Raw genomic sequence first — 127,365 nt, forward strand, 5'->3', positions numbered from 1 at the left:
TGCTTCATGCTGCTCGTTGCCCCTTCCATTTGTATCCATCTGGTCTTCTGCACATTTTCAATTCCCACAAGCAGTGCACATAAACCAATAAAGGCTGGATGACGAGACAGATTGGGTGACCAGACAGACAAGACAACATGGGACACCGGAACAGAAAGGTGATAGATAAGGCAACTTTGGTGCAATGTCTCATTATGTGGATAAAAAAGGGGACAAGTGCCACTAGACAAGTAGTAACATGGTGCACTAGACAGACAAGGCAATGGTGCACTAAACAGAAATGGGGACATGTGGTGCTCAAAAAAGCAATGTCACATTCTGCACTAGATAGCAAAAGGAACATGTTACACCAGAAGGACAATATACGTTGAGTACTAGACAGGAGATGGCATGGGCAAGGCAAAATGGGACACTATAGAGAGAAGATGACATTATGCACTAGATAGACAATTCTACATTTGGTACTAGACAGAAGATGAAATCCAAAGCGATATTGGGCCATACACATAGGAGTTGATGTGGGGGCACAAGCTAAAGAAGATGTTGTGTCACTCTAAATGGACACATTGAGATGGTGCGTAGGCAAGGATTCTGGATGGCCAAGGTGACTTAGGGCACTAGCTAGAGAAAATGGCAGTATGTTCTAGATAGACAAGGTGACATAGGGCACAAGGCAGGGAAGCAGCCATGGCACACCAAATGGATGCACTGAAATGATGTTTACGAACCTAGGACTCTAGCCGCTTCGGTGCTCATGACGAGCCCAGCCCGTCATGAGGCACAGTGGAGCTGTGCTCATGACGAGCTGGGCTCATCATAACCGTTGCGGCCCGCCCACGCGCAGTTGATTCACCGCCTGTGCGGGAGAATCAATCAGTGGGCGGGGTCGTGATGAGCTCAGCTTGTCATGAGTACAGCTCCACTGTGCCTCATGACGACCTGGGCTCGTCACGAGAACGGCGCCACCGCCGCCGCCCCCCCCCCCCCCCCCCCGCACGGAAGGGGCTAGATGGAAGAGCCTGAATTGGACAATAGGGCCCATATTTACTAACATATAATGCGACGCATCACAGCAAGACAACTTGATGCGCTACATCAAATGGAGAAGGCAGGAATGCACCATATTTACTAAGTTTTGGCGCATTCCTGCTCTCTCTCTGTGCAGGCGCACTAAGTGCTGCCTAGTGACAATGCAGGCATGCTTGCCCCATGGTGTAAGGGTGCCTGCTCTATAGGCAGGATTGTTTTTGTGCAGGAAGGGACACCTTCCTGCAAATAAACAAAATAGCAAATGTAGAAAGAGGAAACAACGAGGAGAAATAAACATATTTGTCCTCATTCACCTCTGTTGGGAAGGAGAAGCATTTTGACGCATTCCCATGTTTACTAACCTTAGTAAATCTGGTAATGCACCACAATCTATGGGTGGATGCATGGATATATGGGAACGCCTACTCTCCACCAGTGGAACGCCTTCCCTTGCATTACTCTGGAGTTACTAAGCCACGCAGAGCTATGCAAGGTGACTTTGCGTGGCTTAGTACATCTCATTTAAGCCCTTGCATAATGCAATGGCAATGCAAGGGCTTAGTAGATCTGGGCCTAGATATATAATTTAATATGTGGCACTAGTTAGGTGACAGGAGATGGGGATCCAGATAAACTAGACCGGATGGTGCATTAGAAGGAAGAGATGATCTGGTGCACTGGCCAGACAAGCTGACATCGGGCATGAGATAGAAAGGTGACATGAGGCACTAGATAGAGAAGGTGACAACATGACAAGGTGCACTGGGAAGAGTCGGTGACATGGTAAACAAGATGGGGAAGGCAACGTTGTGTTCTAGATACACAAAGTGACAACGGTCACTAGACAGAAAAGATAATGTGGAGTGAGAGAAAGACAAGATGATGGGGCAGTAGATACATAAGATGAGGCACTAGATAGAAAAGGTAGCATGTGGGACTTGATGGATGGAGTGACACGGTACACCAGAAAGAGAAGGTGACATGGAGCACTAGATACAGGGGATTATATGCGGTGCTAGCTGAAGAAGATAAAATAGGTGACCAGGTGAAATGCTGCACCAGGTAGAGATGGTGACTTAGTGCTGACTAGATGGCATGTGTCACTATATGGAAAATAGGACAGGTGGTAGTAGATGAAAACTAGATTGGCACAGTTTAGTGGGTGTTCTAGGTAGACAAAGTGAGGTTGTGTACTAGATAGCCGAGGTGGTGTGGGGCACTAAACAAGCAGGGTGACATGAGGCACGAGAGGGACAAGGTGACATGCTTGACTTGTCGTGATCTTGGCTAACACAATCTCCTCATTATGATTTAAGGTCGCTCTGAAAAGGTGTTGCTGAAGAGACAAACTAGCAGACAGATTTTCTGTGTCACAGTGAAATCACATGCAGATCATTTAAAATGTCTGACCCAAAACACAAGAACCATGGAAATGTGCTTTTAGGCTGTGCTTCAGGTATTGCATGAACCACGTCTGATGAAAGTATCTGCAATGAGTTAACAGAGGACACTCAACAGCATCTCTGCAAACAAAGCACCTAATAGAATTTAATATTACATATTGCCTGGATTGATGTATTAGAATATAATAAATGCACCTTATACAATCTAATATTACATATTACTTTGACCCACCTAATAGAATCTTAAATGGGCACCTTTTAGAATGCAATATTACATGTTACCTGGATCCACTCAATAGAATCTAATAGATGCAGATTTTAGAATCTAATTTATTACTTTGATCCACCTAATAAAATCTAATAGACTGACTTTATAGAATCTAATATCACATATTGCTTTGACCCACCTAACAGAATCTAATATACACACCTTTTAGAATCTAATATTACATATTACTTGGATCCACTCTATAGAATTTAATACATGCAGATTATGGAATCTAATAGATGCAGATTATTGAATGTAATCTTATATAGTACTTTGATCCACCTAATAAAATCTGATAGATGCACATTTCAGAATCTAATATTACATATTCCTTTGACCCACCTAGTAGAATCTAATACATGCGCCTTTTAGACACCAATATTACATAATACATGGATCAGCTCAATAGAATCTAACAGATGCAGATTATAGAATATGATATTATATATTACTTTGATCCACCTAATAAAATGTAATAGAAGCACGTGTTAGAATCCAGTATTACGTATTACTTGGATCCAAACTGATTGAGACAATCATTCTCCAATTTCTTATGCTGCTATTTTTTACGTTCAAATCAGGTACTGTAGGCCAAACGGTTAAATAAATAAAGGTAATAATAAATACCAGCTCACACATAGAAGTAATTTCTAATATTGTTCTAAAAATTTGTTACAAGGGGAGGTGTGAAATAGTTTCTAGAAAGACACCAGCCATCTCGTTAGGCTCCTCCACACAGAAAGCATTTTCATTTGTACTGGAACACTTTGATACAGTTGTGCATGCTATCAGCTACTAGCACATAGTGGTTCTGCAAGACGGCAATCCCTCTGGGGCTGCTGAGTCCATCCGTCACTACTGCCGTTGGAGATCCCTGTATGGGATAGTGGAGAACTGAGTGAGTCTGTCCCCAGTCTGCCACTAGAATGTCCCCTTGATTGTCCACACACACCCCCCAGGGGTTAGAAAGCACAGGGCCAATCCCACCTTTTAGGCCCAGTACCCGTAAGACCTGCCAGTCATCGTTTAAGACTTTAACGCAGCAGCCTCCGTCAAAGCCTCGCTCAGAAACAGCCAACAACCCTTGGCTGTTAGCACTAACTAGATAAGGTTTGTTGAACCCTGGCATGATGGTACTTTCTAATGTTCTCCCAGTGGTTAGATCTAAGGTCAAGGCAGAAAGGGTGCCCAGCTTCATGTCCGCAATAACAAACTCATCCCGAAAATTGGAGGTGACACCTCGAGGTGTATTTAGGTTCTTCGAAATGACCTGTAAGAGTTTCCCGTGCTTGCTGTATACTTCCACAGTCCTGTCTGAAGAGTTGGTCAGTGCCACAAGGCCTTTATTGTTGACTGCTATATCAAAGTAGTTCTTGGCTTCTAGGGTGATTTGCTGCATTATGCAACCTTTGCAATCCATCACCTGCACTCTCCTGTTGCCGTAATCAATCACGTACAGGGCACCCATCAGCGTAGTGTGTATTCCGTGAGGGAGATTCAACTCTCCTCGGCCGGAGCCATACTTGCTAAACTGCCCAATCAACTTGTTAAGGTAAGGACCTTCATCTTCCTCTAGTGGGGAGCTAATGAGGTTAGACTCACTTTTGCTGAGGCCTTTTGTTCTTTGGAAGGGCCGATGAACATTCTCGGAAGACGGGGTTCTCGCTCTCCCATATTGAGAAGCTTTGCCTCTGCTAATTGCGGATTTGACAGCCCTGGAAGCTGTGGCTCTGCTGCAGGGTCTTGAATATGTCTTACTGCTTGAGCTGCTGGAGACGGAGTCCCTTCTGTCGCTGACAGACTGTGAGCAAAAGGCATTTGATGATTCTACCTTTGACTTGGGTAGCCCATCTATAACTGGCATAGAACTGGATCTTCCCACAGATTTCTTTACTGTACATTGAGAGGAGATGTCCTGTGATCTGTTTTGGGACAATCTGTTAAAATTTGCATAGTGGTCTCTTTTAGTGCTGACCACAGGAGCACCAGGATGTTGACTGTTTGCAACATCCGAAAGAGTTCGGTCCAGTTGCTTTTTTCTCGAAGTTTGTGGTGGGGTTTTGTCCTTTTTAGGTTCTGTGCCAGAAGCAATGACTGGTCGTCCCCCTGTTGGCCTGTGATTGGGCGTTGGAGGTAACCGTTTCCTCTGTGAGATGGAGAGCCCACTCGCCCGAAAATTTGAATTTTGAGAAATGTCTTCTCTGGGCGAGTCAAGGATGAATGTGTAGGATGACTTAATGCTCTCTGTCGGAGATGGTGATCTTTCTGCAACAGCAGAATTGTGGTCAGGCGCCTGCATGCAGGATCTCTCAGAGGATTTTGTTTGCTCAGGCTGTGGACGAAGATTTGCTTTCTTCTGAGACAGTAGATCTGCATAGTTTTGACCAAGCAGGTTGGCCTGGAAACTAATTGAGTCCGGAGGGAAGGGACTTGCAGTCAAATCATAGGCAATCTCCTCTACTGGAGAGGATAACTCTACGTTACTGATCAACTCCATGGAATTCCATGTCGATAACTGTTCAATGCTACTAACTTTTTTGGCTGATGGTACCCGGCTGGCCCGGATGGCGCCTACTCTACAGGCCTTGGGGTCTTTCTCGGTTGTCTTTAAACTTTTTCCATCTGATGCATCATCAGAGTTATCAGAATCGTCGTCGTACACAAAGGCTGTTGTTGCCCGGAACACCGAGTCCTGGTTAGGCACTAAGGCCAAGCCCACTGGTATCCCATGCATGGTTCTGCCATCTTGCTTCTCTTCAGTGATGGGCAGAGGTTGCATCTTGTTGGTTTGAGCTTGTTGCTTAGTGATGTGCGCAGTGAGTTCGCCATTTCTATACTGTTTTGTGTCAGAGTCACATTCCTCCTGATCCCTCTTTGAAGCCTTAGAGTAGTTAGATGATGACAGATGAATGTTAGTGTTTTCAAGAAACTGTGGTGGTTTTCCATCCAGACGGTTAGAGAACTGGGAGCCTATCACATTCTGGCTAGATACCCCAGTCACAGTTTGCTTTTTCATGTTAGACTGGGCATAACCCGCAATAATATCTTTCATGGCGTTCATCGAGGAATGTGACTGATTGTTTGGATCCAATAATGCACTTTTAGTGGTGTGTGATTGTTCCTTCATAATTGTGGCATCTCTTTGTTGAGTACATGGTCCTGATGGATGTGTTGAAACACCCCTTCCTATACTTTGTGATGCCTTTGTTAACACAGGTTCTTCACTAACATGTCTGTGGAATGCTAGGCCACGGTTGTGTACAGTTCTGTCATCTTTCAAAGACGTGCGTCTCAGAAACATTGCGTCTGCTCTGCTGGCATGTGCTGCTTTTCCATTTGAAACAGGCACAGAAGAGCTGCTGTCAGAGTCAGAAATCCTGATTTTGTTCACAGTCCTTGAACCTGGAGCCTTGGTTTCAGAATCGGAAGCGAGGCTGGCTGTGGGGGATATGACAAATGTCTTCTCTCCTGTAACAGTGGTGTTCTCCTTACTCAACCTCTTCCGGATAGGTTGGTTTCTGCTGTTCTTTCTTTTAGGCTCATCAATATCTCCGTCTCTTTCTTCTAGACTCTTCTTTCGACTAGAGATACCACTATTGTCCGTCGATCCAGAATCCGATGAAGTGACATCCCATGGTGGCTGCTCGTCACTTAAGAGTGGCGTGTTTGATGTTTCAGAGCCATTAAAAAATGTAGATCCTCGCCCCTCAAAATATGGGATGGAAAAGCCAAAGGTCTGTTCCTCATAGTGGACCTCACCGAGCGCTGGCGTCTGGACCTGGCAGGGGGAGAACTGAACATTCTTCAGTCGGATGATAATGCTCTTTTTCCTAGCAAATATCTCCGCAACCTTCCTCTGGATCTCCTGTATGGTGGCCGCATTGCACTTAGTGGTGTTCATGGCCTGAAACTGAGATGAGACCTTGGCGATTTGTTCGACCATGCTGTTGATTTCGGAGACTCCATCCTGGAGAGCCTGCTCGTTGACTCTCTGGAGGGACGTGAGTTTTGCCCTGAGCTGCCCGTGTTCTTGCTCCACCTGGTTCATGATGCTCTGCTCCTGGCGTAGGATACACAGCAGGGCTCGCTCAAAGGACTTGGAGATTCTTTGGTGGTCTTTGGCCTGCTCCTGCTTAATTTCCTCCAGCTCCTGGCAGGCTCTGCTAAGGTTCCCCAACAAAGCAGCAAAATCTTCCATTGCCGAGTCCATGTCTGCTTCAGTTGAATTGTTTTGTGGTTAGATGGTTTCCTTTTTGTCTCATGTCTAAAGGTTAAATCCCATTACTTTCAAGTCTGAAAAGAAAGAAGGAAACAGTTAGACTCTCTCTTCTTATTATTTCAACATACTTTGAATTTTACACTTGTACTTCTACATATCAAATAAACCCAATGAAAAAAGTCTTACAGGTATAGCAACATTCTGGTGCACCATGCTTTCCCTAAGGTGCTTTCAGGCGTTTGAAGTGGACAGATTCCATCACTACGCTAGAATGTGCCCTACGCAGAAGGGTGAGTGAAGAGACACAAAAGTGGACAATTCTAGATCTCCAAGGGTCTGATTTAGATCTCAACCTATGGGTTACTCAGTCACAACAGTGACGGATATCCCGTCCATCGAAGTATAAATCCCATTATATCCTCTGGAATTTATGTTTCGGTGGAAGGACTATCCGTCATCGTTGTGACAGAGTAACCCGTCTGCCGAGATCTAAACCAGCCCCTAATTCACCACGGAATAGACTGAAATGCTGCACTATTGGATAGAAGATGACATCAGCTGTTAGTTCCTAAAGAGTTAACATCTGGATGGGCCACTCAGCCACTTCTCTAAATCTTAGCATCAGACCCACGTTTGCCCAGTTACAGCATGCTGGATGCCAAGGTATCGGGGTTGCACTGACTGAAAAGAGGCGGCCATGGCATTGTTTGCTTGAAGAGGTACTTGAGAATGGGAGAAAGCAATTACTGGGATGCAAGAGGAGAAGAAAGAACATTTGCAGGAATTTAGATTATTTGAAGGAAAGATTTGGGTCGAAGTTTATTTAGTTTTGAGCATTTAGAATCAATCAATCAATCAATCATTGGCATTTATAAAGCGTGCTACTCACCCGTAAGGGTCTCAAGCTGCTGGGGGGGAGGGGGTTATTGTTCGTACAGCCAGGTCTTGAGCTGCCTTCTGAAGGAGAGGTGGTCCTGTGTTAAGCGGAGATGGCTGGGGAGAGAGTTCCAGGTCTTCGCTGCGAGGTAGGAAAAAGATTTGCCTCCGGCGGTGGCTTTGCGGATGCGGGGGACGGCTGCCAGGGCTTGTCCGGTCGATCGCAGGGTGCGGGTGGGTATGTAGAAGGAGACGCGGTGGTTGATGAGTTTGGGTCCTTGGTTGTGAAGGGCTTTGTGTGCGTGGGTGAGGAGTCTGAGCGTGATCCTCTTGCTGACTGGGAGCCAGTGAAGCTTTTCCAGGTGTCCGGAGATGTGGTGGTGGCTCGGGACGTCTAGGATGAGGCGTGCGGCGGCGTTCTGGATTCGTTGGAGTTTCTTCTGTAGTTTGATCGTGGTGCCGGCGTAGAGGGTGTTGCCGTAGTCCAGGCGGCTGGTGATGAGGGCGTGAGTGACGGTCTTCCTTGTGTCGGTGGGGATCCAATGGAAGATCTTGCGGAGCATGCGAAGGGTGTTGAAGCATGCCGATGTGACTGCGTTGACTTGTCTGGTCATGGAGAGGGAGGAGTCCAGGATGAAGCCCAGGTTGCGGGCGTGGTCGGTGGGTTGGGGAGTGCTGCCTAGGGCGGGGGGCCACCAGGAGTCGTCCCATGCGGTGGGAGTAGGGCCTAGGATGAGGACTTCCGTCTTGTCGGTGTTGAGTTTAAGCCGGCTGTCCGTCATCCAGTCCGCTACTTCCTTCATTCCTTCGTGTAGTCTGGTTCTAGCAGAGGAAGGGTCGTTGGTGAGGGAGAGGATGAGTTGAGTGTCGTCTGCGTAGGAGATGAGGTTGAGTCCGTGTTTGCGTGCGATGTTTGCCAGGGGCGTCATGTAGATGTTGAAGAGGGTAGGGCTGAGGGAGGAACCTTGTGGGATGCCGCAGATGACCTTGGTCGCTGTTGATCTGAAGGGGGGGAGGCAGACTCTCTGAGTTCTTCCGGCGAGGAACGAGATGATCCAGTCCAAGGCCTTGCCTCGGATGGCGGCGTTGTTGATGTGCTGTATCAGGGTGCGGTGGCATACCGTGTCGAAGGCTGCGGAGAGGTCAAGGAGTATGAGGGACACGGTCTCTCCCTTGTCGGTCAGGGATCTGATGTCGTCCGTGGCTGCGATGAGGGTGGTCTCGGTGCTGTGGTTGGCCCTGAAACCGAACTGCGAGGGGTCGAGTGATTCGTTGGTTTCGAGGAAGGTAGTCAGTTGAGTGTTGACGGTTTTCTCAATAACCTTTGCTGGGAACGGGAGGAGAGAGATGGGTCGGAAGTTCTTGAGGTCTGTGGGGTCTGCTGTCGGCTTCTTGACAATGAGAAATGCAGTTCAACATTTTAACCATCTATGTAGTTTACATTTAGCTTGTGAACATTTGGGGCCTGGTTATGACTTTGGCGGATGAGATACTCGGTCACAAACGTGACGGATATCCTTGTCCGCCATATTACAAGTTTGATAGGATATTATGGAAGTGTAATTTGGAGGACGGGATGTCCGTTACGTTGGTGACGGATATCCCTGTCCGCCATATTACAAGTTCCATAGGATATTATGGAAGTGTAATTTGGAGGACGGGAAGTCCGTTACCTTTGTGACGGATATCCCTGTCCACCCTATTAGGAGTTCCATAGGATATTATGGAAGTGTAATTTGGAGGACAGGATGTCCGTTACGTTTGTGATGGAGTAACCCTGTCTGCCAAACTCGTCATCAGGCCCTTAGTTCCAAAAATTCTGAAAAAAACAATGTGCGTTTTTTTCCCAATCTACGCATAACTCCGACCTTGTCTTGTCTTTCCTTGTAGCAGGAAAGCTGTAGTTGTAGCCAGGTCCTTTGCTCACAACTTAGGTGATGTCATCAAAGCTGTCTGCGGTGATGTGATATGTGATGTCGCCTGTGTGCAGTCATGAACGGTGTATTGTGGGTTCGGGAGTTAGCTAGAAAATGTCAAGTGTTTGGGGGGTTTGTGTCATAGAAACTGCATTATGACAACTCTGATTTTGTTTGGTTATTTAACTAAATACTTACAACACAACCTTAGCTGCGGACACTATGCAAAATGTATACACTTCAGACTTGCCCTGCACCCAGCCCTTCTGCTCCCGCAACTCAAGCCATAGTTATCATTATTCATGCAATGCAGCAAGACACCTTGCTGCACGGCATGAAAGGGAGAGGGCTGAATGTGGCATAGCTATCAAGATATGGTGCATTCCTGCTCTCTCCTTGTGCTGCAAAAAAAACAGTCCTCTAAGGCTTCTTCCTCTTTCTATGTGTGCTGCAGAATGCTGCAGTCATAGAAAGCGGAAGAAACATGGAGAAATAAAGATATTTCATCTTGTTACACCACCCCTGGGAAGGCGTAGTATTCTGATGCATTCCCAGGTCTACCAGTATTGGTAAATCTGGGAATGCTTCAGAATCTACAGGTGGATGCGTGGGAACACCCACGCTCCACCCATGGAACGCCTTCCTAGGGCAGAGTAAAGCAAAGCAGGGATTTGTGTGGCCTTGCGTTATTTCAGATTTACCAAGCCACACAGGGCCACGCAAGGTGGCCTTGTGAGGCTTGGTAAATCTCATTATAGGTTTTGTGTCACCCTGTGCCCCCTTGCGTGGCGCAAGGGCAATGCAAAACCCTTGATAAATAGGCCACTGAGTGCGCACTGCCTTCAGCCACGCGCCACAATCACTGAGGTGCAGCTTGTCTTGGTCAGCTGTGCACAGAGGGCAGACCTTGTGCTACCACACCACTGGGGCAGGGACACTGGGTCAAAGGCCAGTCCTTGTGCTGCCACACCACTGGGACAGGGACACTGGGTCAAAGGCCAGTCCTTGTGCTGCCATACCACTGGGGCAGGGACACTGGGTCAAAGGCCAGTCCTTGTGCTGCCATACCACTGGGGCAGGGACACTGGGTCAAAGGCCAGTCCCTTTGGTGCCATACCACTGGGGCAGGGACACTGGGTCAAAGGCCAGTCCTTGTGCTGCCATACCACTGGGGCAGGGACACTGGGTCAAAGGCCAGTCCTTGTGCTGCCACACCACTGGGGCAGGGACACTGGGTCAAATGCCAGTCCTTGTGCTGCCATACCACTGGGACAGGGACCCTGGGTCAAAGGCCAGTCCTTGTGCTGCCACACCACAGGGACACTGGGTGCTGGGCATGTGCAGTGGACACTGTGTGCAGGGCGTGACCTCAATCAATTCAAGGAATGAACCTGAATTATCAGGAATAAAGAAAGAGAGCATGCAGCATGCATGTTCAGACAGATGCTGTAATCGACAGTATCCCCTTACTTGCTAAGAGGCAACTGAGAACATATCCTATACTCCTTCATCTTACATGCAATTCTTATGTTTATATGGTGTACAGCAAAGTAATGCATACATACTGTAACTCCTCCTTTTCCTAAACAATGTAGACCATCCTCATTGTCCTCTCCGCCCCTTTGCTGACCTCATGGTCACCTCTGTGGACTCACAGCTTGTCCTGAGTCCACTGACCTCACAGCCCCTCCCTTGACCTCTTGTCACACCCATGGCCCCACAGCCCTTCCCCCTGAACTCACAGCCACCTCCATGGACTCTTAGCCTGTCCTGATTCTGCTGGCCTCACAATCTCTGCCCTGACCTCATAGTCAACTTTGCAGACTCACATCCTGTCCTGAGTCCGTTGACCTCACAGACCTTCCCATTGACCTCTTGGTTCCCTCCATGGTCTCATAACCCCCCCCCCCCCCATGATCTCATGGTCACCTGACTTTCAGCCTGTCCTGACTCTGCTGGCCTCACATTCCCTGCCCTGACCTCATAATCTATTCGGTGGACTGACAGCATGTCCAGAGACTGTTGACTCACTGACCTACTGAACCTCTTCGTCACCTCTATGGACTTGGAGCCTGTCCTTAATCTGCTGGCCTCTGCCCGTGATCTCGTGGTCACCTCCATAGACTCAAAACACATCTCCTGACCTCACGGTCACATCTGTGGTCCAACAGCCTGTCCTCAGTCTGTTGACTTCAAAGCCCCTCACCCTAAACTCATGGTCACCTTTGTTGTCTCACAGCCCCACCCCCAGACCTGAAGGTCACCTCTATGGACTCGCATCCTGTCAAAAGTCGGTTGACTTCACGGTCACCTACACTGACTACACTGATCTGCTTCTATGGTTACCCCCATGTTTTGCTTGATGTGATGTTGTTTTTGACGAGTCTGACTGGGATCCTACTAATCAGGACCCCAGTCTATCTGCTTTCTCCCTAAATTGTTGTGTTTAGTACCTAGGTACATCCCAGATTGGATACTGGGGTACCCTTATCAGACCCTAGTATATGGTACTAAGGTACCCAGGGCATAGGTACCCCAGAGGTCTCCCAAGGACTGAAGCATGAATTATGCCACCCATGGGAGACCAGGCAAAATGGAACTACAGGCCTGCCATTGCAGCCTGTGTAAGTTGGTGCTTGCACCACTTACTTAAGATCTAGGTTTCCTATATCTAAGGGACACTGCACTTAAAACCTATGTCACCTCTATAGCAGGCATTTGCAATCCTGAAGGCAGGGTGGTTCTAAGTGAGAGGGTGCCCCTGCATGAGCAGGAAACCCGTGCAGCCTATGGAGTCCATTCACCCGGGTTGTCAGTGAAGCAGCCATATACTGTATAGAGGGGCACCGCGTAATCACGCGATGACCATCTCAAAACTGGCTGCAACGTATCCTATCATGTTTGGTATGAAACATGTTTGAATCTTACCCCCACACTGTTAATGGTGTGATAGGTATGATTACAAGCACTGAAAGAGCCCTCCGTTAGGCTCTCAGTGTTCCCGGTGCCAACCTGCTATTTTTTATATTTATTTATAGCATTTGTAGAGCGCTCTGCAACCCTACGGGCATCCTGGCGCTAGGTACATACAGCTGAGGACATGTTGAGCAGAAGGAAGCGGTGGACAGGTACTGATCAGTTAGGTTTTTGGGCTTTTTGAGCAGAAATTTTGGGAAGATTTTTATGGGAAGATTTTTTTGGGAAGAGCCATGTTTTCACCTGTTTTCGAAAGGCCAACAGTTCATTTGTTTTTCTGATGTCAGTGGGGAGATTATTCCACAGGTGCGCTGCGGCAATACTGAAGGCTCTTCCCCCACACGTCGCTTTCTTGATTCTGGGAATACTGATGAGATTTAGGGAAGAGGATCGGAGAGGCCGGGTCGGCTCATACCAATTGAACTTGTTTTGAAGTGGTCGAGGGCCTAGCCCATGGACTGCCTTAAAGACAGTACATAAGGATTTAAAACAGATCCTCTGATGTATGGGCAACCAATGAAGGTCGGCCAGGGCGGAAGTAGTGGAAGATCCTCGTTCCCAAGAGAGTGCCAGTTTGGCTGCAGCCGCTTGGATACTTTGAAGTCTGGAAATAAGATAGGCAGGGGATTCCAGCAGAAGAGCATTGCAGTAATCCAAACGGCTGAGGATGGTGCTCCTAACTATGTTGGCTCTAGTCTGTGGGGGCAAGAGAGGTAGCAGTTTTCGCAGTCCACGCAGCAAGGCAAGACAGCAGCTAACCTGCTTGTTGACGTTAGTCTCAAGGCTCAGAGTATTACTAATAATGACTCCGAGATTCCTTGCTGAGTTCACGGGGATAGGCGAGTCTCCTAGCAGCTGAGGCCAGAAATCTGTAGGTAGGTTTGTAGGGATTCTTCCTACTGCACAATGCAGCATTTCAGTTTTATCACTGTTAAATTGTAGTGAATTCTGGTTCAGCCAGAGTGACATTTGCAGCATGCAGGTATGGAAAGTCTCCAGTGAATTTGCCAGGGCTCCATCAAGAGAGATCGTCAACTGGGTGTTATCAGCGTAATTTATTACGCTGATGCCATGACTTTTTATGATCCTCAACAGGGGTTGCATATAAATGTTAAACAGTATAGGGCTGATAGCAGACCCCTGTGGGACCCCATGCGGAACTTTAATGAATTCTGATTGGCATGGCGGGATAGCTACTGCCTGCCATCTATCCGTCAGGTAGGATCGGAACCAGTCAAGCACGATTCCTCCAACTCCGATGTTCTTCAGTCTTTTTAACAGGATGACATGGTTCACCGTATCGAAAGCGGCGGACAGGTCCAGCAGAATGAGAATTGCTGATTCGCCCCTGTCCGCCCTCATGCGTAGGTCATCCATAACTGTCAGCAGAGCTGACTCCGTTCCATGAGCTGGTCTGAAACCAAATTGCTCCTCTTCCAAGATGACATTAGTTTCCAGGAAGAGGGCTAGAGATCTGCTGACCCAGCGCTCTATGATCTTTATCGGGTATGGTAAGAGGGATATGGGTCGGTAGTTCTTTTGACTGTTAGGGTCCAGATTTGGCTTCTTTAGTAACGGAGTCACAACCGCCAATTTCCAGTTTCTTGGTACGGAGCCTGTGAGGAGGGATTGATTACAGAGCTGATGCAAAACTGGGAAAATATCAGCCTCAAAATTCTTGGCCATTTTATGGGGAAGAGGGTCTAAAGGGGATCCTGATGACGTGTTGAGGGCTGTTCTGAGAAATTCCTGTTTAGAAGGGATCACAACATTTTCCAAGCTAGCGTTTGGAGAGAAGCTCCTGGTAGATTCCACCAATTCACCTCTTTTTGCTTGGTTGCTATTGTCCTGCGATGTGAAGGTGGGCTTACTATTCATTCCTTCGATTATTTTATTGATTTTTTCTTGAAAGAATACTGCAAGGCCGTCACAAAGTTCTTGTGAGGGCTTGATTTGGCTGTCAGCACAAGCAGGATGAGAGAGCTCTCTAATAATCTTGAAGGTGTCGCGGGACTTATTAGGACTTTTGATAATAAGATCTGCGAAATAGTTAGTTTTAGCTGCAGTAATTTCCTTCTTGTATTGTAGAATAGTGAGCCTCCATCGTTCTTTCTCCTGATCTGAATAGTTTTTCCTCCAGAGCTTCTCTGCCTTTTTGCAGATGTTTTTCAAATCCTTCAGTTTGTCCGTATACCAGGGAGCGGAGGGTTTACCCCTTCTCTTGATTATTTTCAGCGGTATGATATCGTCCAGTTTCTTAGTTATCTCATTGCAAAATGAGAGATAGTTTGTCGTAACATCGTTCTCAGAGTTGAACGAGGTTCCGATGTGACGAAAGTCGGGCTTACCTTCCTCTTTCCTTTTCAACAGGTTCTTCCAATTCCGGCCAAGAAATGTTCTGGTCTGTGTCCTTGCGGGCCCTGTATATACCAGGATATGTATATTAAAAGTGAGTAGGTGGTGATCTGACCACCCTACTGGAAGAATAGTGCCCATGGTCATTAGATCTTCTGCCGCGAATATTAAATCCAATATGTTTCCCTGTATATGTGTGGGGGTAGTTATCCAGTGTTTCAACCCTAGAATTTGGCAGGATTGGGTGATGTTATTCAAGGCTGTGCGTAATTGGTCGCTGTCCCATAAATTAAAATCGCCCAAAATCAGCATCCTGCTGTGGGTGATGGAAATATTGTTTATGGCAGTGATCAATTCCTGCTGTTGTGAGGCATTAAAATGCCCCGGTGTTCTATAGCAGATAAAAGCTGTAAGGCATTGTTCGGCATCATGTTTTATGCGATTCCCAAGGATTTCAACGCTAAAGGTGGCGTCGATATCCAAAGTTGAAATGTTTAACTCCTCCTTAAAAATGATCCCCAAGCCTCCTCCTCGTCCAGTATTTCTGGGTTTGTGAATGATCTTATATCCTACTGGACATGCTAAGCCTAACTCTAATTCTGATCCCGCAGCCATCCATGTCTCAGTTAAGAAGAGAATGTCTAGTTTATTGGACTCGATTAACAGCTGTATTTCCAAAGCATGTTTCGGGAGGGACCTAGACCCAGACAGCATAAAATGGTTGCTGCGGACCAGAGACACATTTCTGCCCTCCTGCTGCTGAGCCAGGCTCGAGCAGAGGAAGGTGGAACAAAAGGCATCATGTCACAGGGAGGTGTGACCACCTCCCAGACAGGATTTAGTGTATTGGGACCGGGTGGGCGCTTGTCAGTGCCAGAAAGTCTGCATAAGGGGCACACTTGATGTCCCCATGCATAGTCCAGTACAAACCAGTTCTGGGAGCTGTTGGCTCCCGCTCTGGCATGAAACTGGACAAAGGACATGGAAGTAACCTCCCCCTGTCCAGACCCTCCCCTGGGAGGGTCCCCTGAATCTTCCCAACCCTTTCCCTAGGGTACTTAAGGGCTTACCTGGGTGTAGGTCCCTAGATTTGTCGTGGGATAAGATTCAGATCAGACACCACTTCTAGTTCTACCATCTGGGCACTCTGGACTTCACTGGACTTCGTTTGGGCCTGACTTCGTCTCCATCCCAGTCTGCTGCATCGTCTGTGTCTGTGCATCATACAGGAACCTTCCAAGGCCTGTGAAGCATCAAAGACATTTGAAGGCATCTCCCTTGGAGTCACTCCCCTGCATTCGCAGGCACCACAACTAAGTCTACCGGTCTGCTCATCCTGAGCTACTCCAGACTGCAAAGGCTCTGCAACACAGGTGGTGGTTTCCTACAGCTCCCGAGGCCTTCCCTGTCCTCTCACCAAGTTTGAGGCCAGAATCCCTCATGGGGGTTGCAATAACCGGACACCTGTGCACCGCATCAACTTGCAGATGCAAAGGCTTGTTGACTTCTTTCCAAGGAGATCTTTGGGCTTCAAGTAGCCCCAACCTCAAGCGCCTCCAGTGACCAGAATCTTCAGCCACACCGCCTCTTGTGCATCGTGGTCTGCATCTTTTGGTGAGCTGCTTGAGGTCCCCTCACAACCTGTGAGTCCATTTGAGGGTCACACTTGTTCCTTTTGGAAACCTCTGATTGCTCGGGCCTTCCCTGACTCCCCTGCTTCTGGTAAGTCTCCTGGACCTTGCTGGTCAGGACGTTACTCATCCTTTGATTTCCACGTTGGTTGCATTTGCCGAGGCTTTTTGGTGCTCCTGCCGGACACCGACCCCTCAGCACTCGACATCCTTTGTGGGACAGCTCGTGCATGGCTCCTGGTCCTCCTCAACGACGCCTGGTCCTCACAGCTGCAGTGTCAAGGTCCTCGTCACCCATCCTGCAACACCCGACATCGGAGGGCATTCGTCTTCCAAGTCGCCTGGTCACTCCTGAGTGACATAGACTCTGTCCCCTCTGGTTGCAGGTACCTCTCATCAAGAATCCATCCACGGATTCCACTGGACACTTCTTCCTTCTTCCACAGCGGCACTTTCATGAAGTCCTCCATTTGGTTCAACGGCGGTTTCTGACACCAATTCACATGTATGCACCCGGCTTTCCTGGTGTAGGTAACGTAGGTACTAGGGCATCCACGGGTGGGGTGGCTCTCCAACCTTCTGTCTTCCACGGGTTTCTTCAGAGTCCACTGGGAAGGGTCTTTAATCTTTAAAAATCCAACCGCGACTGCACACGCTCTCCGTGGGGTCCTTACCTATTCACCTTGGGTGATTCCTTGGGTCCCCAGCACTTCTACGTCCTCTCGACCCTGTCTTGACTCGAGTCATGGTTCTTATACCACTTTGTTAGCATATGGTTTGGTCCCCCCCTGGGGTCCACTGTGTAATTTGTGCTATTTACTCTGTTTCTTTGCTAAAGTAATGTGTGCATTGTGTTTATCTGCATGTAGGAGATATTGGAATGTACTAGAGAGTATTATATAATAAATACATATTTTTATAAATACCTGGGGGCAGATTTACAAGCCCCGTACGCCACATTTGCGCCGCCGTTGCGTCACTTTTGTGACGCAGCGGAGGCGCAAAGCCAGCGCCATGCTGCGGGGTATTTACAACATGACGCATCTAGGGAGATGCGTCACGTTGTAAAGCCCTGCACCACATGTGGGCGTTACGGTGCAGGGGGGGTGGGGGTTCCGGCGCAGGTATGCCTCCTAAAAGGGGCTGAGTGAAATCTAAAAGATTTCATTCAGTCACTTTTACGGCCATGCTGCATCAAAACCCTACGCCTGCTTGAAGCAGGCGTAAGGATTGACGCAGCATGTTAGGCATAGGGGCACCCCGAGCCTTGCTGGAGCTGCGTCGCGACTCCAGGAATGCGTCACATTTACAGCAGCAGATGCGTCACGCATCTGTCTATTCTTGCCCCCTGGTGCGCTGCATTGTAAATGCGGCACATCCATGGTGGCACAAGAGGTGTCTGCGTGACGCAAAATAACTGGCGCATCCCTGCTGATATGCAGGGATGCGCCAGTTATTGTAAATCTGCCCCTTGGTGTGGTTCTTTTCACTTAATCTAAACTATAAGATTGCAGTCTGGTAAAACAAGCTGCTTTACACTCCTTCTGGACTAAGTCTGAAGGTTGATCTCCACAGCTACCACTTCGAGAGCCTTCTAAGGTTGTCTAGGACGTCTTTAATCACCATAAGGGTTGTCTGGACTAGTGCAAGGTACCGACCTACATAGTGGACATCCTTTACCAGGCCAGCTTCTCACACCGTTGGTGTCACAGCACATCCCCTGACCTCATGGTCACCTCCATGACCTTCATGACTTCACAGCCCCTTCCCTATGACCTCACTGTCCCCTCCAAGGAATCACAGGCTGTCCTGCTTCAGTTAACCTCACAGCCACTCCCCCTGGCCTCATGGTCACTTCCGTGGCCTACCACCTGGTCCATTCTCGTCCAGGACTAGAGAGAGTCCTGCAACACGAGCCTGCAAGAAGGGAACCCTGCAGGCTTGTGAATAGAAGCAGTCGGTGCGGCAGAAGGCTGGATTGATGGAGTGCTGGAGGTGCCTCGAGAGGCTGGCCCTGCAGGCCCTGATGAAGCTCACTCTGAAGCGGGCTGGAGGAGAAACTGTTCCATCAGCTCGATGGAAGGTGGTGGTGGCAGCTGCTCTGCAGTCCTAGGGCAGAGAGGTCTGCCGTGGGAAACTTCACTTGCTGCGCTGCGTTGTGTGATTTATTTGTAAATCGAGGACTATACGTCAGAGGAAGACATTTCTGTGCCTTACAAATTTGGCATTTTTCTATACAAACTCAACCACAATGGAAAGAATAGCAATTGCATGCAGCTCGTCAGAGTCTCGCCCAGGGAGCGGTGCAATGGTGCCACACGCAGAAAGAGCCCGCACCCACATAGATCCACAGCCAATGATAGTAGATTATAGAAAAGCAGCAGATTAGTTCAGGAAAAGCTGGAAAAGATGAGCCTGTCCATTCCCCCTGGAGGTAAGAATGGCGGCCTGTCACTGGCACCAAGCGTTATACAAATGGTGGTGCGGGCACTCGTGTGGCACTGCGCAGCCATGCACTACGCCTGTAGGATTTTATAATGGTAAGTAAATCGATGCAATGTTTTATGTCACACGAGCACTTCCAGCTCTTAAGATGAATTCAACACAGAGCGCAATACTGTGGTTGAAGCTTCAAAATGCTGAAGCCATGCAAATGGCAGAAACGTGTTGAGCAGATGATGGCAGTACAACAGCGTAACATACTGTAGCATAACAGCATGCTATAACATCAAAACTTCTTACAAAGACTCTTTTCACTCTATGGTGAAGATAATGAATTCGCAAAACACTTGCAAACTGGGGAATTCAGCCAGAATGTGAAGCAAGACAAAGGCGCCATTCAGCCCAGCCCCACAGAACATCTTAAAGCATAGGTGCTGGAAGTGGGGCTGCAGGGGGTGCAGCAGCACCCGCAAAATAACCATGCCGGAGTTCCGCCGGCGAAAAAGCATTAAAGATGCCTTTACATTCAGTGCTTTAAATGGGCCGGTACTCACCGGTACTGAGTACCAGCACTTCTTAGATTTATCACTCTGAGTACCGGCACTTCTCTACTGCCGAGGAGAGTACCGGTACTCATGAACGGGTAGGCTCATTGGCTGCAATTGCTGGTGAGCAGGAGTGGAAGCTGGCTCTGGCAGCCAAGGCACAGCTTCTTTAGCCCTGATCTGAGCCCCAGCTGAGCTATTCAGCAGGGCTCATTTGCATAATGTCCGGGTGCTCACCATCACAGTGTGTTTGACAGAGCAGGGTCCATTCAGGCCCTGTGCTGTCAATCACATTCACACTATCAGTGTGCATTTGTGCAAACACAGGAATCAAGGCAGTGCCATGGAAGGTAAAGCGTATAAAATGGCTTTTATTATACCTGAGTCTTTGGTGTTTCTGCTTATGTATACATGTTTACCTGCATTTGTAGGACTTTTTTTGTGAGGAAAAAAAGCGTGAGAACACTCTCAGGAGGTATTTTAAAGCAAAATCCATGGCACTTTGTGTGTGCATGTCTGCTCGGCGACAAAGGATCATAAATAATGTAAAAGGGAGGGTTGGTGGGTGAGTGAGTGAAAGGGTGGGTGGGTCTGCAAGTGAAAGGCTTAATGGATGTGTGAGTGAAATGATGGATGTATAGATAGATGGATGGATGAAGGAATGAAAGGATGGATGAGTGAAAGAATGGATGGATGAGTGAAAGAGAGGGTAGATGGATGGATAAATGGGTGGATGGGTGGGTGTATAAGTGAAAGATTAGATGGATAGATAGATTAATGAAAGGGAGGGAGGATAGATGAAAGGGTGGATGAATGGATCAGTAAAAGGAAGGATGGAGTGAAAGGGGTGGATGGAATAAAAGGGTGGATGGAATGAAGGAGTGAAAGGGATGATGGATAGATGAGCAAAAGGATTGATGGATGAGTGAAAGGATGGATGGATAGGTTTGGAGATGGATGGATAGGTTTGGATATCGAAGGATAGGCAGACAAAGGTGAAAAACTGAATGATGGATGAAAGACTGAATAGACAGAATGTAGAGGTTAAATGGTGGACATCAGTAGGTAAATGGCATGCTGAAAGGATGAATTGATAGATCGATGGAAGAAACAAGAAATATCTTCTGGGGAGGGTCATACGTTGTTTCATTTGCTTGGTGCCGTAAGAGCTTTGGTTTGAAGTGGGGGTATTTTCATTTTCTGACTACTCCTGTGCTACAAAATATGTAGTATTAGGTGCAACTATTGCAAAAAAAAAGGAAATGTTAACATATTATTGTGTTTATCTTTCATTTTGTGTAATGAGTTAACCTGTTTTGTTTATATAAACACATTCCGTGTGTTTCGGTATGTGCTGCAACTATTATAGAAGCTGTGAAGTATCACCATGTCTTTCCCTTAGCCCCGCCCTAGCTCCGCCCACTCACCACACCTCTAGCACATTTGAATGAGTCCTTCACTTATTTTTTCCCATTTAGAGCACTGTTTACATTTGATTTTTGTCTTCTCACACTTGCTGTGTGTTCAAAGACAGAGGTCAAATGCCAGGTTATCTCTCTGACAAATCGTTGCTTGTTCTTTTGTCAGGGAGATGAATATTTACTTTTCTGTCTCTGGATGTTGTAAGGTGACCTGCCTGACAATCCTCCCGGGGTACATGGAGTGTGAAAGGAAATATGTAGGATAGCAGTTTTTTCTAACACAACATTTATATAGCTTGCAAAATTACTGTACAAATGTTTCAAAATATATCAGTGGGTGGTATAGCACAAATGAAGAAAAAAAATCTAATTCTGGAGTGTGATGGAAACAAAGATTTTAAAAGAATCAGAGCAAATCAAGACACTGTACGTGTTGATGCGCAAAGGGTAAATATTTGATGAAACGCAGGAGCTTATAAACGAGAGGCTTGCGCCGCCCGAGGGACGCTTTTATACCACTCCGGCGGCACAGGCCTCGCAATGTTATCTTTGAGGCCACACAACGCCACTTTGTGTGGCTTTGAATGACCTCATAGATATGGAGTAAGGCAAGACAGCGTAAGTTGCTGCGTTGCCTTACTCTGTGCCAGAGAGGCGTTCCATGGGCAGTATGATGGGTTTTCCCATGCAACACCCATGGATTTTGACGTTGCCCCAGAATTACTTAATCACATAAACCTGGGGCAGCGCCAAAACCTTACACCTCCCCAGAGCAGATGTATCAAGGGGAAATAATGATTATTTCTCCCCGTTTTCCCTCTTTCCATGTGGGCTGCAGAATTCAGCACACGTAGAAAGATGAAAACCACTCTCAGGATTGTTGTTTAGCACGAAAGTGCCCCTTCCTGCACGAAAACAATCCTGCATGCAACACAGACATCCTTGCACATTTGGTGCAAGGGTGCCTGCGCTGGCGCTAGTCAGCAAATGATGTGCCAGCGCAGGGAGAAAGGACAAGAATGCACTGTATTTCATAAATACAGTGCATTCCTGCCCTTTCACATTGGCATAGGGCAGCGCAGCAAGGAGCCATACAGCGCTGCCCTACGTCAAATACCCATAAATGAGGGACCCAGTTTCCAAACATTATCATATGTGCACTATATCGTTTTAGCAGTAAAAGTGCACGTCAGTGCACATTTTGTGGCCATTTCAACGCTGTGTGTAAATGACTGAGTGCTGTCACACCATGCTTCAGTAATATATTTGGCACAGTGTGCTCCAAAAATGCACCGCTGGCTCCCTACCACACCCATACCACTGCCGTGTTGCATGGGCCTGGCTCCTTTGATGCCCATGTCTGTGTGTGACGCTTGGAGGTTTCACAATCCCGCTGACTCAAGTGATGTAACATGGATGCCATCAAACCTGTTTCAGCACCACTTTCTACACCAGTGCCCTAAATGCTAGACTAGAGGAATGTCAGGCCAGAGGCTGATGCTGAGGAGCTGAAACATAACAGGACTCTTCCTGACGCAGCCTCACCGACCACCTCAGTAGGTACCAAAGTAAAGCTACAGCGCCACCTAGGGCTTACATAGGAACACTGCGCCACACGGGCCTTGGAAGACTACAAGGGGGACTTTTATATTCTCTTGAAATGAACTGTAGCAATTTTATCAAATAAAAATTGCAATTGAAGGTTTTTTCAGAAGCAGAACATCCCCCTCCAAAAGAGCATTTTTTATGCTGAATATGACTGTAGGCCCTTTACTAGCAATTTTCATTTTTTAAATATTGTATGGGTTTACTGAGTAATGTGAATGATACTATCATGGTTGATATAATGAGTGATCTTGAGATGTCATCAATGATGTCATTTAACGACATGAGTGATGTAATGTGTGAAGTCATAAGCTGTGCATGGCAGGGCACGAGTTATAGTTACTTCCCTGAACTGTAATTGGTGAAATTCAGTGGTTTTAGGTTTTGTTTTGTATCTATAACAGCATTTTACCTGTTTTTCTGGAATGTTAAGATCTTATTACCAAACCTAAACTGTAACATCATTTTAACTTTCAGTTTTTTTTAAATCACATTCTAAATAGTTTTTTGGTTTTTTTTGCACTTTACCTCCCTTAATGGCTAAGGTCCACCAGATCCTGCCCCCAACCCTCCACAAATGGCCAACTGGCACTGCAAACGGACTTTGGATGTGTTCACAGCAAGGATTGGCCGCATTGCCCAGCTTCTGGCCAGGCCTTAAATGTAACCAATCCTTTTTGGGGACCAATCCCCGCTGTGCACAACTGAATCCAGAAGCCCCTTTTTTGCATTTTGGTAGGGGGGGGGGGTTCCATGATTTGGGAGCAAGCTTCCCTGCCATAGTGCTGTGGTGCCATGCAAGCTGACTTCACTGGGTCCAGATGCATAGCACCAGTTCTTGTACTGTGGATCTAAAGTACAGAAGCTTGCATGGGACTGCATCACCATGGCAGGGACTCTTGCTCCAGGGTGACTGTGATAGTTCAGCTGAACCACACGTGGGGGCTTCACTGGGATCTGCTGTAGTGGATACCGTGACACAATAATTTTTTGCATAATTTTTTACAACATGAGGTCCTTTTGCCCCCGCCCCCTGAGGGCCAGGGGGAACGGGTGTGCTTACCCTGCCCCCTTGATGTAACTTTTCATCACATAGTCCCGGTAACCCGGATCGTTCTCCAGATCTGTGGTACCGACTAGCAATGTAAGAAAAAGCTCCCAGGGCCAATCAGAACTGAAAAGTTTATGAAAGATCCGCTGGGCTGGTTCAGTGGATCCTCCACAAATTAACGGACCAGATATCTCTAACTTTTTCTAAGAGTTTATCCCTTTATGTCAACCCAGAGTACCTTTTAAATGCTAATTTAAAAATAAAAAAACTAATGAATGGATTTACACGAAACCAAGCAAAGGCATTTCCTTGAGTAAAGCTCTACTCGCACAAACAGTTTGATGTAATTCCGTTCAGCCATTATTTTCTCTCCTCACAGGAAACCAAAGAATCCTATGGGAGTTAAAATAGGATATTTCACTTTTTTGCTCCCCTTTATTTCCACCTTTCCTTGACGTATCTGCACGAAACATGCCATGTCAAATCCAAAGGAGGTGAACAGAACATTTTTTTAAGAATGTTTTGTTCAGATTCGTCAAACTACATCAAACTTTTTAAGAAAACATAAAAATGACCTTTCAATAGAAACACTGACCTATTGGCAATGTATATTTAATATATAGAGCAAAACCAAAGGAAATGATGGACGGAGTGTTGAACATTGCAAGCACTCACCCCCAGTCAACTGATCTGGGTTTGATCCATCACCGTTCTTTAGCCCACTCTGCCACCCCAGTTCCGACATGGCCATATGCAAATCAGTCTGACTCTGTGCCTCATGGGAACAGTCCGGCCCGAACTACCAAGCCATGTCTTCCCTGGACTGGAAACAAGCTTCCGAGGACCGGTTTCTGGCATTTCAGCCGTCTTCAGCCAGGCTTGCTTGAATCCAGTGGCAAAGTGAGCAAGGGACTCATGTCTGAGCATACCCTGCCAACTTATGGCGAACAAAGCGAAACCAAAGGAAATGATGGACGGAGTGTTGAACATTGCAAGTACTACTTGTGTTGTTGAAGTCTCTTCGGGGAGACTATCTTGGAGCTGAGGATTTGTCACTCCTTTTAGGCCTGCCAGGCTGGCTGCTTGCATTGCCGTTGATTGTCAAACCGGACCTTAATTTGACGGGCTGGGGACCGCAGCTTGGCATACATCAGTGGGGAGGGCAGAACCGGCTGGACTGGTGCAATTTATCTACTCACCTGTGTGTAAGCCACTGGGGGATCCAGGCTGAGTGGTGGGGGCCCCTGTTAACGGATATTTGCTGCGAGTTTGGCGTATATTGTTGTTATTCTGGCAGGACCGCCACCAATATTCGCGATGGGGAAAACTGATAAAACTCTGCCGCTCCTCACGTTTGAACAATGCAGGCCCGGCAAACCGACACGGGATGCCACATCGGACTCAGAATAGGATGCTCCAGCCGTGCCCTAGAAAAGACACTGGGGGCAATCCAGGCCAGTCTTCAATCTATAGATGGTAAAATTGAAGCCTTGAGCGGTTGAATGGACCACATGTCCGCTAAATTGGACAAGCAGGATCGGAGAAGCTGAACAATGTATCTTGGACGCAGAAGACAGCCTCCAGCAGGTATCCACCAAAGCAGTAGACATGGAGAAGATTCTGGCTGTCATCCAGGCCAAAGATTAAGATCTCGAAGCGAGGTCACGTCATAACAATTTACGCATCACAGGCCTGCCAGAATATACCAACGTAGGTAGACTAGAGACCTACATAGAAAACATGCTTCGAGATATCTGTGGTACCGAGAATCTGCCCCAGCTCCTCTTTGTAGAATGGGTGCACCGGTCCCTATCGGCTCACTCCCCCCCCCCCCCCCCCCCCCCTGAACACCACCTAGGCGATAATCGCGCGGCTGCTCAATTTTAAAGACCGCGACACTGTGCTGTGTATGACGTGTCTGAAGGGCACGATCACATATCAAGGTAACACACTGGCATTTTAACTGGACTTTCAGCTGCTGTCCAAGCAGCTAGAAAAGAGTATCAAGCAGTTAAAAAGATTTTAATCGCTGAAAAAGTACCCTATGCCGTGTAGTACCCGGCGCGGCTGCACATCGGAACAGATGATAAAGCTAGAATTTTCCCAAACCCGAAACAGGCGCTGGACTTTGCGAAAGCTCTCAGCCATAAGAAAAAGACTGCACCTAATGAGTCAGAGGATGAAAGCTAAGGTGTAATGCAGGTGACAATTTATCCCTTTGCAGTGCTGGTCTAGTGGTAATCACTGATATCTGATGTTGCGCTTGAGCGGACATGTGTAACAAATACGAATGGCTCCTACAAGTGCTATACTCATTTGCTTATACCCTTTATGTATAGTATCTCTGATGTTTCTTCTTAATTGTGCAAGAACACTTTGCACTCGTGTTACTGTTTACAGATGGGTGGTTGTGAGGGCTCATATCGTGGTGGTCGGTCACCTCCCTTATCACCTATATTGGGAATTTGCTGGAAGAGGGGCTGTGTTCAGACTCCTTTACCTTCTTGGGGGATTTCAATTACCATCTGAAATTATTGGAGGACGCTGACACAGTGGCCCTCACAGACTTGATGAAAGGTGCTGACCTGACTCAACAGGTGACGAGCCCCACGCACTTGGCAGGACACACTCTAGATGGAATTTTCTCAAATCACCCTCACTTGCGGTTTACCGGCACACTGCCTTTGACCTGGACAGACCATGTGGGAGTTCAATTTGAGATTCTCCTAGCTACCCATAATAGGGCAGAGAAAGGCCCTAAGATCCAGATTCAAAGCATAGCCTTGAACACAATTATGAGTACAGACTTACAGGCTGTACTCATGGCCTCTGTCGGTCAGCTACCATCTGATCCAGAAGAGGCAGTTACTCATTATACATCTTGGGTAGAGTCAGCCGGTAATACACTAGCACCAGCTAAAACGATATGCCCTAGAAGACAGCATCCCACAGCCCCCTGGTGTTCAGAAGATTTGTGAAGACAAAAACTTTTTTTTTTTTTGGAGAGTTTTATATAGCGCAAACTTGACCCGAATCCAGCCAGGTATCAGAGCGCTTTACATAGCACCAGTTACGTTACATGAGGACACACATTTATTATTATTTTTTTTCCTGCAAGCTTTTCGAGCGAAGCTGGAGGAAAGATTATATGGAAGAGGAGAAACAGAAGTATAGACAAAGTCTGGTCATTTACAAACAACTCCTATTTGAGCAAAGAAAAACTTCTATACAAAACGAATCAATTCTGCAAACAATTCTACTAAAGAACTTTTTTAAACTGTCTCAAGTCTGGCCTCCCCCACCATGACAAATGTTGAGGCAAGTCAGAAACTTTGTGACGAAATCGCCAAGTTCTTTTTTAACAAAGTAGAAGCCATCTTTTTGAACTTCAGTCACCCTAATCCAGAGGAAGCAGGGGTGCGATTGGAGGGAAGGCTGCCAATTACTGATCCCCCAACGGTCTTCAATAAATTTGAGCCACTGTCCACAACAGGCACTGAGAAGTTGCTCCTCTCCGCCCGATCAGGCTCCCCTTATGACCCCTGCCCAGTCTCAATAATGAAACAGGCACAGGTGCCTTCGGCCTTAGTACTCACCCCCATTGTTCAATACAATGTTTGAAGCCGGACACGTCCCTAGTCCTTGGAAATTGGCCTCGATATTGCCTTTATTGAAAAAGCCTAACCTGGACCCAAAGTAGCCAAATAACTTCCGACCCATATCTCGCCTCCCATTACCTGCAAAACTGGTTGAGAAAACCATGAACTCACAGCTCAGCATCTTTCTCGTTGTGACCAACGCTCTGGACCCAACTCAGTTTGGGTTCAGAGAAGGGCATAGTACAGAATCCGCACTGATAAAGTCCACCAAGGAGATAAGGGAGGCTGTGGACAGGGGAGGCAAGGCAGCTCTGATTATGCTGGACCTGTCGGCAGCCTTTGACACGGTCCATCATGATGTTCTGATGGACCGGTTGTCTGCGTGTGGTATTCAGGGCAAAGTGTATGACCTCCTTAGATCTTTTTTGTCAGACAGATCTCAAACGGTGGCAATTGGTAATTTTAATTCCAAACCTTTCTCACTGCTGTGTGGAGTACCCCAGGGGTCCTCCCTTAGTCCTACTCTTTTTAATGTTTATGTCACCTCGCTGGCTACCCCGATCAGATCATTTAGCTTCAGCCTGACTTCATACGCTGATGACATGCAAATTGTGGTGGCTTTACGGCCTGGTCAGACAATAGGAGTTGAGTACTTGGGTATATGGGTGCACCGGGATCCTGAGATTGTGGTCCGTGAAAATTATGGGATGGCATGTGTGGCTCTGGAACATCAAGTGGACAGGTGGATGGCACTGTCATTGTCATTGGCGGACCGCATAGCTGTCATCAAAATGATAATCCTGCCAAGTTTTTTTATATCTTTTTTGTAATATCCCCATCATATTGACTAAACAGTTTTTATCACACTTCGTTCATCATTGCTACAACTCATCTGGGGAGGCAAACAGGCTAGGGTGAGTTGGAACACGTTGACATTAGATTATGACAAGCGTGGTTTCTTTGCGCCAGATTTTTACATTTATTATCTCTGTGCACAGGCGCAGTATGCATATTATTGGTATAATCCCCGTGCCTTTACTCCGCATGTGGCGGTAGAGGATGGTGACGCGCATCCCGTCCCTCTGTTTGGCATCATCACGCATGCGAAGAGAGGTACTCCCAAACAGGAAACCAATACTCTGGACACAACTATAGCCGCATGGCAGGCCATTGGAAAATTAGGTGAGAAGCTGCCGTTGTACGCTCCGGCACTGCCGCTGACGCATCATGCGGCGCTGTCGGTTTCTCAAGAGAGGGGCCCGCTAAGTTCCCTGCGTGAAGTTGGTATTGACACCATGCATGATCTTTATCCTGAGGGAACTTTCCTTACCTCGGAGGAGCTCCAGTACATTACCAACCCAACAATGTTATTTCAATTCACTCTACACAGGCTAACGCTTGCCATCAGGGCACACTACACCACATTCCCTGCGGAGCCTCCCTTTCTGCAATCATTGAAGCTGCTATTAGTTGCCCCTACGCGGCGTAAGCCAGTGACTAAGTTATATAGAGCGGTTCGGGATGAGAAAGTTCCGACCCCAGATAAAAGCTTGACACGCTGGAACGAGAAGATCCCCCCCCCCGCAAACCCCCCCTGAGTGGGAACAGGTTTGTAAGCTTACCGGCTCCCTTACTCCCAATGGCAATCTGAGGAGTCTCCATTTTAAATATTAAATAGTAAAGGCAAGCGCTGCGGTCAATCAGAGGCAGATTTCTTGCACTTAGCAATGGATTGCCAGCGGCTGAAAGAGTTAAATTATTAGAGCTACTAGACAATTCATTCCACAGAGGATCTGTGAATTCGTGGGGGATTTGTGAATCTAATTTAAACAAGCATTAAAAATGCAATAGGTCTCGCCTTTGATTAAGTTAAAGCCATTTGCCTTCCTAATGGTATTGTATAGCAAAGCAAATGGCTTTAACTTAATGAAAGGCGAGACCTATTGCATTTTCAATGCTTGTTTAGGACTTGTTCCCTGGGAGAATGGGTTGTGGGATGGCACGAGGGAGCGGTCCGTAAACACCAGCAAGTGACAGTGAGCCCTAAAGCGGGGGGAAGTGGCCCAAGACATTAGAACGGGCAGGAGGGAGTCATTGCTCCTAAGCAAGATGCTCTGAGGGTACTCTATTTGCACCTTCTTAGTCGTGCTGCCTCAGCCGATCACTGGCCCTTGTCATCCTCACGTCTAAGCTTCACCACAGCCAGAATGAACAGCTTGATCAGCGACTCCACAGAGAAAGTTGTGGGTGCTGCTGTCCACCCAACACAACACGGGTTCCTGACAGTTACTTTCATGGAGCGTGCAATCGCGCCCTTCGCGAGTTACGGGCTTTCAGCAAGTCCCAGGGAGCTGTTCTCTGCTGCCTGCCAACAGAACTCATTCACCAGGGCCTGCTCTACCACTAATGGAGCTGGGAGGAACAACGGCTCCCTGAAGCAACCGCTCTTCCGCAGCCCAACCACCTACTACAATATCCTTGGCGTCACCGGCTCAGCTACGCAGTCTCAGATCAAGACAGCATACTACCGGCAGTCGTTTCGCTACCACCCGGGCCGCAACAATGGCGACAAGGCAGCAGCGCTGCGCTTCACCGAGATTAGCGAGGTGTACCTCATTCTGGGCAGAGTCACCCTGCGCAAGAAGTACGACGGAGGAACCCTAAGCCAAGAGGACGTGGCGGCGACGGGGAAGCCTCCTGGGAAGGTGGATGGCTCTACCATGCCCAAGAAGACAGCGCACGTCGTTGTCGTCCTGCTACACTTCCACCAAGCCAATCTTCGACTTCGACGAGTTCTATCGAGCCCATATGGCGAGCAGCTTGAACGGGAGCGGAACATGAAATGGAGACGCGAGGAGCTACAACGGCAAACAAGCGCTTGCCATGACGTATTTGCTCAGCTTTCTTGCCTGCTAAAAGGTTTCTTGTCTTTATGGGGCCATGTGTTTGGCCCCATAAAGATAAGAAACCTTTTGCGATGAACGCAAAGCAGGCGAGGCCGTCCAAATGCGACGGCCAAAAAAGCAGAGCGAATACGTCACAAGGAGCTCTTTTCCAATGGCTGGCCACCGTTTAGCATAAACGGTGATGCCAGCTAATGGAAAAGAGGGGCAGGGCTTAATGCACCTTACAGAAAATACCCCATATCATTAAATCTTGCCAGCGAGACTGCGCATGCGCGCAGCCTAGGCCAGGCGAGACCTAAAAATTAAGACATACCATTGGACTAAAGAGCTTTTTCTTCTGCAGTCCCATTGTGGATTTGTGGATCCGGCTGCAAATGTGCAAATCCTCTGTGCTCTGAAAGGGTGTTGTGGCCATCATCACTCAACACAGTGCCGCAAGTGCCATATTAGGAAAAATTTAAACAAAATGGGCATAAGGAGGCAGTGTGAGCCTACCATGACCCCTAGGCCCATGTGGAGGGGCCCCAAAGGGACCTCACCTGGCACTAAAATTAATATTTTAAAAAAAATGAGGATGTGGGATTTGTAAAGTTGTGTGCCCGATTCGAGAATCCTAGGACCTTCCTGGATCTGGAGGACCTCCCTGGGATCTCAGAATTCACAAATCCTGGAAAAAACAGTGAAAAGAATTTGGTGCGCTACGGCTGTGCACGGCCTTCATCCAACCCCTGCTGCGCATGCCATAGGCTGTGCGTGTCAGTAGTCAGAGGCCTGCGGTGGGTGGGCACTATGGACCGATGGATGTTATATATGATCAAAATGAGTTGAGGCCTCTAGTGCTCTATTCACAGTTTCTTTGGTAGTTCATGATTTGATGGTACCCTGATGGTACTTCCTGCATTTCCTAATAATTCCCCTCAACCCCAGAATCAGAGACGCTCCTGATATTGGTAATCGAGGCCAAGCGGAAACGCAGGACCAAAATCTTGGGCACTCGTCAGGAGCCCAAGATTTTGACTGGGAGATTTACTACGGGGAGATTTACTAAGATTTTATGCCGCGTTTGCATCACAAAGGTGACGCAAATCAGCGTAGAAACTTTTTTTCCAATTTACATTCCAGCACTAAACTTGTTTAGCGCTGGAAATAACGTGAAAGTAATGCACAGCAGCACATGACACTGCTTTGCATTACTTAGTTCTTCGGGGGCGTACCATGGGTGGAGCATGGGCGTTCCCACGCAGCCACCCATGGTTTTTGACACTAAAACCAATTTACTAAATAAAGTAGACCGAGTTTCGCATCAGAAAGGTGCGCCCTTTTGCAGTATGTGTAAGGAAGGAGGAATGGTTTCATTTCTCCTTCCTTTTCCGACTTTGCACGTGTGCTGCACTTTACAGCTTACACACAAAGAGGGGCAATGGTTTAAGTCACTCTAGGCATAGTATGTTGTACTGGAAGGCTATCCTTTCAGTACATAATCTATGTTAGACTCACAGAGACACCCTTGCACCATGGCACAAAGGTGTCTCTGTGGTGCAGAGCAACTGATTTCTGCACCGGCGCTTGGGAAAGGAGAGGAGAGAGCCATATTTCAGTAAATTTGGTGCTCTCCTCCTCTCTCCTTTTCACGCAGCGCAGCATTTTATTTTTCACTGCGTGAAAAAGTAGTAATTCTACCCCCAAGTGCAGTAAATAACCGATGGTGCTATTACCCAATGTAATGATACTCTGCTTAGCGCCCTCGAAAGGATGAACGGCTGAACTGCTGATGTTAGGGTGAAACTCATGCCATCACTGCAGGTGTCAGCGTTTACATCGCTGAAGTAGTCAGTTGGCTGTAAGATACAACGGGGTCTATTTACCAAATTCTCATGTAGCGCAGCAGCCAAAAATACTGCACTGCTGCATGAGAAGTAGAGAACAGGAGAGCGCCCTATCTACAGAGCTATGCCACTCTCCTCCCCTCTACCTAGCGCCAGTGCAGAAATGTGCTGCCGCGCGCCTCGTACACATATGTGTACCATAGTGCAGGGGTGTTTCCGTGAGTCTAGCATAGGTTGTGTACTGAAAGGATGACCTTCCAGTACAAAATACCATACTTAGCCTAACTTAAAAACATTTCCCACTTTGTATGTGTGCTGTGCTATCCAGTGCAGAAAAACATGCAAAGTCAGAAAAGAAAAGACAAATAACAGCATTTCTCCTTCATAGCACCTATTTGAAATGAGCATTATTTTCTTACGTAAAAACTCTACTTTTTTTTTGTAAATATGGTTTTGCATCAAAAACCATGCGTGGGTGCATGGGAATGTCCGTGTACCATCCATGGAACACCTCCCTGGCGCTAAGGAGTACAAAGCATTGCTAAGCGCTGCTTTGTTACTTTCAAGTGAATTTCCAACTCAAAAGAAGTTTTGTGGCAAAGTAAACTGGGGGGAAAAGATTTTGTGTCGATTTGCATCACTTTTTTGATGCAAACACAGCGCAAAGTTTTTGAAAATATACCCCAACGTACCTTATTGGAGAACGTGAGGTAATTTGACTGATTGTTGTAAATGGGGAATGGCAACAAAACACCATCCATTGCAGAAGAAATGCTGCCATTGGTAGCTTCCAGACCCTGTAGATCACTGCCCTGCTGAGTTGTAATGTCGGCTCTGTTGGGATTGCGTCTTTGCAACGGTAGTGCGGCATTACCGCCTGCTAGAATTAGCACCAGTGGTAATAATGCAGTCGGGTAACACAGATGTTCTGCTGTGCAGCAGATAGCTTTGTGGCACTTTTCTTTTACTGCTTGTGGCAAATCTTTCCCACTGCCCAGAATACATGTCTTCGACTGTGTTAGGAAACTTTGGCAAAGGCCATGAACTAGTTTCTTCAGTAGGTAAGCCTGCCCTAGTCTTGGAAATACAAGCGTAAGTCACACCTAAGGCTCGCGCAAGACCGAGCGAAGAATAGAAAAGTCTACCTGAATGAGCCCTCCGTAGTAAGGTATCATTGAGATGTAAGACAGGAGCAAGACGCAGCTACTCGTACAACAAGCCCTCCGTGTCTCACCTTTGACAGCACCTGCCTGACTTGTGATGCCAATAATGTGCCATGAAGCAGAGGGTTTCAAACCAAATGTGCTCTTTCACAATATCATCGAGGCAGAAATACTGCAGGAGCCCTGAAGTCAAAGGGATCTGTGGCACCGCAGGAGTGGGGACACCGCAACAGAAGAGGGGGTGATGGAACTGTGGAGGAGCGGGCCCATCTGTGGATGGGGGGCAGTTGTGGATGTGAGGGCCAGCTGTGTATGAAGGGCTCCAAATGTGGTTGTGGCTGTTGGGGGGGTCAGTTTTGGATGTAGGGGGCCCTTCATGAATGAGGGGGTCACAGCTGTAGAGGAGTGGGGCCAGCTCTTGATGTGGGGTCTCCATCTGTAAATGGGGGGCAGTTGTGGATGTAGAGGGTCCGCTGTGGCTAAGGGGGCCCCTGAATGGAGGGAGGGGGGGATGTTGTAGATGTGGGGGCTAGCTGTGGAGGAGCGGGGGCCGGGTGTGGGGGGAGTCAGCTATGGATGAGAGTCTATCCACGGACGTGGGGGGCAGCTGTGTATGCAGGGGGCAGTTGTGAATGCGGGGGGCAGTTGTGGATGTGGGGGGGTCTAGCTGTGGACGAGAAAGGTCCAGTTGTCGGTTAGGGGGTCCATCCATGGATGTGGGGTCCCAGCTGTGGAGGCGTGAGGTACAGGTGGGGGGATAGAGCGCCGCGCGCCCTAGAGCTGGCAGGCAGACAGTGGCCGGCAGTGGCACCCACAGCCGGAGAGGGGATCCGTGCCCCCACCGTCGCCATGGAGCTGGCACCGGATCCCTGCTCTCTCTCTGTACTTCATCCATTTTGAATGAGTACTTCGGGTGATTGTGTGGCGGTGACAGCTGTGCGGCCCCGTGACGCGCGGGCGGAAAGTAGGGCAGGTGAGCCTCAGGCCGTGAGAGGTAACCAAAGCCCCGAGCAGCCTCCGTGGAGGGTCGGGCGGCACTGACTGGCGCTGTCTATTGCTGGGGGGCCACTGGCCGCAGCTCCCTCACCCCGCAAGACCCGCAGAGCTCACCCCAACCACCCCTGCTCTGCCTCCTTGCATGCCGGCGCTCGGTTCACATATTCAGACATTGACACACACCCTTGCATTATTTATCTATGTGTGACGTGTACGAGGCCCGCACTACAATGTCCCCGCGCAGGGCCCCCCCTTTTCAGGTCCAATCTCTGAAAGTGAGAGAGAAGGGAGAGTCCTTCTGTGGAGGGAAAGCAGATCACACAGTTTGGGTGCAGCCACCGGCCCTCTCCCACCTTCAAACCTTGGGAGGCACTAGATTGGGGAGGGGGGGGGGGGCAGCACGAGCTGCGAGCAGGCCTGTGGGCCACACCATACACGATAAGTTAATTTGGTAGGAAAGTGTCCATACTGCATTTTGTTAAAAGGCATGTTATGTGTTGTGTTATGTTAACGAACATGGCACGTCAGGTCTAATCACAGCATTTTAAAAGTTGTCAAATACCGAAACACATTGTGCCGTGAGATGTGGACTCCGCAGGAAAGTCGTACAAAAGACAGATTTTTCAGAGCTGCTCTCAGAATTATTGTTTCTAACATATTCAAACGCACTTGCTGGATAGGGCCGGACCACGGTTCAGGGTATGTCCAGGTCTTGCCTTCACCGAACAGTAGGTCATGACCTTTCAGATGATGGTGTGTTCACACTGTACACATAGGGCTACATGGAGAGCTTCACAGGAAGCGGAAGTCAGAGGGGCAGATTTACAAGCCCGTGCACCACTTTTGCGTCACTTTTAACATGGGAAAAGTGACGCAAAAGCGGCGCAAGGGGCTTGTAAGTCTGACCCTGAGGGGCAGATTTATGTTGCACTTGCGCCACTTTTGCGCCGCCGTTGCGTCACTTTTGTGACGCAGCAGCGACGCAAATCCTGCGCCATGGTAAGGGGTATTTACAACGTGACGCATCTGGGAGATGCGTCACGTTGTAAAGCCCTGCACCACATGTAGGCGTTCCAGGGCAGGTGGGGGCGTTCCGGCGCAGGAACGCCTCCTAAAAGTGGCTGAGTGAAATCTACAAGATTTCACTCAGTCACTTTTAGGCCCATGCTGCGTCAAAACCCTGTGCCTGCTTGAAGCAGGCGTAAGGATTGACGCAGCATTTTATAGATAGGGCCCCCCAGATCATTGCTGGAGCTGCGTCGCGCTTGTGGCGCAACTCCAGCAATGCGCCACTTTTCGGCACAGATGCGTCACGCATCTGTGCCGTTTTTGTCCCATGGTGCGCCGCATTATAAATGCGGCGCATCCATGGTGGCGCAGCTGTGGCGCATAATAACTGGCGCATCCCTGCTGATATGCAGGGATGCGCCAGTCGTCATAAATCTGCCCCTTAGTGTTTAATGCTGGTTGCATTCCCCTCACTCTGTCAGGTCACACACACCCCACGACAAAGAGCCCGAGCCTAAGCAGCTCGGTGTTTTAGGAGTCCCTTGCCCTGCAGGATGCCTCTTGCCACACACAAGCTTCGGGATCTGCACTTCTTGGGAATTCCATCTGGACATTTATTCACTTTTGTTTGCTTTTGGAACACAGGACCCTCCACATCCGCCTCGTTTTGAGCCCATTGATCAGGCTAAAACCAATCTATAGACTTTGCAGAGGGGATGTTTCCCTTCACTTCCAGTGCACCCCTGACTGGGGCAACATTGTGTCAGCGGTATCACAAACCGATGCACCCCGTAACTGGACTAACATTGTGTCAGCGGTATCATACATTGATGACCCCCTCACTGGGCTAACATTGTGTCAGCGGTATCACATACTGATGTACCCACTGACTGGGGTAACATTGTGTCAGCGGTATCACATACTCATGCATCCCCCTGACTGGGGTAACATTGTGTCAGCAGTATCACATACTAATGCACCCCCTGACTGGCGTAACGTGTCAGCGGTATTACATATCGATGCACCTCCTAACTGGGGTAACATTGTGTCAGTGGTATCACATACTAATGCACCACCTGACTGGGGTAACATAGTGTCAGCAGAATCACACATCGATGCACCCCCTGACAGGGGTAACATTGTTTCAGCGGTATCACATACTTTTGCACCCCCATGACTGGGGTAACATTGTGTCAGCGGTATCAAACATCGATGTACCCCTAACAGGGGTAACATTGTGTTAGCGGTATCACATACTAATGCAGCCCCTGACTGGCTTAATGTGTCAGCAGTATTACATATCGATGCACCCCTGACTGGGGTAACATTGAGTCAGCGGTATCACATACTCATGCACCCCCCTGACTGGGGTAAAATTGTGTCAGCGGTATCACATACTGATGGACCCCCTGACTGGGATAACATTGTGTCAGCGGTATCACATACTGATGCACCCCCTGACTGGGATACCATTGTGTCAGCGGTATCACATACTCATGCACCCCCTGACTGGGATACCATTGTGTCAGCGGTATCACATACTGATGCACCCCCTGACTGGGATAACATTGTGTCAGCGGTATCACATACTGATGCACCCCCTGACTGGGATACCATTGTGTCAGCGGTATCACATACTCATGCACCCCCTGACTGGGATACCATTGTGTCAGCGGTATCACATACTGATGCACCACCTGACTGGGATAACATTGTGTCAGCGGTATCACATACTGATGCACCCCCAGACTGGGATAACATTCTGTCAGCGGTATCACATACTGATGCACCCCCTGACTGGGATAACATTGTGTCAACAAAATAGGGGACAGGAGGGTAAGTTTAATGAGGTCCAGTGTACATACCCAAACAACTAGTAATGCAAAAAAGGTACAAAGTTCCTCTAGTCGAAGAAAGAAAAAGGGATTAGACTGTCGTGTGTCAGGGAGGGGGAAACCCTTGTTGGAACTAGGGCTCTCACACACCCAGCAAGCTAGGTGTCATGCTTCATCATTTGAGCCTGCCCCTCGTCAGGTCGGCGCTGCAATTCCTGACGGGCTCCCAATACTGGGGCTCTTTGGCGGGGATCTTTTGTTCCTGCCGAAGGGTGCTGTGGGGGTAAGGGGCCCTAGAGTGTGTAGATGTAGTGAAAATATTTAAAATAGGTACTGTTGGTCCACGGGTGAAATTTATTACAGTGGTGAACAGCCTAATTAAAACCAATAGAAATTGAGGTGGGTATAGCCACTAGTGTTTATGTAGCTAGTTATGTATGCCCTACGCTCAAGAAGATCAACATGTTTCGTGCCTAGGTAGCCAAGAAATGGTCACGGCACTTCCTCAGGATCAAAGATACGGACTATCTACAACAAAGGTGTGTGAAAATTCTACATACCTAACAGGTGCTTAGAAGTAACCTATGCTGCTAACAAGGCAATCTTGCAGCAGTGACCGGCGGGCAAAAGGACTCCAACGTGGGTCCCGCGTCGGTTGACGCGAATACTCCTAAACCTACCCCTGCCGCCGGACCTGGGATGGGTTACCATTGTGTCAGCGGTATCACATACTAATGCACCCCCTGACTGGCGTAACGTGTCAGCGGTATTACATATCGATGCACCTCCTGACTGGGGTAACATTGTGTCAGTGGTATCACATACTAATGCACCACCTGACTGGGGTAACATTGTGTCAGCGGTATCACATACTCATGCGCCCCCCTGACTGGGGTAACATTGTGTCAGCAGTATCACAAATCGATGCACCCCGTAACTGGACTAACATTTTGTCAGCGGAATCAGACATTGAAGCCCCCCCTGACTGGGCTAACATTGTGCCAGCGGTATTACATACTAATGTAACCCCTGATTGGGATAACATTGTGTCAGTGGTATCACATACTGATGCACCCCCTGACTGGCATAACATTGTGTCAGCGGTATCACATACTAATGCACCCCCTGACTGGTATAACATTGTGTCAGCAGTATCACATACTGATGCACCCCCTGCCTGGGATAACATTGTGTCAGCGGTATCACATACTGATACACCCCCTGACTGGGATACCATTGTGTCAGCGGTATCACATACTGATGCACCCCCTGACTGGGATACCATTGTGTCAGCGGTATCACATACTGATGCACCCCCTGACTGAGATACCATTGTGTCAGCGGTATCACATACTGATGCACCCCCTGACTGGGATAACATTGTGTCAGCGGTATCACATACTAATGCACCCCCTGACTGGCGTAACGTGTCAGCGGTATCACATACTGATGCACCCTCTGACTGGGGTAACATTGTGTCAGTGGTATCACATACTCATGCACCCCCTGACTGGCGTAACGTGTCAGCGGTATTACATATCGATGCACCTCCTGACAGGGGTAACATTGTGTCAGCGGTATCACATACTCATGCGCCCCCCTGACTGGGGTAACATAGTGTCAGCAGAATCACACATCGATGCACCCCCTGACTGGGCTAACATTGTGTCAGCGGTATCACAAATCGATGCACACCGTAACTGGACTAACATTTTGTCAGTGGTATCATACATTGATGCCCCCCCCTGACTGGGCTAACATTGTGCCAGCGGTATTACACATCAATGCCCCCCCCCCCGCCCGAGATAACATTGTGTCAGCGGTATCACACATCGATGCACCCCCTGACTGGGGTAACATTGTGTCAGCGGTATCACATACTGATGCAACCCCTGACTGGCGTAACGTGTCAGCGGTATTACATATCGATGCACCTCCTAACTGGGGTAACATTGTGTCAGTGGTATCATCACATACTAATGCACCACCTGACTGGGGTAACATTGTGTCAGTGGTATCACATACTAATGCACCCCTGACTGGGGTAACATAGTGTCAGCAGAATCACACATCGATGCACCCCCTGACAGGGGTAACATTGTTTCAGCGGTATCACATACTTATGCACCCCCATGACTGGGGTAACATTGTGTCAGCGGTATCAAACATCGATGTACCCCTAACAGGGGTAACATTGTGTTAGCGGTATCACATACTAATGCAGCCCCTGACTGGCTTAACGTGTCGGCAGTATTACATATCGATGCACCCCCTGACTGGGGTAACATTGTTTCAGCGGTATCACATACTTATGCACCCCCATGACTGGGGTAACATTGTGTCAGCGGTATCAAACATCGATGTACCCCTAACAGGGGTAACATTGTGTTAGCGGTATCACATACTAATGCAGCCCCTGACTGGCTTAACGTGTCGGCAGTATTACATATCGATGCACCCCCTGACTGGGGTAACATTGTGTCAGCGGTATCACATACTCATGCACCCCCCTGACTGGGGTAAAATTGTGTCAGTGGTATCACATACTGATGCACCCCCTGACTGGGATACCATTGTGTCAGCGGTATCACATACTGATGCACCCCCTGACTGGGATACCATTGTGTCAGCGGTATCACATACTCATGCATCCCCCTGACTGGGGTAACATTGTGTCAGCGGTATCACATACTAATGCACCCCCTGACTGGCATAACGTGTCAGCGGTATTACATATCGATGCACATCCTGACTGGGGTAACATTGTGTCAGTGGTATCACATACTAATGCACCACCTGACTAGGGTAACATTGTGTCAGCGGTATCACATACTCATGCATCCCCCTGACTGGGGTAACATTGTGTCAGTGGTATCACATACTAATGCACCACCTGACTAGGGTAACATTGTGTCAGCGGTATCACATACTCATGCGCCCCCCTGACTGGGGTAACATTATGTCAGCGGTATCACATACTCATGCACCCCCTGACTGGGGTAACATTGTGTCAGCGGTATCACATACTTATGCACCCCCATGACTGGGGTAACATTGTGTCAGCGGTATCACATACTTATGCACCCCCATGACTGGGGTAACATTGTGTCAGCGGTATCACATACTTATGCACCCCCATGACTGGGGTAACATTGTGTCAGCGGTATCACATACTTATGCACCCCCATGACTGGGGTAACATTGTGTCAGCGGTATCACATACTTATGCACCCCCATGACTGGGGTAACATTGTGTCAGCGGTATCACATACTTATGCACCCCCATGACTGGGGTAACATTGTGTCAGCGGTATCAAACATCGATGCACCCCTCACAGGGGTAACATTGTGAGTGAATAAATTACGAGCAGCCAGAGAACTTCGCGATGGATTTGAAATACTACAGGAGGGCGGGGTTTGACTGAAGAAACGTTCACGTTATGGGACGGATGGCATGACGTCATTCTTCCTCCTGAATGTATATCTTAATAAATGATACCAGCGGGAGCCATTGTTGTTAGATTATTAATATATTCGTCTATACCCAGGCATGGTGGTTCAGGGGGTTCTCTTGCAGCATAATAACAGCACGCCATCAGTCCCCTATCCCAGCACGGACCCCCTGGTGACGTGATATATGGGGTTTGGGAAGGACACGTGCCCACTGCCATAAATGCCTCCTGGGGTGTATGTGGGTCGCGCAGGGCCCGCGGCCCCGTCCATCCTCACACGTAGCACGGCTCTGAATCAACGCGGCCGCTCTAGCGAGGGCAGCGATGACTGAGGGCTCGTCTATTGGATCCAGTCAATTGGGATTTAAATTGTAATTACATCTGTGCTGTGGGGTGACAGTAATGAAATGACGTAGGTGGCCGTGCAGTGGCGAGCTGCTGCTCCCAGGGCTCGAAGCCTTTCGGTGGTACATTACTAAGTGACCCTTGTCCTTGCCTGGAGCTGACAATGACCCCTGTGACCTTGGGAGGATGGACGTCTTCTTTTCCAGGCTGCCAGGGCTGATTCACAGAGGCGTCTGTGCACGTAATACTGAATTACACCCACAAATGCAAATTTAGGAGTGCTTGCTATTCACACAAGGTGGCTGTGCCCTGGTGAACCCTGTTACCCACAGTGGTGTAAAATTACAGGGGAGTAAACATCACTCAAGGGGGGGGGGGGGGCGTGGACGTTCCAGGGCGAGGTTTCCCTCGACATTTGGGGAACACCCGAAAACACCAGTGTTTGTGGCATTCTCAAACCTCTCTGACTCCTCTCACACCCTGGGAATACTTGGAGATTCACAACTAGTAAAGGCAGGAGTAAGGTTTACTTCTGGTAAAGGAAGGAGAAAATACTTTCCGGACTCGATCGGGGAAGAGTAACACCTTAAAGGTGAGGAGCTATCCTGAATCTGTTCAGTCTCAGTCACTGAGGCAAAGACAAGGACTTATGTGGCATCTGTCCAGTCTCAATCACGAGGCAAAGGCAAGGACCTATGTGGAATCTGTCCAGTCTCAATCACTGAGGCAAAGACAAGGACCTATGTGGAATCTGTCCAGTCTCAATCACTGAGGCAAAGGCAAGGAGCTATCCTGAATGTGTTCGGTCTCAATCACTGAGGCAAAGGCGAGGAGCTATCCTGAATCTGTCGCATCTCAATCGCTAAAGCAAAGGTGAGGAGCTATCCTGAATCTATTCAGTCTCAATCGCTAAAGCAAAGCTGAGGAGCTATCCTGAATCTGTCACGTCTCAATCGCTAAAGCACAGGTAAGGAGCTATCCTGAATCTGTCATGTCTTAATCGCTGAAACAAAGGTAAGGAGCTATCCTGAATCTGTTCAGTCTCAATCGCTGAAACAAAGGTAAGGAGCTATCCTGAATCTGTAATTTCTCAATCACTGAAACAAAGGGAAGGAGCTATCCTGAATCTGTTCTGTCTCAATCGCTAAAGCAAAGGTAAGGAGCTATCCTGAATCTGTCTTGTCTCAATCGCTGAACCAAAGGTAAGGGGCTATCCTGAATCTGTTCAGTCTCAATCGCTAAAGCAAAGGTAAGGAGCTATGCTGAATCTGTTCAGTCTCAATCGCTAAAGCCAAGGTAAGGAGCTATCCTGAATCTGTCATGTCTCAATTGCTGAAGCAAAGACAATGAGTTATCCTGAATCTGTTCAGTCTCAATCGCTAAAGCAAAGGTAAGGAGTTATCCTGAATCTGTTCAGTCTCAATCGTTGAAACAAAGGTAAGGAGCTATCCTGAATCTGTCATGTCTCAATCACTGAAACAAAAGTAAGGAGCTATCCCGAATCTGTTCAGTCTCAATCGCTGAAACAAAGGTAAGGAGCTATCCTGAATCTGTCATGTGTCAATCGCTGAAACAAAGGTAAGGAGCTATCCTGAATCTTTCCAGTTTCAATCGCTGAAGCAAAGGCAAGGAGCTATCCTGAATCTGTCATGTGTCAATCGCTGAAACAAAGGTAAGGAGCTATCCTGATTTTGTCATGTCTCAATCGCTGAAACAAAGGTAAGGAGCTATCCTGAATCTTTCCAGTTTCAATCGCTGAAACAAAGGTAAGGAGCTATCCTGAATCTATCCCGTCTCAATTGCTGAAGCAAAGGCAAGCAGCTGTCTGTAATCTGCCCCCTTCTCATTCACTGAAGCAAAGGCAAGGAGCCATCATGAATATGTCCCATCTCAATCTCTCTAGCAAGGGCAAGCAGCTATCCGGAATCTGCCCCTCCTCATTCACTGAAGCAAAGTCAAGGAGCTAACCTGGCGTTGTTTAATTCCGGTTCTACTCAGCAGGCTGCGGGTATCTGGCTTTTCTTGGAGGACTCTGTTGAATTTGGTCTCTTCTTTAGATATGGTCATTCCTCCTCAGCTGGTATCTGGCGTTCCTTGGAGGACTCTCTTGAATTGTCTCTTTTCTTTAGATATGGTCATTCCTCCTCAGCTGGTAGCTGGCTTTCCTTGGAGGACTCTCTTGAATTGTCTCTTTTCTTTAGATATGGTCATTCCTCTACAGCTGGTAGCTGGCTTTCCTTGGAGGACTCTCTTGAATTGTCTCTTTTCTTTAGATATGGTCATTCCTCTACAGCTGGTAGCTGGCTTTCCTTGGAGGACTCTCTTGAATTGTCTCTTTTCTTTAGATATGGTCATTCCTCTACAGCTGGTAGCTGGCTTTCCTTGGAGGACTCTCTTGAATTGTCTCTTTTCTTTAGATATGGTCATTCCTCTACAGCTGGTAGCTGGCTTTCCTTGGAGGACTCTCTTGAATTGTCTCTCTTCTTTAGATATGGTCATTCCTCCTCAGCTGGTAGCTGGCTTTCCTTGGAGGACTCTCTTGAATTGTCTCTTTTCTTTAGATATGGTCATTCCTCTACAGCTGGTAGCTGGCTTTCCTTGGAGGACTCTCTTGAATTGTCTCTTTTCTTTAGATATGGTCATTCCTCCTCAGCTGGTAGCTGGCTTTCCTTGGAGGACTCTGTTGAATTTGGTCCCTTCTTTGGATATGGTCATTCCTCCTCAGCTGGTAGCTGGCTTTCCTTGGAGGACTCTCTTGAATTGTCTCTCTTCTTTAGATATGGTCATTCCTCCTCAGCTGGTAGCTGGCTTTCCTTGGAGGACTCTCTTGAATTGTCTCTTTTCTTTAGATATGGTCATTCCTCCTCAGCTGGTAGCTGGCTTTCCTTGGAGGACTCTGTTGAATTTGGTCCCTTCTTTGGATATGGTCATTCCTCCTCAGCTGGTAGCTGGCTTTCCTTGGAGGACTCTCTTGAATTGTCTCTTTTCTTTAGATATGGTCATTCCTCTACAGCTGGTAGCTGGCTTTCCTTGGAGGACTCTCTTGAATTGTCTCTTTTCTTTAGATATGGTCATTCCTCTACAGCTGGTAGCTGGCTTTCCTTGGAGGACTCTCTTGAATTGTCTCTTTTCTTTAGATATGGTCATTCCTCTACAGCTGGTAGCTGGCTTTCCTTGGAGGACTCTCTTGAATTGTCTCTTTTCTTTAGATATGGTCATTCCTCTACAGCTGGTAGCTGGCTTTCCTTGGAGGACTCTCTTGAATTGTCTCTCTTCTTTAGATATGGTCATTCCTCCTCAGCTGGTAGCTGGCTTTCCTTGGAGGACTCTCTTGAATTGTCTCTTTTCTTTAGATATGGTCATTCCTCCTCAGCTGGTAGCTGGCTTTCCTTGGAGGACTCTGTTGAATTTGGTCCCTTCTTTGGATATGGTCATTCCTCCTCAGCTGGTAGCTGGCTTTCCTTGGAGGACTCTCTTGAATTGTCTCTTTTCTTTAGATATGGTCATTCCTCTACAGCTGGTAGCTGGCTTTCCTTGGAGGACTCTCTTGAATTGTCTCTTTTCTTTAGATATGGTCATTCCTCTACAGCTGGTAGCTGGCTTTCCTTGGAGGACTCTCTTGAATTGTCTCTTTTCTTTAGATATGGTCATTCCTCCTCAGCTGGTAGCTGGCTTTCCTTGGAGGACTCTGTTGAATTTGGTCCCTTCTTTGGATATGGTCATTCCTCCTCAGCTGGTAGCTGGCTTTCCTTGGAGGACTCTCTTGAATTGTCTCTCTTCTTTAGATATGGTCATTCCTCCTCAGCTGGTAGCTGGCTTTCCTTGGAGGACTCTCTTGAATTGTCTCTTTTCTTTAGATATGGTCATTCCTCCTCAGCTGGTAGCTGGCTTTCCTTGGAGGACTCTGTTGAATTTGGTCCCTTCTTTAGATATGGTCATTCCTCCTCAGCTGGTAGCTGGCTTTCCTTGGAGGACTCTCTTGAATTGTCTCTTTTCTTTAGATATGGTCATTCCTCTACAGCTGGTAGCTGGCTTTCCTTGGAGGACTCTCTTGAATTGTCTCTTTTCTTTAGATATGGTCATTCCTCTACAGCTGGTAGCTGGCTTTCCTTGGAGGACTCTCTTGAATTGTCTCTTTTCTTTAGATATGGTCATTCCTCCTCAGCTGGTAGCTGGCTTTCCTTGGAGGACTCTGTTGAATTTGGTCCCTTCTTTGGATATGGTCATTCCTCCTCAGCTGGTAGCTGGCTTTCCTTGGAGGACTCTCTTGAATTGTCTCTCTTCTTTAGATATGGTCATTCCTCCTCAGCTGGTAGCTGGCTTTCCTTGGAGGACTCTCTTGAATTGTCTCTTTTCTTTAGATATGGTCATTCCTCTACAGCTGGTAGCTGGCTTTCCTTGGAGGACTCTCTTGAATTGTCTCTTTTCTTTAGATATGGTCATTCCTCCTCAGCTGGTAGCTGGCTTTCCTTGGAGGACTCTGTTGAATTTGGTCCCTTCTTTGGATATGGTCATTCCTCTACAGCTGGTAGCTGGCTTTCCTTGGAGGACTCTCTTGAATTGTCTCTCTTCTTTAGATATGGTCATTCCTCCTCAGCTGGTAGCTGGCTTTCCTTGGAGGACTCTCTTGAATTGTCTCTCTTCTTTAGATATGGTCATTCCTCTACAGCTGGTAGCTGGCTTTCCTTGGAGGACTCTCTTGAATTGTCTCTTTTCTTTAGATATGGTCATTCCTCCTCAGCTGGTAGCTGGCTTTCCTTGGAGGACTCTGTTGAATTTGGTCCCTTCTTTGGATATGGTCATTCCTCTACAGCTGGTAGCTGGCTTTCCTTGGAGGACTCTCTTGAATTGTCTCTCTTCTTTAGATATGGTCATTCCTCCTCAGCTGGTAGCTGGCTTTCCTTGGAGGACTCTCTTGAATTGTCTCTTTTCTTTAGATATGGTCATTCCTCCTCAGCTGGTAGCTGGCTTTCCTTGGAGGACTCTCTTGAATTGTCTCTTTTCTTTAGATATGGTCATTCCTCTACAGCTGGTAGCTGGCTTTCCTTGGAGGACTCTCTTGAATTGTCTCTCTTCTTTAGATATGGTCATTCCTCTACAGCTGGCTCTATGCCTTTAATTTTTTTCAGAGTGATTAATGCCACCTTCCCATTTGGCCTTTCAAATTTCCTTCTTCGCACTTGTTTACTCACCTTCGGTTCATCGCTTTTACTTTTTACTAACCTGTTATTATATATGTGAACTAATGATAATCCTCAAAAACTTGTAGCTTGATACTGTGGGGCCAATTTATAAAAAACCTCATGCACCTTGCTGGGCTGCGGCTCAGGGAAAGGGCAGGAATATGCTGAATTTAAAGAGTACGGCGCATTCCTGCCTTTGTCCCGACGCTGGGGCCGTTTTGGCTACCTAGCGCCAATGCAGGCACTGCGTTGTAATGAGGATTGTTTATGTATGAAGGGGCACCTTTCTGCACAAAAAAATCCCCAGAGACATATTCCTCTTTCTATGGGCCTCATTTTTTAGGCCCCTTTGCGCCCCTGGAAAGACGCTTTTTTGATGCTCTGGTAGCGCAATGTGCCCCGAAATATTTACTAGGCCATGTAAAGCCACTTTACGTGGCGTTCATGGCCTGTAAACGTGCTCCTTTCATGAAGAGCACTGTATGAGAGAGTTGTTCCATGGGTGTTGCTGTGGGTGTTCCCACGCAACCTTAAATATTCCCAGATTTATGAGGCATCCTAAACCTAGAAATGCGTCAGGATCTAACGCAACCCCAGGGATGGCATTAGGGAGGCGCAACGAGGAGAAATATGTTGATTTACCCTCGTTTTTTCTCTTTTCTATGTGTGCTGCATTTTGCAGCACACATAGAAAGAGGAAATCGCCTGAATTGATTGATTTTGTGCAGGAAGGTGTGTTTTTTTCTTGCGAAACTCAATCAGCCCCGCAACAGAGGCACCCTTGCACCATGGTGCAGGGTGCCTGAGTTGGCACATGGCAGCCCATTTTGCGCCGGCATAGGGGAAAAGGACAGGAATGCACCAAATCTCATAGATACAGTGCATTCCTGCCTTTTTGCTTTGACGTAGGACAGTGCAGCAAGATTCCTTACGGCGCTGCCCTGTGCCAAAACCTCATAAATGTTGCCCTATGTGTGCTGCAGAATGCAGCGCACACAGAATGAGAAAGTAAGAAGGAGAAATAAAGGTATTTCTCCTAGTTATGCCTCCCCTGGGAAGGCGTATCATTTTGCCTTATTCCTAGGTCCACCAGTGATGGTAAATCTTGGAATTGCCTGGGCGTTCCCACGCAACTCCCAATGAACACCTCACCGGGGCAGAGTAACGCAATGCAGCGATTTACCCTGTGTTGCGTTACTCCAGATTTATGAAATCACTTAGGGCCACGCAAGGTGGCCTTGCGTGGCTTAATAATTTGCATTTTGGGCTTACATCGAACTTGCACTACGCTGCGGTGTGCAAGAGACACAACTCCTGTCATTAATATGGCCTTGTGTATGTAAAACTCTGCTGTAGTTTATATATGTTACGCATTGTCTTTTTTGTTCTGTATTTCCCATTGGTCCCTATTGTACCACTTTCCACCATACACTCATATTGTCTTTACTACTTTTCACTTTTGATGATGCAATGTATCAATGATCTTAAATGCTACTGAAAAATGAATAAAATATTTTTGAAAAAAGACAATAAAAGTTGTGTTCACACACAACTGAAGAGCTCTGTGGGGGGTGCTCAATTAGAATGGTGGTTACAGGTGGTGGTCACTGACACTCACTCTTAGGCACCGGGGCATATGTTTTTATCATCAGATGTTGAACCAAAGCAAAGCTGAGATATACAGGAGAGAAATAGGAAGGAAGAGAAAGATAGGACACCAGGGATAAAGCGACAAAGCAGGGATGAAAATGAACCTGCAAGAGTGAGATAAGGAGACAGCAATCTAACTGAAGTAGAAAAAAAAGACAGGAGGTGGAATCAACACGAGGCAGCCATGGGATTCACGATGCGTGGCTTTTAGCTGTGGGCTCCTAAGAAAATCCAATTCCTAGGTCTCTGAGGTTTGAGAGTAAAGCTCCCAAACTGACCTGTTGCTTACAATAGACATAGAGGGGACGTTTGATCCCCCGTTCAACCATGAGCTTTCTTTGACTCGCCGTTTTCAGGGATTGGCTTGAGACTTTTGTCAACCACGCCTTGGAGAAGCCTATTTGTGGGCAGTAATAATCTCGTATGGGAGAACTGTTCCAACCGAGGCGGATTCGATTACTGAAACAGGGTTGCAGCATGTCGTCGATGAAGTGTCACGCGTAACAAACTAGGGCATCATAGGTAGCAGCAAGGCCGGAACCCTTGCCCTACTTGACTTGTCTGCAGCATTTTAGTCCTACTCTACATGAAAGCCCAAATGGCCATTGGAGAAGGAATCCTTGATTGCCATTGTTCCAGCATCACCTCACTACGCTAATCACAACCAAAGACTCAGTTTAAACTAAATTGGATAACTCCCATTTATCCGACACACAAACAAAGCAAGCCGGTGGCTCAAGGTACTAGTTTACAACAGCGTTATTGAGGATGAGAGCGTTGGAAAGCAAGGACATTAGCACTCTGAAGTGCAGAGTCTTGCAAGGTATTCCAGAGATGGCAAACATAGGACTCTAAGCAGTGCCCTCCCATGGGAGAGCATTACAAAAACTCTGGGAGAACCCATTTCAATCTATTGAGTGCAGGGCTCTGGTAGGACGATCGTAGAAAATGGTGATCACCAGATTGTTTGGTGCCGACCCGTGTTTGCATTTGCGATTTAGTGCATTTTGGCATCTACCCAAAGCCAATGTAGGGTTCTTCCCACTGCCTTGGTCAAACCTCGGGCCAACCTGACTCGTGAGATTTGAATCCTCTGTAACTGGGCAAGTCTACCTTTGATACTCCTCAGAGGAGCCCCTTGGACAGAGTTTACTATGGAGCCGATAAGTCTAAACCTGGGGGGTCTTGCCGAAATATCTTAAGAGATGGAAGACGATTGATGATGTTCCACTACATGAGTTTCTCAAGTGTCTTATGAAGAGCATCTTTTATGACAACTCATCGATTTTATCTCTATTTTAATAAGGGGTACATGCCCAAAATTAGTTAAAGTGGGAAATAAGGGATGGAATCTTTGCTTTTGCTCCCAACGGTATGACTTCAAATTTTATTTGCATAATGTAGAAGTCATCTATTGACCATCCATGTTTTAGTATCCTTTAAGCAGCCAATAAGATGATCAGATTTCAGGGAGGGCCAATAACCTTCATTGAACTATGTGTATTGTCGGCATGTGAAGAATAGCGCCCAAAAGGACTCAGCAGCAAGACCCAGCATGGGTATCATATGGATTACAAGTGTACTTGGGCGTGAAGGAGATCCAATGACCATGTCTTCTGGACTCCGGCTGGATCCCTACAACGGATCACTGCTGTGGATGGTGCTCTATGAGGAGCCTCTTCGACTCGCGACACACGGGTGTCACCAGTAGGCGAAAGGCCAATAGAACTGTTCTTGTTATTATTTTTGTCAGGTAAGTACACTTGACTGACTCCTCCCAAACCTTACCAGCCTTTCTTTCCGAGGCCAAGCCTGACAACTGATTCCACTGGTCAGTAACAAGAGAGGCCATCGCTCCGGAGCGGGCAGAGTGGACATCACGGCTGCCCTGCGAGTCCTGCACTGCGTGGAGCAACGAAGGAGCCGACACAGATTCTAATACATCAGTTTTCACTGCCGGAGCCCTCATCCCCCCAGAACTTTGCTGACAGAGAGATGAGAACTGAGCGGCTTATTTACAAGCCCCTTGCGCCGCCAGTGCGTCGCTTTTTCCCATATTAAAAGTGCCGCACCAGCGGCGCAAGGGGCTTATAAATAAGCCCCTGAGCTTTTATCACCAAGGTCTCCCAATTTATCTTTTGCGCCCCCCCCCTTACAACCCCCCCCCCCCCACTACCAGGAAAGGGACCTCACTTAGACTGGTTAAAAGGACTTCAAGGAATTAAAGAAGCCAAGCTCCTACGTCACATCTGGTGTCTCAGCCGCAGTGGGGATTGTTTGTACTGGGCTGCCCCTGTGACCACAGCAGAGGATAGAGTGAAGCACACCAGTTACGGTAGACCTGTGCATACTCTGAAAGGTACAGGAGGGTAGGTGAGTGCCAGAGGTATGTGTGTTTTTTCACTACCACAGCACGCCGAGCTTCACCGCCAGTCTCACAAGGTAACCACAGTCACAACACTTGGATAACACAACCGGTGTTTTGGGGCTTGGTGGAGGGTGCTGCAGTAAGAGAGGTTGGCCATGTCAGATGCTGGACATACTACAGCAGTAGTAATTTAGACCTCAGGGGGTAGATACATGTAAGTCAACACTTTTAAGTAACTTTATCCTCGTAAATGGTAACTAGCCAAAGTACTAAAGTTGCTCAAAACTGAAAGAGTAAACCTATATGTGTAAATCACTCAGAAGTGTAAGTTACCTTTGTGAATAGCCAGTCAAAATTTTGCAGTGGGTTTTCTTTCATAAAGTTTTTGCAGTCCTATTGACCAAACTTGTGTGATATAATGGGATCCATCACAATTAATTTCTAATTAGGGTGCAATGGTATGTTTTGAATATATTTCAGAGAATATAGTAACCTTCTTTAATAAAATATGTTAATTGTCTCATTAGTGGAGCCAGGAATTGGTCTGTATATTTAAAGAATTTCCAGTATTGGTTCTGGTGGATTTTACTGACTTTTATGTATTTTATGTAGAAAATATAATGTTGGAGTTGTTTGTCGTCATCATTACTCTTCCTTTCCAGTCGTAAGATGTCATACCATAAGTCTCTTTCACATTTGATGTTTATTGAAATAAAGAAAAGGTGGCGGGATGGGTTTTAGGGTAGAACAACCTGGGCAGATAGAAAGACGTATGGGGTGCGTCCGCGATTATGAGGGGACTCACACTGATGACCTAAGCGTAGATACTTGGATGCACCAATGACTTATAACTTCTATAGCTTAAGTCCTACGACCTAAAGAGTTCAGCAGGCACTTAGGATGACGAAAAAGAAATTACTTTTAACCCAGTCATTGTGCACTGAATTGCTATTTAGTACCAAGTAGCCACTTCCAAGGCAGATGTTTCACTTTACAAATAAGCTAAGGTAAAACAACACAACATAGGATACTGTCGGGTGCCCCTAAGTTCAAGCCCATCTCCAATGTGGTGCGACAGCTCCACTGGCTGCCCATTAGAAGCAGAACGAGACTCAAGGCTCTCTGTATTGCCTATAAGGCAATTCTCAATACCAGACCAGAATGTTTAAAGAAAGCCTTCCAGGCTTCCACGCCCAGCAGATCTCTGCGTTCAGTAGATGCCAATCTTCTGCTCATCCCCAGAACAAGGAAAGCCAACTGGGGTGACAGAAGCTTCATAGTGGCCACATCCAAACTGTGGAATTATCTTCTTCTGCACATTAAGGCTAATCCCACGTTGATATTATTTAGAAAACAAATTAAAACCTGGCTTTTTTAACCAATAGGCTTCCCGACAACTTTCTGCGTACCCTTCCTGCTCATAGCGCCGAGACACCTAGGGGTATTTGTGTGCCCTACACAAGTTTGTTAAAATAAATAAATAATACAAATTTTAACATGGTTTGCTCTGTTACACAGTAGGCCAGAGGAATCTGCCCCATTACAATAACTTGGGGCTCCCCACAAGCAGAAAGCCAGCAGAAGCCCACACCCCTCGCTGGCAGCCAGTGGGCGAGCACGTAGGTATTCTCATGCCTGTACATCATGCATGTGGTATTCTCATGCCTGTACAACACCAGCTCCATATACCAAAGGCCATAGTTATCAAATTGTAATGCAGCGCAGCGAAGCAAGTCACTTTGATGCGCTGCACTGCATTACAGGGAAAGGGCAGAAATGTGCCGTATTTATACGGCACATTCCTGCCTTTTCCCAACGCTGGTACACAGTGTGCTGCCCAGTGCCAATACAGGCACTCATGCACCAGTGTGAAAGGGTGATTGCATTATATGCAGGATTATTTTTGTGCAGGAAGGGCTACGTTCCTGCACAAACACAATCCCCTGAGGCATTTTCCTCTTTCTGTGTGTGCTGCAGAATGCAGCACACACAGAAAGAGGAAAATACAAGGAGAAATAAAGATATTTCTCCTCGATATGCCTCGCTGGGGCGTAGCATTTTGGCGCATTGCCAGGTGTACCAGTTCTGGTAAATCTGGGAATGCTTCAAACCCATGGGTTTTGCGTGGACACGCCCATGGAACGCCTCCCTGTGGCAGAGCAACACAATGCAGCAATTTGCACTGCGTTGTGTTACTCTGGATTTATGAAGCCACTCAGACCCATGCAAGGGGGCCTTGCGTTGCTTGATGAATCACATTTTAAAGGTTGTGTCACATTTGCGCCACACCACGCAACATGGTGCAAAAGCGACGCAACCCCTGAAAAATATGGCCCCAAATCTATACTACGTAGCTATGCAGTGGTAGCTGAGAGCATTCGCGTGTCTCCAGAGGTTCCCAGACTCTAGAAAAGAAAGCAAAATACAAGGGCATGTCCCATCAGGTGGAAAGACTTTCACTAACCACCACCCACTGAAAATAGCCTGGCAAGCTTCTGCTCTATCAAACATTTTCTATACACCTGGGCAGAAAAGGACTGCTTTGTGTAATGAAGGATTATATGTTTAATGTCATCACATTTTTGCTTCATGTTTGATTAACACTAAACAAGCAGCAAATATGTATATTATAGGCTACGGCTGTTTGCTATGTCATGAAGTGTGAGCGAGGGTGGGAATGCAGAATAGAGTGTTATTTTAGACCTTTTGTGTATATTGCATATATATTCACGTGTATACGTACAGGATGGCAGTAATTCCCTTCTTCGTAGCCTCCTAGACTCCACACTGGTAACCAGTTAGGGGCATCCGAAACACTGCAGCACGTCTCATCCAGGGCTTGAAGAAATATGATCACAACACTTTCACCCTGATGGAACTCCATTGGGTCTCTTTGGCAGTCTACACCATCTTAAAAACCAGCTGCACCATTCATAAAGCCATCACAACCTCCACTACCTCTCATGTTCCAGAGAAGCTCAATCACTGGTGGGCACACTCGCAGCCAGGGCATCATCAGACTGAAGACAGCCTGCCCTTTCCATCCATTCACCCAGGATCTGGCACAACGTTCCCATATCCATCAGGACCACCTCAACACGGCTCAAACTTAGGAAAGCGTTGCAACCCCCCCCTACGTTAAAGAAAACTACAGCACAATATATTAACTCTCTACAATTGACCATGTACAGCGCTGCACTGCCTTTTGGCTATGTTTGCGCTGCAGAAATACAATATATGTACATACATTTAGCACGGCCAAGCTTTGTAGAAGGTTGTAAGAACCAGATGTGGTGACATCTCTGCACATATTTGAATTGTACAACCTCTTGCAAAATAAATATATCATGTGGGGTGTTCGCAACTAGCGCTTTCGCCCTATGTGTGCAGCCCCAAAGAGCTTTCAGGATCAGCCGCCGCCCACTTTGGGGGACATTAATGTATCGTTTAGAGGTGGAATACATGGGATGGTGGCAAGTACATTATAATTATGAATTTGTGAGAAGCATTAGGTGCACAGGTGCGTTTGTCCATGATTATTGTTTTATGTTTAATTTAATCATGTTGTAAGATAGGCTCCATGTTTGTGTGCCAAATGCCATTCTGTGCGAAGTTCCCCATTTCGTTAAGCCATGAGCAATAACTTTTCAATGACTCTATTGCCAACCCTCACAATTCAGCAACAAAGGTTGTGTTTTCTTTAAAAGAAAACCTGCTCACACCTTTCTTGCCGGGGACTGTGGGCCAGATTTACAAAGACTTTGCGTCAGGTTTGCATTACTTTTTTTAACACAGAACCGATGCAAACAGTTGGTCTGGTATTTACAATCCAACACAAATTATGATTTACGTTGGATTGTAACCCAAAGCAGCCCAATACAGCACAATGAGCTGCTTTGCATTACTATGTGTCAAGGGGAGGTTCCAGGAGTGGTGCATGGCGTTCCCATGCTATAACCTTTGACTTTGACGCAAGTCCCTATCTACAAATCTTATGATCTCTGCTTTTCATGCAACACAGTGCAGCAACTTTATTTACTGTGCTGCATTGCATGACTTCTTTGTAAATCTGGCCCAAGATGTCAAGAATCCTTGTGAGTGGTTCAATAAGTGTGCAACTTGACTCAGCCTTAGCTTTGCATAATCCTAAATCGTCACTAAATCATCAAGGTCCTGACCCACACCTACAAAGCCCTCCATGACCAAGGACCCGCCTACATGAACCACTGCCTGCACTTCCACCGACCTCCAAGGAACCGCCCTCCGCACACCTCGCGCTTGCACAGATCCCTTGCATACGCCGCTGCCGCACGGGGAATGCTCCTTCTTCCATCTTCTCTCCAAAGCCTGCACACCCTCCCCCTCCATCTCCACACTGCAGCCTAGCTGACCTACTTCAGGAAGGGGCCCAAGACCTGGCTCTTCGACTGAAACATGCAGCAAGAGCTTGGGTACCCTCTCGGGTGACAAGTCGCGCTCTACAAGTATGACCTGATTGATTGATTGATTGATCCCTTTCCATCACGATATTTCCATCAGGCAGAGTAAAAACCTCACTGAATCTGAAGGATGGTATTTTTTAGCAAAGAGGGCAGACATCTTCAATGGCTGCACGCTGGCTACCATTTAGGCGTCTAATTATGAGTGTTCTAGTATTAAGTCCAGTATTTCCCACCCATGATTTACCTATAACAGGAGCATTACTAATTGCAAGGGACGGGGGATTACCGGGTATTATGAGGTGTTACATGGGAGCTTCCTAAGAAAAGAAGAATTACCAGGGGGTCCAAAGACACCTCACTGATTCTGCAGATATTCCTAATTTCTTCTTGATGTTTCATTTAGATATTTTAGACACAACTCGGATCGGAAATATCTGGGTGAAGAGCACAAGACCGGTGGAGTTACTTTGGATCTTGTAATGCCAATGGTGCAGGTAACCCCTGTTACCAGCCGCATCTGAATTACAGGGCCACTCGTGATGAAACCCCAAACCCTCGCAGGGCTTCATTTGTAAAATAGTATAAGTGCCAGGACCCTCACCAACAGGCCACCAGAGCTTTCCCCACCCATTGCCACTGCCTGTGACAGTACCTACACAACTACTAACCACCACACTGCTACAAGTGTGACATTGCAGACTGTATCAGGCCAAAGCTATAAGACCGGCTTGGGCGACTGGTATTAGATGTTTTAATGTATATTGAATAAATAAATGTTAGAACCGGGGTTCCCTGGTTGGCTGAGGGAGGTACCTTAGGCCCAGTAGGGACCCTCGCTTCGAAGCCAGGGATAGGAAGGACACCGTCTCAGATAGCCCCTGCTCACCCTCTTGGTAGCTTAGCACGAGCAGCCAGGCTTATCTCCAAGGCAAATGTGTAAAGTATTTGCAACCACCCTCCCGGTGGCCCAATGATGACACCACAAAAGGACTCCACAGGAGTTTCATAGAAAAACAAGTATATGTTTATATAAAGAGATATACGATGCGACCACACGATAAAAATCCAACATAAGCGTATTTGTAATATTCCTCCTGGCCGGTTATTAGGCCAGCCAGCCCTTATAGATTCTGGCGGTATTAATGAGCAATTCCAGATGATCCAATGCAGTCCTAATGCAATGCTATGCAGTTCATAATGCAAGAACCAGGCACTTTGCAATGTAAAAATAATGCAGTTCGTTATGCAACAATCCAGCAGTTCGTAATGCCAAAGTAATGCAATGCGTAATGCAACAATCAGGTGGTTCGTTATGGAAACTAATACAATGAGTAATGCAACAATCAGCAGTTCGTTATGCAACTAATGCAAAGCGTAATGCAACAATCAGGCAGTTTGTCATGCAAACTAATGCAATGCGTAATGCAACAACCAGGCAGTTCGTTATGCAAACCCAATGCAGTGCGCAAGGCAACAATCAGGCAGTTCGTAATGCAGAAGCAAAGCAATGCGCAAGGCACTTCAGCACCGATCACGGTACTTTAGACGGTCTCTCTGCCTCTCGTACTGACTCGCGGTCAGCTTCTGCCAACATATGCCCCCAACACGGGTATGGTGTAAACCAAAGTGCTTCTCCACATTCCGGCCCCGGTACTGCCACTCCTTGGCAAGTACAGGCCGCGATACGAGCTTGAGCAGAGGCTCGCTTTGCAAGAATGGAAGAGAGCATCTCTCTCCGGGCCCGCACCCCGCCCCAGGTGGCGACACACGTTACTTGGGGGTTGCGACCTCGCTCTCTTCTCCTCTTCTCGCGACTTGGGCCTCCGATGCGACTTGGTTGATTCCGAGCAGTGGAACGACGGGGTTGGTTCGAGGTCCTGCTTCTGGCAACGGCAGGCTCGGGCCGGCGGCACAGATCCCCTGGGAATGCTGGTCCGGGCTGATCGCGATAACAAAGATCACAGGCTGCAACAGGGCACGCGCACGCAGCGTCGCTGAGACTCACTTGAGCTTCGGGTGTGCACGGTCACAGGGCAATTCTCACGAAGGTCTCAGGCTTCACAAAGCACGCACACAGCGTCGCAGTGACTCACTTGAGTTCTGGGTGCACACAATCACAGGGCAATCCTCACGAAGGTCTCAGGCTGCAAAAAGCACACGCACACAGCGTCGCTCAGACTTGCTTGGACTCCTGGTGCCCACGATCACAGGGCAATTCTTACGAAGGTCTCAGGCTGCACAAAGCACACACACACACAGCGTCGCTGAGTCACTTCTGGAAACATTTGTGTTCGTGAGTTTCCACAACAGGGAGCCAGCTCCCCTCCAGCCCTTGGGGTTAAGTTACTTTAGGACACTGCACAGCAAAGTCCTTTCAAGCAGGGGAACACAGCACACAGCAAAGTCCCTTTAGCCTCTCCTTGGTTAAAGCAGCAAACTGCAGGCCAGCCCCAGAACACACAGCAAGGGTCAGTCCTTTCCTTCAGTCTATTCAGCTGTTTCTTCCGTGGCAGAGGTTCCTCTTGACCACAAAGTAGTTTCAATCCTTTACAGTTTTGAACAGTTTAATTCCTATTCAGTCTTGATTAGTTTCATTCCAAAGTCCAGGGGTTTCAGCTCTCATAGTTATACCCCTAAATGTCTTTGAAGTCTTTGTGTTCAGGGGGGCACTAACCCCTGTCCAAACCAGTTCTGGGTGTCTCCCTGCCAGTGACACCTTCTTCCTTTGATAGTGGGGGTCTGGATCCTTAATCACGCAGCAGGAGATGGAGCCATTGTTTTATGGCAACAATCCAGGCCTCGTCACCTCCAGGGGCTACTCCTCCCCCTACACTCCAGATACAGGTCAGCCTTTTACTGTCTCACCTCCTCCCCTGGGTCAAGACATTCCCCAGAACCTATCACATTCAAATCCAGACAGTCTCTCCACAAACTGGCAGAGACACACAGAAATGTTAGAGCACAAAAACCCAGCCACTTCTAAAAGAGTGGTTTCTAAACACGCAATTCAAAAACCAGCTTCACAAAAAGATGTGATATTAAATTGTGAGTTCAGGCACACTAAACTTCACCTCTCCATCTTAAGCCTTTGGGAAGATAGGTTGGAAACATATTACACAGTCTTCCCCATTCTGTCCTCTGGGCAAGATGGCCTTTCAACAGTAAAAATCGAAATGGAGAGTATTTCACTGTTAGGACATGGTACACACCTTAGTACATGTCCTACCTTCCACATACACTGCACCCTGACCAGGGGGGTACCCTGGACCTACCATAGGGGTGTCTGATGTGCATAAAAAGGGTAAGGCCTGGCAAGTGGTGCACTTGTCAGGACAATATGGCAGTTTAACAAACTGCGCGTAGGCACTGCAGTGGCAGGCCGGAGTTCTCTCTTTAGAGCTACTTGTGTGGGTAGCACAATTAGTGCTGCAGGCTCACTAGTAGCATTTGCATTACTAGCCCTTGCACACATAGTGCACTTTACTAGGGACTTTACTAGTAAGGCAAAGATACCAACCATGGACAACCAATTATCATTACACTTTATACAGGGAGCATTTGCACTTTGACACTGATCAGCAGTGGCAAAGTGCCAAAAGCATCTACGTTGGCAACACCATGTCAGAAAAAAGGTCTAGGGGAAAGCAAAAAGTTTAAGGAATTTTAGCCAAAAAGGGCCATGTCCAACACAACCCTTTCCCAGCCGAAAGCCAGGGTAGACCAATCAACTACCTTGATGGACTACCGTGCTTGGGGCGATAGAACACGGACGCAGGTCCGCTACTGCAGGGACACCCTCCTGTTCTATGCCTTCCTGACCCCAGGGGGTTCTCTTGGTCACTACTCCCTGGGCCAACTATGCTGCTCCATGGGTACTTCCTGGCAGTCGGGGCCTCTCTAGGGGGTGCTGGTCCCTTGCCAATCCCCCAATGTACCATTGGGAGACCCATCGGTCAGGATACTGTCCCCAGTTATCCTGCCCTCCAGGTTAGAAGTGGGTTTAAGCACTGGTCCTAGGCTCTGTTGTGTCATGATTTCTGGTCAGACATCAATAACTCTAGGTATACGCTACACCCATATGTCCCACAGCCTGGAATAGCGTGTTCTTAAGAGATACCTTATGCCTGCTTTGTTACACCTGCCTCTGCCACCCACCCACCGCAACGGCCATCTATGATGCCTCATGGTGGTTCACATCACATTTACACCCTTTTGTGAATTGGAACTAGTGAGTTGTGTTCCTGTTCTGTGCTGGTGGGTTCACAAATTGAGGAGGAAGGCATGGGCGTCACCAACTACCTCTCACCCTCTGAGGCTATCTACAAAACAGCGGCTGAGGCATAATGACAGCGCTGGAAGGTCAGAGCAATGTTGAGAGTGTGGTGTTCAAATACCAAGTAACATAACATGACACAACTGGCACAAGCTGGTACTCTGGTATAAAAGCATTGTGCACTACATGACTGGCTGCACTCATGCTGTGGCTTCAACAGGTACCATGCATAAACAACCTGGGACCCGAGTTAAACTTTGTTGCATAGCGGATATCCCGTCCTCCGTATCACAAGTGCCATAGGATGTAATGACTTTTAATATGGCAGGCGGGATATCCGTCTTGTTTGTGACGTGTATCTCATCTGCCACAATCTAAATCAGGCCCTTGGTCCTTCTGACTCACCAAATGTTATGACACAGACCACTCTTAATACAAAAAGAGGAGATAAAAGGGGTAGTATCCCCATGAGTGACCACACATATTCGAACACTTTTCTGTTACACCTCGTGATTAAGCAGAACCACCAGATGCCTTCACCGTGTTTAAACCCACACACACCTCACTCAACACATCTCATGTAGCCAAACTTACAGCCATGTACTCAGAAAGGGTGTCCTGGACCTTTGCAAATCAAAGTGCTTCATGGCTTTGTCAGGGCATGAGGCACTACAGAATGCATAGCACATGTTTTCACATGGAACGCACAAGCAGAAGTCACTGGTTAGCAGTGGCATAAGGAAGAGAGTCTCAAAGCCAGCAAAACCAGACAGGAAAAAGTGAGCGGATCGTTTGAGGTAGAAACTATTTTTGTTGTTGTTAAAACCTGAAAATTATGCAGCAGATGATGGATTATGTGGCAAATGCGGCAAATCTATAATTATGCGAAATTGCCACACAATCGCATAATTCCAGTGGCCCCGACTATGGCATACGACGTTGTGCTTTAGAAAAACACCTCTTTCATTTTACAAAAATAACGGTCCATCACAGCATAGTGAAATTTGATCAACGTAAACATAGATACAATAATAAATAATTATTTAATGTGAACAATAGCCAAAACAACGTACAAGGCGGACAATTTGTAAAATAAAGGAGGTGTTTTTCTAAAGCACACCATTGTGCGCTGAGTGCTGATTTCACTGGTTGTTGTGGTTAGTAATGTGCTGTCAAGAAAAAGAGCACGCTTTTAATCCATTTACCTGTGATATATTAATACAGGTGTGAGCATTTGTGGGGCTATGTGACGTCAGGTGAACGGTTGGGGCGCTAGCAAGGCTGGCGGAGGTGAAGTAATGTTAGAATCAGGGATAGGGTTTTAAAGGGGAGAGGTCGTGATCTATGAAATAACGAATCAGCCAATCGCGGAATTACAATAAGAAGGACTGAGGCAGACAGGCAGGAGATTGAGGGGAGGGCATTCGCAGAAATAGAAGGCATGCAGAGGACGGAAGTTAAGAAGAGGGTCACTCTGAAGAGAGAGAGGAGAGAGATGAACTGGATGTAGGTGACGGTCAATTTATCAAGCAGCATTTAGGAGTATAGTGGGAGAAGGCTTTCTGAGTCAGCAAGCAGTCGGAGAACGTCGGCTGTAGATAGAAACATTATACATTGTGCCGCATATCCGGGGCAGACAGTTTAAACATGTGATTCCGAGTGTGTACATCATTTAAACATTAAGAGCCCTAACTTGTTGCATGCCTAGCCGAAGATTGCCCTTTTAAGCATAGTCTGGAGTATGCCAACCTTGGTACAGGGTCTGTACGCTGCATAAGTGGAGTTGGCACAGCAAAGGTCATATTCTTCCCTCACTATTATGTAAATAGAAGGTTTTTTTCAGTCACTCACTAAAAAATGTGTTATTTGGCACTGGCTTAGAGTGTCTCACCAATGCACAAACAGATTTATATCCTGTTTTGCCACCTAATCCCGTTCAAGGGTATGTTGTGTGTGTGACACTATTGAAGCATATGCATTATAAGTAGAAGAGAGACAGAGTGATGTAGGCCTGTGGGTTCCTTTTTGGACATCCCAGGCATGTTTCTGAGCACAGGGTGGGGGTGAAGTTGTTTTCCCAGACAGTGGAAGTGCATCGGGATGCAGCAGGGAGGAGACGGCGAAGTGAGGAGAAAGGAGACAAGGCTCCTATAGAAATTCACTGAGATGCTTTCTGCAGCACTCCCACTTGGTAGGTGGTGGGGGTGAAGGAGACTCCAATCAGATCATATTACACATTTGATTCAACTCTAGGGGTGGTAGAGGGAAGATGACAGGGGTGGTTGAACATCTGGGTCACAACTGAGATGGTGGACCTCCCCTGAAGGGTCTCCACACCCACTCTGTGCCATCGCACTCCCTCTTTCACACCCGCAGCTCTGCCTGCAGGCCTCAACCCGTGAAGAAATCGAGAAGTGGCCAGGAGGAAAGAATATATATAAAGAAGGAAAATAAATTCTCAATAGGAGGCTAAATATTCCTCCGTTGGTAGTACATAGTCCTATTCTTCATAAACATACATTTCAACACAGGAAACAATCACATACCAAAGGTCCAATGATTACATAATTTAATTAAAGTAATCGGGAATTATTTCATCATGATTTAGAAATTTTTCATAACATACCAAAAACATATATATACACATACATACAACTCAATTTGTCCAATTCCTTACACCCAAATCGTTGAAAAGGAAGTGTTCACCTATAACCTATAGGTAATACACTTGGAGGACGTCTTATTTGCACAATTGGCTCTCAAAAGTCTACAGAACCCTAATCAAAAAATTGTGCGTCAATTATTCATAAACCAAATCAAATCCTTTCTTGTCAGACTCCTCTTAACAAAATCTGTCGACGCGGGCGCGTTTCGGCCAAAAGAGACATCTAGGCCTCCTCAGGACAGGGGTGAGGGAAACGACCTAATTAAAAATACAAATAAAGTATAAAAACATGTAATGTATATTCACAACAAAAACTATCTCTATCTCTGTGCCAAACACCGAAAAGCCCGACATGACACCAATGAGTGATACCCAAAAAGAAGAAAGAAGAGTAAATCAAGGGAAACCAAATGAAAGAAAGGAAAAAATCCACCATCTCCCAAGTCACACGTGTCACACTCAAGATTATATAAGATACCAAACTCGGAAAGAAAGTGTTAAATATAAGAAAGGAAACATCTACCTCATCTACTAGTAGACCCAAACGAACCACCAATAATAAAACCAAAAGCAACAGCGTACTCCAAGTAACAACCCAAGTTTACATTCACATACCGGAAATCCAAATGCCTTCAACAATCCCTCACCTGAGGTGCCTCAATCACTGAGACCCCAACCCCCATTGTGTAGAGTATGCCAGGGTTTTGTGCCTTTTATGTCACGTGCACACACACACACACACACACACACACACACACACACACACACACACACAAGAGGTGAGCAAGTCTCGAGCCCAATGTGTAGCTCTGTGGAGCTCCTGGGGGTCGTGAGCCAAAATAGAGACAAGTCAAGCATCCCAAGCGCCCTCATCTTCACTCCTGTCTCTATCAGTGCCCAAAATCTAAAAATGCGCTGTGTGTGTCTGCGGGCAAGTTGAGCTGCAATGTGCATGGGTCTCCTGGAGGACTGCAGCGAGCCTTGGCCCTCCTGCTCTTTGAATCGATGTCACTGTCGTCACTGGGCCTGAACCCTCTTCCTAATTCCTGATTGTTAAGGGGGATGCAGTGCAATTGACATAAACACAGACCCATCCATTCCCTTCTGCATAACTTTGTATTTTTTAAGACACTTGGACATTTTATAAATATATTGTGTAAAATTCAATTCACCTGCTAAAATTGTGTTTATTGAACAGAGAACTATGTGGGTCATGAAATAACTGAACACAAAGCATTGTCCTTTAGTGGTAAAAAGGAGATATTCTTCCAGCCACTGAATTAATCAATCAGGTTTTTTTTTAAGCACGCTACTCACCCGTGGGGGTTTCAAGGCGCAGGGTGGGGGGGTAGCAGCTCCAGTCAGTCGAAAAGCCAGGACTTGAGGGACTTCCTGAAGGTGTGCAGGGTGGGGGCGCGTCTGATGCCGATCGGGAGGTTGTTACAGGCTTTTGCCGCGATGTAGGAGAAGGATCTGCCACCCTTTCTTGCTCTGCGGATGCGCAGGGTTTTGGTGAGGGCGAGGTCGGCTGATCTGAGGTTTCTTTTGGGTACGTGGAAGTAGATTCCGTCGTTGAGTTATTGGGGTCCGGTGAATTGCAATGGGCTTGGTCTATATACAACAATACTGGATGTATATGTAATACACATAACAACCAGACGTCTGTTGATTCACTCATAAGAGTATTGTCAGGGCGCTGATGTGGGGAAAAGTTCATGTTTAAAAACTCTGGTTTTTAACAGATTTCAATTCAGAGATTAATATAATATACTGAAGCGAAACAGAAGCATTAAAGAGATAACCTATTTTTAATTTGAAAATCCTTGTGCAAGATCAGTGAGGTCCTTGGCTTTCATCAATGTGACCAGCGATGCTCTGGGAGGGACATCAAGTCCAAACCTGCACCACCAGAGTTCATGCCATCGGGAGCCAACAGCAGCTCCAGTGCCCCCAGCACTGAGCCTCTGCACCATGGCAGCCATGCTGGGCATCACGGGCCGAGGGCGATTTAGTCCTGACATTTACACTGCCTTAAAGAGCAAAAATTGCATTTTCACCAGTTTAGCAGGGCAAGAGCATTTTGTAGTGGTTGGTTGGGCCATATATCAGTGGAATTTGCCCTAATTCAAGTGAATGACATGTATCCTACACCTATTGGGGCAAAATTGTACCATAATCTATGTAACCTGGAACCATGTGGGATACAGTGTGAGGTGAAGAGTTGGGTATCTCACAGGACAAGAGGATAAATGCAAAAGGACAGTTATTACAGAGCTTTTAAAACAGGTCAATAGCTCCCACCTTTAAGTGATTAGAAACTCAAGACACCTGCATACTAAATATCCTGCCAAGGATCACACAATTTGGTCTAGTGAAGAAGGAGGGACTAGACCTCTGGCCTCCTGGTTCTGCCGTTGACCACTAATCCACAAACCACATCAACTCTCTTATGTGATGAAACATATCTTGTTTAAAATAGTTGGGTGCTGTATCCGCCAGTAGATTGTCTGCGTTTTGACAATGGTCTGGGACAGTCATTTCTTGGTTCCTCGAGACAAAGAATACAGCAGTGTGACACAGGCTTGGAATAACAGAACACCCACAATACATAGCTCATGTCTTAATACCTAAGTAGAAAATCTTAATTCAGTCAATCTTTCTCCTTTGTCTGAAGACCCGCAGCAAGGCGCGCTAAATGCTCACCATTAACACATTAAGTTCTGCAATCAAATCTTAATGAGGAGAAAACACATCCTCATGCATGTTCATCCTCGGCTTGGGGTGGGGCTCAACTACTGGTAGGAGGAGCCTGAGTGCTGGGAAACGATACGGGCAGGGAGGCGGGGCAACTAATCCAAGGTTACTTGTAAGAGCAAATTCAGGACCAAGGTAAAGAGGGCAATTACGAGCATGAAAGAATGAAGGACTGAATGAGGAAAGGAAGGAAATAAAGCCAAATTCTCTCCAAGCAAGGAGGAGGTCAAATAGTGAGCACTGATAATCACCGATTTTTACAGTTTTTTAAAACATTGGAAAACACTGAAAAACCACCACCCTAATTAGCAAGAAATAGAAAATGAAAACAGGGAAGCCAAAGCATAGTTAATGCACTTATTGATGGCACACAATGGGATGGGGGCATAGAAATCACATCAACCTGCCAGGCATTGCACCCCAGCTGGCTGCAGTCACATACGGTACCCACCTGCAGGGGGAATCCTGAGCTCCTTGAAACAGAGGTTGGGTCTACTGCCCTGCAGTGAACGGCAGGCCAGGGGTTTCAAACAGCGTGTCCACCTTTCTCTAATGGGCTGCAATAGATTTTTGTAATTAGGCGCACAATCGTAGTCTGCATTGGGCACACCCAATTAAGCACTTTCTGCACTACAGATCTGGAAAGTGCATTCAACATGTGATAGTGTTAGAATTGGGGGTCTCTAGTTGGCAGAGGTAGGTACCTTTGACCAAATAGGGACCCTTGCTTCTAGTTAGGGTTAGGGGGTACACTTCTAAACTAAACCCTGCTCACCCCCTTGGTAGCTTGGCACAAGCAGACAGGCTTATCTCAGAGGCAGTGTGTAAAGCATTTGTGAACACATACAGTAATACAGTGAAACACTACAGATGGACACCGCACAGGTTGTATGTAAAAAATAAGTATTCTTTATCTAAACAAGACCAAACGACAAAAATCCACAATACAGTTCTCACAAATAGGTTATACACTTAAATCCAGCTTGTAGCAACAAATAACTCCCTCTGGAGTTATAACAACGTTGTGACAGATGAAAATCCCAAAGTACGGCGCCGACCGCGAGGTGCACGACGTCGGGTCCGGAGTCAAGCAGACCCACAAAGAACAGTACCTTGGAATTGACGAAAGCAAAGGTGGTGCACGGCATCGGGGAGGTGATGCTTCGTTGGTGCCGGGGGCATCGGTTCCCTACGACCCCATGGGAGGTGATGCCTCGGTTCCTTACTGCAGGGGAGGTGAGACGTCAGTTCCTTAATGTGTCAGGGAGGTGACATCATGGATGGCAGCGAGGCGTCAGTTCCTTACGACAGTGCAGTATCGATGGATTAGGGAGTCACCCACGTTGAGGATCGGCTCCTCGTTGATGAAGCCCTGGCATCGATGAAGTCGGGGCTGCGGTGCGAGTCGGGACGGTGTGTCTTGGACGTCACGAGCGGTGTCCTCGGCTCCGGTGCAGGCAGCGGCCTCGATGATGGCTTCGGAGTCGATGCAACAAGGCGTCAGCAGGCGTTGGGCCTACGGTGCAAGTTGGGGCAGTGCGTCGTGCTCTTCCCGAGCGGTGCCCACGGATTCGGTGCAGGTTACGGCATCGCTCGCCTGCACTGGTGTTACAATTTCCTTTTGTAGCAGCCGACACAGCAGTTTCAGATGCAGAGAGACAGAAGGGGTGAAGTCGTTGTGTTCCCGAGACTTCAGAACAGGAGGCAAGCTCAATTTCAAGCCCTTGGAGATTCTTCTTCAAGATGATGAAAGCACACTCAGTCCTTTATCTCCTTTCTTTGGCAATGAAGCAACCACTGCAGGTCAACCCCTCAAACAGCAAGCACCACAGGGGTAGTCTCCTCCTTCAGTTACTCTGGTTCTTCTCCTCAACAAAGGGGTTGTCTTGATTCCCAGAAGTGAGCTAGAGTTCTGGGGTCTGGGTCCCCCTTTTTATATGCACAAATCTTTTTTCTCTGATGGCAGAGAGTGTCTGTACCTAGTCCAAACCAGTTCTGGGTGCATCCTGCCAGTGTACCCCTTCTTCCTTTGTCAGTGTGGGCCAGGGTCCTCAGACACACCACAGGAGGTGGAGCCAGCATTGTGGAAAGCAGGCACAGCCCTATTCCGGCCCAGGTGCTACTCCTCCCGCCACTCCTCATGCAGATAGGTCTATTCAGCCTTGTGCTGATTCACCTTGTCTCCTAGAGCCCCCCTTGGCTCTGTCACTCACAAACCAGACAGGGAATACACAACCTAGCAGAGGCAGGCTTGGATGGCTAGGCAAGAAAATACCTACTTTCTAAAAGTGGTATTTTCAAACACAGAATGTTAAAACTAACTTCAGTAAAAGATGTAGTTTATCATTCTGAGTTCAGGCATACTAAATTCGTTTTTCTACCATGTTCCCTGGGTCAGCTAGGATTATAAGATGTCATATTCAAACTGCCCATTCTGGCTTATGGGGACAGGTAGCCTTGCAATAGTGAAAAACGAAAATGGCTGTAATTCACTATCAGGACATGCCACACACACCAGGGCATTTCCTACCTCTTACATACAATGCACCCTGCCCTTAGGCCTACCTTAGGGGTGTCTGATATGTAGAAAATGGAAGGTTTAGGGACTCGCAAGTGGGTGCACTTACCAAATCAACATGGCAGTACTAGACTGCACACAGGCTCTGCAATGGCGGGCCTGAGCCATAGTTTACAAGCTGCTCCGGTGGGTGGCACAATCAGTGCTGCAAGCCCACCAGCAGCATTTGATTTCCAAGCCCTGGGCACACGCGGTGCACTGTACTAGGGTCTGACAGGTAAACCAAATAAGCCAATCATGGAGTCACTAATCCATTTACATCACTTTAACACAGGGAGCACTTGCACTGTGGCACTGAATAGCAGTGGCACAGTGCCCAAAGCATCTAGACCAGCAAAAACACACGAGGCAACAGCAGCAAAAAAAAATGGAAGGGAGACCCACGCCAATGGTGCCAGGTCTAACAGATAGGATCCTAGGTGTGTTTTTTGTGTTCAATTAAGAACTATATGTAGGCTCACTTCAATTATGCAGCAGAGGAGTAGCAAATTATGCGGCGGGGTAACTAAATAATCTAGCAAAAAAAGTTGAGCCATGGTAGTAATGCTGTACATTTTCCAACAGTATTATTTTATTATTTTGTGATTTTTACACATACCAACACCTCATAAGTACAAGTTTAACACCCAACTACATCAATAAGCAACAGACTAGTCACCCTTTGTAAAGGTCCTTGCACTTCGCAGCAACACTTGTACCCACGTTTTAGTAAATTTTGATCCGATTGAGGTAGAAACTCTTAATTTTTTATCTCCAGGTTATGTAGCAGGTGATGGATTATGTGGCAAAAGGGACACATTCATCATTGTGTGGAAAATTATGTGGTTGCAAAATCACATAATTCCAGTGGTGCTGCCTATATATTAAAAATGTGGGGAAACGATTTTTGCTTCCATTCTTCAGACTGATTCGCCATTTGCATTGCTTTGCGTGGCCACTTTCTGATTGCTAAAAGCGGGTGGCAAATGCCTGCGCAGAACAGGTGCGGGCGTAATTTGTCTACAATTACTACAATGGGCTCCAATACTATTTGTCTCTAGTCTTGCCCTCACTCAAAGGTCTGAATGATCCTGTTAGCACTGAGTATGAGTGGAGCTCAGCGTAGGAGGAGGTGGCGAGGACATCCATTGCCTTCCAAGTAGGCTGGTACCATTTTATGAATATATCAGCAAACTATTATAACTTTAAATGCATAGGATTGGTTTTAGTACTTGAAAACTAGCCTTTTGAACTTGGTAATTTGGGTCACTTGTATGGTCAACTACAAGAGATTAACAAATAGCAAAAAAGTCCTAACTTTACTACTCCTTAACTGAGAAAAATCCTAACTTTAAGACTTTCGGTATTCACAGAAGGCATTTAGGAGTCCTAAAGTTAGGACTCCTAACTTTACTACTCCTAAACTTAGAAAAATCCTAACTTTAAGACTTTCGGTATTCACAGAAGGCATTTAGGAGTCCTAAAGTTAGGACTCCTAACTTCTGTGAATACCGAAATGAGTAAGTGCCTTCTGTGAATACCAAAATGGTAGTAAGTTTAGGATTTTGTCTTAAGTTAATTCTGTGAATCGGGCCCTCCGTTTTGATTCTTGGGTGATGTAATACAATTTGCAAGTTCAGAAAAAGTGTTTGCCTCTTTTTATCTTTAATAAAATCAGGACTTTCCTTCACCATTCCAGCTAGAAAAAAATGGGATTTGTATGTTTCCCTCGCACTACTCCCAAGCACCGCGCCTACACTTTGGTTAATCAACATAGCAGCGCTGTCAAACTGACTGACAGTTCTGCACTACATAACAATATTCATACTTTTATATGTTGCTGCATTTAATTCGGTTTATCCGTAACAACATTGCACCTTTAGAGAGGAGCGTGCGTGCATCTATTGCTCTACACCAAGAAGGGATGTTTCTCTATTGAACTCCGAAGGGACGAACCACTGTGATAAGTACTAGAACAAACTGACGTTGCCACAAACTTAGACCTATCTTTCACAACTGACAAGCAGAGAAAAATATACCTGCTCTGTTGAGTTATGTAGGTGACAAATGGTTATGTACCTTTTTGTTGTGTGGAGTTTTATATAGCGCCAACTCGACCTGAAGGTATCAGAGCGCTTTACATGAGCACCAGTTGCATTACAGACAGACACATTCATTTTTAGGCACTGGGAGATTAAGTGATTTGCCCAGAATCACAGGTTTTTGAGCCTCCCGCCAGACTCAAACCTGGCTCCCAAGTATCAAAGCCGCTCTAGCCCAGCGGTCCATGTGCCCTTTGTTTTCACAAAACACATTTACATATTTGTTTACTCCCACATCCTACTTCCACAATACTTCCCTTTGTGATGCTCTTTGAGGATTTTCTCTCTTACACAACCGGGCCCTGATTACTCTGGGTGTGGTGAAAGAGCAGATTTTACTAGTCTGTGATGAGCCACTCCCAGGCTGGCATTGCATATGGTTTGTTGGCAAGGGTGCCAGATGCCTCATCCCAGATGCCTCACACTGGGAAAAACAAATGAGAAACTCCAACTATGCACTTTAGTTTCAGGGAAACATGTCAACACTCTTGCATTCTTGAGCAAACTGAAACTCATTGCGAAGATGAGCTAATGAGCTGGCATTCAGGTCTGACACTTAAGGCCATATATATGACTCTAGCGACACAGGGCAGTGCAGCAGGTCCCCTTGATTCACTGCCCTTCGTCACAGGGAATGGGCAGGGATGAGCCGTATTTATCTAACACAGCGAACTCCTGCCTTTTCTCCTGCGCTGGTGCCCTTTTGGCTGCCTAGTACCACAACGCAGGCACCCGTGCACCAAGCAGGCAGGGGGAACAATCTTTACAACGCAACTTTTACAACGCACTGCCATTACAACGAAACTGTTACAACGCAAATGCATTGACAACGCATGCCATTACAACGCAAGTCATTACATCGACTTGCACTAGATGGCGTGCTAACATTAAAAATAGTGTACTTTACTATCCAAACACCTTCCCTACTGTTACGTGGACTGGAGTTAGAATAGTAAATTACACTTTTTTAATGTTAGCACACCATCTAGTGCAAGTCGATGTAAAGACTTGCGTTGTAATGTCCTGCGTTGTCACTGCATTTGCGTTGTAAACATTTCGTTGTAACAGCATGCGTTGTAAAAGCATGCGTTGTAACATAATACATCCAGCAGGCAGCCTTGCACCATGGTGCAATGGTGCCTGTGTTGTCAGCAGGATTGTTTTTGCGCAGGAAGGGGCACCATCTTGCACAACAAACAATTCCCTGAGATGTTTTCTTCTTTGTATGTGAGAGAGGAGAAAACGAGGAGAAATCAACATAATTCTCCTTGTTACTCCTCCATTGGGGAAGTGTATTTTTTGGCGTATTCCTAGGTTTACAGGGTCTTGTAAATCTGGGAATGTGTGAAACCCCATTAGAGGTGTGTGGGAACACCCACACAACACCCATGGAACACCGCCCCAGGGCAGAGTAGCGCAGCGCAGTGATTTGCACTCATTCATATTTTTAGAGCCACTCAAAGCCTTGCAAAGTGGCTTTCAGTGCCATTTCCATTCCAAACTTTCAGGAAGAGCATTGACTATGTAAATGAGCTCCATTTAGATTCACTGTTTGAGGATTTGTCATAAGTGGAAATCCAGAGTTTCTGGCCTGGATCCTGCCCTCTTTTCACCAACGCTGGACTTCCCTGACCGGATTTATCGTCCAGAAAAGCTGCGTCTCTATGTGCAGCAGGGCCACGCAAGGCGGCCCGGTCATGCTGTTTGCCCCAGGTGCTGTGCTTTTTTGAGGTCCAGCGTTCCAGTTGCAAAATGTATTTTCACAGTAAATAAAACAGGCCTTGCCTATTCCTTGAGATGCCCTAATACAGCCACACCGTCTCGTGGCTCTAAACTCTGCCTTTTTTCTTCCCTCCTGGATTTTTAATTACAAGATGCTTCCTGGAGTGACCTCACAAAACATTTTGCTCCTGGAGTCACAAGAGCTTCTGACAGCCATGCCTTTGGTTGCCCATCTTTGGTGTCGCTTCCCAACTTTAGTCCAATAGGGGTAGCGTCTTGAGCTAATTGGGCAGCAGAAAAGAGTCTGTCGTCTATTTCTAGTGGAACGCTTAGTCAGCTGTTCTTTGGGCTCCAACGGGGCACTTCAGTGCTTTGCAGAAAGGACCACTGTCAACCCCGCGGAGCTCTTTAACTGAGCTCAGTAGTTATGGTTTTCTACAGATTTTTGATTGGTTTTCTTATTTTTTCTTTGATAGATGGGTCTCTCTTTATGATGCTTTTATATTATTGTGTTTACCTTATTTTTAAAAGTACAGTGTTTTAGCGTCCTCCATTTTCTCACATTCAACAAAATTAAAAGTTCAAAACCCTACTTATCGAGTTAGCTAGTCATGGCAAACCATATTTCTCCAACGAGCCCTCCAGAAACCTAAAATATGTGATTTTGTTTGCAAACACACCTCTATCACTCAAGGTAGTGCCCAGAATTTGGAATTTACGTCTCCATACCTCCAAACTAATACCTCTTTCCGCATCTTCAAAAAGGACCTTAAAACCCTTCTCTTCCAGAGACTCTGTTACCAAGAATTCTCTGACTCTTTCATGTTCCTCACAGGAGAACTAGTTCGTCCTCCCGCTTCAACGATGGAACATGTACTTCTGAACCCCTAATCGCTCCAGCTTCAGGTTGGAATGTGTAAATGTTTTTAGTGAATCTGTATTGTGTAAATGTGTAACCTTCACTCTGCATAACTGTAGCAGTTATACGTCTTGTCGCCTCTACAATATTACCTGTAAGGATCTAATGTACTTCGCTCTTTTGTAAAGCCCTCTGACACCTCTGGGTAAAGTATGTCTTATATAAAATCGCGTAAATGAGTAAATAAGACAAAATGTCAACCGTCCTAGTGAAACTGAGGAAAGCGCTATTAGACTAACCCAACTGCGCAGCGCTACAGAACAAATGATTCACAAAAACATTCTGAGTGTTCTCAAACGTAGGTGTGACTTATGCCAGGAAAAAGTCTTTCCACTTGCATAATTTATTGCAGAGTCCAAAAACAGCACACTTCCAAGTTGCCCACGCGAAGGTGTTACTGACGTATGCGTAAACTATGCATAAATTAAACCCTCGTGTTCCTGTTTGGTGGGTAGAAGTGGGCGTTTCTCAGGGATTGTAGCGTGGCCAAGGAAGAAAGAGTGCCTGTGAGGTGACCTCTTACTCAGTGGTTTGTTTGTATTCACAACCATTATGCAACAGATTTCACACACTGCTATGCACTTCTGTTTTACACCCGAATAATACAGCCGTAAACAGAGCAGTACGGGTGGGAGGTGAAGCAGTTGGGCTTATTTACAAGCCCCTTGCGCCGCTGGTGCATCACTTTTTCCCATATTAAAAGTGACGCACCGGCGGCGCAAGGGGCTTGTAAAAAAGCCCCTGTATTTACATTGTAACAGGAGGCGCATAGGAAGGAAATGAATTCCAACGGAGAATGTGTTTTATGGACAACAAAAACGGACATTCCTCGATCTGAGGGGGCGGGTAAACTCTTGGGTGAAGACCATTCAATTCACGATGATGTCGTCACAGCAGGTCATTCCGTTCATTCTGGCAGAGGACTTTCTTGCCACCGTAGACTCCAAGATGACCATCTTCACATCCCCACTCCTAGGAGACCCCAGAGGCTTCTACGCTTCGCCTTCCAGTTCCGGGTTCTGCCCTTTGGGCTAAAATCAGCACACTGAGTCACAGGGATGGGGCAGAAATACGCAGTTCTCATCTTTTTCCCTTGTGCGAGCACTGTTATGTCAGCCTAGCGCCAACGCAAACACCCTTACACCATGGTACAAGGATGCCTCAGCTGCATGCAGAATAGTTTTTACGCCGGAGGGTGCACCTACCTGCACAAAAATAATTCTGAGAGGCTTTTTCCTCACAGAGAAAGAGGAACAAACAAGGACAAAAGAAACATATTTCTCCTCGTTGCGCCTTCCCTGGGAGGCGTATCTTTATGGTGCATTCCTACGTTTACATGGTCTTGTAAATCTAGGAATGCGTCAAAAACCATCGGAGGTGCGTGGTAACCCAGATCGGGGTTCGGCCCTCTGGGGCCAAATCAGAGCTCCGAGGTTTTACCAAGGTGCCGACACCCTTGATGGCCATTCTGCTTTAGGAGGGCATCTCCTCTTCTGTACTCAGATGTTTGTCTAGTGTCTTTGCCATCAAGAGAGCACAGAGCTCCAGGTGACAGGGGTGATTTCACCTGCTGAAGCAACATGGATTACAAGTTAGCCTGAAGAAATCTCATCTGACCCCAGGACCAGAGTTTCACTGGAGCCAGGTTCAGGACCAGCAAGGGTCTAGTTACCGTGCCCAAGAAGAAGGGCATGAAAAATCGTCATGTGACAGAGCTCATGTACTTGGACAATCCAACAGTGTCTGCCTGGTTACAGGTGCAGGCAGTGCTTAATTTGTAATTAAAAAAAAACATAAGTGCTAGGCCTCTTGTAAGGAGACCACTGCAGTTGCACCAGACATTGCCCCTGCTATGCTGTCAATGATAATAACAACACAACTGCTAACCGTCACACTTCTACACGTGTGACAATTCGGACTATTCCAGGCCCCTATAGCTATAAGAATGGCTTAAACGGGAGGTCATTTTTAATGTATATTGAATTAATAATTAACTTTTGTTGTGGTGATCTCTAAATTAGCCAGACAGCACCACCTTGTGGTAGACTGTCACAAGTGCCGGTGTTGACAATTGAGTGCCAGTGCCGAGCACCAGAAACCACCGGCTCAAATTAAGCACTGGGTTCAGGGTGACTTAGCAGTGACCATCTTAGTACCATGGGCCAGATATCACTTGAATAAACTGGTAGGACACATCTTGAGCCACTGGTCTCTGTCGTCCAGAACTTGTCTCTGACCATCCTAATGAAACAGGACATGAGAGGAGAACATTCAGGATGGATGGAGTCTTCAGACTTTCTGAAAGGGGTCCAGTAATCCCCTCAGTAAACAGCAATACGGACAACCTATGTCCTTGCAACCGAGTGAGGAGCTTGCATGGGTTCCCAGCAGAACCAGGGTCACCGATCCAGGGTGCAGCAGATGAGATCCCCGACGGGAGGGAGTTGGGAGGCTGTCCGGCTGACACTCCTTGCCTTTTACCATCTTCTGTTTGGCAGTGCTGCAGTTGTCAGAACGGTCAACAATACAACAAAAACATATCATTATTATTAGGGTTTTATAAAGCGCACAGCTACCTGCAATGGGTTTCCCATCGCTACGCCCTTCAAGATACTTTCTCATAGTTATAATGAGTTACTTGCTCAAAACAAAGATGCTGTACGTCCGGAAGATGGTTTAAAGTACCGTGAGGGTGGCTTACATTGACATAAAAGGGGGCATGAGCTCTCAGTCCTGTCAGAGGTTTCAGATCAGATGTTTCTGTGGGCCCAGCAGTACTTAATTTGAGCTGGGGCTTTCCGGTGCTAAGCACCGGCACTTAATTGGTGTCCGGTGCTCGGCACCGGCACCTTATTTTCAACATCGTACTTAGAACAGTCCACCAGATGGTGGCGCTGCTCATCTAATTTGGAGATGAGCAGAACAACGGGAGTTTAGGAATAAAATATAGATTAAAATTGCTAATACCTGCCTCCCCAGCTCTTCCTTTAGCTTTGGGGACCTGAAATAATCTGAACTGTCGCATTTACATGCAAGAGAGATGGTTAGTAGTTGTTTTGGCAGCGATGACAAGGGCGACGGTGGTGCAAGCTGCAGTGGCCTCCTGGTCAGAGCCCTGGCACTTAATATTTTACAAATTAATCACTGGGGACCAGAGCTGAATCACCTTGTTAACAACAGTCTATACACGGGGAACAGAGGATAGGAGAGGAAACTGGCTAAGCAGAGAAATCCCTTCCTCCAGCGAATGTTGCCTGAGTCAAACAACGTTTGCTTTAATCCGCTAGCGGTGGGATCGTCCACTCTGGCACATGCTTGCCTCGACACAGAAAGCTCTACTTCTAATCCTTTGCTCGACGACGAGAGCAATTCCTGGGCAGTGGATGAGCTGTCTCATCCTTGTCCGAAGTGTCTCACCTACGGTCTTCTCTTAATGCTGAGGTTTCTGATCAGATTGAGACAGGAGAACTCGACAGTAATCCTGTTAGCTCCAGTGTGGCCCCTGGATGTATCTCAGGCCCTGCAGCCTCTGCAGGTCAGGGGAGCTCTCAACTCTTTAGGGGTCCCCCAAATCGTTAGGGGTTTCCTATTCAGTCCAATGCCAATGAACACCTGTGAGATCTGGTAGGATCAAGGGCCACACATTAAATTCTGCAGGGGGTCATCATTTTGCATCACACCGCTGCTTGGCTCCGCTCTACATTGTTTCATCGGATTGTAGCCATGAAGAACAGCAGGGAATTGCTTCCTCTTCCCTTTCATCACCATCCCTCCAGACAACATCATTAAGTACACTCAAGACAACGGCTTGCAGGTTGAGGGGTCAGGGTTAGTTAAGAGGGGTGTTTCTGAAAGAGTAGCCTTCCCATTCAGACATCCGGGAGGTCTTCAACTTCCTCCTCATGTACTAGACACCGGGCTTCAATTAGATGTTGGTGTATCTCAACTCTTCAACTCTCTCCTCCTATACCAGGCATCGGGCTTCGTTTGCATGGTGGTGTATCTTCACCCTTCGACTCTCTACCCATACCCAAGACACCGGGCTTCGTTTGGATGGTGGTGTATCTCCACCCTTCGACTCTCTACCCATACACCAGACACCGGGCTTCGTTTGGATGGTGGTGTATCTCCACCCTTCGACTCTCTACCCATACACCAGACACCGGGCTTCGTTTGGATGGTGGTGTATCTCCACCCTTCGACTCTCTACCCATACACCAGACACCGGGCTTTGTTTAGAAGGGTGTGTATCTCCACCCTTCGACTCTCTACCCATACACCAGACACCGGGCTTCGTTTGGATGGTGGTGTATCTCCACCCTTCAACTCTCTCCTCCTACACCAGACACCGGGCTTTGTTTAGAAGGGTGTGTATCTCCACCCTTCGACTCTCTACCCATACTCCAGACACCGGGCTTCGTTTGGATGGTGGTGTATCTCCACCCTTCGACTCTCTACCCATACACCGGGCTTCGTTTGGATGGTGGTGTATCTCCACCCTTCGACTCTCTACCCATACACCAGACACCGGGCTTTGTTTGGATGGTGGTGTATCTCCACCCTTCGACTCTCTACCCATACACCAGACACCGGGCTTCTTTTGGATGGTGGTGTATCTCCAGCCTTCGACTCTCTACCCATACACCAGACACTAGGCTTCGTTTGGATGGTGGTGTATCTCCACCCTTCGACTCTCTACCCATACACCAGACACCGGGCTTCGTTTGGATGGTGGTGTATCTCCACCCTTCGACTCTCTACCCATACACCAGACACCGGGCTTCGTTTGGATGGTGGTGTATCTCCACCCTTCGACTCTCTACCCTTACACCAGACACCGGGTTTCGTTTGGATGGTGGTGTATCTCCACCCTTCAACTCTCTCCTCCTACACCAGACACCGGGCTTTGTTTAGAAGGGTGTGTATCTCCACCCTTCGACTCTCTACCCATACACCGGGCTTCGTTTGGATGGTGGTGTATCTCCACCCTTCGACTCTCTACCCATACACCAGACACCGGGCTTCGTTTGGATGGTGGTGTATCTCCACCCTTCGACTCTCTACCCATACACCAGACACCGGGCTTCGTTTGGATGGTGGTGTATCTCCACCCTTCGACTCTCTACCCTTACACCAGACACCGGGTTTCGTTTGGATGGTGGTGTATCTCCACCCTTCAACTCTCTCCTCCTACACCAGACACCGGGCTTTGTTTAGAAGGGTGTGTATCTCCACCCTTCGACTCTCTACCCATACACCGGGCTTCGTTTGGATGGTGGTGTATCTCCACCCTTCGACTCTCTACCCATACACCAGACACCGGGCTTCGTGTGGATGGTGGTGTATCTCCACCCTTCAACTCTCTACCCATACACCAGACACCGGGCTTCGTTTGGATGGTGGTGTATCTCCACCCTTCGACTCTCTACCCATACACCAGACACTAGGCTTCGTTTGGATGGTGGTGTATCTCCACCCTTCGACTCTCTACCCATACACCAGACACCGGGCTTCGTTTGGATGGTGGTGTATCTCCACCCTTCGACTCTCTACCCATACACCAGACACCGGGCTTCGTTTGGATGGTGGTGTATCTCCAGCCTTCGACTCTCTACCCATACACCAGACACCGGGCTTCGTTTGGATGGTGGTGTATCTCCAGCCTTCGACTCTCTACCCATACACCAGACACCGGGCTTCGTTTGGATGGTGGTGTATCTCCACCCTTTGACTCTCTACCCATACACCAGACACCGGGCTTTGTTTGGATGGTGGTGTATCTCCAGCCTTCGACTCTCTACCCATACACCAGACACCGGGCTTCGTTTGGATGGTGGTGTATCTCCAGCCTTCGACTCTCTACCCATACACCAGACACCGGGCTTCATTTGGATGGTGGTGTATCTCCACCCTTCGACTCTCTACCCATACACCAGACACCGGGCTTCATTTGGATGGTGGTGTATCTCCAGCCTTCGACTCTCTACCCATACACCAGACACCGGGCTTCGTTTGGATGGTGGTGTATCTCGACCCTTCGAATCTCTACCCATACACCAGACACCGGGCTTCGTTTGGATGGTGGTGTATCTCCAGCCTTCGACTCTCTACCCATACACCGGGCTTCGTTTGGATGGTGGTGTATCTCCACCCTTCGACTCTCTACCCATACACCAGACACCGGGCTTCGTTTGGATGGTGGTGTATCTCCACCCTTCGACTCTCTACCCATACACCAGACACCAGGATTTGTTTGGATGGTGGTGTATCTCCAGCCTTCGACTCTCTACCCATACACCAGACACCGGGCTTCGTTTGGATGGTGGTGTATCTCCAGCCTTCGACTCTCTACCCATACACCAGACACCGGGCTTCGTTTGGATGGTGGTGTATCTCCAGCCTTCGAGTCTCTACCCATACACCAGACACCGGGCTTCGTTTGGATGGTGGTGTATCTCCACCCTTCGACTCTCTACCCATACACCAGACACCAGACACCAGACACCTGCCTCGAGTGGTCGCTCCCCTGCCTGCTTGCTGCTGAAAGGCGGTATTGTGCTACAAAGCTGAGTGATTCATTGATTGTAATAGCGCCATAGCGTTTCAGCGTTTCAGAGTTGCGGTACTTTATATTTGCATAGCGAAAAGATTTTAGAGCGTGTGAGCATTTAATTATTTATTTAAACAGCGCCAGGAATCATTATCATTTCCCACCGCCTGGTCACTGCTTCACCGGATGCTTGCTTGGTCGCTCCATTACTTTCCTACATTGTGTAATTGACATCGTGTGCTATCGGCGCCCTGCTCTGCCCTCCCCTCCATTTTGGCTCTGTTACTGTTGTTGTTGTTCCCTTGAGCCCGCCACGCCTCCCAGCTGAGCCGCCCTCCCACTAACAATATAGAGCGCCCTCTGACCTTTGTGCTCCGTGATCCACTCCTTGCTCCTGCCTCGAGTGGTCGCTCCCCTGCCTGCTTGCTGCTGAAAGGCGGTATTGTGCTACAAAGCTGAGTGATTCATTGATTGTAATAGCGCCATAGCGTTTCAGCGTTTCAGAGTTGCGGTACTTTATATTTGCATAGCGAAAAGATTTTAGAGCGTGTGAGCATTTAATTATTTATTTAAACAGCGCCAGGAATCATTATCATTTCCCACCGCCTGGTCACTGCTTCACCGGATGCTTGCTTGGTCGCTCCATTACTTTCCTACATTGTGTAATTGACATCGTGTGCTATCGGCGCCCTGCTCTGCCCTCCCCTCCATTTTGGCTCTGTTACTGTTGTTGTTGTTCCCTTGAGCCCGCCACGCCTCCCAGCTGAGCCGCCCTCGCCCCTCCCCCTCCACTATCCATATATGACAGTTGTTCCCGCGCGCAGCGTTCACGCGCAGCGACCGCGCCCAACCCGCGCCGAAGGTGCGCCAAAGGTAAGCCCGTCTACGCCCGTCCGCGCCTGGACCGCGCCCAGCGCCAGACCCCCTGCCCCTCGCGCTGCCCAGCCCCCCCGCATTACCTACGATGCCGCCTCCCTCCTAGCCCTTAACCCCGGTCGCGCCCCCAACTGCGTCCAAGCCGCCCCTGGACAAACTCACGGTCCTTTCTCCTGCTTCTCCTGCAAATTCAGCGGCACCAACAACATCTCCACTACGACCACACCACAGATACCCGACCCCAACCACCTACAATGCATCTTGCTCAACACCCGATCGGTCCACAGGCACGCCATCGACCTATGGAACCTACTAGACACCACTTCTCCGGACATCGCCTTCCTTACGGAAACATGGATGAACGCTTCTTCCGCACCAGACATCACCATTGCCATCCCTGAAGACTATAAGATCACTCGCAAAGACCGTACCAGCCACACAGGAGGAGGAATCGCCATCGTCCATAAGAAATCCATCCGCATCTCCACCAGCTCCGACGCCAACCTCGCCAACTCCGAACACCTTCACTTCCAGATCCACACCGACCCCAAGACCACACTCAGAGGCACACTCCTCTACAGGCCACCAGGACCCCGCGCAAAATTCAGTGAAGACATCACGGACTTCATCACCCCACACGCGCTCCCCTCCAAAGAATACATCCTTCTGGGAGACCTAAACTTTCACCTCGAAAAGATCAACGACCGCAACACCACCACCCTCGTGGACAACCTCGCCAACCTCGGACTTAAACAACTGGTCACTTCCCCCACCCACATCGCAGGTCACACACTCGACCCCATCTTCACCTCCAGCAATCATGTCTCCTTCAGCCACACTACGGATCTCATCTGGACTGACCACAGCTGCGTCCACTTCACCTACAACAAGCCCAAACCCACCAACCACCTCCAACCAACTCTGCAAAGAAACTGGAACAAAATCACCACGGACCAAATCTCCGCATTACTCCTTCAAAACACCCCAGCCCTCTCTTCTAACGTTAACGAAGCCGCCGCCAACCTCACCCTATGGCTATCCAACACCGCTGATACCTTAGCTCCACTGAAAAAACGTCAAAACAAACCCGGCAACAAGAAGGCCTCATGGTTCAACGATGAGCTTAAGAAATCCAAGAAACTCTGCCGCTCCCTCGAAAAGGCCTGGAAAAAAGACCCTACCACCAGCACCAAGGACGCCTTCAAAAACGCCACCCGTACTCACCACCAACTAATCCGAAAAGCCAAGAAAACAGCATTCAAGGATCGACTTGACAACAACGCCCACAACAGCAAGGAACTTTTCAACATCGTCAAGGAATTCTCCAATCCCTCGGCCAACTCCAACGACATCACCCCCTCTCAAACCCTCTGCGACTCCCTAGCCTCATTTTTCCACAACAAGATTGCAGACATCCACAACAGCTTTGACAACCAACCCGGAAACCAACCCACCCCACCATCTGCTGTACACCTTCCCCCCGTGAACACCCTTAACGCCTGGAACCCAATCTCCACTGAGGACACCATCCGCCTGATGAATTCCATCCACTCAGGATCCCCCACAGACCCATGCCCTCACCACGTCTTCAACAAAGCAGACTCCGTCATAGCACCGCACCTCCGAGACGTCATCAACTGCTCCTTCAACTCCGCTACCTTCCCAGAAGACTGGAAACACGCTGAACTCACTGCCCTTCTGAAAAAACCCACAGCAGACCCCACCGAACTCAAAAATTACCGCCCCATCTCGCTTCTTCCATTTCCGGCCAAAGTCATCGAGAAAGCTGTCAACAACCAGCTCGCCGCCTTCCTCGAAGCCAACAAATCCCTCGACCCCTCACAATCTGGCTTCCGAGCAAAACACAGCACTGAGACCGCCCTCATCGCAGCAACAGACGACATTCGAACTCTACTGGACAATGGAGACACAGTCGCCCTCATCCTCCTTGACCTCTCTGCAGCATTCGACACAGTCTGCCACAGCACCCTTTTACAGCGCCTCAGAAACATCGGGATCCAAGGAAAAGCACTTGATTGGATCACCTCGTTCCTCACCGGAAGAACCCAGAGAGTCCGCCTTCCACCATTCAAGTCCGAGGCCTATGAAGTCATCTGCGGCGTACCACAAGGATCCTCACTCAGTCCCACCCTCTTCAACGTATACATGAGCCCCCTCGCGGCCATCGCACGCCATCACAACCTCAACATCATCTCTTACGCGGATGACACCCAACTTATCCTTTCTCTCACCAATGACCCCAGCACCGCCAAAACTAACCTACACGAAGGAATGAAAGAAGTTGCCGAATGGATGAAACACAGCCGTCTGAAACTGAACTCAGACAAAACTGAAGTACTCATCCTAGGTACGTCCCCCTCTTCATGGGACGACTCCTGGTGGCCGGAAGCCCTCGGAAAAGCACCCATCCCGACGGACCACGCACGGAACCTAGGCGTCATCCTGGATTCCTCACTCTCAATGAACAGACAAGTCAGCGCCGTATCCTCTTCCTGCTTCAACATTCTTCGCATGCTCAGAAAAACATTTCGCTGGATCCCCACCGAAACAAGGAAAACTGTCACCCACGCTCTGGTCACGAGCCGACTGGACTACGGAAACACCCTCTACGCAGGTACTACCGCAAAACTCCAGAAGAAACTCCAACGAATCCAAAACGCCTCAGCCAGAATCATATTAGACATCCCACGCAACGAACACATCTCTGGTCACCTCAAAGACCTCCACTGGCTACCCGTCAATAAGAGGATCACTTTCAGACTGCTTACCCACGCACACAAATCACTCTACGACATCGGACCAGAATGCCTCAACTCACGTCTGTCCTTTTACACCCCCTCCCGCCAACTACGCTCTTCCAGCCAAGCCCTCGCCACTATCCCTCGCATCAACAAGACCACCATGGGAGGCAGATCCTTTTCTTACCTGGCTGCTAAAACATGGAACTCTCTCCCCGCATACCTTCGCCTCACCCAGAACCACCTAGCATTCAGAAAGCAACTTAAAACCTGGATATTTGAAAGGTAATCCTCCTCCCCTTCCTAAGCGCCTTGAAACCCTATGGGTATGTAGTGCGCTATATAAGTTTTGTGACTTGACTTGACTTGACTCCAGCCTTCGACTCTCAACCCATACACCAGACACCGGGCTTCGTTTGGATGGTGGTGTATCTCCACCCTTCGACTCTCTACCCATACACCAGACACCGGGCTTCGTTTGGATGGTGGTGTATCTCCAGACAGCTACTACCTCTCTCTTTTGAGTTGATAAAACGTATGTAATTTCTTCAGGATGGGTTTGCCTTGGGCCTTAAGGCGTCTCCTCTTAACATTCAGTGGACGCCATTAGAGCCTTCTTGGGGACACTCCAGGACAAGGAGGGCTCGAAGGAAGGTTATTTCGTTGTTTTAATACCATCAGGTCATCGCTTGACCTGCTTATTCTTCTTGAAACTTCATCTCCTTTTGAGCCTCTCAATTTAGCGAGCCTGAAATTCTATATTTGAAAACTTTGTTTTTCTGTTGGCAATCACTACTGATGAAATAATGGGGGGGGCTGGGTTCCTTTTCTGTTAGACATCCCTTCTTTCGGATGTTTCAGGACGGGGTTGTGCTTCACTGAGGCCCGTCTTTGGTCCTCAAGGTAAATTCAGCTTTTCGTATTAACCAGGAGGTGCTTCTACCAGTATTTGTCCGAACCCTCAGACTCCCGAGGAAAAAGACCTGCTCACCGAAGATGTAGGGACTTGATTTTCATTTACTTGGACATGATCTTGGAGTTTAGAGTTCCTTCCTCTCTTTTTCTAAATTGTGGCCCAACTTGGAGGGGACTCAAGCCATCGCTCCAAGGCAAATGGGTGCACACTGTGATGTCTCTTGCATACAGAGAAGTGGCAATACCCTTCCCAGGGGGGGGTGGAAGTGAGACCCACCAGGGCCATGTCAACTTCTCTGGCAGAGTCACAAGCGGCATCTTTGGAAGACATGTGTAGGGCGGCAACATGGGCTGCAGGGTGATGCAGGGGATAGACCTGAAGGATGTTTTGGGGTCAAGGGTTCTTTCATCCGTGACGAACCAACTTCACACATTTCAGCATGGAGATGCAGGTGTCCTGGTCTCTCCCATTGTTTGTCGTATCTCATTATGTAATTAAAGCGAGAGCGACAAGGAGGTACTGCTCCAATTACTTACCGGTAATTGCAATACTCCAGTCTAGCTTGCTTTGCATTATTAGCCCCGCCCTCTTGGCACGAGGCCAGCGGTGTACGAGAGGGCACGAGACAAATATACAGGAGCTGGGGAGGGGTTTTAAACTGAGGGGATTTCATGTGGGCGTGTCTATGACGTGCATCTGCCTCATTACGTAATTAACCAAAGCAAGAGCTCGACTGGGAGTGATACAACTTGGGAATTTTTTTTTCTGCCAACAGATTTTTGGGGAAACCAAAGAGTGCCCCATTAATCAGAACAGCTCTAGAGGCTGCTGAAAGGCGACACATTGGTGTGTTACAAAAATACAATTAAAGTCATACACATAGACCTGGCTTTCGGCCAGGTGAAGAGGTAGAACTGATATAGTAAGATGTATGCCTTATGTCACATATGGGAAATGTATGCAAAACGTCGCTGTTGATGGTTCTAGACTGAAGGATCAAGGCTGATAAGATTGCGCCTGTCAAATAGATCTGTGTGCAACCCATAGACTGCATGCTTTGAGCTCGGCGGGACTGACTCAGCCTTTCATCCTTCTGAGGTGACTTCCAATGACTAGGGTAACAGCAACATCTGCCATTTTTAGGGGGAGCAGGCAAGGCGGGGGCAGCTATGAATACAGGGCACGTTATGATTACCAAGTGTCCTCGTGACCCTCGGGAGCAGAGGTCCGCCCAGGTCTCAAGGAATTCTGCCCAGAATGTCTAATCCTCCCAAACCCGTCCTCTAAGTGAGACGAGGCAGAGTGGACACCTTGCTTGATTTTGAAGTAGGTTGTGATCCCGTCCCGGCATCTCCACTTAACCAAACATTGTGTGATCCTGGGTTAGCCTTCCTCTGCCTCTCCCCACCACATCCACCTCAGTTCTCTTATCTGCTAAAACTGAGTTCAGAACACATCTGTCAACACCTGTAGCCGGTGCGTGTCGATAACGCACCTGCATGTAGCTCCTCTCCCAGGGTGGTTGTAGTCGAGGCACCTGCACCTCTTCCCCTTCTCCAGGCAGAGGCAGTCAGGAGACGGGGGCACGGTCTCTGTTTACACCCGCGTCTCCTTGTCCCTCTCACCCTGGAAGGGAGCGAGCGACTCATCTGAGCGCAGCTCCCCGCTCTCTCCATCCGCGCACAGACAGGGAGGAGACCGCGCCAGGACTCTGTTACCCCCTGCCCCTAAGCCTGCCCGGGCCGCTCCTTCCTCTCTCTCTCTCTCTCTCTCTCTCTCTCTCTCCCAGCGTGAGTGGAGGTCTCACCTGCATGTAGCTCCTCTGCCAGGGTGAGGACACTCAAGGCACCTGCTGCTCTCCGCTCTCTCATGCGCGCACAGACAGGGAGGAGACAGCGCCAGGACTCTGTTACCCCCTAAGCCTGCCCGGGCCGCTCCTCTCTCTCCCCCAGCGTGAGTGGAGTGGAGGTCTCACTCACCTGCATGTAGCTCCTCTGCCAGGGTGAGGACACTCAAGGCACCTGCTGTTCTCCGCTCTTTCCATGCGCGCACAGACAGGGACAAGACAGCGCCAGGACTCTGTTACCCCCTAAGCCTGCCCGCTCCTCTCTCTCTCCCAGCGTGAGTGGAGGTCTCACTCACCTGCATGTAGCTCCTCAGCCAGGGTGAGGGCACTCAAGGCACCTGCAGCGCTCTCCCGCTCCGGGCGCACGCAGTCAGATGCAGACAGGGGCACGGTCTCTGTTTACACCTGTTCCTCCCTCGTCCAGGATGTGCCTTTGGTTACCACAGACAACCAGGACGGCTTCCTCCTGCCAGGTACGCACGCCCACGCTCACACGTGCTCTCCGAGTACCCACCCCCACGGCCGCTCTCCACCTGCGCCTGCCTGCCTCTGCCCTTCCACCCAGGTGGCACCGGGGCTCCCGGTGCCCCACACCCCGGGAAGAGGGGAGGGGGTCGGTGCTCAGCAGGAAGTGGTACCTTTACTTTCACCGACACAAGCAGCCCAAGGAGGGGCAGGCACAGCAGGCGCTTGGGTTTAGATTCAAGGCGCTGCGCAGCACAGGAGGAGCAGGCACAGCAGGCGCTTGGGTTTAGATTCAAGGCGCTGCGCAGCACAGGAGGGGCAGGCAGGGGCGCGCGTGCGGAGCGTGTGCGCCTCCTTTGGGAGCGCGCGGTTAGGAGCTGCTACCAGTCTTTCTATCTTTTATTCTTAACGATATAGCGCCTCGATTCGAGCTAGTGTGGGGAAGGCACAAGGGGAACTCCGCCCGACCACTACGGCAGGTTAAAGACAACTCATACGCACCCAGCACATCCTAACTAAACCAGGCAACGTGTACCCCCCACCCCCCACCATACCATGACTAACTCCAGCTAATACGCTCACATAGCAACATGCCAGGTGTGGACAAGCCAGGTAACCCAGACAGGACCTAAGCGCGTTGGCAGGACCCCCGCCCACCCCCTTTCATTTCTAAAACCCACTGGCAATAAATAGATGGACAAGCCAGGCCTCCCGGGTGGCGTTTGGTCTGCAGGTCACGAACCGAGGCCGGCTTTGCCCCAGGGGGGACCTTTGTCCACTCTGGTCAGTGTTTCCAGCATTCTCCACTTGTAGAGAAGCACAGAGCCTTTACCAGACTTCGATCCGGACCTTCGACCCCTTTTTGAGAGTTTTTGACAGAGACGTTTTAAAGCATGGATAAAGTGGGCTCTGGCCAAGGGCGGGGGCCTTTCAGGGGGGCCCTGATAGAACCAGCTCTGTTCTCCAGAGCCCCGATGACCTTGAATAATTCTTAAATACATTTTTTAATGCAGTTTTTCATTAATTTTTTTTTAATGTGGGTGATGTGTGAGAGTCTATTACAGTCATTTTGCAGAGAAATGTTGGGCACGATTCACAAAAGTAATCTGAGACAAAATCCTAACTTTACAATTTTCGGTATTCACAGAAGGCATTTAGGAGTAGGCCTGGGCTAAAATTCCGTTCGGCTCGCGGAAATTGCGATAATTTGACATTTTCGCGTTCCGCAGAGAGCGCGAAAATGTCAAAATTTCCGCAGTCCACATTTTACTGGAATTTTTTTGCTTGCTCGCACTGTAAAATAATACATTCTCACGTGCGCACGATCGCTGTACCTGAATCCCCGCGTTCGCCAACAAGTTTTCCCGATCCGGTCGCGTTCTCCACGAGATGTTGGATTGTTGGTAGCCATTTGCGCAGTCTCGCGACAGTTCGCGCACGCAGTAACGTCATTCGTTGCGCGATCAAGTCTTTCTTCTCGCGATCATGCACCGCGAGACAAGTGAAAACAAGATGCCCGAGAGCAACCGCATGGGTAAGTTGGCGAGCCGCGACCACGCAGAAAATACCGCGAACGGGCGGGAAAAAAACTTCCGCATCTTCGCGATATTTCCGCGTGTTTGCAGAGATTTTTAACATTTTCGCGATAAGTTGCGAAAGTGAATTTCGCAAATTCCGCCCACCCCTATTTAGGAGTACTAAAGTTACTTTAGTACTCCTAAATGCCTCCCTGAATACCGAAAGTCGTAAAGTTAGGATTTTTTTCGGTTTAGGGGTTGTAAAGTTAGGAATTCTAACTTTAGTACTTCTGAATGCCTTTTGTGAATACTGAAAGTCGTAAAATTAGGATTTTGTCTCAGATTACTTTTGTGAATTGGTGATGTTGAGTTTATGTTAGACCTGGGCGGAGCTGGCGGAGTTCTGCTACAAGGAACTCAGCGAAATGACCCAAAAACTCCGCCATGCTAAGTGGAGGTCCGCAAGCAGCGGAGTGTGTTAGGTTGTGCTGTTCGCACTGACTTTTAGCGCTGGGTGTTTGTCCCAACTTGGAAAATTACAGCAAACAGCACCATGCGCAGCGCAAGAGGGCGCTGCCTCTTTCTGCTGCTCGAGTAGAAGTTCTACTTGAGTGGCAGCTAACTCAACGTGAACGGACGGATTCTCAACACGAGCTGTCGCGGCCATCTGTGACCACCCACGCTGAGAAATCTCACTGGGAGGTGGTCTGGAGTAAGATCTTCTTCACTTACACTCGCCAACATTACGGAGTGGAGTTTTTGAGAACTCTGCAGCTGTGTGGAGTGGGAAAAACTCTGCAAAATCCACGAGCGGAGTGGAATTCCATGCCCAGGCCTAGTTTATGTTTCATGCAACAGCCATAAAAAAGTTTCTTTCAGATCAAAACAGGAACTCACATATGAGACATGAGAGGGTGTCGCAGATATTATTTGCAGTTATGTTAGTGAGCTGCTGCTGTGTTATAATATTGAAAACACACGTCACTATCCCTGAATATTAGATGTAAACACATTTAGAATTTGGTTGATTGTGCCTGTGCACAGTCAGAGACTTGGACAAAGAGGGCATGAAAGAACTGAAATTGGATTATTCAAAGTTATTCTGAACAGGGTCCCCCAAAACACGTTTGTCCAAGGGCCCCCAAAATCCTTATGATGTCCCTGCTTTTCGTGCCAGCTGTACAACAGAATGTGGAAAAAGTTGGTTCTGTCGGGTACATAATTATTGTTTGGTTTACTGAATAATAACCAAAAAAACAAACAACAATAAGTAACAATACTCCAACCTTTCACTAATAATCAATGAAAAGGGGAGAGAAGAAAGGACAAACACCATGAATCCAAAAACCACATCAAAATTTAAATCGATCTGTATTTAAGGATAAGACAATATATTCTTTTGTACTTTGTGGGGTCAAGATAACATTTAGAAGGCTGTCAAAGTTCATGAACACACAATTTGTTCCAATGGCGCAAGTGATATGGTGAAAAAGGTGCAAAAAAAGTGCTAAATGTGAACAAAATATATACAGTGCTGTACGAATTTGCTGAAACTGGTCATTCAAAGGACATCCATCCCTTGGTACATAAAGCTCCACACCACTTGCACATTTACATTTCACGTGGGACGGAGAGAGTAAGGTCAGGATTATCATGAGCACGTCGACGTTTCGACCCAGTGGGGTGCGTGATTGACCAATAGGCATGGTGGGTCTTCCTCAGGACAAGGTGATATGGCAATACAAGGGACAGCCTGCACAATTAGAAATGGGTGGATTTTAGAATGGTGTGTTTGACATGGGGAACGAGCAGTGTGCTAAGCTGACTACGAACCTACCAGAATTAATGAAAGAAAGGTCTTCAGGGGGTGGTCCACCATAGGTTGGACTCACAGAGGAATGACTGAAGTAAGGTCCTAGATGGTGGTAATCCACATCAATAGGGCATCATAGTTCTGAAGCTGATGGGAAAAGTGACTGAATATCAGTATAAAATCAATTTCCCAAGAGGTGTTATTGTCTGTGATCCATACGTTTAGAAGGATATGCATGGCCGGATAAGGCTATTGGCACATGGGTATAGTGTGCAACCATTGATTAAAAGTGCACATAAAGGCCTTAATCCTACAGGCGATGCTGGCAGTTAACTGACAGACATATGAGAGTGAATCAAAAATTATGTGAAGAATGTAAAAAGCGCGAAGTGCCTCAGTCTTGAGACCAATTAAATAATAATTCTGTACCCGACAGAACCAACCTTTTCCACATTCTTGTACACCCAGGTTCTGAGGGGCACTGGGTTACCCCATTATACTAGATATAACTGTATAACAGAGCCAGATGCCAATCAACCATCCTAAGACCCACTGATTTATTCGACTAGGATTGAAATGTCAACAATGTAACACTGAGACTGTGAAGATAATTTACCACATCAGATCATCTAGTGATCAGGTTGGCTTTTTGATCTCAGGAAACAAAACAAAGGGCAACCAGACACATATTTACTGGTTATTTGTTTTACGTATCTGCGGGTGGTACATCAGGAGGATACATGGCTTGTTCCTTGCATGCTGAAGAGTTGGATTCTTATCAGTGTTAAACTCTGTGAAATTATCTCAGGACCCGAATGTTATCCGATTTCTTAGGGCAGCCCCAGGTCAAACAGGTAAGCCTCTCTCCTAGCATGCACCAATGCATGCTGTTTGCACCATACCTCCCCAGCACTGAGCAATATCTCACCCCATGACTGCCACGACCAGTTCATTATATTTGGGATTGTCTGTCTCTCCCCAGATTCCCAGCAGGGTCAGTTTCACCTATAAATTCAGAGGTGTTCCAGCACATCTGAGATACATCTTATGACATCTATGAATGAATGTCCTCTCCAAGCTTCATCCCCACAGGCACATACTGCTACTGCTCAGCCCACACCTGAGTAGCTTGGAAAATACAGCAATGCTCCAGAAAGGGAAGCGGTGCAAAGGTTGTGCACCTACCAGGCGTGGGTGATCATTTTCGGATGAGTGATAAAGCACATCTTAGGAAGTTAACTTCTTTTGTGAGCCACAACTTTCAATGTTCTTTCATGGCATGAATCAAGAGATAGGTATGTTGTGCACCTTGTGAGGACACTGGTCCTGTGAGCAGCACTGGGGTGGAACTGGTATTTGGAACATATAGCATTGTACAGTATCTTAGATAAAAGTGATAGTCAACTTTCAGACACCGTTTTCCATCACAGAACCAACACAAATCATTCATTTATAGTGTACCTTATGAGTACGCGCATGCTCCCCGCTGCACTGGAATGTACATTTTCTGGAAATCTGTGATAGAAGCAGAAGAAAGCGTCAATGATGTCCCCTCAAGCCACCGTCAAGAGAATCCCCCCCACAAACATGGATAAGACAACAGAACTTCATCCAATCCTATGTACAATCGCGGTCATCCGTGACTAGACCATAACCTGAATCAACCAGTTTTACTCCTTCCGTTTGGGCTCTTGGTCACCCTTTAAGGTGCTCTGCTCGTTATGCTGAATTAATGTCGCATTACTGAGTGATTTCTAGATCCAGCTACTCTACGTTTTCTTTCATTACACTGGCATATTTCTGCCTCTACAAACCTAAGTGATTAACAATTTAAAACAGGTTACTGAAAAAACACAAAGCCCTATGTGCATGGCTTGATTTCACGCTGGATTCTTAGATTGTTAGGATGTTTAGATGCCATCTATACGATAGATGTCTTTCTAAGGTGAATGGGTAAATGCAGCAAAATCCTAGATGTTTTTAGAACACTTAAAATGAAAACATAGTTGTTGGACCTGTCAGCTTTAGGGTGGATTTCCCCCAAACGTTTTGCCTCTCCCCTCCTTTTTTGCTGAATTTTAGTTGGCTGTAGGACTCTGTGCACTTTACCACTGCTAACCAGATTTAAAGTGCTTGGGGTCACTCCCTCAAACATGGTAAAATTGGCTTACACCTGATTGGCAAATTCAATCTACTTTTAAGTCCCTAGTAGTGTGGTATACCATATACCCAGAGCCAATAAATTAACTGCTGCTAGAGGGCCTGCAGCACAAATTGTGCCACCCACTTAAGTAGCCTTCAAAATATGTCTCAGGCTTGCCATTGCAGTTTGAATGCAGTTTTAAACTGCCAATTCGACTTGGCAAAATAACCCCTTTGCTAATCCCAAAACTCCCTTTTTAATACATATGCCATCCCTAGTGTATGCCCTCAACTGTCCATAGGCAATGTGCATTGTATTTATAAAGTTGCTCATGTAGTGTTATGTTTTACATGTCCTGGTAGTGAAAAACTCCTATGTTTGTTTTTCACTACTGTGAGGCCTACCTCTTCCATAGGATAACATTGGTTTACCCTATTACATTTAATAAATGATAACTTTTGTTTGTGAACAAGTAGAAATATCATCTTTGGTGTCTACAGAATTTTAATTTTAAACCCTCTTTAATAGTAAAGTTAAATTTTAACTTGCAATTCTGAAAATGCCACTTTTAGAAAGTTGGAATGTTCTTGTCCTAAACATTTGGATCCTGCAGCCTGTTTCTTGGGTTACATGACTAGGTGTAGTTGGCAGTTGGTCTTTGTGTATTCCTCCCAGACAACCTCAAAATAGGGGGCCTGGATGTTGGCAGAATGGGCCATCTTAGCATGATGGGGATGGCGTTTTGCACAGCTCTACTTACAGTTCAAAGACACTGCCCCATCATACACACAAAGAACTTCACATTAGCCTTTTGTGACTCCAGACATTGGTATGGAGGTAGAAAATTCCTGACTCTTCTGTGGGGGAAAAGCTCCATTTGTTTCTTCTACTTCAAAGCTGGCACCAGGTATTAAAATAGGACCCTCAAACCCACTCTTCAGTTCACATTTAGACATTCTAAGGACTCTGAGGACTCCCCTGCTTCATGTGGGCTGCTATGCACTTCAAAGGACTGCCCTGCTGTAACAAGAGGACTGTCCTGCTGCCTGAAGCATGCCGTGTGCACTAAGAGCACTGCCCTAACGCTTGTGGCTTTCTTTTCTGGTTGAACCCAGGACAACCGAAGGGACTCCAAGGGCTAGTTGGCTGGCCTCCTGATCAGAGCCTCAGGGGCATGAAAGGCTCCAATCATCTTGAACCCGCATCTGGACTCAGCCTGAGTGAGTCCTGACCCTCCAAGTGGTACTGCTCCCATCCTGGACCCTTGGAAGCGGTGCTAAAGGCGCTCAGATAGCCCAAACCCAAAACTTGGGACTTACAACATTTTCTGTCAAAAAGTGGTCTGATATCAGAAAGGAGACCAGGACCTACCTGCTCACCGATCCACCCGAGGTGCTTCACCAGTCAGCCTGACTTTGCAGTAGTTCCCGCTACGTTCTTCCCCACAGCAGCAAATCATGTTCAGTGCCTCCTCTCCAGAAGGCTTTCCAGCCTCCTGGAACCCTCACTGGATACATCCTGCAGCCTCGTCCCGCTAGAGATGTTCGACTTCTAAATAAGTGAGGATGTAAAAATCTTCACCACAACTTTATCCAGAAGCTCCCCGATGAAGATGTCTCCTCCTCAGACACAGTGGGTTACCATGCCCAGCTGAACTTTATTTTCTCAGACAATTTTCTCTGAAATTTCTTCTAATTCTGAAGGTATGTTGAGACCAGGCCCAATCAACTTCGTGCATCTGAACTGTGCTCCATCACTGTCAGCCATAACTTTAGACTTTGTCCCGGTCTCACTCAACTAGATGTCCACTGTTGGTGCTTTGATCTTTTAGGTACTAAGGGGCATATTTACAACAAAGTGAAGGAGTGTGGCGTTAGCCTTCCTAGCTTAATGTCGCACTTTGCCACTTCAGAAACACAGGGCTGTACCACATTTACAACAATATGGTGCAGTCCTGCATTTCCCCCTGCACTGGCGCTAAACTTAGCATCCTAGCGCCAACACAGTGCAGTACCACAGTGCAAGGGTGTCTGCGTTGTCTGTGTTGAGGGAAGGTTGTTAATGTGCAGGAAGGTCTGCCTTCCTGCACAAAAACAATCTTAAAATGACGTTCTGTAACTTTTGTGTGTGCTGTTTAATGCAGCACACATAGAAGATGCAACACGTCATTTGTTTTTATTGTTTATGTGCAGGAAAGTGACCCTTCAATTTGCTGTTTCTAAGTGTGCTGCACAATGCAACACACATGGAAACAGCAAAAACGAGAAGAAATAAAGCATTTCACCTCATTTCGCCTGTATAAGACCAGGTTTTCCCTGGTCTTAAATTTGGCGCTGCCTCCCATTTGCGCCACCTTTGGGAATAGGGGGCAGCATCAAAATCAATGGGTGTTGCCTTGGGACGCTTACCACACACCCATTGCCCTCCCCTTTCAAGGAAAATACAGCGTGAAAGGGTGCCTTATTTACAAGGCAGCGTTAAGCCACGTTAAGTGGCTTATCGTGGCTTAACACTGCCTTGTAAATAAGGCGAAGCCCTTGTCGCCACAAGAACAGCACTGAAAGTGACATTGTGGTGATTATAAGGGCTTGTAATTATGCCCCTAGATCTTACAAAAACTTTAAAAATTCATAACTCTAGTTCTACTGATCAGATTTGTGTTGTTTTGCGGTCAATTAACTTATTACATTTTACCCTATTTTTCTACCTTTGTGTGGGATTTTGCTTGTGTTGTGTTTTCACTTTATTACTGTTTTAAGTGCTGCATACATACTTTACAAATTCCCACCAAGTTAAGCCTGAATGCTTATGTGCTGAGCTACAAGAGGGTTAAGCACATATTAATTTAGTGACTTTTGTGGTTCACCCTGCCAGGGACTGTGGTTGTTGCTTGAGAAGGGCTCACATCCACCTCAACCAACAACCCAATTTCTCACAAAGGATTTCATTGGTATTACACAACTTCAGGAGCGAGGAGCAGCAACTTGTAGCAATAGGACCTATGACGATAATAATTTCCTCAACCAGGTTATAATGTTTACCTCTTGAGTGCCCACAACCCTAAAATGATTGCTTCTGTAATTTGTAATTGCCATCATATGGCAGTGACCTACGGTTCCGAAGTGTGTTTTGGTTTTCCTGAATGCATTTATAGATGAATATCTGGCCCTCCAGTGCTTCACTCGAGGCATCATTCAAGGGCTTCTGATAGGCTGGGTTCTCGATTAAAAGGAGTAGGGTCTTACATCAAGTTCCTTGCTGTTTATTTGATTCATGCATTTGCAAAGTGCTCTGATACCCGCCAGGGTCATGTTTGCGCAATACAAAACTTTCAAAATAACTAAAAATGGATATATCCTTTCTGTAGGTGCAATGATATTCCAGGAACAAATCTGAGCGTTGCGAATATGAGATCAAGCTTCTAAACCCTCTGCGCGATTCATGTCTCTGTCTGCCTCTAGCAGCTTGTGATGGGATGCCCCATGGATGGTAAAATAGATTTGCGCATATCATGTCACATGACCTTGATGGTACCAGCTCCATGTTCTGTGTTATGTTCTTTATATTATGGTATGGCCACTATACAATGGTATGATCTTGAATAACACACATTGCAAACTAAGTTGCATTTGGCAGCTACAGATGACTGGACTAACACCTGACTGAGGACAACAAATGGACCCGAAGCTCTGAATAAAGACGTCTTCAATCCAGAAGATAAGTTTTTGCAGAGAAGATGCAAAGAATGTTGCATTATTAGGAAAAAAGACTGTATTCACTTCACTTACATTAAAATGCTAGAACTTCCTAAAGGGGCCTCAGACTCAGGTCAGGTGTAGGGTGCGGGTAAATTTACTAAGGGGCCCTCCTTGCAGCATGATTATAGACCTATTCCTATTGTTAAAGATCAATTGACCAGCATCAACTTGCTCGATTTGCAAGAGTTTGCTTCTGAGTGTTGATGGACTATCGTAGACAGAAACTACATAATTCAGCCCAGATCCCAGCGGATCACCCACCTTCACGGACAATCTTTAGCTTGGATGGTTGAACATCCATGGGGTAGCAAGATGATAACAACAGGTTTCTCATTTGGCAACTTTAATCACTCAGTGACTTCAATCTAACCTATGAAAGACTAACAAATCAAGATCATCTGTTTACTAGGGCCTTGTCTGTTTGCTTATGTGGCCAATTTACCAGAGTGTTCACGCCAACCGTGGCTGTCACGCTGCTGATTCTCCGCTCACGACCACAGCACAAGCTGAGCAGCTTCAAAGCATATGAATCCTTCCCAGCATCCTCTGCGCACCCTGACCGTCCCTTGAACATGATGGTTAGGGTGACAGTCGAGGGACAGCAAAGGGGTGAAAACAGGAAGTGACGTTGGAGGAAACAGTTTGGGAGAAAGGATGATGGGCATTGTAGGGTAACATCAAGTCTGGTGGGCAGGAAAGGGGCATAGAGTTGCAGGGGACAAAGCCGGGCATGAAGAGCACACAAAAGGACAGAGGAAATTATGTCAAGGAGCTATCAAGGCAAGCCAAATCAGATGCTTGCCACAAGACAGGAATTGTCCCCACATAGGCAAAGAACGTCGCAGGGAATGTCCCCATTTCGAGAAGTAGGGGGAATCCAGCAGTTCATGGCAAGAGTGAGGGGGTGGCAGCTGAGAATAGATCCTCAAAGTTGTCTTTGTGCTGTTGAATCTTCAGCATGGGATGCAAGACTTAGATCAGTTCTAGGAGTGGTCTCAAACAGTTGTGAAAGAGCCCCTCACGGGGATCCGGGCGGGACACTCTAAACTTTCACAGATGAGGCCCTTGAATATTGAACTGTGTCCTCAGTTGGAATTAAAACATGAAATACTCACCAGGCATCACTCCTGAGAACAAAATGCTTTAAGCGCTGTGCAGGATTGGGAAACCCCTTTAAGCAGAAGGCTAAGAGGGCATTCATTTTGGGGTTGTATGAAGGTATGGTCGTTGACTGACTGGTTTGTCTTTACCTGTTGGCGCACTTTAAAGTCATAACATCTTCCTCAATTGACCAAAGCATGTGGCTGGTATCCCAGAGTCCACATATTGTTTCTAATCTTTGGACTGATAGACAGTTACAGGTGAGATATGTGGGATAAAGTACCCCTGCCGTACATTATAAGGATGCTCGAAGTCACAGAGGAGTTCCATGACCATATAGAGGAACGAGGCAGAAAGGTGAGTTCCTTTTTTAAGGTTATGCAACGCTTCAGTGACTTACAATATCCTTATCATGTACTGCAGGGGGTACTTTATACCTTATAATACATGGTCACATGGTCTTTACAGGGAAATATAGTGTAAAGACAAAAGAAAAAAGACAGTTCTGTTTACTAGTTCTTCATCTCTACCAGTCACCAACAATAGGCGTTATAGAATGTTTCATTGTCAGCTGATCTCATCTTGGGTTTTGTGACATATTGTGACATAAATTACAGTTTGGCCCCTTTAATATCTGGATGAAGGTTCTTGGATCTGCGGTGGGAATACACATAAGCTACCAGTTCTATGTTGATGAAATGCAAGTTCCTCAGAGTATCTTAGTCTGTAAATAATATTTTATCCTTTTGTCAAGGGTGCCAACCACAGTGGGGTACCAGACAGAGATGCTAGGATCAGAAACCTCCAGAACTAACGTCCAACTTCTTTTGTGGAGCAACTCATGGCGTCAGTCTGAGAATAAATTCTCCCATAATCTAGGTTACAAAAGCTAACTATTTTCTGCAAACAAAACTTTAAAGGAAATTCTTCATTTGGCTTCAAGAGTCCCATGCAGTGGAGTGGCAGCAGTTGTGACCAACTCCAGTTTGGGTTCCACTAATTCCCTTCATGCAGCCCTTGCGGCATACAGATCACTTGCATGCACCAAAAGGTTGATCAAGTTAGATCTTTTTCAGGTTTTATTCACTTGCTTCCAGTCCAAGCAAAAATCCATTTTAAAATGTTTTGCTGTCCTCTTTAAATGCTGCCTGGAGAGGCATCAACACACATGGAAAGGAGACATGGACTAGTAAAAGTGCAGACCCCCAGGTACAAAGACTGTCATTGGTGACCAGTGGTGGTATCTTTTCCACGCAGACTTCTCAGTCGCTTCTGGACTTTAGTGGGCAACTAAAAACATTCCTTTTTCGCCAATTTTAGGCAGGGCTACTTGAATTATGCGGCAGGAGAGGTACATATTATGCAGCTGGATTGAGTAAATAATGCAGCACGAAAAGGCAAATTATGTGGAATAATGCTGCACATTTTGTAATAGTATTACTTCACGATTTCATAATTTTTAAACTTGGTAAAACTCTCTGGGCATTGGTTGCACCTCAGTAGTACCAATTTAACAGTCAAACATAGCAATAACCAACAGAAAGGTGACCAGTCGGAATATATGATGTTACTTAGCATACTGTTCCTCCACAGGTATTTACTTCAAAATTTTTACTTCGCAAATATCTTTACTATGCATGCTTTTAGTGCGCATGCTTTTACTTCACAAATATATACAAATACATTAAAAACTGCTTTTACTTCGCAGTTAATTATTACGCATACCGTTACAATGCATTATTGGTACTTTATAATCGTAATAGTAACCTATCCCCTGGCACGCACCCTGAACCCTAAAAATACCCCATACACCCCAAAACCCTATCTCACCCTGACCCCTAAAAATACCCAAGCACCCCAAAATCTTAAATGCACCCTGCACCCTAAAAATATCCCCTACACCCCGAAACCAGGTCGTCACTGATGGGGATTTTCTCCCGTGTGGGGTTTCCCAGAGAGGTGGTGTCAGACTGAGGTACCAACTTCATTTCTAAGTATATGAAGTCCCTATGGCAGGAGTGCAGTGTAACATACAAGTACACCACTCCTTACCACCCCCAAGGTAATAGGCTGGTTGAGGGATTCAACTGGACCCTTAAAGGCATGATTATGGGTTTTGAGGAACCCATGAGGCGTAGGTGGGACGTCCTCTTACCATGCTTTGTCTTTGCATACCGTGAGGTGCCACAGAATTCCCTGGGGTTCAGCCCCTTTCAACTTCTCTATGGTCACCCAGAGAGAGGACCTTTGAGTTTGGTCAAGGAAGGCTGGGAGCAATCTCCCAGGAAAACTCCCCAGAATATATATAGCTACCTGACCCCTAAAAATTCCCCCAGCACCCCAAAACCTTAAACGCACCCTGAACCCTCAAAATACCCCATGTACCCCAAAACCCTAACCCACCCTGACCCCCTAAAATACCCCTGTACCCCAAAACCTAAATGCACCCCGACCCCTAAAATTACCCCAGCACACCAAAACCTTAAAGCACCCTGACCCCCAAAAATACCCTAGCATCCCAAAACCTTAAATCTACCCTACTCCCCAAAACTTTAATTTGTACAGTAACTCCATTATGCGTAATAAGTGCATGCTAAGTAATGGAGCATGCGTAGTAAATGCATGCTAAGTAATGGCATCTGCGAACTAAAATATGCGTAGTTATGGTAATACGAAGTAATGACCACGTAGTAAAGGTAGAATACCGACCAGTCCAGCTGTACAAAGCGCCTTCCACTGTGCAGTGACATGTCATTGCCTTTTTAGTAACTTTTTAACCATTTGAGGGAGAAAAAAATATTTTTTTGTTAAAATCTGCAGATTATGTGGCAGATGATGTATTGTGTGGAAATGCGGCAAATCTGTAAGTATGTGAAAATCACCGTGTCCACACAATCGCATAATCCAGTGTCCCTGAGCAAAGGGCACTTAGGAATCTTTGGGCCAGATTTGCAAAGGGCCTCCGCACTCAAGGTAGAGGCCCCGCAGTCGTAGGGGAGTCCCCGCACTCGGGGATGAATCTCCGCAATGCTCCGCCACCACAGTCGTAGGGTAGTCTCGGCACTCAGGGTGGAATCTCCGCAATGCTCCACCACCGCAGTCGTAGGGGAGTCTTCGCACTCGAGGTGGAATTTCCGCAATGCTCTGCCACCGCAGTCGTAAGGGAGTCTTCGCACTCAGGGCGGAATCTTTGCCATGAGACTTGTCCAAGTGCGGAGACTATACTACAACTGCGGGGCCTCCGCCATGAATGCGGAGGCCCTTTCTGAATCAGCCCCTTTCTCTTGGCACCACATAGCCTCAGGACCCCAGGTTCCCGGGTATTAATTGCTACCTATTAAATCCCAATCAATTAATCAATCTTTTCTTGATTTGCTGGTGGAGATTGCTTAGGAATCTCAGTGCTTACTCCTAGGGTGCCGAATGGAGGACCTACAACATCAGTGACATCCCTACAATTTTTGTAGGTTAGAAAGTGTTTGAAAACCTGGCTTTATAACTTCTGCTTTCCTCTCCCTCTTAAGCATCAACGTCTGATTATAGTTTTCTCTGATGTTTTATATTTGGCATGCATTATTCTCATATTTTTTAGTTTAATTTCCATTTTTCTTTCTCCATTTACTGTACAGTTTTAGCCTGCTTCATGCCGCAACACGGTACCATTAAGACTTCTACATGTATCCAATCCTCTGTCAAAGTTCTTATGTACTGCCAAGTTACTGATGGTTCTCTAAATACAAAAACAAAGAACAAATATCCTATTCTGATCATACTGTTTTATGTGCTATTTTACGCTGATTTAAATGTTTTATCCACACGTTGTCTTTATTGCGTTTTATATTTTATTGATGTGGTTCAGTGCCAAGAAGCAATGCAAGAGTGTGGCATTTTTGTCTTGTCAAAATGCACATCGAACATCTTTCCCTTGTCGTACAGTAGGTTGTGCACTTTTTGCAACTGGCTCAGTTGGTGTCCCACCCCCACACTGGGAGGACGAGACCCTGCATCGGAGCTGGCCCTTCCCCCCCAGTTGTGCCCTTTTTGCGGCTGGCTCAGTTGGTGTCCCACCCCCACACTGGGAGGACGAGACCCCGCATCGGAGCTGGCCCTTCCCCCAGTTGTGCCCTTTTTGCTGCTGGCTCAGTTGGTGTCCCACCCTCACACTGGGAGGACGAGACCCCGCCTCGGAGATGGCCCTGCCCCCCAGTTGTGCTCTCTTAGGTCGAACATTCAAGATCTCTTGTATATACTTTAGTATATACTTATATGTGTATGTACTTTGTGGGCTCTGGAGATCAGCCCTAGGACTTGTCTGCTTCCGCTTAGGGACATTTTTCTTTTCAACTGCCTCTTTTAACTGTCTTGATAGAAAACGACCAGTAGAGGTCAATAAAATACCAGAATTGCTTTCTGCTGAGGGACTTTCTTTTATTTTTCAGTTCAACTGCCTCTATTTAACTTCTTGACAGAATACGACCAGCAGAGGTCAGTAAAATACCAGAATCACATTCTCTAGATTCCAGTCCATAGAATTTTTTTTCCACGAGCACCCTTAGACAATAATTTTTTTTTCAAATCTGGTATTTTCAGTGAGATGACCACCGAAGTCCCTGATTTTATATTAAAAACAGAGCTTTGGACTATACCATTTCCCGCTGAAAGGCAATATTTCTCTCCATGTGTTCCCATACCTGGCGTGTCACGCACTTTGGTGCTTACTTTCCCTCCATATTAAAGAACAGTAGAAGTTTCAGCACTCAGGCTAATGTGCCGCATAGCTAAATACATATAAGGTCCCAAGAGCGAGACCGATTGCATTGCAAATGCTTGTTGCAATTGCGGCTGGCTCAGCTCGTGTCCCGCCTTTACAGTGGGAGGACCCCGCCTTGGAGCTGGCCCTGCTCCCCAGTTGTGCCCTTTCTGTGGCTGGCTCAGTTTGTGCCCGCCCCCACACCTGGAGGCCCACCCTCGGAGCTGGCCCGGTTCCACAGCCCTGGGTACCGCACGCTGGGGCGCAGCTGGCTCCGCCGGTTCTTCCTGGTGAAAGCCGGAACCTTCGAGCCGAATGGTTTTATTTGAGCGCAGTATTTGCTGATGAAATTCAGAGAAAGGGAAGTATTTACATTAGTGTCACCGCCTTCTGCATTCAGTGGCATTGTACACTGGATGTGACCTGCCTGTTCTGAACGGATGAGTAAACAGAGTGATAGTCTATTATCAAGTGTACATTTCCTGTAACATTTACATTTATTTTTATTGTATTCAAAATTCAACAGACGTGGATTCTCGGCATAACCCGGCAGCACATAAGCCATTCCTCTGCCGACCCTTGACCCTCCAGAAGCTGTTTCAGAAAGGACGAGGCAGTGTGAAGCATATATGTGCTGTGGGCACTGTGCAGCATATATGTGCTGTGGGAAATGTGCAGCATATATGTGCTGTGGGCACTGGGAGCATATATGTGCCGTGGGCACTGTGGAGCATATATGTGCCGTGGGCACTGTGAAGCTTATATGTGCTGTGGGCACTGTGCAGCATATATGTGCTGTGGGCACTGTGCAGCATATGTGTACTGTAGGCACTGTGCAGCATGTATGTGCTGTATGCATTGTGGAGCCTGTATGTGCTGTGGTCACTGTACACCATACACATGTTATGAGCACCGTGATACATATATGTGCTATGGGCATTGTGCAGCATACATGTGCTATAGACACAAAGCAGCATGTATGTGCTAAATGCAATGCATGTTGAAAAGAAGGGGACCCCTACATAATCAATGTGCTAAAGGCAATGTGCAGCATATATGTCCCATTGGCACTGTGAAGTATATATGTGCTATAGACACTGAGCAGCATGTAAGCGCACCGTGCAGCATGTATGCGATATGGGCACTGTGCAGCATATACGTGCTGTAGGCACTAAGCAGCATATATGTGCTGCAGGCAGTGAACAGCATGTATGTGCTATTGGCCTTGTGCAGCGTATATATATATATATATATATATATATATATATATATATATATATATATATATATATATATATATATATTACCTACTGGCGGTCGCCAGTAGGTAGATATAGTTAGGACCTATTTTCCATAGGAAATCCGCAACATTCTATTTGGAATAACTTTGGTGCCCATTGAAGAATCTTCGCGAAATTTTCAAAACTTTTGGCCAGCTCCGGTCTGCTCCAATCCTGAAAGTTTCATGGTGATTCGTCAAGCTGGGGCCGAGAAAAAAGGGGGATCCCAAAACGCGTTTTCCCCATGCAATTTCCCATAGGACCTTTAGCCGCAGCTACAGCCCGAACTGCTGAATGGAATTACACCAAATTTGGCAAAGAGGTAGTCCTTAGTTCAGACTCGTGCCTTTTGCTTAAATGGTGTAAATCCGTTCAGTAGTTCCTGAGAAAATGACATTTAAAAGTACATATATATCTATGGCCTCGGAGGATCCGCGCACCCTATGCGCACCCAGCGCACACCCTGCCGTGCACGAGCTGTATTCTAATTGGCTGTCAACACTCCAAATCAGGAAGGGTTGGCAGCCATCTTGTGCCTCGGTAGAACCGAGGCACAAGAAACTTAAAAAACAAACACGAAAAACACAAAAAGGGGGCAGGGTAGAAACACCCTGACCCCCTAGGCCTGTTCAGGAGGTCACACAAGGACCCCCAGGGCCAGCTTCACAATATGGGAGGGGGGCCGCACGGCCCCCCTCCTGGAGCCTTGTATAGGCCCTGGGGACCGCCACCCCCCAGGGCCGGCTCCTGCAGTATCCCGGGGTGCCCACCCCCGGGACACTGATGTTTGCAATGGCAGGACGGGAGCCTCGCGGCTCCCACCCTGCCATTGTAAACTGCTTTGCTTCATTGAAGCGAGAGCAGGGAAACCTGCTCTTGCTTCAATGAAGCAAAGCAGATTGCTTTTCCATATGGGGAGCAGCATGTTAGCTGCTCCCCAGGTGGAAAAGCAATGCCGGCTCCCGCAGGAGGCGGGGAGCCGGCGGGACCATGGGTTTTCTTTTTTCTTTTTTTTAAATGGCCGGCCCGGGGGATGGGGTCCCCGGGGCCTTGAAGTGGCCTGAGGAGGGGGCTATACTGCCCCCTCCAAAATAGAAAAATATTAAACAAAATTGGCCATGCCCTGGGGGATGGGGTCCCCGGGGCACAGAATTGGCCACGGGAGGGGGGCCACGCGGCCCCCTTCCCGATTTCTTTTTTTTTTTTTAATCCAAATTGGGGGCAGGCCCTGGGGGATGGGGTCCCCAGGGCCAATAAATTAGAAAAAGAAGGGGGGCTACACAGCCCCCCCTTCTAAAAAAAAAAAGACGGGATCAGGCCGGAGGCCACGCCCCCTCCTTGCACCACTCTGCAAACGCGCCCCCTGGCGCGTTTGCAGAGGGGAAACTAATTCCACTTGAATACTGGGGGTCCCTGGGGGCCAACTAGCCCACCAGGAACCTCCAGTATGCGCCAGGGGGCTGCGTTGCAGAGAGTTTACACAACAACTGACAAAGTGATACAGATATTCACACAGTTTAGTCACTATTGAATATATTTAGTGAGACACTATAAATTAGTCAAGTAAACAGTCAATCGCACTGCTACTAAATCCTCCATCCAGATATTTATATTTATATATATATATATATATATATACACTCATTCTTCAATGCCAATTGCTATATATATATATAATACATATTTAAATAACGAATCAAACCACATTCACTGGATGATGTCATCAGTGATGTCATTTGAGATGTCATAAGTGATGTCACTGACCATGTCATGAATGATGTAATATGTGACATCATCAGCAGTGGATTGCGGGCGCGCGAGATGTAGTTAGTACAACTAACTATATCGGAGGAATTTCAATGGTTTGTTCGAGTGAAATGTCCAGCTAACTATAACACCCCTAAAACCTATTGTTTTTTCTGTGAATTTCTAAGGTTTTTTAAATGCTAACTATATCAGGCATGAAACCTATGGTTTTTTCAGTGAATATATATATATATACACAACATACAAGTAAGCAAAAAGGGTAGGTCGCTCACCACGCCACACAGCTCCACCTGCCTCTGCCCGTGTCCCTGACCCCGCTGCTACCGCGAGTTCGAGGCCTTCCTCAGTACGTCTCTGTGTGCTCGCTCTGCCCTTTTTGCATACTTGTCTGTTGTGTTTTAACTTGTGTTACTTTGTTGAACTCTGTGCTGCTGCTGAATTCCATTTTGTCTGGTATTCTACTATTCTACTTTTTTAGTATTCTGCTTTTGCCCGTTTTCGCTGTAATCCCTCCAGCGCTCCAGCCTTCCTTCACTCCTGCTGCCGCTGTGTTCCCTGCGGCCCCGCCCCCTCGCTCGCCCATTCGTTCCCACTCCCCACCTCCTAGCTGCTCCTCCCTCCCACCTCCCCTTCTTATGGCGGCCACTGTGCGGCTGCGCAGCTGGCGAGTCGAAGGCGCGAAAAGGCGAGCCCATCTGTGCCTGTCCATGCCTGGACCGCGCCCAGCGCCAGACCCCCTGGCCCCTGTGGGCCCACGACACCAGACACCGCTACGATGCCCACATCCTCCACGCACTCAATGCCAGCAGATCCACTACCTGCTTCCAGGACACCCCGAAATGCACCCACGGACCCTTCACCTGCCGAAACTACAGCTTCACCAGCCAGCGTACCCTAGCACGTCCTGCCCCCCCACCAAGGCAGGACACAACCATCTCAGATGCAAACTGCTCAACACCCGCTCCGTCCACAGGCACGCCGTCGAACTCTGGGACCTGCTCGACTCATCCTCCCCGGACGTCGCTTTCCTGACGGAGACCTGGATGAACACCCCATCGGCACCCGACGTTGCCATAGCCATCCCGGATGGCAACAAAATCACCCGCAGTGATCGCACCAACAGACCGGGAGGAGGAATCGCCATCGTCCACAGAAATACCCTCAGAATCTCAACCAACACCGAAGACACACTCAGCACCGCCGAACACCTGCACTTCCAGATCCACATCGATCCCAACACCACCCTCAGAGGAACCCTCGTGTACAGACCCCCGGACCCCGGCCACAGTTCAGCAACTCCATCAGAGACGCAGTCAGCTCGCACGCCCTGGCCTCCACAGACCTCGGAGACCTGAACTTTCACCTCGAGAACACCGACGACAGCAACTCCACCACACTGCTGGACAACCTCGCCAACCTCGGCCTCAAACAGCTCGTCACGACACCCACCCACTCCGAAGGACACACGCTCGACCCCATTTTTTCTGCCAGCAGCCACGTCACCTTCAGCCACACCACCAAACTCCATTGGACCGACCACCACTGCATCCAGGTCTCCTTCGAGAAAACCACAGCACACAACCACCAGCAAAGAATCCCCCACCGCAGCTGGAACAAAGTCTCCGAACAACCAGCTTATCACCACCCTTGCCCAAGACCCACCAATCGACCACACCGACGTGGACACAGCCGCCCGCAACCTCAGGCAATGGATCGAAGACTGCGCCAACGCTCTCGCCCCGATCAAGAAACCCTCGATCAGATGCACCAGCAGAAGGGCCATCTGGTTCACCTCCGACCTCCAGGCATCCAAGCAGGCCTGCCGAACTCTAGAGAAGAAATGGCACCACAAGCAAATAGCGGACAACCATGCAGCCCTCAAGAATGCCAGCCGCAGACACCACCAACTAATTCGAACTGCCTAAAGGACCTCCTTCAAGGAACACATCGACAACAACGCACACAACAGCAAAGAGCTCTTCAACATCGTGAAAGAACTCGCCAACCCCAGCTCCAGCTCCAACGACATCCCGCCGTCACAAGACCTCTGCAACTCGCTAGCCACCTTCTTCCACCGCAAGATCGCAGACATCCACAACAGCTTCAACATCCAGCCCTCCCCATCAGCTGCCGACACCCTGGACTCACCGCCCCCCAGTCACACCGGCCGCCTGATCTCCTGGAACCACGTCAACGACGAAGACACCATCAAGACCATGAACACCATCTACTCTGGTTCACCATCAGACCCCTGCCCCCACCACATCTTCAACAAAGCGAGCTCCATCATCACACCCCAACTCCGAAAGATCTTCAACAGCTCATTCGAGACCGCCACCTTCCCGGAAAGCTGGAAACACGCAGAAATCAACACCCTACTCAAGAAACCCAAGGCAGACCTAAAGGACTCAAGAACATCCGGCCCATTTCCCTGCTCCCGTTCCCGGCGAAAGTCACCGAGAAGATCGTCAACAGACAACTGACCCAATTCCTCGAAGAGAACAACACCTTGGACTCGTCCCAATCCGGATTCCGCATCAACCACAGCACCAAAATCGCCCTCATCGCCAGCACCCACGACATCAGGTCCTGCTGTACAACGGCGAAACCGCGGCCCTCATCCTCCTGGACCTCTTGGGCGCCTTCGACACCGTCTGCCACCACACCCTACGCACACGCCTCCACAACGCAGGGATCCGCGACAAAGCCCTGGACTGGATCACCTCCTTCCTCACCGACAGAAACCAGAGAATCCGCCTCCCTCCATGCATTCCGAAGCCACCAAGATCACCTGCGGCGTACCCCAAGGATCATCCCTCAGCCCGACCCTCTTCAACGTCTACATGACACCGCTCGCCAACATCGTCCGATCACACAACCACAACATCATCTCATACGCCAACGACACCCAGCTTATCCTCTTCCTCACAAAAGACCCCGCCATCGCCAAAACCAACTTCCACGAAGGTATGAAGGCTGTCGCCGAATGGATGAAGAGCAGTCGCCTGAAACTGAACCTCGACAGGTCGGAGGTCCTCATCATCGGATCCACCCCCTCCACCTGGGACGTCTCCTGGTGGCTGGCCTCGCTGGGAACTGCTCCGACACCCACCGACCACGCACCCTGGGGTTCATCCTGGACTCATCTCTTTCAATGACCCAGCAAGTCAACACCGTCTCCTCCTCCTGCTTCAACACCCCCGTCTGCTTTGCAAGATCTACAGATGGATCCCCACTGGAACCAGAAGAATGGTCACCCAGGCCCTTGTCACCAGCAGGCTGGACTACGGCAACGCCCTCTACGCGGGAACCTCAGCCAAACTCCAGAAGAGACTTCAACGCATACAGAACGCCTCCGCTCACCTCATCCTCGAAATCCCCCGCCGCAGCCACATCACGGCCCACCTGAGAGACCTGCACTGGCTCCCCGTCAACAAGAGGATCATGTTCAAGATCCTCACCTACGCTCACAAAGCAATCCACGACGCCGGACCAACATACCTCAACAAGCGACTCACCTTCTACAGCCCCAACCGCCAGCTCCGCTCTGCTGACCTCGCCCTCGCCACCGTCCCACGCATCCACCATACGACCATCGGCAGCAGATCCTTCTCCCATCTCGCCGCCAAGACATGGAACACCCTTCCCATCCACCTGCGACAGACCCAGGACCTGCTGACCTTCAGGAGACTTCTCAAGACCTGGTTGTTCCAACAGTAGCAACCCTCCCCCCTCAGCGCCTTGAGACCCTCACGGGTGAGTAGCACGCTCTACAAATGTTCTGATTGATTTATTGATTGATTGTCACTGTGCAGCATATATGCGCTGTGGGCACTGTGTAGCATATATGCGCTGTGGGCACTGTGCAGCATATATATTCGCTTTAGTTACTATGCAGCATATATGCGCTGTGGGCACTGTGCCAAGATTGTTTTTACATGCCCAGGCCATGAATGGACAGGAGCCTACCACAGGCACTGTGCAGCATATATGTGCTGTGGGCACTGTGCAGCATACATGTGCTGTGGGCACTGTGCAGCATAAATGTTCTGTGGGTACTGTTTAGCATATATGTACTACGGGCAGTATACAGCATATATGTGATGTTGGCAATGTGCAGCACTTATGTTTCTTAGGGACTATGCAGCATATACGTGCTATAAGCACTGTGTAGCATACATGTTCTTAAGGCAATGAGTAGCATATATGTGCTGTAGGTGTTGTGCAGCATATACTTGCTACAAGCACTGTGCAGCATATCTATGCTGTAGGCACTGTGCAGCATATAAATGCTGTAGGCACTGCGCAACATATATGCTCTGTAGGCCCTAAGCAGCATATATGTGTTGTGGGCACTGTGCAACATATATATGTTCTGTGGGCACTGTGCAGGATATATGTGCCAATGGCACTGTGCAGCATATATGTGCTCTGGTTACTGTGCAGTTGATATATGCTATGGGCACTGTGCAGCATATATGTGCTATGGTTAATGTACAGTTGATATATGCTATGGGCACTGTGCAGCATATATGTGCTATGGTTACTGTGCAGTTGATATATGCTATGGGCACTGTGCAGCATATATGTGCAATGGGCACTGTGCAGCATATATGTGCAATGGGCACTGTGCAGCATATATGTGCTATGGGTACTGTGCAGCATATATGTGATGTAGGCAATATGCAGCACTTCTGTTTCTTAGGCACTGTGCAGCAGATATCTACTATGGGCACTGTGCAATATGTATGTGCTGTAAGCGTTGTGCAGCATATACATGCTATAGGAACTGTGCAGCATATATGTGCTGTAGGCACTAAGCGAAGGTTAATGTGCCAACAAGGGATTTGTTTTAAAGTGACCAGTTAGTTATAAATTTCAAAAATTTGAATCAATAAGTATGTTAAGATAAATTAGCATCAATTTGAAATCAATTCAATGAACTGAACATCATAAATATCCAATGATGACAACGCAAACGGGGGTTTCTTTTGTGATTTGATCACAGTGATTTTTATAGTTTTATCCAAAGTAAAAAGAGTACAAAAAAGATATAAATTAGAGCAATATATCATGAAAACAGGGGACGGAATTAAGTCCTCATTTCATATAAATATACACATCAATTCCTGATTGGTTTGAACAGAGATGAAACTCTTTCTGAGCATACAATCTACTGTACATAACATATAAACTGGAATTGGATGGTAAAGTCGACGTTTCGGTCTTGGGTGTTGTCAATCCGTCAGACCATCTTCAGGACAATAATTGCTTATACAAGGACTCCATATAGAGCTTAGCAACAGCAACTGCCAGTTCGTATTATTGCGGGAATCAATCCTGCCGTGGTTTTATTGTATTCTGGCGTTAGTCTTCAGAAAACAGATGGGGGTCCGCTTGTATCGATACAAGCGGACCCCCATCTGTTTTCTGAAGACTAACGCCAGAATACAATAAAACCACGGCAGGATTGATTCCCGCAATAATACGAACTGGCAGTTGCTGTTGCTAAGCTCTATATGGAGTCCTTGTATAAGCAATTATTGTCCTGAAGATGGTCTGACGGATTGACAACACCCAAGACCGAAACGTCGACTTTACCATCCAATTCCAGTTTATATGTTATGTACAGTAGATTGTATGCTCAGAAAGAGTTTCATCTCTGTTCAAACCAATCAGGAATTGATGTGTATATTTATATGAAATGAGGACTTAATTCCGTCCCCTGTTTTCATGATATATTGCTCTAATTTATATCTTTTTTGTACTCTTTTTACTTTGGATAAAACTATAAAAATCACTGTGATCAAATCACAAAAGAAACCCCCGTGTGCGTTGTCATCATTGGATATTTATGATGTTCAGTTCATTGAATTGATTTCAAATTGATGCTAATTTATCTTAACATACTTATTGATTCAAATTTTTGAAATTTATAACTAACTGGTCACTTTAAAACAAATCCCTTGTTGGCACATTAACCTTCTCGTATCTATCTGCCCAAGCCCTCAAGGGTATATTGGGTTTGACCCCTATTCAATATTGTAGGCACTAAGCAGCATATATGTGCTGTAGGTACTATGCAGCATATATGTGCTGTAGGCACTGTGCAGCATGTATGTGCTTTAGGCACCGTGCAGCATACATGTGCTATGGGCTCTGTGCAGCATATATATGCTATAAGCCAGTGCATCAAATATATGCTATAGGCACTGTGCAGCAAATATATGCTATAGGCACTGTGCCATGAATGCTTTTACATGCCCGGGCCTCGGACGGAGAGGAGCCTGTACAGAGCAAAATTGTGATGATAGCCTCATGTTTTAGGTGCAATCCAAGATGTAACACAAGTGTGGAATGTATGATATTACCAGGCATACATTTACAATGCGGTACTTTACATCGCTTTTGCTACAACGCAAGTCGTTACAACAACTTGTGCTGGAGGGCGCTGGACTTAGGGATAGTATGATTTACTATTCCAACTCCAGTCTACATACAGTAGGGAAGGTGTTGGAATAGTAAATCATACTATTCGTTATGTTAGAGCGCCAACCAGCGCAAGTCATTGTAACGACTTGTGTTGTAATGCCCACGATGTAAAGGCATTGAGATGCAATGCCCACGATGTACAGGCATTGAGATGCAATGCCCGCGTTGTGAAGGATGTTTCCCCAAGTGTGCACAGCACAGTCTGAAGAGTCTTACGTCCCGTGTATTAACCAGCATTGGGAAGCCAATAGATCTGGCTTCCATTTTGAGTGCTGAATAAACATTAAAGAAAAGCCTGCTGCATTAAAAACAAGCACTGGCAATGCCAGTGGGTTAGAATTATAACTGAAAGTTCCTCTTCAGTCTATGATGAATTTACACACTTCAGTAAATAATCAAGCAAGCACTTTTTCACTAATCCATGCACTCATAGATCCAGTCAGCCACCCACTGACTCATTTTTGCAATCGCTCTCTTCGCCATGGGCAATAATAGAGATATACAAAATCAACAAACACATGTAAGATAAATTAAAAGATTAAGGGGCATATTCTCAAGAAGCTATCGCTGAGTTATCGGCACTTTAGCGCAACCAAAGTCGTGATAAAGTTATCGCCCGATTCACAAGCTGGTGCTAACAGCCGATACCACCAGTTTACCTGCGATAGCAGACGCAGAAAACATCGCCACGGTTGTCCCCGGCAACTATCGCTATTGAGATGCAGAGTAGGCGTTCCCGAGCAAAAACAACCAACAACACCACACCTCAACATTCTCAACGACCAGCTAGATCTGCGAGAAGAGCACAAAACATGCAATAAGGCGCATTAGCAGCAGGAAATTAACACCTGCTCTGACCTGGTGCAAAGTCGGACGAGAGCCGGCACCAGACAAGGGAGCACAGCCCAGAGCCACACATGAAGAACAGCAGATGCCATGGAGCTACCGACCATGCAGCCCGTAGCCCCCTGCTGACACTGCACCCAATTACCGCAACAGAAAACACACATTTTCCATCAATGTGCAGGCAATAGTGGACCACCGGGGAATCTTCAGCAATGTCGTCGCCAACCACCCAGGCAGTGTGCATGATTCCTACTTCTACTGACAGTCCATCATCAACCAGCGCTAACAGGATGGCACCCATGGAAATGCACTGCTCGTTGGCAAGTACCAAATGAACACACCACACATCCCAACCCCACAATCATGCAACTCACAACTCTGGGAATGCACACGTCACAGACTCCCATTCAACATGCCAAACAACATGCCCACCCACCAGACAGGACAGCATAACTTACTGTGGCAACCTGGGCTAGCCATGTACATGATCCATCAACGGCATGGCACCTCAGCCGCACAATAGCGGAATGTGGCGAGAGATGGGAACCAGGCATGTGCGACAGAGGCAAGTGACCCATTGAATGAGAAGGTACACAATGCCACGTGTGGCGGAGATGTGCTGGACAGACTGCAGTATGCAGACCACAGACATATCCATGTCCACAAGCACTGCTGGTGTATGGAGTGAAGTGGACAGCGGACACAACCATGTCACCCCAGCCAGTGGGGAAGATCCCGGAAATGTAGCTTGTGACGTCCCCCCTTGTAAGTGTGAGCGGAGTGGGCCGGAACGGCGTACGCCAGGCCAGCGTAGGGGTGTGACTAAAAAGCACGTAGCTCTCGGTGTGGTTCTCTTCCGGAATGCCCAACGTCTCTGCCAGGGCTGCACCTCCCACCCCGCCACGAGGCCGTCGCCATCGCCACGAGCGGTGTTGCCTGTGACCCTGTGCACCTGCTGCACCCCTGCCAGCTTGTCCCTGAACCCCTGTTGCCCGCACCTGCGCACTCAGGCCTCACCTGCCGACACCGCCACCACGTGCCGGCGCAAGCCCCAAGCCCAAGGCCTGCGAGCTTAGTAGCCGCCTCAAACCATCACGGCCTCTGCGACACAGGACCGCAGTACTCCTTTCTCATTGACATACTCCACCAGCCTACACAGCTGCCAAGTCTGTCACACATTTGGAACTGAGTCTTGATTATGGAATGGCAGAGTACACACTTTATGGCTGACTTGATATCACTGTACTCTCTTCGATGTGGTACCACCAACTCTGTGCATAGCATCCGCACGACACCTGTGTGTGGTCCCTTGCGAACTACTGCCTTCGGCCTACTCTGCGATCGAGTAGGTCACACAGTTGGAACTGAGTCTTGATTTGTGTATGGCAGAGTTCATATCATTGAACGCATGGAGAGGAGTAAGAGGAAGATGTGGTGCTGTCTGGAGGAAAAAAGGATCCTTGTTACTGAGGTGATCGAACACTGCCAACAACTGCTCTGGTGTCACTAATCTGTGTATCGCGAGCCAACGGCATGTGGCTGTGGGCCCCTGATGACCACTGTCTCGGGCCTACACTGCGGTCGAGTAGGTCACACATTGGGAACTCAGTCTTGATTTATTTATGGCAGCTTTTATATCACTGTACTGGCCTCATCGCAGACTGCATACCCCTTCAGCTCCGGTGCCACTAAGTCTGTTCCCCGACAGCCATGGACACTTGCTGGTTGAACTTTGGTGGTGACTGAGTCTATGGACTGGGGGTTGTCTTCATCATCATGATACTGATTTATTGGCGAAAATGAGACTGCAGCATTCCACTCCTCAATTTGCCGCTTCCGGATGGCTTCTATCCTCTGCATCATGCCCTGGAGGACACCTTCCACTGTCACCCGCAATCCTCCACCATATTCACCTCGGACATCGATGAGGACCCGCTCAGCTCGCATGGCCTATCTCACTGCACCGCAAGTCACCGTCCCGTGGTGGTGTGCCTGTGCCGGCCGCAGTGCATCCAGGGCCACTAACTCTGTGCAGCTCGAGTCAGAGACCCTGTCCGGTGAGATATTGGATGGCCTTTGAGACGATGGCCTGGGGGTCATCAACACCATGTGTCTGTGGCCCTGCGCTGTCCGCTGACTTCTGCCTCAACTGCGGTCCACCAGGGCTCACACATCAAATCGAGTTCTGACAGGCCCGGATGTCGCATCACAGCAGGAGCCACACTCCTCCACTGCCAGAACCACCTCCAAATGCCAACTGCCAGAGTCAAAACAGCCGTACTGGCAGACTGATGGAGTTGCTCACACCTGTCGTGGATGCCATCATCTGCTTGACACCCTGCTCAGCACTCCAGGTGCCACTAACTCAATGCACCACGACTCATGGACCATTTCTAAATGAGTTGTGTGCTGTGGTGAGCTCACACAGAAATGTCACCTCAGGCAGTGTGGGAGCCCTGGGACGAAGATGATGCATGTGTTACACACCCCACTGCAGCTGCATCAGGAATGACCCGAAGGGGCACAATCCTAGACATTTTCTTCACATGAGCACGCTCAGCTCTAGTCCCCCTACCTCAGTGCACTGCAACTCACGGACACTTCTGTTTGCATATTGGGTGACCTCTGTATTTTCTCCGGCTACCACCATGATGCTCCGCAGTTGTCTCTGTAATGCTGGTGTTTTCTGTTCCCGTTTTAATGGTGTTCACTGTTCAAGTTGTTGCCAGCACCAACCACTCCGTGCAGGCTGGCTTACACTCACCCCACACCCATCCAGCACAGGCGTCACTGTACATGTGACCCTGCCAATAAAGGGGCCGGGTGCACGTGCCCGTATCCAGTTCGTGTGGTCATGATGTATGAATGAGGGCCCCGGGGCCTACAACATTACATCGTGCTGTGTACAGCGGACGCAACCATGTCACTGCTGGCAGCGGGTAAGACCTTGGACATGTAGCTTTGTCATCACCCACTCAATACTTAAGAGGAGGGGACTGGGCCGTCGTACGGAGGTTCAGCGTGGGGTTGTGAATGATGATTCCGGGGCTCTGGGTGTGGTTCATTGCAGGAAATGTGCACATGCATGTGTATCTGTCGCGGTGTGGGTCTCCTTTGTGGGGTGTAGGTGGTCCCTGATGGGACTTGAACACCCACGTATGTGATCTACTTCAACATCCATGAGCTCTGACCCCACCCGCACCTATTCGGCCACCTCCTTTTGACATTCTGACAGCTGGCATTGGAATGCGATGTGTGCCTAGGTGAAGTGTTGGGAGCCAGCCGTGGTGGTGTGTGCTTCCTGCTGTGTGGTCTGTACAGGGGCTGGGGTCTCCTCTGTGTAGCTTGGCTGCCCTGCTCCTGGGGATGGATTGCCTAAGATGTCCATGGGCTGTTGTAGGGCGTCGGTGTCGAAGGTGTTGTCGTCCTCCCCAGCATCACTGATGAGTAGTCTGGTCTGCTCTGCTGGAGGTGTTGTTTGTCCCTCTGCAATATGAAGGGGAGATGCATGTTGACATTGTGTTGACATGTATGTTGGCGCATTGTTCTAGTTTACATGCAGACTGTATGACAATGTACATTGTGACTGTTTCGGAGGTGCTGTATTTTTGATGCGGGACAGTGGACATTTGGACTACATGACGGATGTGTGATTGTATACATGCATTTCCATCTCACATTTTCCTGCTATGTTAGATGTGATTGGCTTGTTTCAGCGCATGAGCGGACCCAGTTGTGTCCTCTGTTTTGCAGTGTCGGTGTTGCACTTTGTGCCACATTGTCGTCGGATGTGCTGTTATTGCTATGTGTGTGTGCTGCAGTGTGCCACGGGGATCAGGGACATGGTCCAAGGTCATTGTGGGTGTGCAGTGTGCTACACATCCTTTTGCATGTGTGACATTGTGCCCATCTCCCCCTGTCCCCCCAGGCCCTGGTCGTTACTCACCCTGTTGATGTTGTGTCAGGTCCTATCGAGCTGTGTCCGGACTCCCAACTCCTTGCGCCGTCTCCACCCTGATGACTGTGTCCTCCGTTTCCTCCAGCTCCTCCTGTGGCGCAGGACTCCCACCTCCTGTTGCCGTTGCTGCCTTCCTGTTGGCAGCGGGTATGTGCTTGGTTTGGCTTTTCACATCATGCCAGCACCTCTTGTCCTCCTCTATAGACCTCCTCGACACTCCGACTGCATTCACGTTTGTCATTTTGACGTTGAGTGGATGCTAGTGTTCTGTCACCTCCGTGACGCTGATCTGGTTTTCCTGCAGACTGCACCCAGTCTTGCTTTTCCTCTTCACCTTCTCCTTGCCCTTCCCCGACCACGAGGTTCCTTGCTGGTGGTCTGTGGGGCTTGTGGTCTTCGCGTTGGCCTCTGCACTCGGTCCGGGTGCATCCATGTTGCTACGCAGTTTATTTTGTTTTTGGTGTGTTTTTCTTGTTCTGCTTTTATAGTGCATTTTCCCGCATGACATGTGGGATTTACAGGCCTGTTGCTGGTTATCGGTGATTTTGGTATCGCGCTTGTCACATCGCAACTTTTTTTGGTGTTCGTGTTTCACATTTTTGTGGCGTCGTGTTGGTTTTAACGTGGTCATTTGATGCGTTGTCGTGGCACTATCGCATGGTGCAGCTGGATTGAGAATACCACGTTAACACGGTGTTATTTTACCGTGATAGACTGCGATGTGAAGAGTTGCGTTAAGCTACTTTTGCAGTAGTTATCATACGTTCTTGAGAATAACCGCCTAAAAGTAATCAGGCCACCAGTTGGATTAGGTGAGAAACCGAAGGGCACTCTAAACAAAAAGGAAAAATAAACGAAAAAGGAAAGAATGACTCACCCACCAGCCCAGGCACTGACGTACACTAATTTACAGCTGGATGTGCACATGTGGTGAGGCAACATGCCGTCACTCACAGGGCAATAGAGTCAATGTCAGAAATGGGCTCAACCATTGCCCCATTTAATATGCCGTCATGGGGAGAAACAGGCTGTGAATGACACCCAAGCAGACAGAGGGGGGCTGACCTGAAGACCCTCTATGTCAATGTATGTATGCATATATTTTTTAATAGGGGGACTCTGCAGACAACTACTCCTGGCGTCGCTTGTGAGGGGCTCTAGCAGGGATTCTCACTGTGCAGATCTTCAGCTCTCATCGCTTTTCAAAGGAAGGAGCCATAACCGACACCCTCGCCCATTCAGTAATCTGAGTGTTTCATTTATGAAAACACCCACCTACAGACTTTAGCACAGTGTAATATGATCAACCTTTGAAGGTCTACTGGCTTCAACATATAAAACTCAAAATAAATCAGGAATACTGCCTTTCCTGTATTTTTTCATAATAAACAGATCGGATTTACGGCATGTGACATGACCTTTTCCAGTGAACCAATCAAACCGACAGCCTTCCTCCTTGGCATATCACCATAACCAAGAGATATCCCCTATATAGTGCAAAAGCTGGCAACTATCAGGCTTACAGTCCTATAATTACAAATATATACAACTATATACCATGTTCAACTCCTCACATTGCAAGTCGTCATCTCCAAGTGTGTGTCAGACGGGGTGACCCACACCAAAACACTTGCATACCGTGGTAATGTGTGGCATTCCATGTAACACAATATCTCTCTCCAGCCTTTAACAAAGTGTACGGCCTTTGTCATAACTTTTCATAAGAGACAGATCAGACCTCATGCATCTTACATACATGTTCACAGTGACTCAATCAGGCCTGTAGCCTTTGTCATTGGCGTGTTACCATCACCAACTCAGGCCTAGCAAATGATGAAGCTTTCCCAGAAGACAAACCACATAAAAAACTGAAAATTATAAATGTGCACAAAATTACAGTTGCAAAACAATAGTCAAGCCCTCATAAGAGCTGTAAAAGAGATGATCAAAGTGCATAACTTCTACCTGCAGGGTGTTTGAGATGGGATACCAGGGGGAGAAACCAACACCGAAACTCTGGTCTCCTACAGTAATCTGTGAGAATGTGTGTCATCCAAACTCAGTCTACAGGCTTTAAAAACGGTCATGAGGCATGTGGCACAACCCAGACAATCTCTATCGATAAGGGTGTGCGCCAGGGCAGTGGCCTGGCTCCCACCCCTTTACTTCTGAATATTACAACTGTATCAGGTATCTGGTTAATTGTGCTAATGATTCTCCCTTCCTGGTAGGCCAGAAAGTTTAAACTTGTTTTTGCTGACAACACCCTCTTACTGGCCAAAACTAAGAGGGGCCTCAAAATCTTTCAGATTATTTCAGCCTGCTCTGTTCTGAATAGGGCCTTGACATTAATGCTGCCAACAGTAAGCAGATGGCTCACTCTAGAGAAAAAAGGGTGAAGGGTACTGTAAATGTAAGAAAGGAAGTTTTGGAAAGGGTTGTGGAGATTGACAGGCTAGGAATTTGTTTGCCCGATTCTGGTTCTTGGGCCCCACAGATTTCTAAAAGTTTCCATGTGGCTTCTTGGTTCCCAATCCTTCCAGCCATGGAAATCTATAAGATGCACGTCAAGGGCGTGGCACTGTATGGTGTTGAACTATGGGGCCACTGTAGCACGGGTACCTTGGGCATTGCTGCAAATAACTTTATCAGAGCCCGAAATGGTTTAGGGTGGGGTACGCCATTGGTGCCATTAACATTGGACCTAGGTTTCAACTCTGTCAGAGTTGGCCTCTTTGAGGCTGCTATTTTACCGGGTGTGTATTTGGGCCTCTAGTGAATTATACCACTATAAAGAGGGGCTTGGCCCCATTATAAAACCACAGTCTATGGAGATCAAGTGGCTGGCCTGTGTAAAAAAAGAAGCTTTGATGGACCTTGGCTTAGCCAATTTTTGGGAAGTTCCTCAGGCCATCCGAGCCAATGCCACCCCAATGAAACTACGATTCCAGTAGAAAGTTGATGCCCATAATGAACTGTACAATTCCCCAGGCAGCCTCAATAGATGCTTCTTATTGCACTAATCTATCCCTAAAGCAGAGGCATTTTTAAATGATATTTGCCCGGTGCATGCCCGCTCAAGACCCTTCCATGTTGCAGCCTACGCTTCAACTTGGGATTCTGTTCGGGCACTCGCGTGGTTTCTTTTGCATTCTTCTAGATGAAACAGAGGAAAACATAATGTTCTTCTGTCCACTATACGCAAAACCTAGAAGTGAGTGAGTTGCCCCTCTTTGCTGGCACCTGAGTCTGACCGATAGAATACAAGCCCTCGGGACTTGTAAAAGCGAAGCTTCTACTGTAGTTGTGGTGGCCGTATCACATTTCTGGACACAGCATGGTTCGTTAGCCAATAGTTGTTACCCCAATATTTCCAGACTTTTTTTTGTCTTTTGCTTCTATTTAGCAATTTTTAACTTTTTAGTGTATTACTGTAAATATGTGAGAAATTAGCGGTTCTATTCATTTATTACGATTAATTGATGTTTTTATATTGTATTCTGTTATTCTATGACATGCTTTGATGATGAAATTATATTTTCAATCCATCAAGAAACGTTTAGTTTGACACAAATCCAGGCAGTGGAGTGGGCCAAGTCTAGCCGGCCTGAAGCATGTTCATAAAGTTAAGTCCACACTACCTTGCTTTCTAAGGCTTCTCTTGGAGAGCTCTAACCAACCTCACCAAGTGATTTTTCAGCATTGAAATATAGGTTAAAGCTTTCATCTTGTTGACCAGCTCAATCACATGTATTAATTTCTTGGTATTGTTCCCACTTGCTCCCACAGTATAAATCCCCTGTGATCTGGGTGCAGAAGTTAGGGCAGAACACTTTCCAGCCATGCCACCAATATTGTCAAAAATACCTCAAAAGGGTGTTAAGAAGATACATTGAATGAAAAGAGATGCATAGTTCTGCATCTTTGCCTGCTTTTTGGGGTAAGTGACATTGAAGGTGTCACTGCTGCAGCCTAGGCAAAGCAGTTGAATTATGCGGTGTGAATTCCTACCAGTCCCATCCTAAAAGTTCCATAGAATGTGGGGGTGAAGCCATCAGGGCCTGGAGCCTTCCCTGGTCTCAAACCTTAGGTCACTTCAATAACTTCCTCGCCCGATATTGGAATTTCCAAGTGTTCTACCTATTCCTCTTGCAGACCACCATGTTTTGCCCACCTAACATAGGCTAATACTTCATCAGTATTGGTGTCCTCTCCAGAATATGACTGCGGGCAATATTGTCGGAATACAGCAAGATTGTCCCTTTTGTGCATTTTTTTTTACCGGTTTCATCTCAAATCTTCCCTACAAAGCATTGTGCTGGCTTCTTCTGTAGCTTAGTCACCAGCATTCTCCCCGCCTTATTTCCCCCTTTAAAATAGTTTTGCTCTAACAAGGGGTAAAATGCTTTGTTTAGTTCACTAAGAATAATTGACTCAAAGAGATAAAACTCTGTGCCGTTGATACTGTGACTTTGTCGAAATGTATTGGTATTCCATAGCTCTACGTTTCCTCTGGTACCTCCAGTAAATTAAAATATATATTATATATATATATATTTCTTTATTGGCATATATTTTCATACAGGAGATGAAATGACAATCTTGACAATGCACTGTGTATTCGCAAAAATTAAATGAACAGTCTTACCAGACAACAATTCCGGTTAGCTCTGTAACCTCTCCCACCCATCCTTCCCCTGAAGCTTTCACGTAGGTGCTAGTTCCTATCACGTGAGGGATTCCCTTGTCAGTCTTTAGTGATTGGACATGGTGGGCACATGCGTATTTGTTTTATGAGTTAGGGCCATGGGGCCCTGCAGGCCCACTCATGTGTCCCTCCGGGACCTGGTCTCTAATTCTCTTTAATCTGGCTGCTTCCACTATGCATGTGCCCTCAAATAACTGCTTTCAGGGCATCCCAAACTACAAACAAGCTACATTTCCCTGTGCCATTAACTAGTAATTCAATCTTTTCCTGATGACTGGTTCTTTAACAAGGGAATTATAAAAGCACCAGGTAGAATTTTTATCAGGACCCAATGCTCTCAAATTTTGGATGCAGAATAACCGAATCATGATCGGACATGGACCTCCCGCCTTGCTCAAAGTAAAGGTTGTAAGACAATGGTGCAATGTCTAGTCAAACCACCTAATATGCATTAATTCATAAGATGTGTTGGCTCCAGCTAAATGTGTAAAATTGCTCTCTTGGGGTTTTCCAGATCAGATGCCCACTCCTTCCCCTTCTCCGATACTGCCACCTTACTGGCATATTGCGAGACCGACTTGTGATGGCAAGGGATCCCTTTGCATGTTGGAGCAGTTGCTGAATTCTGTGTTAAAAAAAACATGTTCCTGGTCTTGATACTGGGGCATACCCCAATGAAACCAATCTGACCTTCAAGACAACATTAAGGATCAACTATTGCCTGTCTTTGTCAAAACCAGGTATAGTATTCAGGACCCTGCATGGTGTCCTAGCATGTTTGGCTGAGGTGAAAAACTGGGTGGGACACACTTGTTGCCTATGTTTTTGGTTTCTAGGTTTCTTGTGTCAATGGGTGAGCCTCCTGTGTGAAATATATACCCTTCTATTAGCTTTTTTCATGGTCAGGGGTTCGCTATTCACCTGCTGGGGTATTAAGGTTTATTAAGGAACTTGTTCATAGATCAGAAAAGTCGTTCCTACTATGTGTCTCTCGCATATGCGTAGTCTCATTCCTCCCCCATTTCTGTCATCCATAAAAATCATGTGGGCTATTCACAAAGGTACCCTACACATGCGAGTAATTTGCATGTGCAATTTACTCCTACACTTTTTTTTTTTTTAAGAAGAAACCTTTATTACACATTAAAGAGATACAAACAAGGGCCTACAACCACAAGGGCCGGCTGCTAGAAAGCTCGGGAGCTAGCAAGGCAACTCGATACATTCAAATGAGCCAGAAGCAAAAGCTCCCAAAAGTTCGAAAGCACATATAACAGGCCGCGGCCATAGTCCAAGGGCGATCAAAAAGGACGGTTTCATATTTTCTAAAAAAAAGGAAAAAAAACCAACAATAACACACAAACAAGGCAATGAGAGTCCGAAATAGCAGCGTGCGCTCCCCAGGATGGGGGAAGATCTACATTATCTGGAATAACTCTTGACAGGAGGTGGTAGTGGGGGGCGGCGGAGAAGAGGACAAAGCATGCACAATCACGTAGAATGTGCGGCTAGGGGGACAAAGCGACGTCGACCTCTCGCGGCAGAGGCGGAGCGCAGATATTCCCACGATAGGAATTCCATGGGCCCCACACCTTAGTCCACCTCCCAGGCTTGCCTCTCGCCACATACACCGTCTTCTCCCTAAACATACACCAATCCATATTCTCCTTCCATACCGAAATCGTAGGCGGCCTCGGGGAACCCCACAACTGTGCGATATTGCGCTTAGCCACCATGTACCCCAAAGTCACCCACTGCGTCTGCGCCGCATTATAGTCATTTGGTTCCCAGACATTCAGCAAAGACCTCCTGGCCTCTGGTAACAAAGCGACATGCGTGACTTCCTCCATTACAGTATGTACCCCGTTCCAAAATCGTACGACCTCCGAACATTCCCATAGGATATGAAGAAAGGTACCCAACAAGCCACAGCCACGCTTACACAGTCCATCCCTCGAATAACCCATACGTATCAAACCAGGCCCTGTGACATACACTCTATGGAGTATCTTCAGCTGCACAAATCTAAGGCGGGCCGGGATCGCCACCACTTTCGGGGAGGCCACCGCCGATACCCAATCCTCATCGTCCAGTTCCAATCCATCGGCCGTCCACGCCTCCCGCAGATGGGTCAGCAAGTCCGTACGATCATTAATACGTTTTTTATAGATCAGGGAAATGGTGCTGTCGGGCACATAGCCGTCTAACACCCTATCTTCCAACGGGGAATATTCTGGGATAGCAGCAACATCCGGAAAAACCGAACACAGCGCATGGTGGACCTGTGCATATCGGAAGTACTCCCTATCATTCAATTTGTATTCAGTTTTGAGCATTTCAAACGTTTTAAAGGATCCTTTCGCCCAGAGGTCACCCACCTTACTTATACCAATCATATCCCATTTCTCAAAGCCTTTCGTTTTCCACAGACAACCCAAGCGCTGGGAGGCATACAACGGCGTCGCTCGAGTCAAGCGATCCCTCCACCCCATCGCAGCATTCGCCGCATGCCACACGCGTACCGCAACTTGTGTTGGTCCTGTCAACCGCGCATCCGGAGTCGCCGAATACAGTGCCCTATTGTAATCCCCGCCTGGAAGTAATAACTTATCCATCTCAAAGGCCGGATTCAAAGCAGGACCGTATATCCCGTGGTTCACCGCCGCCAATTGAGATGCCCAATAGTATCTTTTAATATCGGGGAGGGCAACACCCCCATCATACCAAGGGAGTGTCAACTTGGCGAGAGCGACCCTCGGTCGCCCGTCCCAAAACAGTTGGCGCTGGAGACCCTCCACCTCACAGAAGTAACGGGCCGGCACGACATCTAGCGTATTTTGTAAAGCATACAAAAAGCGAGGCAGCGACACCATTTTAAACAATGCCGCCTGTCCGAGCGGCGAGAGCGGAAGTCGTCGCCACCTCGCGACGTCGGCCTTCAATCGCTGGAGTGGAGGGAGAAGGTTTCGTTCATAGCGGACCGCGGGGTCCAGTGATATGAAGATTCCCAAATATTTGAACCCCAATGTAGCGATCTGAATAGGGCACCCCCGCGGCAGGAGGGGGGCCTCGCCCGAGAGGACGTAAACACATGACTTGGCCCAGTTGATAACCAGGCCAGAATTACGACCGAAGGAATTCAATACGTCCACCAATACAATTAGCGACTGTCGAGGAGAGGTGAGATACAGAAGAATGTCATCCGCATAAAGGGAGACACGGTCCTCAAATTCCGGCGTCCATCTAATGCCCCGCAACGACGGCTCCCAACGCAACCAGGCAGCGAGAGGTTCCAAAGAAAGTGCGAAGAGAAGGGGCGACAACGGACAGCCCTGTCGTGTACCTCTCCTCAGCGCGAAGGGAGCCGACGCCCTACCATTCACCACAACCTGCGCCAATGGGTCAGCGTATAGCAATTTTACCCACCCAATGAATTCAGGGCCAAACCCGAATTTAGCTAACGCAGCCCAAATATACGGCCACTCTAAAGTATCGAACGCCATGGTAGCGTCCAAAGACGCCAAGATGGCCGGCTCACGCATAAACTCCGCTCTAGCAAGCACACCATGCAACCGCCTCAGGTTCAGGGCGGTATTACGATGAGGTATAAAACCGGACTGGTCCTGATGAATCAAGTCGCCCACGACCCGAACCAGTCGATTGGCCAATACCTTAGCCAGAATTTTGGGTTCCGCGTTCAACAACGAGATAGGCCTGTAGGAGGCACAGCAGTCTCGCGGCTTCCCCTCTTTATGTATCACAACTATGGTAGCGAGACGTTGGTCAAGGGGGAGGGAGCCCGCCGCCCGTGCAGCGAGGAACATGTCACGGAGATATGGTGCTCTCTTATCTGGACGCAACTTATATAGTTCAATGGGGAGACCATTGGGACCCATGGCCTTACCAGAAGCGATCGAGCGAATGGCCAGAGCAATCTCATCCGGCGACACCTTCGCCTCCATCAATATGCTATCAGCCTCCGAGAGGGACGGCAATGCAATATCTCTAAGTAACAGATGAGAGTCCTCCTCCGAGCACCCAGAGACCGGAGAGTATACCCCACGGAAGTAATCCGCGAAGCAGTCAACAATTTTTACCGGGTCAGTCACACACAAGCCATCCACTCTCTCCACAACCGGCACCACTCTACTCGCTCTCTCCTTCCTGTCCAACCAAGCAATCAACTTTCCGGCCTTATCTCCCACATCATACAGTCGTCCTTGTTGCTCTCTACTCATCCTTTTAGCAGCATCCGTGACCAGCGCTCTATAATCTGACTGTTTAAGGCTGAGAACGTGCAATTTCGCATCCGTGACACCCCGCTCCAAATCCCCCTCCATCTCAGCTATGTCAGTTTCCAGGCGGACCACCTCTTCCCTCCCGCACCTCCCAGCATGGGAAATAAGAGACAAGGCATGCCCCCGGATCACCGCTTTATAACCTTCCCATAGGGAGACAGCAGACGACACTGACCCTACATTATCATTGAAGTAGTGATCAATGGACTTAACCAGTTCAGCGCGAACATTAGGGTTACGTAAATACCAGGGGTTAATTGGCGCTACTCTTCCCTCTGCCCCAGGAACAACCTCCATCTGCAACAATAGAGGGGAATGGTCAGAAATACCTCGGGCCAAATGACGCACCTCCCCGATCATTCCAGCCTGGAACGCTGGCATAAGTATATAATCAAGTCTCGAGAGACTCCCGTGGGCCCCCGAGTGGAAGGTGTATTGTGCCTGTCCCGGGTACATCAGTCTCCAGCAATCTATAAGTCCTAAAGTATCTAGAAAGCCACCCAGCCAGGCCTGGGCTCTAGGGAGATCCCTGAGGGGGTGACGGTCCTCCATACCGGATACAACAGCGTTAAAATCACCCCCTAACACCAGAACCCCCCAGGGAGTCCCAGGATCAAACGCCCCAAATCCGCAAATGTAGCCGTCTGCAATCCCGGTGGCACATAAACAGCAACGAGCGAAACAGTTCTACCCCCCCATCTCCCCACCAATGCTGCATATCGCCCTCTATGATCGTGGATCACCTCGTCCACCTCCAACGGGAGAGAGGCCCTGACCAAGATACCCACTCCCCTAGAGCCAGAAGTGAAACCAGAGTGAACAGCAAGGCGATAGCCCCGCCTATTCAGGGCATGGAAGGAGTTCCCAATCAGATGCGTCTCCTGCAGGAAAACAATGTCGGGCGAGATCCGTTTCAAAAACTGCAACACCACCCCGCGCTTGATCCTATCCCCCAGTCCGTTCACATTCCACGAAAGTATTCTCAATCCCTTACCCCCCACCCCGCTCCCGTGCATGATGCCCACATCCCGGAGAACACAACCAGGACATATCAGCAGCTAACCTCACATTGCCTTGTGAAACAAACAAACATTCCCCAACTCCCCCCTCCCCACTAACCTTCCTGTTACAACTCCCCCCACCCTGCACCCCTGCGTGAGCCCATGTAGCCCCCCCAACTTGCAGTGTGCCTGTCGCCCTAACATTAACTACGCTACAAAAAGAAAACCCAGAGGAGGAAAGAGCCTCACTGAGCACCCCACAACCCCCGGGCATTGAAGGATAAGGCGCTGAATAGAAACACCAAACCAAAATATGGAAATGCCATCACAATAGTCAGTCACCGGGAACCAAAAGTCTACTCCTGTTCAGCCGAGCCCACTCCGTTCCCTTCGGTCTGTCCCTCTCGACGTCGTTGCTGAGGCAGGGTATCAAGCCAATCTCCAACCTCCTCCGGCCGATCAAAGAAGTGCGTCCGATCCTCAAACTCAACCCGCAACCTGGCCGGAAAGAGCATCGCATATTTCAGGTCCATGTCTCTCAGTCGCCGTTTGACACCCATGAACTCCTGTCGCTGCTTTTGGACCAATTGTGTGAAGTCCGGGTAGAAACTTATATGAGTGTTCTCGAACTTCGTCGGCCCACTCACCCTCGAGGCCTGCAGTATAGCATCCCTGTCCCTGAAATGAAAAATTCTGGCGATGATGGGCCGTGGGGGAGCGCCCGGTTTGGGCTTACCACCCGGAACTCTATGGGCCCGCTCAACCGCAAAGAATTTACTCAAGCCTTTGGTTGCGAGATGGTTGATCACAAGGTCTTCCACAAAGAGGTCAGCTGCAGGGACCTCCGATTTCTCCGGCACCCCGATTATGCGCACATTATTCCGCCGAGCCCTACTGTCAAAATCCTCCAGTCGACGGACAGACAAAGCAGTGGACGTCCGCAGATTACGGACCTCGGCTTGCAGGTCAGACACGTCCGTTACCAGACTCGACGTCGTCAGACCCAAGGATTTGACCTTTTCATTCGTTTGTGAAAGGTCCGCTCTGACTAGTTTAACGTCGATCAAAACTGTATCCAATTTATGGGCCAATGTATCGAATCGCTGGCCGACCGCCGCTTTCATCTCCTCGATGGCACCCATGACGTCCTGCAATGTTAACTCCGTTGACGATCCCGGGCCATCCTTGGGTCTCTCCGGCGACTTATGCGGGCCAACAGGGGAACCTCTCGACTGGGTATAGCGGTCCATGTTGTTAGCTTGGGTATGAGCTCCCCGCCTAGTCGTCTTGGATTTTTGCTTATCTCCATCCAATCTAGCCGCCATTGTCTGATGGTCGTCAAGGGTGTCGGCCACCAACACGATGAGCGATCACCGGAGAACCAATCTAGGAAGCCTCGGAGACCCCAAGGGGTAGTCCCACCTAGTGTCCAAGAGCAGGCAGGTTACCCAATCGTCCCACTATAAATGTGTGCTGACAATCCAAGGCCCCTCAGTTTCAGCGAGGAGACCCGAAACCGAAAGTGAAAGTAGGGGGTGCGCACCGGCCCAAGTCCTGCATGCCGTTGTTGTTCACTTTCTGCCCGGGCACCATGCCAACTCGAGTCCGGGGCAAGGTCCGGAGTGGGCCGCCAACTTGGAATCGATACTATTCCGGCTCCCGATGTCCGATTTGAATTTGGACAGCAGGTATCACCTCCACATAGGTTCGCCCGTAGAAGCCCGTCGATAGAATCAGGATAAATTCAGGATAGACGTGGGAGGTTGTGGAGGCCCTCGGGAGCCCTGTGCCTACGCGGCCATCTTGGTTGCGCGCTAGGCTCCTCCCCCTACTCCTACACTTTTGAGTAACTTTACTAGTTTTGACAAAATCCAAGTGTTAAGTCATTAAAAAACGTAGATTTACACCACCAAATTTAGGGGTGTAAGCTACTGCTGCCAAAAAGAAACAATAGTAAGTCCAGCACCACCCATGGCCATCCACTATTAAGACTACACCCTCCAATAGAAAATAATGGAGGTAGGAACATAAAATAAAATCTAGTAGGATATAACATTAAATTAAATTATTTAAAATACTTAACTGATAAATATATTTTAATGTCTAAAAATAAAACATATTTAATATTTAGTTATAAAATATTTTAACAACCTTTAATTGATCAATTAATGTAACATTCATTTTAATTAAAATAAAATTAAACTACTTTAAATTAATTCTGTACAACAGTTTTAATAATTACTCATGCATATTAAAAATATAATTTATTTATTTTAGGAGGAAACATCTGTTTAAATTTAAACTTCAGAATTTTCTTTTTTTATTTGATATATTTAAATGAAATAAAGATTTATTTTATATTAAGTTAATAGTGTTGTATCATTTTCAATTGTGTTCTACATTTAAAATACATTTATAAAATATTTAATATTTAACATGACATTTTTTTTACTAATTTATTATAAAGTTTTAAAACGTTTTAAATGTCCCCTATATTTTACCACAGTGAGATCATCACCCTGCCTGTGGAGTCTCCTCAATAATAAAGTATAGGGAAAAGTAAAGTTTATTTAACTAAAAAAAATAGTAGAATATTTTATGTTGCATATTAATGTAGATTAATTTTGGTACAGCGTGCCATTGACTAATACGTTTGAATTAGGGGCTTTATGTAAAGCACAAACAATGCAAATAAAAGTGGTGCCCAAATTGCATCCGCTCCATGACTGGTGATAACATCTCCTATTGCACCCTGTCAAATGCCTTCTGTGTATCAACTGTTGATATAACTCGGCGATAAGTCACCAAGGTACGAGTCTGGTTGGAAGGTATCTATCAGGCATAAACCACTGCTGCTCCAAATGAATGACAGGATGAGTAACAGATTTTAAACTAATAGCTAAGATGCAGATATAAAATTTACCATCCTCGTCAAATAGGAAGACCAGTCCTTATGCACTACAACCTCTTGGTCTTTCCCTTATTTCAGTGAGGGGGAAATACATCACAGTTTCAGGTG

General features: G+C 47.6%; 1 protein-coding gene across 2 annotated transcripts; it reads right to left on the bottom strand.

Moving 5' to 3' along the window:
- Nucleotides 1-2,742: 2,742 nt before the first annotated feature.
- LOC146806250 (uncharacterized) lies at nt 2,743-84,862 on the bottom strand. Of its 2 annotated transcripts, none has more exons than XM_085623507.1 (2): nt 84,746-84,862; nt 2,743-6,993 (listed from the first exon to the last, which is right to left on the bottom strand). In XM_085623507.1, exon 2 carries the CDS (start codon nt 6,908-6,910, stop codon nt 3,449-3,451), a length of 3,462 nt encoding a protein of 1,153 aa, XP_085479633.1. In that variant the 5' UTR covers nt 6,911-6,993; nt 84,746-84,862; the 3' UTR covers nt 2,743-3,448. The 2 variants fall into 2 exon arrangements, with proteins under 2 accessions (XP_085479633.1, XP_085479634.1); XM_085623508.1 differs by lacking the exon at nt 84,746-84,862 and adding an exon at nt 84,583-84,692.
- Nucleotides 84,863-127,365: the final 42,503 nt, after the last annotated feature.

Source organism: Triturus cristatus, chromosome 8, assembly GCF_964204655.1.
Source record: "Triturus cristatus chromosome 8, aTriCri1.1, whole genome shotgun sequence".
In the NCBI taxonomy this organism is placed as follows: Eukaryota; Metazoa; Chordata; class Amphibia; order Caudata; family Salamandridae; genus Triturus; species Triturus cristatus.

What these genes read in the sequence shown, in the direction of transcription:
- LOC146806250 (XM_085623507.1), bottom strand. Translation starts at nt 6,910, where the DNA reads ATGGACTCGGCAATGGAAGATTTTGCTGCTTTGTTGGGGAACCTTAGC.